The sequence below is a fragment of the Oryzias latipes genome, chromosome 13, assembly GCF_002234675.1.
Source record: "Oryzias latipes chromosome 13, ASM223467v1".
Classification (NCBI taxonomy): domain Eukaryota; kingdom Metazoa; phylum Chordata; class Actinopteri; order Beloniformes; family Adrianichthyidae; genus Oryzias; species Oryzias latipes.
In genome coordinates, this window is record NC_019871.2 from 6,969,869 (window position 1) to 7,089,528 (window position 119,660).

Sequence of the window (119,660 nt, forward strand, 5' to 3'; positions counted from 1 at the left end):
TTTAACTGAATAATTGAATGCTGGACAGCAACAAAAGCTTTTTGCAGGGTTTCAATGGCCTGGTCAAGAGATGATCCATCACAGTAAATAACTGTGTCATCAGCATAAAAATGCAGATAAGCATCAGAAACATTTTGACCCAAGTCACTGATGTACAAAATGAATAGTAGGGGGCCCAGAACTGAGCCCTTTGGCACCCCCTTGTGGTTAGTAACAAATTTAGAACAGAGACCTTCAGATTTAATGGATTGGGTCCTGTTATTCAGGTAGTTTGAGAACCATGTAACTGCATGCTCTGACAATCCAACACTTTGGTTTGGGCTGTTTGTTTGTTCACCTTTCGGCATATACTTTCAGGGGGTTGCCACTGCGAATCGGCTTTTACTGATTGGTTTGGCAGAGATTTTTACATCAGATGCCCTTACTGGCAACTTTATATGTTATCCAGGCTGGGGATTGGCACAGGGAGACCCAGAGTACTTGTGGCTCTATAGCTAAGCAGTAGCGTGAAGAATCTTGACCATAGACTCACACTGGATGAAGCTCATAATGCTTCCTGGGAAACGAACCCCGGTGTCCCATGCGCCAGTCCTACATGCAGCCAACTGAGCGTCCAGCCTCTTAGGATAAGATAAAAAGACTTTATTGATCCCAGCTAGGGAAATTGGGTTGTTGCAGGGTTTGCATACAGGCTCAATACAAACAAGCAAATAATGGCTGACAATCAGAAAAAAGAAAACAAATAGGACTATAATAGACAGTGGATGGACAGAGTGTTGTAAAAAATGTGGTCTTCAATTCAATTTATTTGTATGGCCCAAAATCACAACAACAGTCGCCTCGATGGGTTTCGAAGTAAAACATGAACTCAAAAGGATCATGAATACAAAGAGTTCAATAGGAAAATACTAAAATGAACTAACAAACTGACTAAGCTATACTGGCATCCCTGCCCTTAGACCCCCCTTCGCGGTAAGGAAAAACTCCTAAAAAAAACGGATTCTGGAAAAAACGAAGAAACTTCAGGGGTGCCCACATGAAGGAGGGATCCTCCCCCAGGACGGACAGGCGATTTACCAGAACTCTTAGAGAAGAATTAGCGTATCTAACTCTACAACTACATATGTAAAGTCCAGCAGACGAGCTTCATCCAGCCGTGGTTGGGGGGACAGTCAGGGGCGCGAGTCGAGCCAGAGACAGGAACCACAGGTCTTGGGTATGGGGGTGAGAACTTATAAAGCTTTTACTTCTTCTCACTCCCTTTTAGATATTTATTGTGTCTTTTGTTTTTTATCTAGTCCTACCTTTTCCTGGTATTAAATAAAATATGAGGTTCATCATGAACTGTGATGAATAAAATGGATCAGTTCCTGAATTGGAACCAGAGGGTGGTTTCAGAAGGGAGCAATTTCCTATTGGCCAAATGAATTCTTCACAACATTGGAATGTTGGGACGTTGGAAATACCTGGTACTGAACAGTGCAGGTGAAGTTTTCCACAATCCTTGTACTTCTTGCAAGATAGTTAAGTGTAAATTAAATATGTGTCCCAACAAACAAGTAAATAAGAATTAATGGCAAATCCATTCAAATTTTAGTTTAATAAAGTTTAACCAATGTGGTTTTACCATATCAGAATAATCCAAAGGGGAACATTACATTCTACCACACTGTATGGCCACATGTCTTTGCTCAATTCAAAGTGTTTCCACACATTGGAGTGAAATGACGGATTGATCAGTTTTTGCTGACAAAACGTGTGTTGTCCACTAACATTTTTACATTATAGTACAATAGACCTACCATGTCTCAATCCAAAAGGTATTTTCCAATTTAAATATTATCAATTTATTTAATTTTGAAACTATTTGTTTAATGGTCGATTCAACTAAAAACTTGCCTTAGACCAGTGCTTCTCAATTATTTTTGCCAGGCTCCCCCCTAGGAAAAAGAAAAATGTTTCTCTCTCATAAATATTTACGCTTCATGTGTTTTAAGATTTTTCCTCCACTAATTTGTTTTTCCTGATATCAGGCCAGAAAGCGTGTGAGCTTAACCTCCAGTGCTCCTGTATTGCGTGGTCAGCATCCACCTGTTTACATTTCATATTTTTTTTATCAGTGTCAAATGACTTATTATATAAGAGCGTCAAATGCCCGTGTGAATTTTTGCCTTGAGCTTTCAGACACTCAGGCAACAGGGCCGCTCAGATAATGTGCTGACTGTCTGTCTGTGCGTTGAACTGCCCTGTCGGGAGGAATAAAACGGTTTGGGTCTTGAATGTTGAATTAACACATGGGATTTATGAAGGATTCACCACAAACCAGGAGACACAACTGCTTAAGCACTGAACAGTAAATAGTTTCCACAGGGGGCTTCAGTGGGTATGTGCTACAGTCTGGCTCTAATGTTGTAAAGAGTTGAGATTTTTGTGTCACAAAGACCAAATAATCATTCTGTCTGTTAGGCTTTGAAAGAAACAGCTGAGGAGGTCAGGAGGGACGTCAGTATGATCAGGGGAAAAGAGCAACAACGAGGACTTGAACATGAAACCCAAAGGGTTTATTACCGAATCAATAGGCAGAGGAAGAACTATGAACAGGTTGTGACAGATGGACGCTCACACACACACAACCGGGTACACACTAGACAAACATCATCTTCTTATTTTTCTGTTTTCTGAGCCTAAAGACCCACTCCAATGAAAATGGTGTTTTGAACATGTTCCTGTGGCATTTTTCTAATGATGGACAACATATACAGTGATACAAAATATTATTCATTCAAACACTAATTGTGCAATTTCTCCGACTCAATACCTTTCATCATAGGTATACTTCAACGATGAGAGACAAAATGAGGGGGAAAGAATCCGGAAAATCAAATGTCTGATTTTAAGAAGGACATTGCTAAACCTGAATATCTCCCAACCACTGCATTGAGTGTGAATGAGACTGAGTGACCCCGCCCCCCTTGCGTTCCAAATAGGAAGTACCCGATGGCTTCCATAGACCCAGAGACTTTCATTGAGAAAGCGCTATTACTCAGTAATGTTCGTGACTGACCATTCGTGCACCGATACTTTTTCATGTTTTTATTTTCTTATCTGTAGTGCAAGTTATTCAAGTGATAAACTGGCCAATCAGATGTCTCAATAAAAGTAAGCAGTTTCACGTCGAATTGATTTTGTCGAGCCCGCTATCTAGTGGTAGGGGTGTGGCCTTCCAACAAGCTCACTCCTGATTGGTGAGAGTGATTGCCTGTCCAGTATGGTTTAGAATGGTCTAGGCAATTCAGGTGAGCGTTTACACTCAAGACTTGGACCGTCACGGCGCATGTGGGATAAACAACAACAACAGAGGTCATCCAGCAGCTCACTTTTATCCGCTTGGCTTTTGGTACTTTGTATCTACAAAGCATTTAATGTTGTTTGAAAGAAGATTGGGGAAGGCGAAGAGGAAAACAGATGCTTTCTTGGAGTTTTCTTTTGCTGTGATGACCTTCAGCCTTCATGGGTTTCAATAGTAGCTCAGCCTTAATTGGTCCGTTCTGTTATTCCATGGACCTACAACCAAGGGGGGGCCAAAAATGGTACGATTTGGACCAGCCTAATGGATCAAGACTGGACCGTACCGGACAGTGTAAATGAGGCTCAAATGTCCCTAGGTGTGCATGTGCGAGCGTGCGTTGGAGTGACTGTGTGGTCCTGTGACAGACTCGCGGCCTGTGCAGAATGTACCCCCCCCCCCTGCCTGGGTGAAGAAAAATGGATGAATGTAGGTCAATACAGTCAATAATGCTACTGAAATAATTCCTTTGGTAGCCACAGAGGACATTTGGGGCTTTCAGTGGTGCCAAATGTGAAGGGGTGGGGCTCTGGGAATTGTAGTTTTTGGTAAATAAAATAAAAAAATTGAGTGAATATATTTTTTCCTCTGGCAGCCAGAATGTTATGTCTTTTAAAAAAACAGACTCTTAATGCCTCATAGCTCATAGTTGATCATACTGCTATTAAAAACTAACCAGCTCAACAACATGAAAAATGACATTGTTAGTGTTTTACCTTGAAATAAGACAGATAATAATGTGTGATCTATATCTCAATCTCCTCCAAATGTTTGTTAAATGTCCCCCACCAGGGCGAAACTGTCTGGATGATAGTTAACGAGGAAAACAGCTTTTTCCTTATCGGCTTGGCTTGGTGTTTGCAGGAATAAATAGCCCAAACAGACAGTAACCATGGTAAAGCAGCCATCCTCATCATCATCATCATCATCATGCGGAAATGCATCTTCTTCCCTGCAGCGGTGAGCAGCATGAGATGAGAAGACCAGCAGTCCTTGACTCTTCTCGCTGTCTGCAGATGCACAGAAAACGCCTCTCCGTAGAGGACAGCCGACCTCAGAGGAAACAACGAAAACAAGAACCCGGCTGCAGGCGTTGTGTGTCCATGTGCTGGCAATGAGATGGGAGGCTTACGGTCTGACTGATCACACAAGACCTTTAAAAGTATTATATTCCAGTATTATCACATAAAACATGTTCTATGTTACATTTATGCCATAATATGCAAAAAATAAAGTTCTGAACATCAGAAGGAACCATCTTACAATCCTGCCAGATCAGAATGAAGTTGGCCACAACTCACAGCTGTGTGGGTGTGAGTCCAATCACGCAACAATACATCTAAGCCAAGTCTTCTGATTGCATGTCACAAGTTTGTTCCGGAGAAGAGAAGTTTGCTCCAGAGAACATTTTAAGTTCTGAAAGAGCAAAATAGAAGAGTGGAAGTTAAAGATTATTTTTTAAACTGTGGTCCACATGCCACCGTCCTTGGCAGTTTTAGTCGTAATTTGTTTAATTTTTCCCTTTTTTTCTTATTAATCAGATTATAAAGTACGTTTTATTTTGGAAAACCACTGGATTCTCCCTACAACAACAGCGTCAAAAATATCTCCACTGTCTTAGAGCTGCATCACCCACTAATGCCCAAAGCTATGGAAGCATACGTGTCTCATATTTCAAAAATAAATGTCAATAAATGATTTCTCATTTTTACAATAAAGCTGCGTCCGTTGACTCAAAAATAAAACAGAAAAAACAATCCACCCATTTGCTTTGCTTTTTTCTACTTTAACACACCTCATTCTGTGATGTAATTGAAGAGTTAATAAAAAGAGGGGATTGCGTTTACGTTTTCACATCTGCCGTGCAAAAAGTGTTGCATAAATCCTTTCCAGTGAGCATTTCCAGGAGGAAGGTGGGGCAATGATGTCAGTATTCACTCTTCTTCTGCGTTGTTGGTCCCACCGGCAAACGTTCTCAAACAGCTGTGCATAATTCTTGTTGGGATTAGCTTCTCTTCTTCTTGGAATGCCGAACAGTTTCAGAGAGTGATGCCCGTGACGGAGTTGAGCAGGTTTTAGAGAGCTTGGCTGAACACTCTGCCATCACAGACACCGATGTTGACGAAGTTGTCGTGGTCAATTTGCTCCCAGTCCTTCAGCAACTGCACGGCAGGAAGGGGACAACAAGTCATATTAAATCCCTTCTGTGCGATTGAAAGATATTTGTTGGCTGGCCTCAAGTCCAAGAAATAGCGGAGGCGTTTGACCATAAGTCGCTAAACATCAGGGGATGATCAATAATAGATTGTGGTATATTTCGGATAACTACTTTCAGTATTATCCCGATGTTTGCAGAAGTGGAGACATGCAGAAGTTGATGGAGGAGGGCATCCACTAATGCTAGCCATTTTGAAGGCTAGCATCTACATCTCCTCCGTTTACATTTCAAACGTTTTAAATTTCTCCCGTATTTTTGTATTTAAATTTAGTTAACAAGTTTCCCTTCCCATCATGTTAAATTAGCAAAATTAGATTAACATGAGTTTCAGGAGTTCAACATAAATTCACCTCTGAGTTGTGGGTGGGAGCATTGGCACAGAAATACCCCGCCCCCACTTCCCATCACCTATTTGTTTTACATGCTCTCCCGCTAGCTTAACGGTAGCCAGATGTCAGCTCGGATGAAGAAGAAAAAAACAGGTGGGCGATACTGGGAATTTAGGTATTGATCCGACACCAAGTAATTACAGGGCTAGCATCGCTGTTGTTGATACCGATACTTTTTCCTTGAAATTTCGTGATTACAGAAAATACTTTGGAAATAGATTTTTTTTTTAATTATAGTAAAGCACAGGACAGAAACTTTCGTCGAATAAAAATATTTGTTACCTTATTACAACAATTTGAACTGAAGGTGCATCAAATTCAGAGCATGTATACTATATTAGTAACACAATAATAAATAATAATAAGAAGAAGAAAACAGTGCAAAATTTAAAAAAAGCTAGAATGTGGCACAAAGAAAAAAAAAAAAAGTACCACAAACATGTATTCTAAAATAATGGTGGTAATAAAATAACAAAGTCACCAGAAAAAGAACGTACACAAAAGTAACACTGTAATAAAGTTAAGTTAAGGCTAAATGTGTTGTCCCAAATGGGTGTGTCAAATTAGCTCTCCACATTTGACCCCTACCTGGGGGAGCGTTGAGCTGCAGACAGCCACGCTTAAGAACCAATAGGTGGTTTAGATAAATCTAAAAAACAAAAAAAATCCTGCTCATTCAAAATTGTTACTGTACGTATTAAAGAAAAAATGCAACAAAGGTATTGATCTCATCACGCTAGTATCAGTACTTCACAGTGTTATAGATTCTATCAATACTCACATCAATACACCGTGCATCAGAATGGAGCGGAGCAATTAGCTTCCGGCTCCGCCCAGCGTATTTTCTACATCACAAATACAATCTTTTTCAAACGACATTTATTCATCTGCTCCTGATTCACAACAAATCAAATAAAAGAATAGTCAGAAATGCAATTTTTAGCTTCATATAGGTCCATTATCCTCAGAAAAATGACACAATTACATGTTTAAAACACCAAAAACACCATTTTAATCTCAGTAGGTCTTTAAAAGTTAGGAGAAAGTGGAAGCTACAGGCGGGTTCTTGAAAATGTTATGGCATTAAAAAGGCCTGAAAAAGGTTGGGGACCAATGAAATCTAAGAATATGTCAAATCCTGGTTGTCCTTCTCTATAAGCTCTGGTCTATAGATAATTTACCTTCATGTTTCATTAGTTTGTGTTGCTTTCACTTTTGTTCCAGTAGCTTCAGGCATTTCCCCATAAAACCTCAGGATGACTTTCAGAAACGCCATGTTCAGATTCAGAGGAAAAGCGGTGATCGTGCGTCACAAGCAGCCTCCACAGTTCGGTTCCCATAAATTACAATCAGTTACATGCGGCTGATTTTAATCTAATGTCTTCTATAGGTGATTTGGAGAATCATTAAAGGTTAAACTACAGTATTCACCTTTGATAGCGTGTTTCACCCTCAAGAGCGAGGGCTCTAATGGTGTGTTGCTTTCAGATGAGTCTGTCTGACACAAATACTTTTGTGCTTATTATCTTTTTCGTGGAATATGCCGTGAAACTGTTCCCATTTTAATGTGACTGTAATTTCTATGAATAATAAAAGATGAAATGTCAGATGGGAGGCAAGGATTCAAATCCTAAGAGGATGGTTCACACTGCTGCTTTTTTCTCTGTTTTTGTTTTATGTCACATGTCAACCGCAGAGGCTCTCATTAAAGGAAAGAGGGATCGGCTTTCTGCATATGCCATTGCCGTCCCATAATTCAAGGGGAGGAGTGGTCATTCGTTCTGTCTTTTTTGCATTTACGAGTAACGAGGTTCCCATCCCATCATGTGAAATTGACTCAATTAAAATCAGCAAAATAAGATTAATGTTAGTTTTATTGTACATCAGTTATAATGCTGAACGGGTGGTTTGCATTTCCATAAAAGTGCAATCCATTACAAATTTCAAGATTCTATCTATTAGTAAACCTGACATTCCTTCGGTATAAAAGCTTTTTTTTTCAGAGCAGAAAAACAGAACCTACTTTTATTATTTAAGCTATTGAGAGGAAAAATGTTGAACTGATCATTGAATTGAAGTGTCATCTTTTTTTTACTTGCTGTGTCGTGATGCAGTTTTTAAGTGTTTTATTTTCTTTTAGTTCTCTTCAGCGCATTGAATTGAATTTTTTTTTAAAACAATTAGCAATATTACACCTTTCTCTGTAAATATGAATATTTTAACAAGTCTATAGCCACCCCACCTCTGAGAAAAACCCCTTTCACTTCGGTACATCATCTTCAGAGTCAAAGACTTTGAAAAATTGCATCCTGATGGTTGACATTTTACCTTTAGCTGGTTTGCATTTGGACCTAATTTTCAATGGCTAACCTGTTTTATCTCCCTCTAATACTCCAGCAAAATCATGTGCTACTTTTTTCACTAACAAAGCAACTGGTTATTCTTTAAAAGTCCCCCTATGACAATAAAAAAAAAAAACACATTTCCAGTGGTCTTTCAATTATGATTATAAGGTTTTGAGCCAAATTCCCACAACCTTAATGTATTAAAAAGCCATATTTCATGTTCATCTTAAGCCTCTGTCTCCAAAATCTTCTCGACATGGGCGTGGCCGTTGGTGCTGAGCTGATGTACAAACGCTAAAATACCGGACCACTCAGTGCAAACGAGGCAGTTGTGACCTTTTAACCGGAAACAAACTTAAATGTTTCCTGTAAAACATTTACTGTCAATAAAATAACTAATTTAAAGCAATTATACAAATAACATATTTTGCCATTGCATTTATGTAACACAGTTGTCTACACTTTTTTCAAAAGTGAAACTTAACAGATCTAATGAAGTAGTTGAGAAGGTTCACTTCATGTTCCGCAAAATTAAGGCTAAGCAGGAAAGAGACCACCTGACAGGTAGCTATACGGTCCATGTGAAATAAAGGTCTGCTTCTAGAAGTTTTCTTCATTTTAAATACTTCCTTGTTCGAACAAATTAATAATCCGAGGGAACGATTTAATTCTTCCGTGGGAACAAATTCCTTTTTCGTGGTAATGAAATCCGAGTTCGTGGGAATTATTTTAATCTTTTTGTTTGTTTGTTTGTTTAAATAAACGTATATGTCTATTAGTTTGAAGACAGAAAGCAAAACAGTCCAAATCAGTCTAGATGAGCATAATTCATGCCTTTTTTAAAGAAATAGAAATGCAAAAAGGTAGAAAAAAACATCCAAACTGTTAGGATGAGTTCCGTCATTGCAGTAGAAATCGTGAGCGCTTCTGTTTACGAGAACGCCTCTTCATCAGTATCTTCCTCAACTGGCTGTTATACCTAAATTACAGCCTTTTCTTCCTCCTCCTCCTCCTCCTCCTCTTTCTCCCCTGAACAAAGAAGACACTCACTGACCTTCTCGCTATCATAACGCAATCTGAAAAGGTCACAGAGTTCTACACTCACACTTAATGATATTTGACCCGATTGGCAGAAGTGGGGGCTGTATTCACACATGGAGAAAAAACTCCATAAAAAAACATAAAAACCCATTTTAGACACTTATAGTATAGAAGCGCAGCATGTCAGCTAGTATTTGTGTTATACCTGTCGTAGCCTTTAAGGAGTCTTTGCATACAGATAACATTTCCCCTACACATATTAGACGGTGCTGATGTGACTAACGCAAATTAATGAGCAGCCATGTTTATGATCACAGCTGTATTGATTTGATCTGATTAGGTGTTTGTCAGATTTGCAGGCTCGGGGTAAAGGTTCATTTACGAATCGATAACTTTGTTGCTGTGCATTCAAATAAATATGTAGTCTTTCCGTTTAGGTCAGTTACAACCGATTTTCAATATTCATAACACCTCTGTTTGCAAACCTAAAAGCGAGTATGAGGTCATTGGGTAGCCGGAGCTCCAAAATTGTGCTTATTTGTCTGTGATTGTGGTGTTTCCACTGAAGTGTGCTGCTCACGATCACAGAGAGAAACAGCAACATTTGGAAAATTGTGATTTAAGTGTTGAGGCACTGATTTCAGATTTACTTACTGATGTTTTTCAGTTTTAACACCCTAACCCCTGTAATAGAAGTCAGCAAGGAGCCAGTACTCGCCCTTACTTAACGACTAATGAGGCATAAGGGCGCCGTATGACAGCATCACCCATACGTCACAAGTGCGTGTAACTTACGTTAGCCTTATAGCAGTGCTTCTCAATTATTTTCTCTCATGCCCCACCTATGAAGAACTTACCCTTTCGCACCCCCTCATTGATTTTCTGTTGCAAGTATCATTAGTATCAAGTTGATTAGTATAGTATAGTTGCTCAAGTTAAAAGTATATCTAAGTAAAAAATTGTATCCTGATCATCATTAAAAGATGAAAAAAACATGAATCAACTTCTAAATAATCAATAACTTTATTTAAAAAAAATAGAATATAAAAGACAAAAAAAGACAACTTTTGCAAGTATTTTCATAAAATAAATAGTAAACTCTGTTTAAACTCACATTTTTGACTAATTAAACCATTTAATACTGAAAAATAAAATTAACATTAAATCAATAGATTTTAAATTCAAATTGCATTAAATTTAGCAAAATTGTAGATATAATTAGGATGTATCATTAATTTGGGTTCATGTTGTACGCTGTCAGAATTTCCAGACAAAGTAAACACACTAGTCCTTCCTTGTTTGCTGCAGTCACTGCAGTCCGAGTGCTACAAACGCTTCCTGGTATTTCCCGTTCTTTGCTTTTGTGTTATGGATTTCACAAAGTTTTGCGACAACCATTTATGAATCTACTAAGTTCTGAAGATGAAAACGTGGATATTTTATTTTCTTTGCAAAAATTGTTCAAATGCAATGCATTGTGGTCCATATTCGCCAATCTAGCGAGCATCGATGCACACTGGTTTTTCGTAGAGACTTCTGGGAAAATTCTAGGGCACTCAATTTTGGAATTGTAGATTCGTAGGGGCGAACGCGCTATGTAGTGCGCTCTAGATGGCTTAATGCACTACAGATGGCTGCAGAGTTCCCCTTAAACCGCTCCACCCTACAACTCTCCATTGGCACGAACAGCCCAAAAACCTACAGCATCCATGGAAATCCACCCCCCTGTGTGGGTACGTGTATTTCCACTGGTCTGTCTGTGGTGTGTTGATACAGAAAAATAGAATGTTTATTAATCAATCAGAATGTTTACAATGCCTCCATCATGTCATGAGTCCGTTCCTCTGCAACGCAAGAGTTCCATTTCCTGTCCTTCGACGTGTCAATTTTGCAACAAGAAGCCAGAGAAAAGGGAAACTGCTCCACGTTTCAAAACGAAAATGTTGTGGTACTTTCAAAATCAAACTTTATTTTGTATTTAAGGTGACAATCCCAGGCAAGTTAACACAGTGGAGAACACTGGTGTCCATCTTCCCCATGGACAGCAAAAGTTTAATATTGGAAGTACAAAAACACAAGACTATTTGTGACACAAACATGCATTTGTCAAGGACAAACCACTCCTCCGTGAGCTCGTGGGGAGGGGGATGGACCAGAGACGCAATAGAGACAATTAACGTAAACTGGCTCATGGCCGTGAGACGGACCCCAACGCAAGGCAAAGGAGATGCACTGCAGACCAACCAGTTAAAATCTGGGGTAAGGCTTTCATAAAAGCTGCAGAGAAATAAAAGTAAAGGAAGAAAAACCCAGTGATGGAGGCCAGTTAGAGTAAAAGCAAAAAGGCATCAAAGGAACGTGTTATTTAGCCTCCGACTCTGTTAAGTCCATATTTTTCACCTTCTCTTCACATGCTGTTGATCATTTTCTTGTCAAGAATGTCCCTAAATCTTTATTTCCCCCTTTCTGACATCTCTGTCAGGGAAGCGTGCCTTGTGCCTTGTCCACAGCCCAAACATACACACCATTTATGTTGGGGTTTTTTTTGTGTGTTCAACTGCAGTGTACATTGCCCTACAGCAAGGAGGATGAATCACCCTCCGACAATGTGGCTGCATCAAGTAAAACAGCTGTTCCTCATTTGTCTTGGTATATAGTAAATGAAGCAGTAGCTGCTCAGGAGGATTTCACCTGTTACACACATCTGCTGTGGAGATGTGAAGCAGCCCGACTGAGCTGAGAGCTTGGATAATGCAAACTCAAGCGAGGACAAGCACCGACTCCTGCTGGAGAAAATCCTCATTAAATGGCCATTATAAACAGAAACAATCAAGTTTTTTATTTAATGCATTCACTCTTAAATGTTGAATAAAAAAAACAAACTTGCAAATGGTTTTCTCCCACATTTGCTGTAATAAAACACTTTTCTCAGACGCACAGAAGTGTTGTCAGAAACTAGATGCAATAATTGATATTGTTGGAGAATTGGCTGATATCTGGAAAGCTCTGAGTTATTTTTTTTTGCGGAACGGCTAACAGAATAATTCATCCAGCCCTCAAATGAAAAACGGAGTGCTTGAAAACATGTCACTAATGGAACCAGTCCACATGAATTTGCAAATCACAAAAACTACAAGGACATTTAGAACTTTACAAATTTGTTATGTTAATTCAGCTGAAGAGAACCGAAACAAACTGTGATTGATTTCTTCTCTTACAGGGAATCAGTTTGCTTATAAGAAAAAAAAGGGTGTCTTGGACCAGTTTTAACACTACTTGGATAACAAGTGAAGCTATCCTTTAGAAATGAAGTTAAAAATTTAAGGTTTAAGGTTAAATTTCTTCCAATGAGCCATACTTTTGGGAGCATATTTAATGAATTTGTCATGTGACCATGGTGGCAGGGGCACAGAGGGAAGGGGGCCAGTGAGGGACGGCGAGGGCAGGCAGTGCTTGTCACGGCTTTAATTAAAAAAAAAAAAATCATTTATTTGGTCAAAAATTGTAAATTTTTTCCCACAATGGTTGTCCTGAAGTGGATGAGATTTGGCTTGAACAACTTTATTCTGGTATTAATGGTACTTATCAGAGGTTGACTAATCAATCAGATACTAAATAATTGCCCCGAAACACCTTAAAGGGGCTGAAGAACTATACATCACATAAATAAATGAAAACTTGGAACATCCAAAGTTGTTGGTAATCGGTTTTGTTATAGTTACAGTTCATTGTTGGTGTTAATTGGCTTGTTTAAAAAATGTGGTTAATGAAAAAATTACACTCTTCATCACTGGACTTTATTGCTGCGATATTTTTGGCTCCAGTGATCCAATCTCTCCTCAAGGATCTGTCGATTTTTTCCTCCCATTCCAAAGGAGCTGTAAAAGATCACATTGAGAGAGGACTCATCCATGCAGACGAGACCACAAACCTCAATGCAGCTCAACGCCCTCCAAGCTGCAATCTCTGCAAGACAAAAGTCCTATAAATTATTTTAGATTCTCCCTCCTCTCATCTTTCTGAAAGTGTACAGATGTCTGCACATCTCAAATGAGACACAACAAAGTGCCACAAACCGTATCCGTCTCCCTCTTCGTCTCTCGGTGCTGAAATATCAAACGCTTCCACAAACCAGATGAGCTGCTTGTTAAAAAAAAGGGGGTGCGGCATCATTTAAAGAATCGCACTTCTCAACCTGCGCTGCCTCGCAGAACACACAAAAAAAGACAAACAACCCACCAACCGGAGCCGTAAATACACATAAACAACACACAATCTGAACAACTGTCGGATCAAATGAACGGATGATGGAATAAACTGTTTGGAAGAGATTGTTTCACTTCTACAACAATGAGGAAAACAAAACAATAACACAACTAAAAAGCAAATACACAAGGTTTAAAAAAGGAGCCGGTTAAAGTCCAACTACTCTTGTTTTGTTTTTTCCCTCTTGTTGTGTGCTGAAAAGATTTTCCAACACTTCCACATCATCTCAAGCATCAACCAGGCGAAGAAAACTCTTATACAAATACTCACTATGTGGAGATTGGTGTCTTTGGTCTGTGGGTTTATTTTGGTTGTTTCAATGTATCACATTTGTATTAAACGCATAGCAGTTGGCCAATAATAACACCATTTATTTAAGTAAGAATGATCCTCAGCAGTTTCTGTTTCAGGTTTTGTGTATTTGGGTATTTTGTGTCGGTTTCTCTGTCTAACTCTTTTTAAAGACTCGCTCCAATGAAAATTGTGTTTTGGTGTTTTTAACCTTTTTTTTTGGGGCATTTTTCCGTCTCACCTACTTTAACCTTATGTGTTGTATGAGTGTTTTTCTATGACCTGTCGCTCGCAGCTTGCCCATAGAACAAAATCTACATTTTCCCTTTACGACAGGGGTGACCAAACTTTTACAAAGAGGGGCAGATTTGACAAGGTGGAAAATATGTGAGGGCAAACCAATCAACCTGACATTCTTTTACTTACAACAAATATACTGTTATATAAACATTTTATTGGAAAGGCATACTTTGATTTCTTAATAGGTGTTCACCTAAATCACGGTGAATATGTCCATTTTTCACACCATTCATTCCCAGTTAGCTTGTTGTAGATAGCATGTCTCGTCTCGTAATTTAGCCAACCCAAATCAAGAAATCACACACATTAAAAAAAAAAAAAAGAAAAACAACGCAGAGAGACACATATTATTGATTTTATAAAAGGGAGCATTAGAAATTGGAAATTTGAACTCGGGCCGCATTTGGACCGGACTTTGGACATGCCTGCTCCACAAGCTTATTGAGTGGAATAGAACTTTGCTATTTCGTGCGGACAAACTGGTTGCCCTGTACAGCTTGTTAATTTTTCACCTGCTGTATCCGCCCGTAAGGGCAGTTGTGACTGAGCCAGGATGGATCGTTCGAGTTATGTCATCATGTTTAGGAGCAGTTCATGTCGTGATTCTGTTTATTTCATGATTTTATTTCATGGATAAGTCTTGCCAGCGCCACGTTTCCCTGACAGCTGACAGTTGGGTGTTTGAACAAATTGGACTAGAGTCCAGTACAATCCTAAACAGAGCTTTCACTATGCTGATGTTTGTCCTAGAAGCAAATTCTAAACCCGCTGGCATGTTTACCCCCCCCCCCCAAAAAAAAAAAAAACAACAGGTTCATTTTCTAAAATTCTGATGCTGAAGAAGTGACATCGTAGGTGGATGGAAGCGTCAAAAGGCGGTGTAACATCCTCCCCAGGCTTTTGATTCAGATGGAGGTGATTAGGTTTAGTATTTTTATTTTGTCTACATCCCAGCAAGATGTTGGTGCTTAGTCATGGGAAAGACTTTAGCGGGCAAGAGCTCAACATATTTCAATATTCTGCAGCCGGGCTGACTTTGATGTAAAGCTGAACAAACAGAAGTGCAGGAGCAGAACAAACAACAGTGTGGAGCGTGTGATCTCCTGTGACAGCGTCTCTGCGGTCAGCTCTCACAGGCACCCCGTTTGTTCTGCTTCTGAGAGGAAAGTGTGACCAAAGACGATTAGTTTTACCTTTTTCAAGCTTGGTTAACCACAACTGTACACTTGGCACCACCTTACATAAACATGTATATTGTAGGCTCAGCTGAAAGCTGCTTTCTGTCGATATCCAAAGAAAAAAACGCAGGAGGCACAGGAGCAAACTCCTACTCTAAACTCTTGGAACTGTTTTCTTTGACTACTGGACGAGTTTGATGTTCCGTGTCTCAAAGAAGTTTTTTTTGTAGCAGTAAAAATAAAAAGTTAACCCCTCTTAATTGTAGTCATACCATGGTCCGGGTGAATTCTCGATTCGGATTGGCTGCTGGTTGTGCATTAAAAAGTGATGATCCACAGTGATAATGCACACCTATAAAAGAAGTTCCGGTCTCATAGCTTAAATGTTCTATATCACTGCGCTGGCTTCTTTTAAACAAACTTCAGCTTCATCATTTGGACAAAAAAAGCAGTGAGAGGTGAATTTAGGGGGTTTCGATTTCGATTGCTTTTTTCACAAAAAGCGGACTATCTGCTATGTGCTGCAGTCAAGATTCGGCGATATAAAGCGAAAAATATATATATGCTGATCATCCCGATGGGTTGAATAAAGCATCAGTTCAGAGAGAAAGTTCATCTCTTAGCGCTTGTTTTATTCCAGATGAAGCAAAAGTTTGTTTTAAAGAAGCCAGCGCAGTGATACAGAACATTAAAGCTATGTGACCGGAACTTCTTTTTTAGGCATGTGGTTATCACTGTGCATTATAACTTCATCATCGATTATTATTGTTGATGATCATTGATCGTGTGTTGGAAGTTTAATCAGTTGAAGTTCTTGGTTTGCTAAATCGCTGATCCAAATTTGGTGGTGATGCGTATGCAACGTCCTTTTAAAAACACAGAAGTGTAAATCATTGTAAATTTCACGAAGGAGAAATTTATTTTTGTTTTTGCCCGGCTGGAATTGTACGACACCAAATCCTTTATATATCAGAATAGAGCTGGGAAAGAACAAGCCTGGAGCAAGATTTACGGGATTTGCACCGCTGCGACTAATTGTAGGTGTCGGTCAAGCACTAGTAAACAGTAAAAATACAATAAGAAGAAAAAGCGCCTCTCTGGTTGGTGTGTGCACGCCACCAGCTGGACGTGTGTTTGAAAATGCCAATAGCAAGTTCTTGAACTCGCCACACACAACCGGTGTGTTGGTGTCTTTAGACAAGTCGACAGATTCCCTTCCTATAGATGGAGACAGGCCAGAGAATGACTTTGCCTTCAAACTGGTTTTAATACCTAAACTCAAACACTTAAACTCTAAAAACTCAGAAACATGTGGTCACTTTGGATGTCGGATGCTGTGTCTGATGGCCTGGAAGCAACAAGACGCCTTATGGTAGAGTGTCCACCCTGAAACTGGACGGTTGTAAGTGTCCAAGTGTCCATGTAATTTAAGGTACCTTCCTGCTTGATACTCGACATAAAGGGGTTGGATTGGGGGGTTAATGGTTCCTCAGTGTGGCTGTCTGCAGCTCACCTCTCCCCCAGGAGATGAGTCAAAGGTGGAGAACAAATTTCACACACAGCCAGGTGTGTGACAATTTATGGGACGTTAATTTAAGGAAGAGAAAATATTAATTATGATAAAATCTACTTTCATTATGTGTATTCCAAATGAGAGTTGGGGTCTCTGCACAGCTGTGAGGATTGTGCCCTCTTGTTTGATTTCTGTTATATTTTCTTGGTTTTTGTCATGTTTTTGTTTCCGCCTGTCGCAGTCACACCAGGTTTATGCTGTTAATTAACCTCAGTGTATTTAGGTGTCTGGTTGTTTGGTTCATCCCTGTCTGATCACTGCATCTACTTTGTCTCTCAGTTTCTACATGTTTAAGATTATTTGTCAAAGTTCTAGCTACGGCCGCTTACGGACACTTCTGAGAATCACGCAGTTTACGTGTATTTTAAGTAATTCATAACAAATGAATACGTAAATCGTACGCAGCTGTGCAGGATTTGTGCAAGATTTGTGGCTTTCCACAACCATTTCACGGGCTTTTTACACATGTACTACCGATGTACAACTTTTATATCGCATATACGACTCGCATATCACATTCCAATTACGTAATTGCTGTATGGATCACAAATTAATTGCATATAAACAGTTTTGCCCTGATTCACGTGTTCTTTAAGTGGTTTATTCCTACTTTTGCCGTGGTTTTAACTTGGATTATCCGTGATACAACTGTGAAAATTTCACGCATAGACCACAATTTTTTCCCCACATATACTCACGTATGACCAATTTTTATCCTTGCAATACCCCCAAAATGTTACATAGTGACTGTATGACAAAATCTTAATGTTTTATTGTTCATGTTCTACCTTTATTTAAATTGATTTATTATTGTTTAAATGCAGTTTATTCCCAAACATTTAGAGTATCTTCTTTCCATGAAAGGAGTTTCACATGTCAAGCTTTTTTTAGTCCTTTATCTTGTTTTGAACTTTTAACTGTGTCAGGGAGCAGTCCTGGACTGAAGGACCAGATTGTTTTTTTGCAATTCTTCTTTCTCACTGCATCTTTTAAGCAAACATGTCACCCCCTGCCTGCCACATACTCAAAAACTCACCAAAAAGTGCACGAACCAGGTGAACATGAAATTTGGTCATTATGCAAGTACAATGGAGTTTTAGGGCCACCAAAAACAAAAGAAAAAAAAGAGTAAAATTACGAGATTTTCAGTTGTTAATTTGCGGGAAAAAATCTTGTAAATTTATGAGAAAAAAACTCGTAATTTTACGAGATTAAAGTGGAAGTGTGCACCACATACAGAGCAGCAGGTGAACGCCGCGCAGCAGCAGAGCAAACCGACTAAACTTAGTTGAACAGGTGAGCTGAATGTTAATTGATAACGTTCCAAATGTTTGGAAGCTCATTTGTTTGATTTACGGTTTATTAATGTTTTATTTATAGATGAGTGGTTTGCAGGATCTCTGCAGCCCCTTGATGCAGCTGTCCACTTGAATCCTTTCTTCCTTCACCAAAAACAAGATCTCTACGTTTGTGTGATGCTTCCGTCTGAGGAGGAGCACTTTTTGGTATTTTCGATGTTCTAATGCTAATATAACAGACTACTTTCATTCCTCTTTATTGTTTTATGTTGAAACGGGACGTTTCATCTGGAGGAGGGGGCGTATGTAACACTGTTTGTCTTAGTGTGGGGATGTCTGGGCACTCTCCCTCCTTCTTTTTACATTTCATCATCCATTTTAGAAGAACATAAACACTCACCAGAGCACAGGTGTTAGCTCACCTTTGCACTAATAGTTTGCGTGATTGAATGAAATATCTCACACTAGTTGGTTTGAAGGCATAAGTATGCGTGTGTGAACATTATTTGTATTGTGTACATGTTGACATTTTTTGGAGCCAACAGGTAGGATTATAACATTTGAGTGTGTGGACAGGCCCCGCCCCTTGTAGACTTTTATTACATCTCAAACTCACTAATGAGTATAACCATCCAGAAACTTGTTGCTTTATGCTGCTTCATGGTTTTACCCCCCCTCTCTATAATCACCTTCCTATCCCCCTTTCCTTTTCCGTCCGGTCCAACACAAATGATTTTCAAATACGATTAAAATGAATAAAGTTTGGCCTCGATTACAAAAGGGGTTTATTCAGACATACCTCTAGTTTGTCAGAAGATTCATAACCCCTGTTGTTAAAGTAAAATATGTCCAACACAAGAGGCCTACAGCTCTCATCTGTTTGCCCAGCTGTTGGACAGGACAGGTTAAAAATAAATAAATAAAATTGAACATGGCTAAAAACTCTTATAGAGCTTAAATTATTTTTTTTTCAAAATCCACAAATGAAATCCAAACATAGGTATTGGAGATATCCAAAGAAAGTGTTAAAATGATTAATGGATACCTGCAGGATCTGGGGCCAATGTTGTACCATGTTGTGGCCAAGTGTGGCAATTTTAAAATTTTCACACGATAAGACAACTTTTGTTGAAGCATGTGACAAGTTGGCAGGATAGCACCTGAACACCAACCTGCATTGTTTTTTCTTTTTTCCTTCCATCCCTCAGTCTATAGAGTTTGCACCGGACACATCCTCTAACATGCAAGCAAATACATAACTCACATCTCACCAAACCACAATAGTCCATTTTGTTTTTATTCTGAGGGTACAAAGTTGGTCTGAAATAGAAATGTACTTACCATCCAGACTTCCCACCACAAACATTCATCCAGAGCAACACATCATCATTTGCAACAGGAAACAGGAAGTGACTTCGCATGTCATAAGTTTTGGGTTTTTTTTTTTTCTTACTACTAACTTATTTGAGTATTTCTTAGGATGAAATCCTTTTTGGAATATTTCAATATTTTTTATGTTTAAGAATTTGTTTGAGTTGTTAGGGTGAAATTTGTTTTTATAGAAATGTTTGATTGGCCTGTGGGAGGGGCTAAGCTTTTTTTTAAAGGGGGGCTTTTCTAGGTTGGTTTTGGAACAATAACATCCCAATGGTCTTTTTTTTACTTTAAAGTTTTTGGCTTGGTTATTATATTTTTGAGTTTCTTTATCTGTCACAGAACAATCTTTAGAAAATGTAACACACATGCCACCAGCTTAAGTCTAAAACCACCACTGATATTTTGTTGACCTTTGACTTCAGGAAGAGGCCGCCATCTTGATTTTGAAAAATAAAATCACCTTTAAAACTAACAATTGATCTAAACTTTTTCTAGAGATTTCAGGGGGGAGGATTCATTCTTACTTTCCCAAAACTTTGATGGCGTTAGCACAGCGTGCTCGCAAAAGTGGCATTCCCCTGTTACTTGAACAGTTTTTACTTGAATATTGTGAAACCTTAATACATGAATCATTGGGTCAAGCTGAATGAAACGATGCAACATACAACGTGACTTTACTAGGAATGTGGGTGTGGTTAACAAAGAAAACCTCAGTTGCCCAGGAAATCCAAAAGCTTACTTTTGCAGATTCCTCCAAATCTTACCTGGAACTGTTCGTCACCCTCAGGCGACCGAAACATAAAATGGTTGCTGTGGTGATGAAACCAACAGAAAAGCTGACATTCTGAAAACAAGTCTTTTCCTATGAAATTGTCAAGAACGGCTCTGACCAGGCTGGCAGAGGCAGAAGTGAGGCTTCTAAAAATCGTGTCACACAGCACCTACATACATTTTCCATGGATGAAATTGTGGTCTTTAGTGATACATTCGTGAAATACGTCACTCATAAGTGTTTCTTGCATTCATCATTTATAGATGTGCGCGGATGTTCATCGAGGGTTTCTGCCAACAGGTCATTACATGAATATGGTTTTGGAGCTGTTCAAAATTTTTTTTTTTTTTTTTTTTAGTTTTTTTTTTTTTCTTTTTTAGCTTGTTCTGTCCAACAGCTGAGCAAACAGATTAGAGCAGAAGGCTTTTTGTGTTGGACAGGTTTTACTATCACAAAAAGAGGTTATATAGCTTCAAGAAACTAGAGTGTAGATTTGTATAAACCCCTTTTTGTCGTATTATTTTTTATTTATTTGTTACATTTAGTGTGTGTGGGGAGGGAGAGGGGAAGAATGTTCAAAATTTTGGGTCAGCACAGAATTACCTAGTTTATGCGTATTTTATGTAGTTTGATACACAATTGATACGTAAATCTTCAGCAATTGTAGGATTTTTTCACGTATGTCTAACGGACCTTTCACGCATGTACACTATGACTTTTATATGGCATATACGGCGCACATTTCACGCTAAAATTACGTATCATAAATCAATTGCAAATAAACAGCACAATAATCACACACGATTGATGATCAGCGTTGATTTACGTGTTCTTTGCGTGGTTTATTTGTACTACTTTCACAGTTTTAACGTGGTTCATTTGTGATACATCCGTGAACATTTCACGTAAGATCTTTTCTCACTTTTTCCACATATATTCTGAAATGTAGCGTAGCGGCCTTAAGTGACATAACTCATGCATATATACCGATACATCTGCAGATGTAAAGCAGACCATACCTGTGGAACATAACACACATGGATTTTAGTGATGCAAAGGATCTGACTGAAAAACAGACGGAGCTGTCGTTTCTGTGTCATAGTCAAAGATTTCTGAAATGATGTCAACTAATCAAAAGGTGTTGTTTAGTGGAGCAAAATACTCTTCCGTCCCATGTTCTCAGTCCATGTAAGGGAAGGTCATGTAAAGTTGTAGAGTGGACGCTGTGTTGCTGCCATTTCTGTCATTAACCAGGTAAAAGTGAATTCAGCTTTGCAGACAGAGACCCATTTATACTTTTTTTTTCTTCTTTCTCCCCAGCTTTTCAAAAAGGCCAAGCTTCTCCTTTGCCAAGCTGTGGCAGAGACATGACCAAAATAGATGTCCCCTAGATTTTTGCAGCAGATAGTCCGATATCAGTGATGCCGGTGTCCTTCACCCCCTTCACCCCCGTCCCAAAGGAAAGACTCTTGCAATTATGAGGGGAGAGAAATCTGTGACAGATAATGGGATTGTCCCTTCTTTGAATGATTATTATGCTTCTCCTGGGATGTGCAGGTGCTATAACAAAACCTCCTCTCCTTTCGATTAATGACATTTATATCTGGCGATCTGATGATGCCCTTGTTCTGATTCGAAGACCACGCTGCAAAGGCCGTCCCCCACCGTCGCTGAGCTTTTAGGCTTGACAGTCGTCTGGGAGACATTTCCGTTTCTGGGGAAGTCATAAATGTTAGGACTCATAAATTGGGACATGCATCAAAAGAGATAATCTCAGCTATGCAGCCAGACATTAAAACTTCAAGTGAGCAGTTTCGTGGGCCTCGTTGGCGGCCGTCTCTGATGGTTTTCACAGTTTATTTTGAGACCAGAAAGTGTGAGAATGTTACACACGTGTCAACTTTTGCATTAAGGCTCCTGAAAAACATTCGCGAAGAACAAGTGTTATCAAGCTCCACGCAGTGACAGAAGCTTGGTAACAAGCAAATACAGGCTTGTTGTGTCATCAGTGCTGCAGAAAGCCAAGCGAGAGTATATTTAGTGACATTTAAGATTATTTATTATTTCAAAAACACTTCAGAGCGCTTTCATTTAACAATCTGACCTTCTTTGTGGGGTAAAAATAGGAAATGCGGAGTCTGGACAGATTTAGTTTAGTTCACTCCACAAGCTTGCTGTTTGTCTTGATGGAATTTGGCTCACTGATGTTTACTGCCACTAAAGTTAATTTTTCTGGGACACATTTAACATCAGGCATGTTAATGTCGGAGCACAGAGACAGGTAAATAAACAGGCAGTTATCTGTTTGATGTGGGTGAGTCACACAGAAAAGACTTTGGACAGTTGGATGAAAAGGATGCCAAGCTATTTGTGCTGTTGCTGACAGAACCAATGCGATGAAAATTGTGTTTTTGGTGTTTTTACTAGGATCTTGTGGCATTTCTCTGGTGATAGAGGACATATATTAAGAAAATAAAGCTCAAAATTGTATTTCTAAGTATTACTCCCGTGTGCTATCTTGTGGGGTCAAAATAACCCCACCCTTACATTGACGTGTTCTCCCTACCATGACAAAGGTGGATAAAGGTGGAAAGATTTCATGTAATCCATGGACACCAGTGAAGATCACAAATCATTGAAGAAAAAAGGTTCAGCACACTGTCTTGTGGGGTTCAGAGGACCCCACTCCCAATGTTAAAGTGCCTAGGATAGCACAAGGGTTAAGTAAGCATAGTGAGCGTGATAGCTCCAGTACCATGTGGCCTGCATTGGGGAATCGCTTTTGGTGTTAACACAGCTTTACACTTTTACGATCATTTTTATCTTTCTTAAGAATAAAATGATACACTTAGAACTGCAGGTATTACAAAATTATCTTTATTTAATCCTTTCAAGATGTTCCTTGAACACAGAATATCCTGTAGATAAAATGTGTGCTTATTACCTTTGGCACTTATATGATATGGGCGGTGGCCATGCGGAGACAATTACATATCGTGCAATCAGAGGTGCAGCGATCCAGGTGCCTCTGCCCTGTTGCCCTGTTCTTCATCCAAGACCACGCCAACGATTTTTCAAAAACGATTTTTTTGGGCAGCGGCAGTTAATCATAAAGATTCTGCTGATGGCTCCATGTAAAACTCCTTGTGGTGGTTCTGTTTGAGACCGTAGCCTTGTAGGTGATGGGAAGCGGGGGCGGGGTTGCCCCTCGTCAATGGTGCCACCCACAACTCAGAGGTAAATTTCTAACTAACTACTGCTGTTCTGGAGAAAAAATGTACAGGAAAACGACACAGGATTTTTGATTTGGGCTAAAAAAAAAAATAATCATAATTAAAAGACCTCCGGGAACGCTTTTAAAATAGATCAAGACGATCCCAGTGGGTCTTTAAATGCATCTTGGCTCACCTGCTTCCCTTCCCAACAAGTCATTATAGAATCTTTATGCAACAATGTTGAAATAACACCAAAATGGTTTCCATGCAGCGGGTTAGAAAGGCTATGTCTTCTTTTATTTATTTGTGAGTGTGAGCTGAAACTTGTTTAGTGTTGAGATAAAAAGGATGGCTGCAATTTAAATCTAGATCTGCCGAGACGACCCGGAGCAGACGCCCATGCGAGTGCACAAAACCTAAAAGTGGTAAATGTTATGTGTCAAGAACATCTAAGGATGTGCACGAAATGTTCAACCTTTTGGTTGAAAATCAGAAGGTCACAATTACTGATACATGTAAAAGTTACAGCAATTCAACTTTTTTCAAGGGTAAAACCAAAATACAACCTCCAGTATACAAAAAAACAATAACAAAAAGTTTTTTTGCTGACTGCACGAACCCAATTAAATTAAAAAGAAATAAAAAAAAACTAGTTAACAACAAACTATTTTTCCTCCGTTGACATGCCTGATAATGAGTATGAGGTGTTTCTGCTGATTGGTTGACAGCAAACACGACGCTGTGTTTCAGATCAACACCAGGTTGATTTCACCTGGCCAAACGACATTGCTCAGAAGTTTTGTGGTTTCCCAAGATCACATATTTGAGCTTAAAAGAACGTTCTCCTGGCATTTCCTTTAACCCTTTAACACTGGAGATGTCGCCAAAAACGTCTGAAAAAGCCCACGTTCTTTGAACATACCGTAATTTTTCGACCATTCACGCGATCAACTTGAATCAGCTGATTCTAACGTGAAGAAAAGCAGCTTTTCATATTGGCTTTGCACTGAAATGCAACACTTCTGTCCTGTCCAACAACTGAGCAAACAGATGAGAGCTGAAGGCCTCTTGTGTTGGACAGATTTTATTATTACAATAGGGGGTTATGCATCTTCTGATAGTCAATGTGTATATTTGTATAGACCCCTTTTTTTATCTATTTATCAAATGTTGTGTTTTATATATGTATATATTCTTTTTTTGTGTGTCTACAAAAGTCAGCAATAAGCAGATCCGTAAGCAGACTCTCCTTATATCCACTGTTATTATTTTATTATGGAGATAGAATTTGCTACACCAGTGCCTTGTCTAAAATCCTATAGAAGCAGTATTTCCCACATGTCATTTGTATTCTTAGCTCTTGGTAAAATAGACCTATAGAGAGACCTTATTTTTCTTTTACAGAATAAGCATGTTTTTATCTTCTTTGGATCATGATCATAGAGTGTAAATATTAAAACGAGTGGATGATGACCTTCCCCCACAGTCCTGACATACGGGCACTGCTGTAAAAATACCCACACGACTTCAGTTTGTTTCATTTAAAGACAGAAAATTAAAAAATGCTCGAGAAACATATGTGCAAAAGGCACGCTGAGCCCATTTTTGCAGCAGAATTATAGCATGCAGCTGTTTGTCGGATTTTTACCATTCCTCAAATGTTGCTATTACAGATGAACTCGAGGGTTTTGCAGCTGTAAGTAGGGAAAATGATGATGATTACCAGCACAACATTCGGTGGTTCCTCTTTGGATGAAGGTCACCTGATTCATCCAGATGAGAGAGCAGAGGAGAGTCCTGACAAGGACAACTGGCAGTGGGGAACATCAGGAACCAAACACAGCATTTCCGGGGGGGGAAAATAAAACGTTTTAAAAAATGGGAAATTTTTATGTGCTGAAATGCTGAAAAAGAAGGACGGTGACTCCAAATATTTATCATCTCGGAGATTTGCCAAGAAGCAACATAAGTGGAAGGAGAAATCTGGAATAAATCCAGGAAACCAGAGGCAGATTTCAGGGACAACAGTGTAATAAAACTTTCCTTTCCATGTTGACAGTTGGCACTAAAGCCTCTTGCTGTGACTCTGATGAAGCATGAACACACAGAGAAAGAATCTGAGGGAACGGCTTTGCTTAAAAACACCTGATACTTACCTCCCCCAAGCATTTCCCTGACCAAGATGGATGGTTGGATGAATTTTTCAGCAGGGGGAACGAAACAGAAAAAACATTTCTTTATTCTTCTTTTGCATTTCTCCAAACACTCACCATGCAGCATTCAACTAACAACATTTTGTAGTAAGTCCAAATAACAAGGCGGGGAAATTGAATGTAGCTTAGCTACTATTGTTAGTAAGCATCTTTGGCAGTGTGTTTTTCTGAGACAGTTAAAGGGTAACTAAACAGTAAATCATCAATCTTTGGCTGTTTACCTGTAAAAAATAAGATTTAAAAGAGCTGACTCTTTTGACAATTTAAAACAAACTTGTTGAATTCCTGAAATCTTAGCCTGTGTGCTGTCCCCTAGAGGTTAAAATGAGGTGGTAAAGGTGAATTTCATGATTGTTCAACTGGTATAAGTCCTGCGTCATTTCAGAAGTGTCACGTCATGCCCCGCCTAATTTTGAACGCTTCCTAGGGCGGCGGGGATCACTCCGTGACGCAGAGCGTGGAGGAGCTTGTATCCGCTATGCTGAGTATCCGCTAGCTCTGATCTCAATGCTAGTCCTTTTAGCCAAATAAGCAGAGCTGGAATATTCAGTGTAATTCGCATCTTTAGCAATGTGTTGTACAGCGACAGCTAATCATGCAGAATGAAATGCTAGCACTTGTAGCCACATTAGCAGAGCTAATATAGTTAGCAGAATTGGCTATGTCCCAATTTCCACCCTAACCCCTATTTATTGCACTATATAGTGCGTTTGTCATTTTGTCGTGCTGTACGCTCTACAATTCCCAAATTGAGTGCCCTAGAAATTTCCCAGAAGTCTCAGTGAAAAACCAGTGTGCATCAATGCTCACTAGATTGGTGAATATAGACCACAATGCATTGCATCGGAACAATTTTTGCCCAACATTTTTTTATTTAAATGTATTTTTTTAAATAAACTATCAATGTTTTTATCTTCAGAAGACAGTGGGCTCATGTATAATGTTCACATTAATTCGATTTTAACTTCGTGAAATAGATGACGTCATGTCCGCCGTCGAAAAAAATGAAAGAAAAAAAGTAGTGAGCATGGTGTCTTTTAAAATTCAGGGTACTACATAGTGCTGCACTATATAGTTTTTTAGTAGTTAGGGGTCAGGGGTGGAATTCGGACACAACCCATTTTGTGTTTTTCTGAGAGAGTTGATGATGCTAAATGCAATGCTAACACTCCCAACAACATTAGCATATTTAGCATCTTTAGCTATGTGTTTTTCTGAGACACTTGATGATGCTGAACACATTAGCAATTTTAGCCATATTTGCAGCATTAACATGTTAAGCATATTGAGCATTTTTAGTTAAAGTGAGTTTTGGTTGTGAGGGGTGTGAAGCAGCCGCTCAGCCAGTGAGGGGAAATAGGAAAGGGGGCCCCGAAGGGACCTCTGGGCCATTCTAGCATGGGCCATACATTCTTCTTTTGCATTCCTCCAAACACTCGCCACGCCGTGTAGTTCAATAACCAGTATTTTATAGTCGTGGTAATTCCAAATAATAGGGAAGGGAAATTGGATGTAATGAACTCTATGGGAATGTCGCTGAAGACCGTCATCAATGTTTGACTGCAGAGACTTCTTATTGACTCTAGCAGCTCGCTGCAGCAACAACAACGCAGACAGAAGCTGCCATCTGAGTGGGAATCGACTCCCAGACTAATATTTATTGATCTGATTTCCATGAAATTGTTTCGTCTGTCAATATGGAGGCGCATCTGCAGGGACGGATAACTTAAGCCAGCATTGTCTTTCAAATTGTCTTCATCTTTCCTGAACGTTTGTCAGGTTGCCTTTCAGTTGTTGTCAAATTGACTGAAGCACACAGAAATAAGCTAGCACAACACCCTGAGGAAAAACAGCGCACCATTGCTTGCAGCCTGAAATGGAAAGCAGTGAAACATGAAATGCGTGCGGGCAGAAATCTAATGTACCAAACACGTTGTTTTTTTCAATAATTTCATAACATCGACAAGAAACAGATGAAGCTGGGATATAATATACTCTTAAAATGAATGTTTTTGCATGCTTTGTGGGGTGTGGTGTTTTTGTTGGGACTGTACACAAGAGGAGGTCTTACTGTAGAAAATGTGAGAAATGCAGAGAGTTCTGGGATGTCATCTGTCTACACTGACCTTGATTACTATTATGTTATTTGCTGCAGAATGTTAAAGTTGGAAGGCAGACGATTCCTGAGACTATTGAATCAAGAAATAACAGCATCCAAATTAAATTAGACAATTGTGCTGGAAAAAAGAAATTCTGCTAAGAAGTCTTCATTGATCTTTTTTCAGTGAGTGTTTTGAGCAAGAAAACAAAACAAACAAAAAAATACAGGTTTGTCTTGAACCAGTTGTCCTAAAATGTTAATTCAAACTTTTACAGGCAGAATCAAATAATAAAAGTCCTGGTATTGCTTTTACTATCCAAATAATCCGACAGAAAAATGGAGACATTTTGAATTTAGCCATTAGATTCTAAACTGTTTGTGTGCTTATTTTAAAAACTGTACCAGACCTTATAGCATTTTCTAGATGAAAAATGTTAGTCATTGCTTTCTTACTAAAATTTTTAGAGGTTTACATTTATAAAAAATAAAAACTAGTCTGCTTTTCTTTGTGGTTTGCTTCTGCATTCTCCTATTGCATGGCACAAACTCAATGAGAATGCATGTGACTTAATAGGGCTCTGATACAGTTTGTAGAGGTTTCACTGAACAACTGTCACATGCTCCAAACAAACCGGAATCATTATACCTCCACCACCGTGCTTTACTGTTATGTCTATACATATTCGTGTTGAGGTTTGCTTGGATCCAATTTTACTCATAGTTTTCTGGGATGCTATGTCAAACAAGCCAGTTATTTTTATTTATTTATTTTAATTTGTCTTAAGCTATGTTCACACAGTGGCAAAGCAGCCACTTCCAATGAAAAGTCTATGTAAACGCACGTTTCCGGCTTCTGAGTTCAAAAGTCACGCGTTCCCGTGTAGCTATGCAAGTTTTTATGACCATTTTTGGGCTTTTTGTGCAAAAACTGTGCCCGTTTAACACACGTTGCAAGTTAAACCAGGTTCAAATTTGGCCAATCAGGGAGTCGGATTTAGTGATTTAATTCATGGAATTGCCAACCATTTGAAAATTGATCATGCATGAGAAATGAGTAATTACAGTTTGTGTCTGGCCAGAGTTATACGACACCATGTCTCTCAAATATAGGAAAAGAGTGGTGAAAGAAAAAGCCTGGAGCGAGACTCAACAGATTTTTCACATCATTTGACATTTCACATCAAGCCTCTTCCAACCGTAGGTGGCGGACATGCGCTGGTAAACAGTAGAAGAAGAATGCCGTTTACTTGAAATGCCTGGTGTGTGCGTAGCTTTACATTAGGCTCAACATGAGGCGGAGGTTTCCCATCACACCTGGGTGTGTGAAAAAGGCTCCTCTTTGGGGGGAGGGGTCAGCTGCAGCCACAGGAACCCCTCTGTGGTTCAAACCCCTCCAGTATTTCAGGGAGCCGTGAGTGCTAAGAACTTGGAGTGAATGTCATCCGTCCTACTGTGGGAGGATGGAGTGGTTTGAACTGATGTGACCTTTCAAAGATTAGTTTCTAATTTAGAACCTCTGGTAGCATCTGTGTTAAATCACAAAACAAAACATCTGCCTTTCTGGACGCGTCTTCACCTACAGCAGCTGTTTCTGACATCTGTGTTTCTAGTGCATTTACTTAAAAGTAATCAATCTCTCCATAGTTTAAACACACGCGTTGACTTTTCTGACAGAAATAGAGTGTGAAAATATTAAAAACGCTCCAGATTTCTACGCAAATCCACATCTTTTGGGAGAACAAGTGTTGGCGTTCAGCTCTAAGGAATGAGGATTATTCGTGCTGCATAGCAGGCAAGTCTCTCTCAACGTAAACGTTTAACATGAGCTTAGTGACACAGGTTGCATGTGATGCTTAACTCATCCCTACCCATGTGGCATTGAAGAAACCCTGACGTCAGCCGCCATCCCACTAAATCTAATAAAAACTCTCTCAGATATCTGCTTCTTGGTATTCTGGTCTGCACCAACACAGATTTTGTTAATCACTTTGACAAACATTGCATTTCCAGTGTGTCATAAATCCCAAGCAGGATACAGTCCTGGCTCCATCAGTGGAATCTAATCTGAATGTATGAATGCGTCGGCCAGTGTCAACAAAGAGACAGAAAATCCAAAGCTTTCTGTGTGTACAGTGTGCTGTACCGCAAGATGTTGGTTCTGCCTTTGTGTGACGTACGCCAGCATTGACCAGTCTGCTCGTGAAGCCAATAGCTTGTGTGTCTGGTGGGGTGGGGAGGTGGGGAGCAAACATGCTGACGGCAACATCATCTCCTAGAAAGTTACAATCAATGTGAGCCTCATGGCAGCATCTGCTCCCAAAGGCGAGGGCGGGAATCCTTTTGGAGTGAAGCAAGAAATGACAGCGATTGAAAATCGTGTTTAACAACCATTAATAACCAACCAACCTACTAAATTATGAAGCAATTTATTTTGTGAAAAGACATGTGAAGAACCAACCGGTTGTGACCACAAAAGGGTTCAATTACATGAAAAAGCATCAGACATGATTTCAGGCTGTATGGGAGTGGTGGACAGGGCCTTTTCTGTGGAACACTACTGCCATCTAGCGGCTTGTTTTGTTTCTGCATGAATGCTACTGATCTTGAGATGTTTTTGCGCATTTTAAAAGAAAGGTAGCTTACAATTACTTAAGAAAAAATATATAAATTAATCAAATTAATTTTAATCAATAACAATATTGGGCATCATGGCGGCAAAACACCAGATAATCAAATAAGGAATCCTCGTTTTGTGATAAGATAAAGAGAGATAAATTGTTATTGTAGCTTCATTGTGGGTTTAAAAGTTGTGTTTATTTAATTTCAAGATTTTTGATTACTAAACAACAAATAAACAGTCAAAACTTTTAGGGGGACTGGCCAGAAATCACCTGGAGTTGTATAGGAAATTTAGTTTCAAGGATAAAACAGAAATAGAATCAATATTTTTCAAAAGTGTTATTTGGGGAATTTTTGAGATGTAGCACAATAATTTCATTCAAAATAACTACTTTCGACAAAAGAAAATTAATTTAATTAATTAAATTAAAGAAAATTAAAATATATATTTTAATGCTATTTGTAAAACAAAATCTGACAAATTTAGAAATATGTAGTAAATCTTACATATACAAAGTCCTTAAAACTGATTGCCAGTAAAAAATCAACAGTTTTTATTGCTTGGGGAAAGATTAGGCTGAAAGCAGAAAACTCTTTAAAAAATGAAAAGTTTTATAAAATGACGGTTGTAATGATGAAAAATTTAGACCGCACTTAAACTAAACTAAAAGGATGGTATATTGGGAGTAATAAAATAAAAGGGTCAAAATTTGTAAGCATGTGGTTTTAAATTAAATTCAAAATTTTGTGCAGAAAAGTCAAATTAATCACTCAAATGAAGAAAAAAAGAAATTTTGCTTGAAATAAAGTGATTTTATGCATGAAATAACCAACTATCAAGTATGATTTAAAAAAGAAAAAACTTTTAAAACGTTATTTCTTGTATTAATAGCAAATTAACATAACCAGTTAACTTAAATGAATCTAAAAATGCATCCTCCCACAGAACGACAAACACCAACAAGCTTACGGCGAGCTTTTATTGTGAAATCTTTAATAGTCAATAAAGCACTCCTTAGTTGTAAATGCTGCTTTAAGAAAAGATTACTACCAAACAGTATATTTTTATGAAATTTTATAGATTTCAAATGATGAAGTCACATTCAGGCTTCCTCTGTTCAACAATGCAAATGAAGTAACCTTCAATAGCCACCAGGGGGAGCTATACAATTCATTTCAAGGCTGAAGTGTTTCAATCTTTGAAGATCTCCACTGACTAACTCCAGATATGTGTAAAAATATGGAAATAAGTCAATGCTAATGCAAATATTTAAACATTAAGCCACTTTAGGGGAGCATAAGGGTAAAACATGAGTGTGAATTTAAATATTTTGATATAAAAGTCTTTACTGAGAACTCCAGTTTTGTCAAATTTATTATTTGAAAAAATATATTTTTTATATGAAACCCTTTTTTATGTTTTGTTTTGTTCAAACTTTATTCAGAATAACTTATTACACAAAAGAGTTCCTCCAACATATATTGAAATTGACGCGTTCCATGTTTAATGATCAGCACAAAAGCACACGCAGTAATAAAGACCAGCTTTATTTTGTCATCTTACAATAGCTAGATACATTAAAAGCTTTGAAAAATAAAGAAGAAAAGAAAGAATTGGTAAATGTTCCAGCTGAAAATAAATTCAGAGCAATAAAAATCTCTAAATATACGTTTTTATCTGGACTGTAATGCAATGTTACAGAACGTCTTCTAACAGGATCTAAAAAAAGTGCCTCAGTGGTTTTGTGAAACACCTGATCTACAGTTAGTGTCGCTTTCTAGAGTGAGACAACTACTTTTGTAAAACGAGGTCTGAATGATCATTTTTAACATTTATATCCCCCCCCCCCCCTCTCTCTCTCTCTCTTGCAGTGAACCCCCTGAGGAGACACGAATGCACATTTGGAGTAATTTTATTATAAAACACAAGCAGATGTGGGAATTTTGTGCCAGATGTTTTGTGGGGAAATGCAGGACACTTCGCTGTGCAGGGTTTGGGTTTATTTTGACGTTCCTCATAGTGATGAATAACTGGACCTGTTGTAGCCACTGTTTAAGTCATAGGTCACCTGAGGTAAGGAGCAGTCTGGGAAGAAGTTTGGAAAAGCCAAAGTGCACAGTGCGTTATCATCCATGCCTCCGGAGGCCTCCTCCGACTGGAAATAAGCAGGGGGCTGGACTGGGCCTGCACGCGGGTTCTCTCCTAGCTTCTTGGAAGGTCCTGAGCAGCTAGTCCAGGGGTCTGCTGTGTACAGATGATGAGCTACTACATGGGCGTCATAAGAAGCGGGGTCCAGGCCTCCCAGCTCCGACTGCATGCGCAGAGGCACGCTTGGGTAAAGATCCTGGTCGCTGACCATGCTGCTGTAGTCGGGTCCCAGGAGCTCAAAGAAGTCTGGGCTGCCTCGCTCCAGGTCCTTGAGGGTCACCTCAGACGTGGGGCTGACTTTAGAGCAGTTGGCAGGCTCAGTGAAGAAAGACGGAGGCAGGTTGCGGTGTCTCAGGGGTGGCTTCTTCGCTCTCTCGCCTCTTAATTCCTTAACGGGGCTGAAGAGCGCTGCCAGGCTCTTGCTCTGCAGGTTGGCCTGGACTCCGTCCCGTTTAGGCAGGACTTTGTTCTGCAAAGAGCTCTGCTGAGACACAGGGGAACTCTGTCTTTTTACCGGCGTTTCCGCTCCGTTTCCGGGTGTTATGATGCCAGTGCACCGTTTGATCTGCTTCTGAAGGTACTTCCGGTGGTTGACTTTCCTCTTGGACTTGACCGGCTTGTCCAGAGCCAGCTTGATGTTGCTGGAGGCCGAGTCGATGAAGCTCAGGAGGTCCCTCGTGGTCTCCTTGAAGTCCTCATCCTGCTCCGCCTCGCAGAGGAGACTCCCATCCAGACTTTTCTCCACGTCGAACTCCATCACAGACCCAGGGAAGCAGAAACTCATGAACTGGGGGTTCATGATTGCCGTCTGAACAGCCATTACTCTGTTGAGCCCGGCAGCTTCACCCGTGGCGTCCTCTGGGACCTCAGAAGCCCCCTCAGATCATGGCTTTGTTCCTCTGATGAAAACCCTCGGTCCTGAAGCTGCTCGTAGACATTGCAGAGCAGAAGTGACGGGCTCTGAGGAGAGCGGGTAGATCTTTCAGGGGGCAGGGCAAATGATGTCAGAACATCAAAGAGGAGGGGCCACGGAACCGCAGGACTTAACTCTTTGCTTGTGGGTGACAACCTGCATGTACGAGGGATTTGTCTGGAGTTCCCTGCCGTGCCGAAGACAATATCCTCAGTCAGGAGCCTCCTCCTCCTGCTCTAACTGCTGTGTGTGCTTTCAACCACAACGGCTTTCATGAAGCCAGAGGACATTACTGTAACCGTGAGCAGAAAAGCCTCAGTGCAAATCTGTGTCACAAAACCCAAAGTGGTTTGAAAAAAAGCCACCGTTTTCAAAGCCACGTTTATGATAAATAGCTTAAAAAATAGAAGATCCATCACTAATACAGAATATACATTGTTCGGTTTAGGGACAAATAAGTACTTTTTCACAGTAAAAGTTCGTGTGTGACCTTTAGATCAGCTTCACGTCTGTGGGAAAATCGATGTATCCAAACAGATGGCAATGTTTGGGAGGATCCTCCAATGGCTTGCTTGTGTCTTAATCTGCTCATGGCAAAAGTTGATTTCTAGTGCATTCCTAGGCCAGTGGGAATTTCTGCCCCGGCCTGACAACTATTATGGGCTGCCTTTGACATAAAGCCCTACAGGGTCTAAATAGCCTCTATTCTTCGCGCGGCGCTGAAAGGGAGCTTTGTGCCAGAGATTCATTAAATTGCACCTCACAGCCCCTTCGTAAAACGGGGTCTCAATAATGAACAGTTGATTTAACTAGAAAAGCTGCCGCTGCTGTTAAATTAAAGGGGAATAAAGTGCAGAACGGCTCGGTGTGCCAGCAGAAATGTTGACCTTAAGAAATCCTGCATATGAAACTTCTGGTTGTAGACAATAACGCGTTTACAGGAGGTTTCTTGGGGGATGTGGGGAGGAGGAAGCAGGACGTGCTCCAGAGTCAGGCGCACTCCCATAAAAATCATGTTTTCAATGTTTTTAACATGTTCTTGTAGCATTTATCTCATCATTCTGATGCGTCCACTTGCAGACAAATGTTAGGTTGGGGGTGTGAGTGGCTGTGAACTAACAGGACTTTAGTATAACACAGAGAACTTTCAGTTATGGGTGACAGGAAGGGTGGGCGGGCTTGCTCTGCACCAACAGTTGCGCCAACAACTCAGAGGTAAATTTTACGGAGCCCGTGACCTGACATGGGTAAAAAAAAAAAAAAAATGAATTCGTTCCCACAAAATAACTATGACCTTTTACGCACCCCGTATTTTCAACCGAATCCGGTTCCATATTTATTGTAAATACGATAACTGGTTTGAAGCAATAACAAAATAAATTTTGCCATTGCATCATTGATGTTTCCATTGACTATGGCGAGGCGATCGCTATGCCGGGCGGCTGGCTGGACAACAGACAGGGAGCCGCTGTCCGCTGCCAAAGCGGCATAACGATCTCTGGCTGCGGAGCACGTTTTCTTGCTATGCCGGCATCCGGGAACATGGCATAAATCCAACCTCTTAACATCCTCCGTGTCTTCCATGCATTGTCATGAGAGAAATGTGAAGGTATCTGCTGTTAATCCAAGTATTGCTCACATCCGTCTTTAGGAATGACTTATCACGGGAATATATTAATGATTTTTTTTACTTGTCTCAGGTCACGAGCTTCGTAGAAATTCGAATGAACCACGGCCGAAACGGTGCCCTAGAACAGTGTTTTTCAACCGGTGTGCCGTGGGAAATTGCCCTCATTAACTGATCTAAAAACATTTCCCATCTCGAGGATATCAGCTCTTTGTTCATCCAAACAGGCCCTGATAAAACACTGAGTAGTTAGGAATATGAAAGATCGTAAAATAAGTTTTTCTTTGTGTTTATTTGATTCTATTAAAGACATTTTGATAAGAATGACGGTACCGCGATTTAGCCATAGCTATAATGTTTTAGGAAGCGTCCCGCCCCTTTAACTGTCTCCACCAATCATTCTTGGAGGCTTAATCACATGTCATCAGTCTGACCAATCAGAGGTGGTTAAACTCTTCACTTCCTTGTTCTGATTCTGCTCATAAAGTCTCTCAGTTCCAAAAAAAATGCCAGCTAAAGCTCGTCTTTAGCGGTGTAGCTTTCCACAGAATCCGGTATCAGACTGTGAACAAAACAATGAAGCTCAGAGAAGAGAGTCTGTCTGCGTTTGGTGGCTGTTTGCACTACATCTCCCATGATGCATTGCGTTAAAGTGACAGTGTCTCAGCGTACAATGAGTCGTCCTTGTTAAACGTCTTGACACGACAACGAACACACATAAAACAGTTTTTAAATCTTCTAACTTAACTTTTATTACATCTTTTAGAAAAAACAGCTGCAGCTTCCAGTTTTTTCAGCCACAATTATCACAAAAATGCATGTGAGATTGAGGAGGGGCTGTAGATCAATACAGACTATGAGTTTCTCCTTTTTTTGTTTTAATTTTTGGATGCTGGTGTGCCGCAGGATTTTTGTCAAGGTTAAAGTGTGCCGTGGCTCAAAAAAGGTTGAAAAACACTGATTTAGAAAGACGTCTCGTTTATGTAATCCATGTGTAACTCTCACAGAACACGGCTTGAATGCAAACTCAAGGTTTGAGTCCTCACTTTGGCATAACGGGGCTTTTCTTTGAGTGGAAAGAAAACAGCTGCAGCCATTTGGAAGCACGGCCCCCTGACTCAGTGGAGGAGCTCCTATTTTTTCCCAGCAGCCCCCATCTTGGCAGAGTGACCACATCCCAGTCATGGCAGCCATGGCCACTCTTTCGAGTCGGGAGGTCTTGGCTTTTGTGCTGGTGGGTCATTCACTCCGCAGAGCACTGACGCCGAGATCCCGGAAACAAGTTCCTATTGTTGCATTAAGTCTGAGAGGGAGAGCGGGGATGGGCCTCAGCTGAGGAAGTTCACACTTTTGCATGTGTTCGATTCCCTTAATTTCTTTTAAATCACATTTCTGAACGTGGGGTGTTATTTCACCGCCCAAAAATGGCTTCTGTCCGTTTATCTGAGGTGGCATCCCTTTCTGTTCAAAAGAATCTGCTTATTCAGCATTCCTCAGTCCAAAAGAAGTGGGAACAGGGCTCCTTTGGTACAACATGATGTGACACGCACAGCCTTAATCTCTTCCTAATAGTGTGTGGTCCCCGTCTGAGCAGAGACACACTCAAGAGTTGAGTGAATACTAATAACGTCTCTGATTGATGACGATTGTCAGGGAGATCAAAAAGGCAAACAAAATGAATGACCTCTTAAAGTCCTGAGAAACATTTAAGGAGGGCATTCAGTGGCGGAGACCCCCACCTACTCCCGGGGGTTTAGCTGCATCTCTGACCCCCGAAGAAATTCAGTGACGCCTGTGACCAAGAAAAAAGGCGTAGAAGTCGGCTTTGTGTTTAGGTAAACTCGCATACCGGAGCAGGACGTGCTGCACATTTACACCACAAGGTCATCACAAGGCTTGAAAAGATGAGTGGGGGGGCTTTTCTCGAGGCTCCCTGCAGATTTGTGCATCGTCGTTTTAAACCTCTTTTGCACTACAGGAGTTGTATTAATAATAACGCTCGCAGGGGGGGCACCGATCAGAGGCGACAGGCTGCCACAATTTAGAGCTTTAAAGGCAGCCAGTGAGTTAATGTGAGCGGGTGGGGGGTGGGGGTCCCACAGGGTCAGCAGGCGTAACTGCAATAACCTCCCACCACCCGCCTTATTGACCACCTCCGATTGGGATTTTATTAAATCTCCAGCAAAGACAATTGTTCTTGTGGAGGGAAAATTGAACTCTGCGACCTTGTCTGCTCTGAAACACGACCAAGTGTCTCAACGCTGCTAGAACCCCATCTTAGTGGAAAAAGAGCCCCGTTTCAAGGAAAATGGTCGTATTCTCTGTGACTTTCCGTCTTTGAGCTGAGCCCAAACCTTCTGTTTATGTAATCCATCCATAAACCGGATGTAAGCAAAAGAAGTGTGTTGGGGGGGCGGCCTCCCTAAACGCTTGACTGCCTCCCAAATGTGATGGCTCAAAAAAATTCAAAAATTACTACAGAAATAAAAATGACAAAAACAAAACAAACAAAAAGAAAAGTAAAAAAAAAAGTGTTGTCTAATAATCAAGAATATTTTTCAATAGCAAAATAATCTTAGTGACCAGAAGTTTTTTTAAATAAGAATTCTTCTTAAGAGAATTTTTCTTACTCTCTTTTTTGTGCTTACTTTAAGGGTGTATTCAGACCAGAAAAGTCGGAACTTCGCCTTTGGTCTGTCTTAAGACGGCCCTCAAACATACTATTCTGATAAGAAACACGTAAACAAGAGCACATGACTAAAGATCTCTTCAGTCATTGGCCAGGAATTATGAGGGCGGAGCAAAACAACGAGAGACAGAATAATATAATGGAAGTCCTGCACTTTGCAATCCTCATCGGTTTAATTCAATTATTCAATTATTCTAACTTTACTGTCTGTACCAACGTCAGGTTCAAGACTTTGTAGTTGCTGCTCAGTACGGCAGAGACATGCTGATGAGGTTAAGAAGATTCAAGATTCAAAAGGGCTTTTTGTCATATGCAGAGTAAGGAAACAGGTTTCCCTGTACAATGAGATGCTTACTTTACTGTTCACTCTTAATCCCAAAAGGTTAAAGGTTAAATAAAATAAAGATGGGGTAGGATATTTACAGGATATCTGATGAGTGTTTATGACATTTAGATTGTTGGGAAAACGTTGTGAAAAGTGATATGCATCATATTAAAAGTTTTTTTGATGAGCTTCTATTCATCTGACTAAAGTGGAAATGAACTGAGACCAGAGAGCGGTTCCCGGTCCCGGACCAGGGGCCACTTGGCTGCATTCAGATAGAAAATTTGTTCTGGATTATCAGGGGAAACAAACTCTAAATTTACTTTAAATGTCCAATCTGAATAAACCTTAACTAAAATGTTTCAAACTTTAAAAAGTTTGTACTTTTTTTTTTTGGAGAGCCTTTTTCTGCAGTGAACGAATCAGCGGTTTATAACTACAACCTTGTATAGAAAGGTGAAGCAAATAAAAAAATGGAGTGAAACGGTTCTTCTGTGAAGTTTATTTTCCAAAACATGTCAAAAGTTTGAGATTTAGTACCAGGCGTTTTTCCGGAGGCTTATTGAAATTTGACAATCTTCAATATGGTAGAAAAACAATCATACCTGGAAGAGAGCAGCTGGAAACCGGCATGAATGATCGCAATCGACTAAATGAGATATTGATGGTTTTCAAATTAAAGCTTTAAGCACCCTGAAAGAAGTGACATAATTAAACAACATTTGAAAAACTAAAAGGAATCCATTCATTCTTTGAAAACTCGTCAGCAATAAAGCAGGTTTCTTTGGCACTTAAAGTATGAATTCCTTGAAATGTTACGGTTTGGCATTAAAAAATAGGAGTGTAAATTCAAGTTTTCCTTCCACAGAAACGTCCTAAATGGCCTCTGGCAAACTTTGGAGTCTAATAGAACCAGAAATGTTCCTGTCAAAGCCGGTTTTCTGTACCGCTTCGTCCCGTTCTCTTCTTGGTCTTGTCGATCCACTCCTGGAAGAACTTCAGCTCCAGCGCCCGGGCCGCTCGCACAGACGGCGGATCCAGGTCGGTGCTGTAGCGGAGGTCCAAGTGATGAGCGCCATCGGGGATCATGATGGAAACCAGAGACTCTGTGATGTTATAAGTCACCCCCCCAGCCGACCACGGGTCCAGACCGCCATTACTGAAACCAACAGCGGGAAATTTGGAAAGATTTGTCTTTAAAATAAAAAACTGTAATCATTCTTTTTAGATCTATGACTTAGTCTATAGTTTAAGTTTATATTATTGGATTTTTCAGTGTCCCAAGCAAACCCACTATTTTATGTTTACACATTTAAACTTCGAAAAATGCTTACATTTTTTTAGGATAATGGCAGATTGAAAATGTTAATGTGAGATTTTGATTAATTTTTATTTTTTAAATTACTTTTTAATGTGTCAAACTTAGTCTGCAAGTCTAAATTATGCAAAATTCTTCCAAAACTATATATATTTTTGTGATTTTTTTTTTACAGATTTTGTGGACAAACTGAATGTTTGTTCTCAATTGTACTCCGATAAAGGAAGACTGCTTTTGTTCCACACCAGACTAAAAATGTTTGTTTACATCCCATCAATGAGCTGAAGTCTTATTACTATTATGTTTTTCTCTCTTTTTTATTTTTATGACTATACCTAAAATGTTCGCTTTGTAAATCAAATTAAAGTAAAGTAGGACTAACTTCTTGTTTTGCCTTTTTTACACACACGTCACCTCACACAAGTCCAAGTCAAGTTTGAACCATGTTTCAAGTCTAACGCTAAGTTGCCAAGGCAACGGGCATTCAAGCAGCCACTTCCAATGACAAGTCTATGTACACGGAAACAGGCATTTCGAGCTTCTGCGCTCAAAACTCTCGCGTTACCGCATGGCTACGAACGTTTTTTGACCATTTTCTATGTACGTGTAGCCAATGAACGCGCGTTGCAAGTTAAACCGGTTCAAACTTTGACCAATCATGGACTCGGAGATGGTGGTGATGTATGGACAACGTCCCTTTTAATTCACTTCACAGAAAAAAATGAGGTTCAAAAGATTTGCACCGATTCCATATTTTGCACCAAGCCTCCTCCAACTGTAGGTGGCGTACATGCCCTAGTAAACAGTAGAAAAAGAAGAAAAAGCCCCTCCCTGCTTGTCCAGTGTGAACACTACGGGCTAAACAAACGTTCATAACCGTGCGTCACATGCCCGGTGTGTACATAGCTTTAGAGTTACTTTAAGTCTTACTTTACTGAAAAGGGACAAAGTTCTGGTTTGGTGTTCTGAAGGTAAAACATAAACCCCCAAACGTTTCTCAAGAGTCTAAAATCCAGGTTTTGATGCACCACCTCCATATTATTGGAGGAAAATGATCAAAAACACATATTTTCTGCCTCAATCGGAGTAGTAGTGATTACCTGAAGATGATGTTGCTGTGAGAGGAAATGTCCTTGCCCCCATAAAGTGTCCCGGCCCAGTCTTCACGCGGCCGGACGCCAAACATGCTGTAACACTCATCGGAAAAGGCCTGGAAGTTCCAGTCTTCAGGCTCAAACATGTCCTGCACCCCATCTGTGCACATGGGCATCACCATCTCTGTGCAGGCCTGTAATTGAGAGCACGTTCGGTTAAGGCTGGTACCACATATCTGCATCCATCTTTTATTTTTTATTTTTTTTAAAGCAGCGGATCAGGGATCTCCAGAACCTGGTACGTCCAGCCAAGAGCCCCAAGGCTGCTGGTTGCTGTCTGCGATGTGTTGAGACAGGAGGAGCTTCCAGTGTAGTTATAGTAGACTTTAGCTGCTTGAGAGACGCCATGTAGTAGATCGTAGTCGGACGCTTTAGAGTCGAAAGCAAGATACTTGCACACCACCTTCAGACGAAGTAAAAACAGGTCAACTTTAGGTTAGCCTCTGCATCCATTAAAGACCCACTAGGATCAGCTTTTGATCTAATTCCAAACTGTTTACAGTCGTCTTTTAATCATGATTATGCTGTTTTGATCAAAAAATCGGAAAACTGTATAGTTTCTCAAGGACATAGTTTCTGCAGAGCGGCAGGAGTTCATAACTACTTTGCCTCCAAGTTGTGGTTGAGATCGTTGGCGCCTTCCCCTTCTTCTCCCAGTTGCTGAGAGCTCTCTGTTTACACACTCTCCAGCTAGCTTACAGCTCCCCACACTCCCAACCTATCCAGAACTATCCAGCGGCACAGTTTTGAGCCAGATGCCAGCTCAGACGAGGAAAACAAAGATGTACATGGATCTAGTCATTAGGGCTGTAACCAGCATCTGAATACTAGGATATTCGCGATCTGTTCCCGAAGTACAAATATTTGCAAAGTCAGAGATTGTTGATATGCGATCTTCATAAATTGAATGGAATGAAATGAAACTGCACTACAGGCAGAGTAAATTTAATTGGAGAGTTATGTTGGATTTAAAGCGCTACTGTCACCCAAATTTTCAAAATAAAATGTTGATGATGCTTCTTTTTGTCAAAGTAAAAGTATCAAGTTTTTTCGTAGCCGAAAAAAGAGACAGAAGTTCAGTTTACTGTAATAAGCTCTGAAAAAAATGATTTTCATATACATACATACATACATACATACATACATACATACATACATACATACATACATACATACATACATACATACATACATACATACATACATACATACATACATACATACATACATACATACATACATACATACATACATACATACATACATACATACATACATACATACATACATACATACATACATACATACATACATACATACATACATACATACATACATACATACATACATACATACATACATACATACATACATACATACATACATACATACATACATACATACATACATACATACATACATACATACATACATACATACATACATACATACATACATACATACATACATACATACATACATACATACATACATACATACATACATACATACATACATACATACATACATACATACATACATACATACATACATACATACATACATACATACATACATACATACATACATACATACATACATACATACATACATACATACATACATACATACATACATACATACATACATACATACATACATACATACATACATACATACATACATACATACATACATACATACATACATACATACATACATACATACATACATACATACATACATACATACATACATACATACATATATACATACATACATACATACATATATATATAAAATCTGATCAATATGAACTTTGAGTTATTACAAAAATCCTTTTAGAGCTGTTTTTATTTAAGTCTCGCTTTGTCTTCATTTATTTTCTTTTTGTGATCCATCTATTTGAACTGTTGTCCGCTAAACTTTGAGGATGGAAAAAGGGAAAACAGATTTAGGATTTGTTGTTCAATGTTTTAAAGCAACAGTGATGTTTATGTGTTGTTTAGTGCTGAAGTTAATGAGGAATTTGATAGGAAAAAACTCTTGAGTTTGATTTTGTTTGAAGTGACAAAAACCATTTCTTCATTTCAAAATCCTTGTGTTTTTATCTGCTTCGATGATTCGGTTCTTTTGTTCTACATACAAGAATAAATGACAGTGGTCAAAAACATATTAGTTTAATTTTCATTCAATAAATGGTAAGAATTGAAGTTTGATCTGTGAATCGTTGATCAGATTTTGTGAATCAAACACGATCTTTTTCCAACTACATTTTTTCGTCTGCTCTAGATTCACGATTTCAATTAAGAAATAATCAAAATTTCAATTTTTATGCTAATGTACTTAATACATGTCCTTCATCATCAGAAAAAGGCCAAAATTGCATGTTAAAAACACCCAAAATCCTTTCCTTTTTCATCAGTGGCTCTTTGATAACCAGCATAGATCAAAGTTGTTTACAAGGCTGGCGATCACTTTCTTGTGGCCCATAAAGTGTTTTTCCACATAAAACGTTGCGGCGCCTGATTTGCATAAGAAATTCCCTGGAATGAACTAGAATTTATCGCTCCCATCTTGGCAGCAGAAGAAAAAAAATACCTTGCATTCATGTAAGAAGCCACATTGATTTATCAATCTAAAGGCTTTGCTCTTGTTTTTTTCTTCGTTTTTTTTGTTCAACTGTGGCCGATTTCCTTAGAATTAATAGTGTGAATGATAAATATTTGCGTTTCAGCTCTTGTTTCATTTTCCTGTGTTGTTATGGATGCCGATTTGGCGGCGGCGGCGGTTGTTTCGGCGCTCTTTGTGAAGCGGACAAACTGGGCTCTGTTGTTTGGAGGGTTGGAGGGGAGTTTGTTACTAAGGCTTTTGTTTCTGGAGCGGGGAGGAGTTGGTGGTCGATGGATGAGGAGGGCCACATACATGTCCAAGCAAAGATTTATGCTGTGAAAAAAAAATACAACAACAAAAAAACACCCCAAAAAACACTGCAATGGCTCCAAAGCATCTTCTCCTTACTTTTCAGATAGGATTAGGCTTATACATTCATCTGTGCCAACAGATTTCCCTCCTTTAAGCCCTCAATACCCCGTTCTCACACTCACTCAGATAATCACATTAGCTTTGTCATTACAGAAAAAGCTCCTTTTTGCACCCAACAATCTAAACTGCTTAAACCACCCATAGGGGTCGCATACATTAAAGGCAAGCAGCCAAAAAAACCTGAAATAAAACCACAACAAAAAAGAGAGTTTAGTGTTTATTTAACAGGATGCCCCTCATCGATTTCATGATAAATCTGTGGAAAAACTGGATTAATATAAAAGTTAATGAGCTTATTTCTGTGTTTGGAAAGCTCGCTCCTTAATGGAGGAGAGCTTTTTCTGATTACCAGCGGAGAACCTTTTCACCCTGACGGGAACACCTCGCAGATCGGACAGGGCGTGCAAATGAAAGGACGGTTGGTGCGAGACAAGCGGAGGAACTGAGCCTCGCTTGTTGCTGCTTATCTAAAGAATACTTTCACTCCCAAAGAAACTGATGAATATGTATGACGCGTGTTAAAGGTTGCTGTACACAAAAGGGCCCAACACAACAAACACTTGTAACACAATCAGCCGAGTCGCACGTTCATTAAGGAGAAGCCGTTCCCGGTCGAAGTAACCACTAAAGTTTTTAAAAAAAAAAGAACTACAAGAAAGCTGAAATAAATGTAAGCACTTCCATGAAAATTTCGGTTTTGGTGTTTTTAACACGTTCTTCTGATGATGGAGGACATTTGAATTGGTTAGTTCAAAAGGGGCCCAAGTCCACAATTTTTCAAAATAGAGATATTATATGTTCTATGGTCTTCAAGGGAAAAGCTATCTGATTATGTGCAAAAAAGTCCCAAGTCCGTTGTAATGTATTGACTATGCTTGACATTTAAAATGCACTAAGTGCAAATCTATCTGATCTAATTTATCCCATAGATGGCAGCACTCGTTATCCAATATGGCAGCGCCCCTGTTTAATTCAAGAAGGGCCCAAGTCCAGAGACTTTAGTTTGCTACTCCTCTGAAATGATAAAAGTGAGGTGCTTCATATTATAGCATTTGTAAGCTATGAACTGAATCTGGGTAAAATATTAATCATTTGGTGCAGCCTCCCTTTAAGCTATGCTTTTCCTGGAAAAACAAACCTCTTGGACTTGGGCCCCTTTTGAACTAACCGATTCATATGTAAAGAAACTAAAGAAACTGTAAAGAAATTGCATTTCTGACTTTTTTCTTTATTCAAATCGTCGCAATTCAGAAGCAGGCAAAAAAATTTGGTTTAAAAAAAGAGAATTTGTGAAAATACGCTGGGTGGGACACAAGCTCCCTGCTCTCATCCACTTCCAGATAAGAAGACGCACGCACCTCTACGTACTCCTCATCTGAGCTGGCACGTGGCTAGCAGTAAGCTAGTGGGGGAGCGTGTAAACAGATGGGTGATGGAGAGTGGGGGCGGGGTTTTTCCAACAGTCCCGCCCACAACTCAGGGGTGAATTTCTAACAGACTCCTGCTGCTATGTAAAGATGATGTCCTAGAAAACGACACAGGTTTCTTGATTTTGGCTCAAAACTGCATAATTATTATTCAGAGAACACTTGGAAAGCTTTTACAAAATATCAAAAGATGATTGGAGTGGGACTTCAACCCCTTCGATGGCGTTTGGGGTCGTTTTTAACCGGTGGCTTTAAATGTGATGCTTCTGTTTACCTGGATTGGCCAAGCAGGAAGTGGTTGGAGGAAGCTGGCTTCATAGGGATAGTCCACCATGGCCAGATTCACCCACGTCTCCTGAAGCCAGCCCTTGAAGATAACGGCGTCCGTCTTAGTTTTGAGCGGCGAGCATAAACTGAACTCTTCAGATAACCACTGCAGACCAGACGCTAACAAGAGAGAAATAGAAAATGATGTATATTTTAGTGCCAATTTCACATTTTATATATATATATATATATATATATATATATATATATATATATATATATATATATATATATATATATGTGTATATATATATGTGTATATATATATATATATATATATATATATATATAAGGGATAAAAAAGTTTACAGTTTTCATTTTACATTATTTTATATCATAAAATGAATCACTCCTCATGCCTAAAATAGTTATATTGGCTTTTTTTTTTATAACAAAACAATCGAAGTAAAAAAAACATATTTAAATAATGCATTTGTAACTAACTAATAAACCAAAGAAAAAAAAATTTTTTTGTAAATGTTTACTTTTATATTTCTTTTACATCTAAAAACTTTGGTTTAGTTGTCTGGATTTGTATACAAGACATCAAACCATCCTAAGAATTTGTGTTAAAATACAGTCTGCCCACCAAATTAATATGCAAAAAAATTTCACAGAAATATAATTTAAATGAGCATTAAGGAAACCCCTGTGAGGATTGAGAGCAGGTTTGACACGGTGAAGAAAACCTCCGACCTTCGTCTCTAAAGTCAATTTAAACATCTGCTCCTATTGTGATTCACCCTTGTGCATTACTAAATTTCTACTTAAGAATGTTGATGACAGAAAACTTTTTATAGTCTAAGCATAATTTTTATCACAGATTGGTTGTCGTTCTGCCGAAAAATCACACTTTCCATAAATATGCGTTAGGATTTACTCTAAATTTAAACAGAGCTTCATAACTCATTCAGTTTGGACTCACCAGTGGAAGACAAATTATTTATTGCCTTCCAAGAGCGGCGAATGGTTACATCGCAGTTTTGGCCACTTTTGGCAAAGTCTTGTGTTACTATTTTGTAGAAATCTCCACATCCCACCATCCGGGGAAACTGCCATATCGGTGCAGATGCCGCCAGAGCTCTGAAACCCAAAAATACACACGGTTTACTCTAAATTGGTAAAAATCAAAGGTTAAATAAAAATTAAAAGTCATATAACATTAAAACAAATAAAGGTAATATGGATATTAAAAAACATAAAGATTTAGTAACCACTGCCCCTAAAAAATGGGCAAACCTGTACAAGGTACACAAGCGAAAATATCAAGATCATGGACCACTCGGTGAGCCTGTAGAGCAAAAACTGTTATTTCTACTGGCATGTTGTGGGGGACAGGTGAGGGTAAGTAAGGGTGATGTAGTGGAGATGCAAACACAGCGAACAGATTTGTTGTTTTGTTTTTTTTCAACGTCCAAACCCTGTGGATGGCGCAGGGAGCCATCGGCTGTTCTCAAGTGATAAGATAACTCTTTGGGTGCAGCCTGACTGTAGGAATAAGGAAATTAGATCCCCAGAGCGTAGTTTTTGTGGACATCCTGTGGGCTTCTTCTGAGCACTTACGTATCACATGCACCCCCTGTGCCAAAAGCCTTTGCGTGCGATCAGTAATTAAGTAATGTTAATTAAGTAATTCATCTTTGTTATGTGATTTATTGATACTTAAAGATTCCTAATTCTGTCTGATAAAATGTTATGAACTGGATAATGATAAGTCATGTATAAAATGGTTACGGTAGAACAGGGGAGGGATTATATAAATTCACTTCCTTCCACTCCCTTTCAAGCAATCTTTGATTTGATGTCTAATTATCTTAAGGTTGATACGTCTTTGTATGAATGTATAACTGCTGAATGTATTGCTTTGTCCATTATTCTTGCTTTTATTGGTTGAAATAAACCATTTCAAATCAAAAAAGTAAAGAGTCAGAATGAACAACCTGAGTGTGGTGTAAGGGCACCGTATGACAACATCGCCTTTATGCCACAAGAGCGAGCAACTCACTTCATCCTTACAAATACTTGGCGATACATTTACCACGTTAAATGGTACGCTCCATTTTCACGACACCTTTTGAGGTGGCCGCTCTTCTCTATGACCCTCCACACAACCCAAACCCTCACTTGCACCCATATGGGGGGTAAGTGACTAAGGCTTACCATGTGACCCATCTTTTTTATTTTTTGCTGTAATTTAGCTCAAAACATTTGATTGGTTGGTTCCTTTACCCGACAACTACGTTGGGGTATTTCATCCTGAGCCAGGCGGAGAGCATCCCTCCATAGGAACCTCCCACGGAGATGACGGGGCTTTCCGGCATTTTGCTCTTCAGATTTTGAATGAGAACAGCAAAATCTGCAAGTGCTTGCTCTGAGGTCAAGTAGTTCAGGTGTTTGCTGTCCTGCAGAAATAAAGGGGGGATTGGACGACATCCTTTTAGGGATATTTGAAATGCAATCATCAATGTGCATTGTTTGTGTACAATCCTGCATCTTCACATACGCTGTAGGAGTCTTGTCCAAATGGCAGGGACTCTCCGTAGTAGCGGTGTTCTGCAAAAACCAGCATGGCGCCCAACTCTTCGGCTATTTCCCACATGAATCCCTGCAGAAAGATCAGCCACAGGTGCTTCAGCAGTAGACTCAAGACAGCCTGCGTGTGTGCTGTCAGCAGACAAGCCAGGTATTTACAGTGTTATTGCAGAACCAGGTGATGTCGCCTTCATTTCCAGTGTAGAACAAAATGGGTCCGTCAGGCTCCTGCCAGTGTTTGTCTGCCACGAGGTACCTTTGCTTGAAAGTGCCGTCCTCAAGGAATCCAAAATGATTAATCTGCAAAAGACGAACTTTGATGTAAATTTACCCCAAGTTTCTACTTACCGTATTTTACGGAGTATAGGTCACTTTTTTTTCACAGTTCAGCCAATTTGATGCGTGTGGTAAAAGAGGCAGTGGACGTTAAATCTTTTGGGTGTGCAGAGCGTTACGCTGAGCTTGGATTTGTTCAGACGCATTGCAGTTTTCTCCCAAATGTGCGTGGAATACTATGAAGCGACTTCTATTAGCTTTTTTCTGCTTTATAATGCATTTTTTGGCTCCTGTGACTTATATACCAGAAATATGGCCGTTTTCAACAACTGTAATTATTTATAGTAGTCTATTTAAGTGTACTACAAGTATTCTTAATCTACACTAAACGTAAGCCAGTTTACTTGAAGTTTACTTTTTATACAGGCTACTATTGTAAACTTTCCAATTTAGTCTGTAGAAGTATTCAATTAGTATGCTTACTACACTACAAGTACATGCTTTGTAGTGTCCTTGATATATTCAAGTAAAATAAACTTCAAGTGCTAAGGGTTAACTCTAGTTATACAATATTCAGGGGGTACAACACAGTCCATGTGTTGTTAAAGGCTTCACAAAATAAAATAAAAATCCTGATGTTTGAATTTTGAGGTAATTAGCCCCAATTTGTATTAAAAAAAATTACTGGCGGCATCTTTAAAGGATGCCACATTAGTTCCACTTGGAATGGCCTCTGAAATATCCTTTTATGAAATCTCAAGGGTGCTGGATTCTCCCACTTCTTCCAGGCCCATTTCCTGTGTTCTTGACAGAACAAAAGACGGGACGAAACAACCGCCTCACAGAGAAGACGCCTGCGTGAGGCCTCCGAGCCGTCCAACCCTTCAGACAAGCCCAACGCTTCATGCAAAACAAGACGGGGGGAAAAAAAAGAGAGAGTTTCTGTTTTGTTTTTGCCCACTGCTGCTCTCTTCCCTACTTGGAAGACATAAAAGAGGCAGCATTTTTACCAGCCAATGACAGCAACAAGATGTGGGGCCCTCAATGTGTTCATTCAGGCCTCGACTCCTTCGCTTTTGGCAAAGCTTTCAGGGTGAGGCCACCATGAGACAGCTGAGGGACAAAATCCCAAAGCACATAACGGTGACAGGTTAGATGAATTATATATATTTATGTTTATGGACATCATTTAAATGCTAATTTAGGTGTGTGTGTTTATATATATATATACACTTAAGCACAACTCTCCTATAGATGAGAAATTTAAAAAATTGAGGGTGGAAAAATAGTAACAGAAAAAAATGTGTTTTTCAGGAAATGTAAAATTAGTATCTTCTTCCTCTTTCGGCTTTCCCCATCAGGGGTCGCCACAGCAAACAAGTCGCATGGTAAACTCGGCAATGTTTTACGAGCAATCCTGGAAATCTGGTTTAATAACATCCACACACTAACATGTGGCGCCACCATGTGGCGACGACAAACACCACATCTGCTGCCCACAGCTTGAATGCATCTGCAGCTCTTCGCATGGTTCACCCTGCTGCATGCAGGGTGAACCATGGAGACGGGAGCGACGGCAGCACAGCCTGCTGGGAAGTGCAGCAGGTACTTCAAGCTAAAGGATGCAGGAGGACACTTCCATTCATTGTCTGGAGACAGAGGGCAGTCAAGAGGATTTCCTGAAGATTTCTGATTTTCTCACACAGATGCTACAAGGAAAATGATGATCGCTGGAGATTTTTCCATAGGAGTGACAGCAGGTTCACAGCGGCTTTACTAGTCGTGATTACGAAAGGGAATCATGCAGTTTTTTGGGTTTCATTTTTATGTTGACAAGCAAACAGAAAGTGTTGAGATGAGGCTGGGAGGAGGCAGGAAATGGTCTGGGTCATGTCAGCTTGATTAGACAGGATGCTGTGGGCTGGAACAGGTGTGGAGCATTGTCCTGAAATCCAAACACGGCTCACAGCAAAAACAATAATCACTGCATCTGCAGTACCAGGGAAATATGGCAGAGTGTTAGGGCCAGCGTAAAATAAGAAAAATAAATAATAATATGGGAACAAATTCATTCAATTATGAAAAAATACCAAATGTTACTGCAGTTGTCATTTTTATTTTGTCATGTTTTTACAAAATATAAGGTTACCCTTGTGTAAATTTACAACTTTTTAAATATGGAAATATAAAAATTTGATTTCGTTTTTTTTAATAATTGTATATCTTTCTTGCCGTAGAATTTTGGATTTTTTTTCAAAGTTTTACCACTTTATTTAATTCACCAGTGACTCAACATCAGTTCTCCAACCTGTCTTACTTCACTAATAATCAATATGCTTTAAAAAAAGAAAGAAAAAAAATCTAAATCCTAAAATCACACTGGTTTTAGTTCTTGAAGACAACTTATTTTATTTTTTTTTTATTTCTTTTAGAAAAACCCTTTTATCTATCAGTCTTTGTTTTTTAATTTGGTTGATTGTGATTTTAAAACTGTGTCTCCTTCTTCTCTCACCAAACAAAAGGAGATCCCCACCTGAGTGCAGGTCAAATAAAGAAATATTCAGAACTAAACTGAATATTTAGTTTTAAACTTAAATGTATGACAAATTGATCTACTGGTTTACCAAAAATATTATATTTAATTCTATATAACAGATTCACGTAGACTCCAACATTGGATTTCTACTGATGAGGATGAAGATCTTGTAATTCTCTTGATTTTTACTGACGTTTATCTACGTTTATTCAGAGACTGTTCAGCCCAACAACACTTCAACACTTCAAGAGCCATTTGGGTCAATTTCTCACTAAGCAATAGGAGCCAAAAAGTCGTACTTCACTCTTCAGAAACATAAAACACAACTTTGTAAGTATTTATGTTATTGTTGCCGTTGTGACAAACTGGTGTTTGATGGCAAAAATAAAACATAAAGAGAAAATAGCCTTTTTTTCACATTATGACTTGTGACAGAGGTTCACATGACTTCCTTTCAAAATAAAAGGTGCCATGTGCCACTCATCTTAATGCAGCAAATGCAGTAGTCCTAAAAAGTTATTTTTGACCATTTGTGGTGCATCTCAGCAAAAGATTCATAAATATAACTAACAAAAATGAGATCAGAGCTAATTAAGAGACCCCAACCAAATTTGTTGAACCATAAGGTGCACTTCAAATCTCTTCAAGATCTGTCGTGTAATCACACCGAACACAGAAATAAAAATAAAAAACTTTGTGAGATATAAGCACCCATTGGGGAGCTAAAATTGCTATAAAGTTCCACAAAACCTGACGCAAAATGTCTCATAATTAACGAAATGCAGCACAAAACAAGAGACAAGAAGTTGTAACCACAAACTGCCTAAAATCAATGCATTAAAGACCACAGATTCAAAAACTGGAGACTATTTATTATAAGTGACAGGTCTTCTCTTGTAGCCTTAGATCATATCCAGGACAGATGCTGGAGCCAGGCTTGTTTTGACTAAACCAGACGATGCGTTAGGTACCACCACACGGTGCTCAAAAGGCAATCCGAATCCCCCATGAAGTAACAATAAAAAGAGGAAACAAGAGCTGAATGGAGATCTTTCAAACCCCCCTGAGGTACAAGCGTTTCATATTCACTGGGCCCCGGAGACCTCCTTAGACTTCCTATGGCAGTCTATGGCAGAGAGCCAGGACGGATGGTAGTAGATCTGGCTGCAGGAGCGGTGCTGATTGTGAAAGCTTTCCCTTCACTACAGGAAGCCATAGGAAAACACCTATTGTCTGCAGACTCAACACTTAAAACCTAAACAGAATGATTTTAGATGGAACAGCCTGTGCTGTTATTCAGCAATCAGCAAACAATAGCTTTAGTAAAACATAAATAAACTGGGGAAAGTGGCATCTAATACCAGCAGGTTTCCACACAAAAAAACTACTTACTGTAATATTAAAAAGTCCTATTAAAATATAATAAAAATGAATGTATTTCCAATGTTAAATAAAGAATAATTTTGTTATTCGTCAACTGTTAAAAGAAAAGTGAAACAGAATAAATTATAGGGAAGTGAACCAATGGAGAAAACAATGGCATATAAATAGATAATGCTTTTTTTTAATCCATAATTTTAAACATTTGACTTACCCTCTGGTTAAAGTAGAATGTCTTGTAGATGATTGGAGGTTCAGAGGAGAAACTTCTGGCACCCAATCTCGTAAAAAGTTGGGATTTAAAGGCAGTCACGTGCAAACAAGCCAAACTTAAGGTTATAAAGCAGGTAACAGCAGAGCTGTCCACAGCCAGCCTCCTGTTGGTGGCCATCATTCAGTTACTGTCAGCTCCCGAACAAACAATCCACGGAGTCTGATCACGGGCGCATGATCTCAGCAGAATTCGCTCTAACTAAGAAGATGAGGGTTTTTTTAGAGGAAGTGAGATTCTCTTGTCAGCAGATCCAAGGAGGTGTTGCCTAAAATCTGAATAACAAACGGGACTGTCCGCGTCCGCGTGGGACGTATCTGGTCCAAACTTCCTGTGAAAGGCAACGACTTTGAACAGCTGCATTCAGCTGACAGTCCGGCGATGTATACATGCAGCAGCCACTTCTTACTGTAAATGTCCCGCAAAGGCTGGTGGGAGATGGAGTACAAAACTCGCAAAATTAATCAAGACCTGAAGGAAGATGGGGGCAGAAAAACTTGTAGGTTCCACTTTACAAAAAAAAAAAAAAAAAAAAAAAAAAACCTCTTTAAACGCATTAAAAAATATTTAGCTAAACCACAAAACGACCCTCAATGAGAACAAAAAGAGGGTAAATTTGGTTCCTAATTTGTCAAACATATCAGAAACGGATACATATGAATTTGTATCTCAATTTAAATATCTTCCAAATTGTTTTGCTCCTTGTTAAAATGTTTTAATTTTAATATTTATAACAGAAACCTGTTAGCAACGCGATGCTAAGCTATGTCTCGCGCACACAATCAGCAGTCTCGCGAAGCTTGATCCACTTCCGGTATGAAATTTGAAAAATAAGAGCTGAGGAATACTTTCCAACAAATTTACTCAAAGTAATATTACAAGAAAAATGTGAAAGGTACAGTAAAATTATAAATGTGTTACTAGAATTTTTTTTTAATACAAGTAAAAAGAAAAGAAAAACATATCAACTAAGTAGAGGTTTGAATGTCCAACCTTTAGGTTAAAAAAAAGTAAATTGGAGAAACCAAACGGAAAATATTGTACAAATTCCAATTTTATTTTGATATTTAAATAGTAGTTGAATAAAAGGATAATCCTCTTATATTTACTGTCTTTTTTGGCCACAAAGCTTTCACTGATGTTCAGAATAAAACAGCAGTGTTAAAAACAGGCCAATAATTTGTCCATATTGGGCAAAACAAATGCCAATATTTAAAGCTTCATATATTTGTGATGAAATATCTGACATAAAACTCTTTACTATTATACATGTTTATCATTTTTTGTGTAAAGTAAATGTTGTTTTGCCAGACCATTTACATTTTTCTGTCAGTTTAAAATGTCTCCACATTTTAACCTGATGAAGTTTTTTGCAAGCATTCTGATCCATTTATTGCAGTTGTTAAAAATGAACTACCTGGTATCAGTCCGATGTTGAGCTGAAGTTATGAATCCCTGGAACTAATGGCTCAAAATTTCAAACAAAAAGAAATGTACTTGGCACAGCAGCTTGTTAGTGTTCATAATTCAATATGTACATATTTCTCATTACAATTTATCAACTAAAATATAGCTTTATAAATTGCTTTTAAATACACAAACAACTTCATTTGAAAGCTTAATGTATATGATCATTATTAATTCATTTATTATATTATAAATTCATTTACATTGTCAGTTGTTATTCCATAATTTCATTTTCATTTTACGTATTCAGGAGGTATTTTATTGATTTATTTAAATCATATTTCTATTCATGAAAATATGAACATTTTGGGCTACATTCGAGTGAGAATATTGGTGTAAATTGTAAATCTACCTGAAGTAAAATGTATAGAATAAAACTACTCATCCTACCAAGGGAAAGTTACCTACAGTACAGTAAAGTGCAAGAAATTGCTGTTAAATACGATTTATTACAAAAAATAGAAGTGAAAGTAAATAAATAGAACTGTGTGCATGTTGCATTTACAAAAATAAATACAAAATATTCAATTACAGTCAGGATGCTACTTAAATATACATTAATTGGTATTTTATTGACTTTCGTATGAAGTATAATAAATATAAAGTGTTAATCCAAAATGAAAATACGGTAAAAGAAAAGATGTTTGGGTTTAATTTCTGTTGCCAAATCATTTTTTTATTTTACATACTTAAAGCACAAATTACCATTGCTCTCAGTAATAGACAAGAATCGGATGTTACCATGGCAACAACACATGACAAGTACACAATAATTAGTGTAGTTATTTAATGTTATGCAAAGTATTGATGAGGATATTTTATACACATGAAAAAGCACAAAATCTCCACAGCATTTTTGTTCCTTTGTTTTCCACTTTGACAAAAATAAAATGCAAATAATCAACCAGGAGTTGTTTCTATATATCTAAGTTACAAGGCAAAAAAAAAAAAAAAAAAACTCAAAAGCTTGCCATTTTAAAAAAAGGGGATTACTGACAGTACAAAAAGATCAAAGCAAAGTGCCAAGATGTACTACAGTATTCAAATTACGGCGAGGGGAAAATAAAGTGTGCAGCAAATGGCATTGTGCAATACAGTAGATTGCACTTTTGGCAACAACAAAAAAAATCTTTTTAATGCTACAAATCATAGCTAAACAGGGGGATTCACAATAAAAGTATATGAAATACAACAAGTTCTACAGAACTACATGGACAAACCTCATCAACCAATATCATGTCCAAGCAGCAGCAAAAAATGCAGAAATACTCGTCTGTGGATAAAAATGTAAAAAAAAGATCGGACTGTATTGAAAATACAAACTCATTTCATTAAACTACATGTTTACGTCTGATTGCAGCCTTCTAGCAATTTCAAAATAAAACAATCACAAGCACTGCAAGTTTAACAAAATACCATCACAGAATACTTTTAAGCATTTTTAAGTGTTTTAGTTTATGTTATTTAACACAAAAACATTTTCTAGCAGCAATTAAAGGAAAAAAAAAACAAATATTTCACAGTTTGAAATGAGGTGCAAAAAAAAAAAAAAAAAAAAAAAAAGAGAACTTAGACATTTGAGGATGAAAGTTAGTGAGTGCGATTCTCAGAGAAAAAAAATAACAACGATAACTTGGAAAATAAATGTGCAACAGATTAAAAAAAAATCCTATTCCAACTCGGTAATCTCAAAGATGTTATGAATGTAAACACGCTGTTACCTTTAACAGATAACCTTGGATGGTTTTGGAACTCCTCCTCGGCGGTGTGGGGTCTGTAACAGAATTCCTGGCAGAACTTTTAGATTAATACTGCTGGTGAATGTTGATGGAAAATGGCCCTGACAGGAAAACCCTGGCAATTTACCAAGATCAGCACAATGTGGAAGTCCTGGAAGTGTTGGACATCCACTCACTGCTACAGTGACCAGAAGAGTTCTCAGTAATGGCAGCATCCTGAACTATTTGCTCCTGGAGGGGCAGCTAAAACTTGAGTATCTTGTAAAGACTCACGGGACTAAAAAAGAAATAAAATGATCAAACTTAGAGGTGGCTTCATGCCGTCTTAGTGGGACGGAGGCTTCAGGACTGAGAGACCCCCTCGACATCAGCTGTACCCCACTTTTAGTTGACGTTGCAGCAGTTCAAATAGCTGATGGTTTTCCCCTCGCCGAGCATGGGAGCCGTGTCACCGTTATCCAGCTTGTTCTGCTTGGCCTCCCGGATAAGTTCGCACGCCAGGTCCAGGAACAGCTTCTCCACGTTGTCGGACTCTTTGGCCGACGTCTCCAGATACAGCATGCTCTGGGCCTCGGCGAAGTCTTCAGCCCTCTGCCGCAGAACCTCCCTCTTTTCCACCAGATCTATTTTGTTGCCTGCAGAAATCAAAGATTTAGATCATTCGTGGCTGCAGTTTGCCAAAAAAAAGAAAAAGAGGTGGGAATGTGACAAACGAAGCAGATGGGAGTGACGGTGTATTCCTGCATGTGTGGGATGAAGAAAAGACTTGTATGTTGGCAGTTTTCTAAGAAATGTCAAAGTTTTAAACAAAAGCAGTGAGATTTCTTATTTATCTACTCAGAAGGTTTGCAAAAGCCATTCTCAAAGCTCCAAAATGTTTGTTTCTTACCGACTAATATAGTCACCACTTGGTTGTTGGCATACTGCTCGATCTCCCTTAGCCACTCTGGAAGGCACCTGAAGGAGTCCTCACAGGTAATGTCATATGTAAGAATGAGGGCATTGGCACTACGGTAATAACTCTGAGTTATGGAGCGAAATCTCTCCTGTCCGGCTGTGTCCCATATCTGCAACTGGAGAAGACGGTTTATGATGGAAGCAACGGTCAAAGCGAGCAATCCCTCATCTGCTGTCATCGCTAAAGCTACCATCACACCGCGCTCGGAAACGCCCACTTCCAATGAAAAGTCTGTGTTCGTGTACAGTATGTGTTTCAGGCTTATGTGCTCCATACTCTAACGTTCATGCGTCCATTTGCGAGCTCTACGTACAAAATGCGCGTCCACTGAACACACGCCAAAAGTTTAACTAGTTGAACTTTGAACCATCAGGGACTCGGAATTGGTAGATGTACGGGGTAGCGTCAATTCCAAAACACGGAAGTGCCAACCATTTGAAGATTGATCATAGAGGAGAAATCCATTCTAGTAGTGTGTTGCAGTTGGATTTATATGACACCAGGTCTTTTATATATCAGAATAGAGCTGTGGAAGACAGAGTCTAGAGTAAGAGTCTAAAGTATCAACGTTTTCCACACCCCATGCTCAATTTGTGCCGCAAAACCTCTGATCACGTTTGTACATCGACTTGCCGCCCCTGCCATTCAAAACGCATTCGGTGTGAATGTAGCTTAAAGGATCTATGCAATACACAGACACACATACTTTGACCTTCTCCCCTTTGATTTCCACAGTTTTGATCATGAAGTCTACTCCGATAGTAGCCCCTTGTCCAGGTGGGAAAAGGCCCTATGATGAACACGTGCATCATTTCTTCATTCTGATTATAAACTGCTTGAAGATTTTTTTTTCAGATGAATACATACCTGAGTAAAGCGCCGAACAAGACAGGTTTTGCCAACTCCGGCATTTCCTATGAGAACTATTTTGAACAGGTAGTCATAATCTTCCATGCTCATAATAACCTGTACAAATAGACAATGAACGAAGAACAAAGCTTTAGGACTTTAATTAAACTGAAACTTTCAAATGTACGCACACATGACAACAGATAGACTTTCTACCGTTAAGAATGAGAAAAACTCTAAACAGCCAAAATACAGTTGTATGGGGTCAAATCAGGGTCAGCTTCAAAACTCACACCAATGAAAATGGGGGTTTTGGTGTTTTTAATATGTTCTTGGGGTATTTTTCTGATGATGGAGGACATAAAATAGATAATGCAAATGAAGATCACAACTGTTGTGAATCAGAAGCAGCCAAAAAAATGCTGTTTGACAAAGTTTGTATTTGTGTCCGCCCTGTGACTGGAAGGTCGTGAGTTCAAATCCTGTCCAAGTCATACCAAAGCCTCCCTGCTTGACAATCATCATTATAGGGTTAGATTGGGGGGGGGTTAAACCACCAAATGGTTCCCGAGCGGCTGTGTCTGCAGCTCACCGCTCCCCCAGGGCGTGGGTCAAATGCGGAGAATAAATTTCACACACCCAGGTGTGTGACAGATGATGGGACTTTAACTTTTGATTTTTTAACCTTCTGACGTAGAGAATGGGCTGGACGGGCAACAGGCTCCATTCTGTTGCATCCACTTGCAGACAAACAGATCCATGTACGTCTTTGTTTTCCTCGTCTGACCTGTGGCCTCTGGGTTAAAAACTGTACGGCTGGATGGCTCCAATATCGGTCGCCATTTTTGTTGCACCGGTAATGACAGGCTGGGGGTGTGAGGGGCTTTGAGCTGTAAAACAGATGAGTGATGGCGAGAGAGGGCATGGTCGCTCTGCACCACCAACAGTTGCGACCACTGCTCAAGGGTGAATTTCTAATGAACTCCTGCCGCTCTGCAGGAACTATAATAATAATAATAATAATGGATTGGATTTATCTGCGCTTTTCAAGACACTCAAAGCGCTTACATTGTGTCCATTATTCATTCACTCCTCATTCATACTTGGTGATGGTAGCTACTGTTGTAGCCACAGCTGCCCTGGGGCAGACTGACAGAGGCGTGGCTGCCATTTCGCGCCTACGGCCCCTCTGACCATCACCGGGACAATTCATGCACATTCACACACCAGTGGAGCCACACTGGAGGCAAGGAGGGTGAAGTGTCTTGCCCAAGGACACAACGACATTTTTGGCTGGTGGGAGCGGGGATCGAACTGCCAACCCTTCGGTCATTGGACGACCCGCTCAACCACCTGAGCCACTGTCGCCACTATGGCCTAGAAAACAACACAGGTTTTTGGATTTCGGCTAAAGACATAAAAACAGCATCATTATGATTAAAAGACCACTGGGAATGCTTTAAAAATAGATTAAAAGATGATGGAACTGGGTCTTTAAAGTGAAAAATGAGAATGTAAATTCGAAAAATCGACACTCAAAAAGAAAAATAGGAAATTTTGAAAACAGTTTTAAACTCAAACATAAACTTGAAAGAAATACTGAAAGTGTAAAATAAATGTAAATTTGAAGTAGTACTAAAAACCTAAATAAAAAAAACTAAAACTTACCAAATGAAAGCTTTTTTTTTTACAGTTGCTGTAGGCTTTTCTTATTCTCATTTTTGATTTTAGCCTTTTCTATTTTTTCCGTTTATCTCCTTCTTTGCTTTTAGTCCTGAGTTCTCTGTGGTCAAACTCATCCTGATGAGGTGCTTTGGTGACTGAAAGCTGTGACTCACGGCTGTGGATTCAAATCCCAAACCAGTTAGTTATGAAGGAAAGGATATCACTGCTTGTCATGTGCATTTGTATTGTACATAAGAAAGCTATATGCAGAAAATAATATCATTATTAAATTCAATAATATCACAAAAATCTCATTTTCTAACATTTCATTCCCTTTTGCATGAAAGTCTCGCTCCAATCATCTTGATTTTTTTTTTCAAAGCGTTCCCAGTGTTTTTTTAGGTATTGTTATGCCTTTTTAAGGCACAAAAAAAAACTGTGGTAATCTAAGACATAGTTTCTGCAGAGCAGCAGTAGTTAGTCAGAAGTTCACCTCTGAGTTGTAAATGGGACTGTTGGCGTAGAGTAAGCCCGCCCCCACACCCCATCATCCATCTGTTTCCAAGCTGACGATCCCACACGTTCCCAATCTAACATTTGCAGTGAAACAAAAGTGGCGTGCAATATTGGAACTATCCAGTTTTAAGCCAGATTCCACCTCAAATAGGAAATAAGTAGACGTACATGAATGCAGTCGTCTACAAGTGGATGCATGGATGCAGAATGGAGCGGAGCACGGAGCTTGTGGCCTGCCCGGCGTGTTTTCTACATCACAAATACGATCTCTTTGAAACAACACTCCTGATTCACAAATATGTTAATAAAGAAATCCTCAGAAATAAAATTATGGGCTTAATTTACATTATGCATGTCCTCCATCATCAGAAAAAGGCCACAAGAACATGTACAAAACAAAATTTTTACCAGAGTGGGGCAACCTGAAGCCCTTCTTATTAATATGTCATAGCTTAGTAATAGAGAAATTGTCAATTAGAAATGTAATTCCTTCTGTTTATGTCTTTTATAAACATTGAAAAAAATCCTTTTTGTGTCATATCATAGTCAGTGGAAAGGCGTTCAATAGGTAGAGGCGTGGAAAGAGGTGGGGATTCACAATAAGCTCGCTACTGTTTGGCAACAGTGGTTGCCATAGATACGATGACACAGCCTAGAATGCAATCTAATCATTTATGGCAACATTAAAAAAAATAATAATAAAGAAAGGAAAAAAGGATGAATCTGCTTTAAGGACTGACCCAAAAAGCAGCAAAGGAACTTTAGTTAGACCAGGAGCATGATGGGAAAATATTTGGCTTTTTATTTATTACGGCTCAGAAGTGTTCCAGTCGTAGCAAAAACTGAACATTAACGTTATTTTCACCTAAGCAAATGCAATAAATAAATTGAGATGTTTGACATTTCTGGCGAATTTCATTAAAACCTGGAAAGTTGCAGAAGACCAGTTGGGGCGGGGAAACATAAATAGGATTGTTTCTTGTCTGAGACCTTCACATGATAAACTAGAATAAAACAAGATTAAAACCCTGCAGCATCGTTACATCCATCCGGTCTAGCACAGGCAGAAAGAAATGGAGACAAACTGTTGCTTGCTGCAGTGCATCCACTGAAAAATCCTCATATTTATTTTTAACATCCCGGCAGTAGTTCAATGTAGAACCAAAATCTTCCAACTGCTGCGTCTTCTCAAAGCTAGGCTAACATCAAAGCCTCCATCTTAATCCGAATTACCGCCCAACACCGAGCCCCTCCGTTAAGGGCTTCAAAGCCAAGCTAGCAACAGTAGCCATTAGCAGCAGCAGCTACCGAGCGGGTCCTGCTAGCCATTTTGGCCGAGTCTGCAGATGCAGGAGGAGCGAGGGGGTGGGGGGAAACCCCAAAGTCATACCGGTACCGAACCGAGAGGCAGGAAACAGTTAGCACTTACCCCAAAACCACGGGGACTGCCCCGGACCTAAAACTACTTGGTATGCATAGAAAGGCTCCTCAAATCGGCAAAGCCGCTGCTGGGCAGGGCATAATTCCCCTGACTGTCTCCTCAGCAGCCGACTAGCTCTGACTGTCTAGAGGAGGAGGAGGAGGAGGAGGAGGAGGAGGAGGAGGAGGAGGAGGAGGAGGAGGAGGAGGAGGAGGAGGAGGAGGAAGAGGAGGAGGAGGGGGTGCTACCAATGATGTCATTAATTTTACATGAAACTCAATAATGGGGCATCTTCCATCTGGACTTCAAATGCAGTTACATAAACAACAGAGCACATGCAAAATATAAAAAACTACAAGAACATTTCATCTTCACATTTTTTATTTGTATTGTTATTTTTTTAAGATAATGTAAACCTCTGGACTGTAAATGTATTGTTTTCTTTCACCTCTTGTCTTGTCTATAATTTCAATAAAGTTTGTTTAAAAAAAAGTGGTATCTTTACAGCACAAATACCTGCCACTTTATTAGACCTTTTTAGTGCTGGACCTCCTTTTGCCTTCAGAACTGCCTTAATCCTTGGTGATACACATTCAACAAGGTACTGGAAACATTCCTCAGAGAGTTTGGTCCATGTTGACATGACAGCATCACACAGTTGCTGCAGATTTGTCGACTGCACATCCATGACGCCAATCTCCCATTCCACCACGTCCCAAAGGTGATCTGTTGGGTTGAGATCTGGTGACTGTGGAGGCCATTTGAGTCCAGTGAACTCATCATCATGTTCAAGAAACCAGTTTGAGAGGATTCCAGCTTCATGACCTGGCGCCTTATCCTGCTGGAAGTAGCCATCAGTGGATGCGCACACTGTGGTCCTAAAGGGATGGACGTGGTCAGCAGCAATACTCAGGTAGGCTGTAGCGTTGGAACCATGCGCTCAATTGATACTAAGGGGCCTAAAATGTGCCAAGATGCCCCCCACACCATTACACCACCACCCCCATCCTGAACCGTTGATAGATGGCAGGATGGATCCATGTTGTTGATGCCAAATTCTGACCCTATCATCCAAATGTTGCTGCAGAAACGGAGACAGTGACAGCTTTGATGTTAGAGATTGTCTGTGCGCGTGCGTGCGTGTGTGCGTGCGTGTATGTATGTATGTATGTACTGCATTTCATTTGGGTTCTGATGTCTGCTGCTTGGCTTTTGGTGTAGTTTTGTCTTTTTAGTGTTTATATAGTTTGTGATTTTGAGTGACGTTGGATACTTCAATAAAACAAAGCCTCTCGTGTTGACGTTGCTAGGAACGCTTCTTCTTCTCTCTTGTTTCCCCCGAGCATTTTATTCGGTGCACGTCCTTGACTTCCTTCAAGAGGTGATAGTAGAGGGACGTTTTTGCGGCCGTACCGACCCGAGGTCGAAACAAAGCTGCATTTTGCAGGACATTTTGGTGATTATGGGGTCTGCTGCAGACGACAAGAAGTATCTCCCTCCTCCCGGGATCGTGAACAGGAACTCGGTGTGGCTGGCGGGTATCGGTTGGGTCACCGCGGTGCTTCACAATGCTATCAATCACAGGCCGCCCCTGAAAGCAGGTTAGCATTTAGCTCAACAAACAGGCATTTGGTGCGCAGCCTCGGTATTTATTTTACTATACTTACGCGAAAGTAAATACGTTTTATTAGGGTTATTTTCTTGCTGGAACAATACTTATTGTAGAGAAAACCTAGAATACTGTTGGACAGACTAGTGTGTCGTTTTTATCTGGTTTCCGACCGATTTTTGTGTACATCTTTTGTTCATGTTTCTATAAGGATGCAACGATTCATTTAAATCAGTCTGGGTCCAAACTCTACCATCTAAGATTACCTCCTGAATTTAAGAGTGCTTCTTCCAGTGATCTTCTCCTGAACCTCACTGACTGAGCAGTTGTGGGATCCGCTTCGGTTTGCTCTTAGTTATTCCAGAGTGACCACGTCAAGCAGACTGGAGATAAATCCTACTTGAAGAATGGAATGTATAAGAAAGAGGTGGTGGTGGCAGGTAGCTGTTGCCTCCACCTCTGCTGTGGATGCTTCCACAGGCTCTTGAGGCTCCTGTTTTTCTGTTTAATGAATGAATTAATAATGTACCCATAAATATTTTTTTAAACTTTAGTTACTTAATCCAGCAAGTGCTAAACGAGAGTGAAAATAAGCTCTCTGCTAATTGGCAGTTGCAGTTTTTTATAGCTGCAACTCAAATGCTGTGCTGCTCATCCCACAAACGTATTGACCTTACAAATGTGTTCCAATTTAAAAGTAATAAACAGGTCTTTAAAGGTTTAAGACATTTGGCCAACCAGCATTGAGGATCGTAGGACAGCTGGGCTTGTAAACAAAATTCATAGATTTTTACCTTTTTTCCCCCCTTGTACAGAAAAACGATACTTTTTAACAAAATCCCCTTTTTTATTGAATTAATTTGATTGCTTTATACGTTTCCCCTTTTCCTTCAGGTGTCCATCGGCAATTTCTTTTGACAACGATTGGCTGGTTCCTCGGCTACCATCTTACAAAACATGAAAATTACACGTATGCGAAGCTGGACCGAGACATGAACGAGTACGTCAAACTTCACCCAGAAAAGTTTCAAGCAAAAGGTTAGTCGAGTTCAGTATTTTTGTTTGTTTGTGTAAATTCACAAGTTTGTACTCCATTTAATTTATAATTTTATTTTTAACTTAAAATAACTTTTTTTTACTCAAACATGCAATGTTTTATTTTATGTTCAGTTTATGAAGTAATTTTTTTTTTTTTTAATTCTCCGACTTCAATCCCTAGGTAATCAACCCTAGTGAAATGTTTAAATCTTTTCTGTTTGTTCTTCCTCTAGAAAAGAAGACGTTTGCAGAGATCGTCGAGCCTTTCCATCCAGTGCGCTAAGTGGTCGCTCAGATGGGGTAAAAACGGACGAGTGGACTATTTGCAGACGTGTTTTGAGCAGTTCTTATTTTGTGAAAGCTGTATTCATCACATTCTGTGAAATATATGTAAATAAAAAGTATCTAAATAGTTGTTGGAGGATTTCCTGAACGAGGCTCTTGAAGTGACCTTGACATTCAGCTGAAATTTCTAAATAAAAAGAAAAAACTTTGAACCACTTTTTTGTGATCAGAGGAAATCTTTTTAATTGATAGAACTCTGAAGCATTTTAAACTTTCATTAGGATTAACAAAATGGGAAAGAAGCACGGACCACTGCTGTTCTACATGGCAAAGACTTTTATTTTGAAAAGGTTGAATGGATTAGGAAATGAATATTTAGGACCAAACACTAGTTCCATAATTCCAAAGGTTAAGAGTGAGGGCATGGAATGAAAGCGGTTGAAATGTTTACATGTCGTCGTTTCAGTTGATGTCGGCTTATCAAAGTGGGCCGTTACTGAGCAACACCAATCATGCTCAGGTATTTCGCCGTCAGACTCTGAGTCTTCTTCGTCAGGTCGTTCATGACGGAACACAATCCTCTCAGGTGGAACTCGAAGAGCGCCTCTGAATCGGTGTCCTGATCGGGCTCCGGGCTCCAGCTGGGCTCCTTTCTCCTCACGTCCTGCTCCTCCAGGAGGACCAGACTGCTCTCCGCCGTGTTCCGAATGGTCCTCAGCATCATGAAGTTCCCGTACAGATCGTTGGCTTGGGCTGCTTCGCAGTTGTCCATCCAGTCAGACGGCACGTCCCGCAGCAGGCTCGGCAGGAGGATTGTGCTCTCCATGTCGCTGACCGCCGAGCTGTAGCGTTTCAGCATCAAGGACAGGCTGTTCTTCTTGAGCTTGGCGTCCGTGTTCTGCATGGTTTCAGGTGACGGATGGAATGGAGCAGTGCGGCGCGGAGCTGCCAGAGCAGATGCTGGGGTTTATGTAATCCTGACCCGGTGGGTTGATCGCCGCAGTTGCGCAAAAAGCATCATGCGATGAATTTAGGAAACCTCTGGATGCTATTTGGAGTCAAACTCTATTTACTTTTAAAAGCCAACAAGGTCTGGGAGTGTAATGACATCTGAATGTTTTGGCTCTCTGTCAACTGATAAAACAGTTAAATTTAAAGACCTCGGTTTTTGGCGTTTGACTTCATATTTAAATTCAAATTGTATGTCTTAGTTAAACAAGAAACAAAAATAAACTTGGATTCTTTAATTCAAAATGCTGGTTTTAAATTCAGGTTTTTCTAGAAATTAAAGCAAGATGTTTTTTCTTTAAATTTAGTTCATTTAATATTCTGATTTTTTGTGTGACAGCTTAACTTAAATGACTTAAATTCTGCAATCGTTTTATTTAAGTTCATTATTTTAAGTATTTTAAATGTTCGCAAGATGGCGACATTGAGCCACAAAAAGCAAGAGACTTGTTGCAATTATCAGTTTTTTTATTGTATTGTAACTCAGTTTTGGATCATTTTTCTATCAGATGAATGTATTTACAGTTGAATGTTTTGCAAAAACGAAGTTCACATCAATTGGTATGGAAAAAGTCAAGACACTGGTATTTTCAAACACGTTATTCTTAATCATGTTATTCTTAATCGTAATCCTCATTTTGAAGGCAACATCGTGAATTAAATATAAAACCCTTATTTTACATTCAGTTACTGCATTTACAATCAGCTTCCACACAGATCTGAAAAATCAGCTTCCCTAAAAGTAAAGTAATCGGACTTATTTATGACCATTTAGACGCTAAAATCTTACGTAAGCGTGTTGAAACTCAATTAAAAAACAGGTTAAATGATTTTTTTTAACAATACATTGATTTAAAAGGTAAAAACGGATTGAATTGCTTTAAAAGCATCTTTTTGTGCAAAAGCTGACCCATGGGAACTTAAGTCAGGTTCCCTCAACTGAGCTCTAATAGAAAAACCTGTAGAGGATTTTCAAAATACTATTTTTTTTTAAAATGCACAAACAGTTAAGGAAAGCAGGGAAGAATCTGTTCCCCCAGCAACACATCTGAAGGACTGGATCTTCATCAGAGGTCAGTGACCTTCTCCCTCCTGTCAGTCCACCGCTTTCCTCCGTTGACCATTGATGATGATTTCCAGGACGTGTGTGAGGTCCATCATTTTGGTGAGCATTTCCATGATGTCAGGATGCTCCCTGGCTCCGCTGATGAACTCCTCCAGCGTCAGCTCACCTGGGAAGGTTCAAAACGGCTTTTAAAAAAAACAAAACTAATCCTTTTTTTTAGGCAGAAGACCGCAGCTCATGTGGAAGTTCTCTCTGCATTGATCAATTCAAAGCAATCATTGAAGGAATTACCTTCTCCTTTGACGTCGATTTTCTCATATATTAGAGTCACAATCTCCTCTGGAGGAATGTCGTAGCTCCTGGTGATGTCCTGAATAGCCTGAAAGATGTGTTTTATTGAGAGTTCATGGGCGACATCTTGAGAAAAGCATCACTCTGTTTGTCTGACCTGTAATCCACAGAACATGCAGTTCCAGGTTGGGCATTAATGATGATGCAAGCAAGTATTAACCGGAGGAAATCCATCAGTCTTGGCTGTTTTGTGACCCATTTAATCTGCAATTAAGGTTACCGTAAAGGCCAAATTTAGCCCGAGGAAGAGGTAAGAGGTGTCTGGATTAATTGCCAGCTACGTATTTGCGGTGTGATTAATTGGGGGGGGGGATATGCAGAGCTGCTTGTTTCTGTGAATTTCAAGTCTCCTTATGCTGCAATAAGAATCTCTGTACCTTGAATATAGTCTCCAGTTCGTCCTTGTCAATTTTTCCATTTCCGTCTTGATCGAAGAGCTTAAAATACCACTTTAGTTTCTGATTGATTTCTCCTTTCAGCAGCAAACTTATAGCAGCAATGTATTCAACAAAGTCTATGTAGCCATCCTGCAGGAAAAGATGAATAAAGGTCCAATTAGCAAAGATGTTTTCATTATAATAATAATGCATTTTATTTTAAAGTGCCTATCAAAACATTCAATGACACTGTACAGATTCAAAAGTAAAACACAATTAAATGTAGACTTTAATTTAGTTTAGTTTAGAATTGTGCATATTTATAGCTTCTCTTAATTTGGAGCAGTTAGAAAAACCTAATTCCAATTTTATTTCCTATAATAAAGAAAGAAGTCAAACCACTTTTATTGTCAAAAAAGAGCTGAAATATTAATCCAAAAGTAAGATCACCAAATCACTTTCATCTTATCAACAGTGACAGTGTGAAGGACCCTTTACCCCCAATACACTTTTAACAATAAACCCTAACATTTATTTCAAAAAGTGAATTAAAATCTAACTCAACTTGATTTGTAGAGCACTTTTCCTGCAACAGAACACCTCAAAGTGCTTTACTTCAATAAATAAATGATAAAAACTGTAATAAAAGACACACATACACCTTCTGCTTTATCAAAAGGGTCTATCAAATCTATATTAAAACGCCTTAAAAAGATGAGTTGTGAGTTTTTTTCCTGTCATGGTCCTCACCCCGTCCATGTCAAACGTGAAGAAGACCTGGTCCACATAGCTGCTGGCTTCCTCCGTCATGCCGTTCATTTCCAGCATGGTCTTCAGCTCAAACAGCGTGATCAGTCCTGAAGGAGATTCCCTCATGAATTTGGTGTACCAGTGGTGCATGTCCTCCTCCAGGATGTCGTCCAGGCTGGAGCTGTGAGAACCCATGATTCCTGTGAGGGATTCTGTCTGTCACCCTGCAGAGAGGCTGCTGCCAGGCAGGGCGGTGGTTACCGAGGACGGTGTGAGTCCAGCACCTCGGAGTTCCAGCTGAAAGTGATGCGAAAGCCAGCCGTAATCTTTAAGCCTAAAGGAGAGATAACCCTTTAATGGGATAAATGCAGAACTTCTTGGAAGCTCAGGACTTTGCATCCTTCTTCACTGGATGCCAAAGTTCACTACAACGGGACTAAAAAAAAACCCCATGCATCTAAAAATAAAAAACTTTCTTAGAAGTTCTTCTAAATTTACATTTTAAGTCGGGTTAATTAACATTTAGACAATTACTTTGTCAGAGTCACAGTCATAGATTTGTCTCAAACATGTTATTTTTAAATGAAAAAGAGAAAATTCAAACTGAAATACATATTTGTTGTACAAAATCAGAAAATGAGAAACTAAAAAAATCAGAAACTGTAGGTCATAAAGTCATGTATTTTATAGAAACGTCTTTAGTCATCTAAACTTCTTTTATTCATTCTATCCATACTGCTCTTAAGCCTGAACTCTGTTCAACATTTGTGCAATACTTTACTATGTATAAATACATACGTGACAAATGAAATTTGAAATTAAAAATAGACAATGACAGCACAGTATGATTATTACAGTGAAAAAATAAAATGTTGCAAAATTCAACACATTTCCAGTTACATTTACAAACTATTTGCTCAAACTACTGTTAGGAAAGGGTTGGTCAAGCTCTCTAGAATTTACTAAATGATGATTCACAAACGTGTCAAATTGCAACATCGTAATATCACAGAACATATTCATAACTGCCCAAATAGGACCAATAGAGTCATAAATCTATTATTTTCTATTGCCTATCAGGTTCTTTATAGTGGAAAGATTATGGCAACTAAAGAGAACAGAGTTGCTTCAAGACAGAAATAAGATTAAGGATACTAGAGGGAATACTTTGATGTAAACCACAAGCAAACCTATATGCTATATTGCAGAACTAATATATATACACGTGTGTTTTTGAAGCAATACCCATTTTTTAAAACCTTTTTTTTTCTTGCAGAAAAACAAGTTTTTTTCTCTTTCATTTTCCAGTTATAAGAACTTGTGAGATCTTTTTTCAGAAATAATAGAATAAAATAAACAAAACAAAGATTTCTTTTTTATTTCAGTAATGTATGGTGAGGTTCACGGCTGGTGAGGCACTGACCATCTCCAATCACTCAGATATACAAATATTAACCCCATAGCTTATTTGATTAGCCATAGTTAAAGTGTGTTGAAATGTTCGTTTCAACATTTCTCTTCCGTTTACAAACTGGAGCTTAGAAAAAAGCACCAAAATAGTTATGATTGACTTATTTTTACTTATAATTAGTGCACCGTTTGTTCTCAAGAAACACATGAACATGTTTGTAAACGTTGTCCTTTTTCTTCTTCAGTCTCTGTCTCAATGGAGATCACCGCCAAAGACGCGTCTCCACAAATTCCAGAGTTTAGACACTAAATCCTCCATTTAGAAAATGAAGCTAAACATATTAATAACTATTGACAACTGCACTTGATCTGCTACCACTAATTCTATTATTCTTTAGCTGCAGTGTCACAATCTCTGAGATCACCAGCGCCCTCTGCCTTTAGGTAGGCGTACTGCATGTTTATTTCTAATGCTTTTTTGGTGGATAAGAAAAAGGTTAAAAGGTCACCAGCTAAAACTGGCGCCAATGTAAACAGACAGCTGGTTAGAAATAAACTAATTAAAAATAAAGCGTCTTTCATGATGATGGGAAGTGCATGGGCCAGCTGCAGCTCAGTTAGTATGCAAGGGAGGCACAGGATGTTGGTACCTCACCTGCTGCTTTCTCATGTATTTCAACAGGAAATTTGGAAATCCGCTACTTTTTTTTTTCTTTTAACCAAAGCCACACACACAGAAAAAAAGTAATCATAGAATAGACATGTCTAATATATAGTCCTATATAATCATTAACACAAAATTTCAGGTAATTATTTACAGTTATATACAGTTGCAAAATTCCCATTTAGGTCATCACAACCCTTTTGTGCCTCCTCTGTGCCTGTGATGAGAAACAACACAAAAACTTTAATAGTCACGAGAAAAGAGGGACAGCAAGAACAGAGTTTTTTTTCAAACCCCCCTATGCCTTTAAATGGCTGGAAAAAAGGAGTTTAAATCAAGTTATTGTACTTTGTTCCACACAGCTTCAATTATAAAGATAAAAATACAGTTTGGTTTCCATAAAAAGCTAGAAAATAAACATCTATTTTATTGGGTGTTTTTAACAAATTGCATATTTCTATTTTCTTTGTATAATAAAATAAATTTGCAGTCAATGAAAAGCAGATTCGCAAAAACAATCAAAGCTCAGGATGCTGTTAATAGTAAAGCTGGCTTTAGACGACTGGCCATTCTTAAAATAGGATTGTAGAAGGACCCGCTGTACAAGCGGACAGAGTCCATTAGCCTATTAGATTTACACAAGACCACTCAGGGAGAAAGTTGCAGCGCAGGCAACAAAAGAAAAATTACCTCAGCTTTACATGAAGAACACTATATGAAAACTGTCTGCTATGAGTCACTTTGAAGCCTAAAATTTATATTTATATATTTTATCTTATAATTTTATTTATTCCACAAAGAAGAAACTATCTTTTACCATAGCTTTATTAAAAACAACCAATGGATAACAAATGATATTTAATATAAATGTGACAGAATAGAATAGAACTTTATGTATCCCACCAATGAGATTATACTTTTCTACCATAGCTTTAATAAAAACAGCAGATAGATAATAAATAACCTTAAAAATACACTTCAAAATAAATAACAATTGCTGTCCGGTGTCTATAAGACGTTGTAGAGTCTAATAGCTGACAGGAAGAACGAGCTATGAAGGAATGCCTTAAAAATAATCAACTTTAGAAACCAAAAATAAATTAAAAAAAAGGAAATCCGACTTTTATATTTTCTTTAAACATGTAAAAAACGTTATTGTTCAAGGTACAGAAAAACCCTTTATACACTCCACATGTATCCCCTGATGGACGAAAACCAACAAAAGACAAAGTATACAGAAAAGAAAGAAAAAGAAAAACGAAAATTGTGCAACACCATGGTAGTAATGAGACAGAAGTGGTTAGAGATCTGTGACGCGAGCCATCATGCACCTCCTGCACCCTGTGATTGCAACGTACAAGGTCAGTTCTTGAGGTTAACCTAAAAAAAACCCTATTAAAAAATAATGATTTATTTATTAACACTCTGCAGTGAGTTTTCTTTGGGCTGCATGGATTGAAGCTCATTTCTACGACACTAAAGGATTCAAAGAATTTACGACAATTTTCTGTCTTCAAAGTTAAAAACATTTTTTTAAATGATTTAAATAGTAAGAAATAAGAAAAAAGGTTTTCAGAAAGGAACAAGGCACCATATTACTGATTTTTGGAAAGTTAAGAGCTTAAACATTTGGGAAAATTGCATTTATGATGAAAAGTAATAAAAAAAAAGTCATTTCAAACCTTAAATTTGCGAGTGAACCTGGAAAAATTATGGCTAAATCCATTTTTTAAAAATTAGTTCCTACACAGTAACCTTCTTACACAGTAACCGTTAAGATAAAAACATTTTAGTTTTCACAAAAAGGCTAGAATTTATTCAATTCTCTCATGAACTGCTCATTTTTCCTCTTATTTTATTAATAAAACCCACAAAGATAAAAAAAGATTTTATATATATATATATAACTATCTATATAAATACATGCATTAACCAAATACTGAAAAGAAATTTGTCATCACAAATAGGTTGCTTTTTGAAAATTCATAAAAAAATATTCAAACTGTAATAAATGACAGGAAAAAAAATGCATCCAGGATGAACAAAACAAAAAACACATTATGTTTAAACTATTTATTAATAAGAGTTTAAATATTTGGAAAAACTGCATTTGTGGTGAAAACTAATCTAAAAAAAAATCCAAATAATTTTTTAAGATTGTAGTCAGTAGACTTTCCTTTAAAACATACTATTTATACACCTTTAGCATAAATTAGTCAAGTAAGAAAAAGTTACGGTGTTAAATAGAAACCGGTTCTTATCATTGCATGTGGCTTCTGATGAAACCTCTATAAACAGACGTTATTCCAAATAAAACATGCAGCTTTAAAAATAAATATTTATAGTTTGACAGTGCAGACTTGGAGCAGCTGGGAGGCCTGAGGAGCCGATAAGACGACTGCCAGAGAGGACAGTGCAGTTTGATGAGGGAGCAACATTCTGTTTGCTGAAGAAGTTAATGATCAAACGCTGCAAACTGCAGTAACCCCGAGTTTCGCCGGGCACATGTCAGAACTATTAGCAGCTATAAAGGCAGGAAAAATAAGAAAAGAAAAAAAGGGGAGAAGCGGCAGCAGTGTTTGGGACTACATCGCCCCCTGCTGTTCAAAACCAGAAAATCAATGCAGTGGTAAACCAAAAACTCAAAAATTAAACATGACACACAAGCTACATGTTCCACAAAGCATGTTTTATGAATGCCTTAAATGGACACACTTTAAGAATAAATAAAAACTGATCAATATTGGTAATGAACAGCTCATTTAATGTACAGAAACTAGTTTATATCCTCTTTAGCTTAGCTTGTCATGATAAGTAGTTGGTCACACATTTATATAATAGTATGAGGTCAGTGTTAAAACTGGGGAACTTTGGGGGCTTCATAAAAAAACTGGGACATGTACATATTCACAGTAAGACAACGAGAAGCAAAATGACAACAACTGAAACATTGAACGCCCTTTGGAGTGTTTTAGAGGAGGGGTCCTCGACCTTCTTCAGGCCGCTTTAATGTCAGACAAACTTAACAGACCGGTTTGTATGAGGATAAAGCGGGGATTTTTTTTAAGCTGCCAATTTCCCTTAACTTTCAAGGGTAAAGTTTATCTTCTTTCTCTGTCAAATCTCTGCAGCTGGTTTACATTGTCTTAGTGCAGTGGATTTAGTGTTGAACCATTAAGTGTAATAGAGATTTTCTCTTAACCCAAAACATCAGACAACCGATTGCTGATTATTATGGTGTATGGAAACAACTGTCACCACAAATCCATATTTGAGAGTAAAGACTTCTGTTCTTTGTCTTTTATTTTGAAGTTGAAGGCTCTTCTGTTTCCTCACTGACCTTTTTCTGTGAAAAGAAACTTTCCAAATACGTTTGTTTTTTGTTAACCTTAATAGCTGAGGGTTTTAGATTTAACGGTCTGCGCTTTCAGAAAGTGGCGGATGGATTTTTGACGCCAAGCGACTTGACGCGTGCCAACAATGAGCCAGATGTGGCGGAGAGAATCCAGTCATTTTTCAAAATAAGACTTCCTTCAAAATCAGATTAGAAATGGAATGGAAAAGGTGTGGGTTGCGCTTTTGATTTTTCCGTGGCCTAACTGTAATGGTCCGCGGCCCGGGGATTTGGGGATTTTTAGGGAGAAATGGTTCACGCCAAATCTGGAAATGACTTTGTCACTCTTCAGCTGAGATCATTTGGATGACCGGGATCAGCTGCACGGCGCTTGGTCATCTGGGTTTCTGTGGTGTAAGCCATTTCCCGTCATGAGAAAAAGTCTGCAGAAACACGGTCGCTCACAAACGGCAGGAACCACCCCGGGACTATTATGGCTCATGACGGACCGAGTCGGGCCGGTTTTTCCAGTCTGCTTCTCAGTGCCGCGAAGACATGATGAGGGAAACCGGAATGATGTATGTTGAAGCAGAGTCCTGATCCTGCTCATACAGAAACTGTCTGAACACGTTGTGCACCATCTCCTTGCTCAGTGTGAAGTTTCTCAACTCCTCCAGTTGATCTTCTGGTAAAACGAACGTCAGCTGGTAGTCAACTACGTTCGAGACGTTTCTGCAGGAAGTGTATAAACAAAGAAAATTCAGTATTTTAATGGAAAAAAAAAAGGAAAAGGGTGGAGCTGCCATGAGTCTGGTTTGCTTACCGAAAAGGGTATATCTTGGCTTCGGAGAAGTATCGTCCCAGAGCAGGGGAGGACCTGTAGAGGTCAGCCAGCTGGGTGCAGCAGGTTGAAGCATGCAGAAACAAACAAGAATGTAGCGTTTGAATGAGGACACATTCCTTTGGCTTCCTACTGAAGATTGTATTACACTTCATTTACATCATTAGCTGCTGCAATGAGAGATGAACGGCTAACTTCAATAGACCACAAACCTATAGTGCTGAGAGGATAAAATGTCGAAAATAAATTTTTATTAATGAAAACATTTTAACAGAACTTGCGTTACTTTTAAGCAGCCTATTGCAGCTTGCACTTTTTATTGAGTCGAGACCTTATACATGAAATACAAAAGTGTCAAAAGTTTAGGCCTTTTTATTGCTAAAACAGTTGCTTCTGCTGTTGTGCAACACTTTTTCAATGCGGACGGGTTTTGTCTAGATAACATGAAACATTTTGGCTAGGCGTGAAAAACAACTGCACGGTTAGGAAGGTCAACAATTTAGTCTGACAGTTTTTCTCACAAAGCGTACAGCTCTACAAGTAAAAAGATGACGTTTTACATCTCTGAAAACCCTGTTCACCATTTTTGAAAGCGTTCTTACAGTCTTTTTACAGAGGCTGCACCAAGGATAATTTTTAACAAAATGTTATTTTGTTTTTTTAAACTTGTCAGTTTTCACGTTTTTTTACAGCAATTTTACTAACAGAATATTTGTGTATTTGAAAGAAACCTGTTCATTGTAATTTATAATTTTCAGTCATCTTAAAATCTAGTATACTACAATTTTGTGCTTTTCTTAGTCATTGCCCACATCCCTCCTGCACTGTCGTAGAGAGGAGCCACTGCATCTAAAGGCTTAGTCACAACTGCCCTTGCAGATAGATACTATGAGGGGAAAAATGGGCAAACCCGCACAGTTATGGAAGCGATTATGTAGCATAAATAAAAAGCAAAGTCAAAACCAGAAATGCTTTTTCATTTTCAAAATGAAGCTGCATTTTTTGACTCAAAAATATAATGAAAAAGCAATCCACCAAAATGCTTTTTCATTTCCTTCCTCAACACAGCTTATTCTGTCACTTAATTAAAATTAAAATGGTATTTGACATTTCATTTTCAAACAGTTCTCTGGTAAATGTGTAGCATAATTCATTTAGAAATGTCTAATTTGACCATTAAAATGGATTAATAGAAATGCTTTTTAATTTTCAAAATGAAGCTGCATTTTTTGACTCAAAATTAAAAAGAAAAAGCAATATTTCAAAATGCGTTTTCATTTCCTTCCTCAATACAGCTTATTCTGTCACTTAATTAAAATGATAAAGAAAATGGTATTTGACATTTCATTTTCAAAAAGGTCCCTGGTAAATGTGTACCAAAATTCATTTAGAAATGTCTCATTTGACAATTAAAATGGATTAACAGAAATGCTTTTTAATTTTCAAAATGTAACTGCATTTTTTGACTCAAAATTAAAAAGAAAAAGCAATATTTCAAAATGCTTTTTCATTTTATACTTAAAACCGCTCATTCTGTGTCATAATTCAAACGAAAATGCAAAGAGGGGATTGCATTTGCATTTTAACATCCACCCCGCGCAAGTTGTCACAATATTCAATTCGAAAAAGCATTAGCAGAGGGGAGGCGGGGCGATGACGTCACTGCTTTCTCCGTGTGTCCGGCTGCTGACTGACGCACACGCACCAGGAGCAGACTGTTAGCGGCAGAGACAAGGGTTTTGTGATGGTTGTGAACTTCTGATGACTTTACACAGCTTCTCAGGACTAAGTAACTGCATGTCCGCCTTCTGCGGTCCTCCTCCTGACGCACCGCGGACAAGCTTTTGTTCTTCGGACCGCCAGCTGCCTTCGCACAGCGGAGCGCGAAGCTCCGATGATCGCTGAAGGCGGAAATGCTGCTACGATCTGAGAAACCATCATATGAATTTGTGTTTCCAGTGGTGTCCAGAACAAAATAAAGACTGATGTAATTCACAGATATTTACACCTTGATCTGCAGCTTCGCGGTGAATTTGCTGTTTGTTTTATTAAGATCCAGGAATCCAGGTTTGAGCAGGCCAGGTCCAGCGGTTTGTGAACAGGACCCGGTTTTACGTAATCTTAATATGAAAAATGCAGCAGAATGTTCCTTTAGCTCCCTCGTGAATCAGAAGCTGTGAATCGTAAGCCAACTTTAGCGTCGTCTGACCGCACGGATTTAAAAACATAATCGAGCAGAGCAGGCCGTAAAATATTAGCATAACTGTTATAAAAGCACATTATGAAGATAGTCTCCTGCAGCTTCGCGCTGAGTGAGTGTTTTTGGTCCAACCAGCAACGTTTAGCATCGAGAAATCTGCTGTCTGATGATGGAGCTCCAGGTGTCATCAAACAGTAAATTCACCGCGAAGCTGCAGATCAAGGTGTAAATATCTGTGAATTACATCAGTCTTTATTTTGTTCTGGACACCACTGGAAACACAAATTCATATGATGGTTTCTCAGATCGTAGCAGCATTTCCGCCTTCAGCGATCATCGGAGCTTCGCGCTCCGCTGTGCGAAGGCAGCTGGCGGTCCGAAGAACAAAAGCTTGTCCGCGGTGCGTCAGGAGGAGGACCGCAGAAGGCGGACATGCAGTTACTTAGTCCTGAGAAGCTGTGGAAACTCATCAGAAGTTCACAACCATCACAAAACCCTTGTCTCTGCCGCTAACAGTCTGCTCCTGGTGCGTGTGCGTCAGTCAGCAGCCGGACACACGGAGAAAGCAGTGACGTCATCGCCCCGCCTCCCCTCTGCTAATGCTTTTTCGAATTGAATATTGTGACAACTTGCGCGGGGTGGATGTTAAAATGCAAATGCAATCCCCTCTTTGCATTTTCGTTTGAATTATGACACAGAATAAGCGGTTTTAAGTATAAAATGAAAAAGCATTTTGAAATATTGCTTTTTCTTTTTAATTTTGAGTCAAAAAATGCAGTTACATTTTGAAAATTAAAAAGCATTTCTGTTAATCCATTTTAATTGTCAAATGAGACATTTCTAAATGAATTTTGGTACACATTTACCAGGGACCTTTTTGAAAATGAAATGTCAAATACCATTTTCATTTTAATTTTAATTAAGTGACAGAATAAGCTGTGTTGAGGAAGGAAATGAAAAAGCATTTTGGTGGATTGCTTTTTCATTATATTTTTGAGTCAAAAAATGCAGCTTCATTTTGAAAATGAAAAAGCATTTCTGGTTTTGACTTTGCTTTTTATTTATGCTACATAATCGCTTCCATACACAGTAGGTTGCCCGCAGGAAATATCAAAGTTGCAGACCGTGAAACCATAGGGTAAAACCGTTCAGGCACAACTTTTCTACAGGCCCGCTGTGGGCAACAAGTCAGAGCGAACACTTCTACAACATAAGAGTAAATTAGGTGAGATGCCAGCCTTTTTTCCAACCCCATGAATCCTGTGCACTGCACAAGGAGCCCGTTAGTGCTGTTCAAGTGATTAGTGTGCACTTGTGTTAGAAATGAGGAAATTAGACAACCAGATACAGATTTGCCCCATTTTTTTCCTTCTAGGGAGTCTGTATCCACTGGTAAGGGCAGTTGTGACTAAGGCTTTAGTTTTTGTGATAAAATCAAATCGACCATCTCTGATTCTCATGGAAATAAAATATCGATATTAAAGAAATTGTATTTTCAGTTACATAAAACAATACTCTTCAATGCTTTTATTGTTCAAGGTGACGCTAAATTAGGAGTCCTAGATTAAATGGTAGAATGCAAATAAGCCACACACGGCATAAAGGGCTTACGCAAGATTAAAGAATGCGTTTCTCCTGAGAAATACACATTTTCTCGTAAATTTCATTGTTTTACTCATATGTTGTTGTATGTGAGCTAAAATGTTGAGTGTGATGAAAGGATTAGGATTTTCTGATTGTTTAAAACCTAATCAGAAACAATCAACCAAAACTATTTAAATAGGACCTTTTATGCAAACAAAAATAAATCTTTTCAAGGACACAAACACAATGAATAGAAACCGAATTAGGATAGGAAGAACAATGAACGTCTCAAACCTTTAGTTGAAGGTCTTCAGCTGCACCCTCTTTAAAGGAGAAATTGGAAATCTGGAAACTTCCATTAAAATACTGAGGAACTGTAAACAAAGAGCTGTCATATATGTCATCTTTGTCCACGTATGTCGCTGTTGGGAGAAAAAAAAAAGTTGGGTTAAAGCTTTAAATGTCTTACTACAAAAAGCAATTTGATAAATCAGCACTGTAACAAAGTAAAAGCACATACACATCCAGAACATTGGTTATTTTTATTCCAGGGTGGTACTGCCAAACAAAAAGTCCTGGAATATCATGGTTTATAGTGGACACACCTTATTTTCAACAGTTAAAATAAATACCGTGCAGCTCAACTAGTTTTCTTTTCTTTTCAGACTCAAGTAGAAGAAGTATTTAACTATTAAATGACTGGCATCTTCCCTACTAAACTGATTATGTTAACCCACTAACTACCTGCTGAGCTAAATGGTAAAGCACATTTTAAATATACACTTTTACAAATATATCCTATGTGTACTATTCACACAAGGCAAGAACAAATTGAATTTTTTTTAAATAGTTTTTTTTCTTGGTCGGGGTTGTTAAAGTGCCGCTTTGCAAATGTGATCTATAAATTCCGGCGTCCAAATTACCAATGTTGTATGTTCTGTAGTGACTTCTTTGTTTTCCGTTTTGTGCTTAAACTCCAGTATATTCCAAAAATCACTTGGCATGGGAGCATGTGTTATTTGAGTGGCATTTAGCATTAGAAATACAAATCAGCTTTTCTCAGAAGTGTCATCTTAAATTGTCAGCGTTTTCATCTTCCTGCTCAAACTGATGCTGAACATCGTCTTTTCTGAAATGAATCACGCTCTCTAATTTTCAACGTTTAGGCTTTATGAAAATTGAATATTTTAATAAGTGACATTTTTTACCATTAACTTGTGCAGGCAATTTTATTTATTTATTTTTTTTTTTATCTTAAACCTCCCAGAGTGGCTGATAAATAACATTTTTAAAGACTCACTGCAATTCGATCTATTTTTAGTATTCCCAGTTGTCTTTTCATTATGATTATGCTGTTTTTAGCCAAATATTCTTTCTTAAACTGTCGCTTTCTAGGATATAGTTTCTGCAGAGCTGCAGCAGTTCATTAGAAATTGCCCTCTGAGTTTTGGGTGGGACTTGTTGGCGTTAGCTTACAGCTGCTCACAACCCCAACATGACATTAGCGATGTAATAAAAAAATAGCGAGCAATCTTGGACCTATCCAGCCGTAGTTTTATGTGCCAGATACCAGCTCAGATGAGGAAAACATGGCTCTACAAGTGGTTGCATCAGAATGGAGTGGAGCAGGGAGCTTGTATCCCACCGATTTTAGCACTTACATCACTGCTGCAAGCTTTTTCAAACCACATGTTGAGTCTGCAACTGATTCAAAACAACTTGAATTAAGAAATACTCAGAAATGCATTTTTTAACTTGATTTTCTTTATACGTGTCTTCCCTCGTGAGAAAAATGCCACAAGAACATTTTAATTTCATCCAGGTGGGTCTTTAAGGAACTAAAAAGAAATCAAACAGGTTGCAATGAATTTAATTTGAAATTTTCATATTTGATTTGCAAATTGCAATTGCAGCTAAGACTTTGAACGTGTCTACAAAGTTTAAAAACAAACATTTTTTGCATAAAAGACCAATTCCCTACCCTACTAAAACTACATAGTATGGTGCTACGCAGTGCCATTGATTTTATAAGCAATTCGGACACCATGCTTAACGGCAGACATCAATGATTTCCCGAAATAAAAACCTGAACATGAACATTTTATGAAGACCATTTATGGATTCACTGTGTTTTGATGATGAAAACTTGGATAATTTATATAAAAAAAATTAACCAAAACACTTTTTTCACATGTAAAATCGTTCAAACGCAATGGTCTATTCGCCAATCTGAGCATCGATGCACATTGGTTTTTCACAGAGACTTCTGGGAAATGTCTAGGGCACCGGATTTTGGAATTGTAGATTTGGAAAGTTCTACAAAATGGCAAACACACTATATAAGAGGAAGGAATTTAGTCACAACCAATGTATGTTTTAGACTTTTGGCCATTTTGTTTTGTTTAGTTTTTGGACCAGAGTGCAGACTCTCACACTGGCACACACAGGCAGAATAGATCACGATATTTAAAAGATGCAATAAGAAAAAAAACAAAAACGATTTGTTCATTTTTATATTTCCTTTATACCGGTACTTCAATAAATTTGGCAACATTTTGCATTAAGCAACTTAAGAACCACTGATTAGAGAACTTTACCTGCACATATTGCTAAGGAGATGACAACTATGATTGGGATGAGGACAATAATGAAGACGATAATCATCCAAACTCGGACTTTCCAGAAGACGTTATGGTTCAGCTCCTTGTACAAACGGTTATTCTGAAACAGAAACACCTGAAATTCTAAAGATGAGGCTTTAACTGGAGCAAGAAAAATGATCCAAGACTGGATTCTGGGAAATTAATTTGTCCAAATACAAGTAACAGCAAAAAAAAACAAGAGGTGTGTCAACAATAAAATAGTCAAATAATTGACATACCTCCAGAGTGGAAAGTGGCCCCCTTCCATTCCTCTGATGATCCTGTCCCGAATTCACCTCCCTAATATTACCCCCATTGGTCTAAATATAAACATAAAACAGAAATTTGCCTTATTTTCTGCTTCTTTTTTTAAATCCATTTGAAACAGTTTCACTTCCAAAATGTTTGGAGCTCACCTGTGGAGAAAGAAGCTCTGCGTCTTCACCTGCCACACCTCCTGTCTCTGTTGGAACTCTCTGCGTTCAGGAAAAAAAACAACTAAACGTGATTTGTTTGTTTTTTAATAAGCAAAATCATTTGGTTCACAGATCAATTATTTTATCAAATCGTGTGTTTAATTTTTATTGTTACAAGACTGAAATCTTAAATTTCTACTAGAAGTCGCTTTTTTATAAGACAAATAAACACAAATAAGAAGGGGAAAGTGTTTACATTATGGAATTTCTTTGGGATTGATCTTCTTGGAATGTTTTTAGTTTGGAAAATCATAATTCATTAACTTACCACGTCATTATTCCAAGAAGGGTCACTCGTTTTAGTCAGCATCTCCATGTTCATGATTTTCGGCGCGCAGAACCCGGAAGAACAGAAATTTACCTTTTATAAACGGATAATTCCTCCCTAAACGTCTCCCGCAAGGTGTTCGGACTCTTCCACGACAGGTGACACTCCTATTTTCCAACTTCCAGAAGAATGCGTGTCCGCGGAGGTATTGCTCCCCCTCAGCGCTACAGGAGGTCTGGAGAAGGCGGCGCCACGAGTGGAAAAATTGGACTACAGCGCCAATCCCAAGGACGCAGGAGTTCCGCACTCCTTTGGTCTCCGCGCTTTTACGCACAGCCGCCTTTAAGGGAAGCGGCGGCGTGGAGACCTGACTCTTGGCTGAACGAGCGCGTGATGATCTGCGTGTGACGTAACATTCCTGTAAATGATCATTTACTTTAACCACCGTGGATTTTTTTTATGACACGCCAACAGCCTACCTGTGAGTGACTTTTTTTTCCTTCTTATCACGGTAATGGCGAAGCTCAACTGCGGCGACAAAATATGCACACATTTATTTTTACCCATCTAAAGGAATTTTACACATTTATTATCAGTTCAAAATAACAATTAAGTTGGAAATTTTTGAATAAGAATTACTAAAGACTAAAAGCATCATACAGTGAATAACTGTTTCCAGTCTGTGTAAACGGTTTTCTTAAAACAAGTCAGATTTCTGGATTTTATGTCTCTCATGGTTAATTCAGATTACAGCCAAAGCACTGAGACGTTCTCGAGGCACATCTGAAATATTTAAGTTAAACAAAATACTTCTAATGCTCCCACAGCACCACAGAAATTAGATCATTAAATCCCTTTTCATTGTCATCATCGGCCCAAAGATCATAACTGAGTCAAATTTTTGTTGTTTGGGAAGCGCATAAATATTTCACATATATAGCACTATTTTTTGCCTTAAAATAGAACAAATGTCACATTTAACTCCACTGTGACTATTATGCATGATGACTTCAAAATGCCACTGCATAACATCAAAATCGGCAGGTGGCCGCACAGTGGCATTTGTAAACAGGAAGTGGCAGTCACATTTTTACACGCCACTCAGTGGATGCAGAGTTTTTAAGAAAAAGTTACAATTTCACGGTCATTTTTTGACGTCAGCAGCCGCCTGGGCTCTTTTGGACTTTTTGGGGTCGTGTGGCAGCAGTCCAGTGACAGGCCGGTGGCAGGAAGGCAGCAGCCAGTGACTGACTGATAGGAGAGTCCCCAAGGTCCCCAAAATCGTCTAGTATCCGGTGAAAATGAATTTGAAGAAGAAACAAAGATGACATCACAACAACAAAAAAAATTAGTGGTGCCAAACTATCATGGGACTCAATATTTTTAACCTAAGTAACAAAACCAAAACACACCTTGTGGATATCCAAAGGAAGTCATTATGGGATGGCCAAACGACCTGTGCTTTAACATCCTTTTTTTTTGTGGTGAATTTCACACGTTTGCACTGTTGTAGAATAGACCAACATGGGAAAGGAAAACTTTTGTTTAAGCGATCATCACAAAATTTCCTAGACAGCTTAAGTCTACGACAACAACCAAAGTTTCTTTGTCCTTTCTTTGACCATGGGTGGAGGCCGCCACCTTGAATATATTTATAAAAAAAAGAAAAAAAAGAAAAAAATCTTTAGAACAGCTACAAAGTCAAACTCCATCCAAGGATTTCGACCTATCGCTCCTAACTCCTTAAGCATCTTTAGGAAGGTACTTGGTACAAAATGTTGCAGTTAGTTTGAGATATTGGAGGACAGTCACGTGGAAAGCTCAAAAAGTGACGTTCACTTATTGCTCATATTTAATCAGAATATTGTGAAAACGTAATACATGATTCCCTGGCTCAGGCGAAAGGAAACGATATGAATATATCAGGAATGTGGGCGTGGTTAACAAAAATCCTGCATTGCCAAGGAAATCCAAGAATTAACATGTGGCTATTTTTCTAACGAAGACTGACTAACCATTTTGAAAAAAGAAAAAAAAATTAGCTAATAATTGGTCTTGTGCAGCTCTGACTGGTGTGGGGGAGGTAGAAAGAGAGACGTAGGGGCCTGAAGTAGTCACTTAGCCAGTGAGGACTTCTGGTTGATTTCATATTACATGAGAGCATTTTTCACTTCATATTTGTCCAAATATTTGAGCAAAGTTCTGCTGCAGACTCAGATTAAAAAAAACTGCATTCCATTGTTTTCTTGGATTTTAGAAAGGAGATCTTTAAACAGATGACTTAATCTTCAAAACAAAGGAGGACTTGTGTTTATTCTACAGACAAACAGAGAGGAGCTTCTAAGAGGCAGCTGTGGTTTTTGATGTTGAACTGCAGGATGTTCTCTAAACTAAAGGAGGAGGAGAGTCTGAGAGCAGGGAGGCCCAGTTTAGCATTCAGCTATTTTATTTTATAACTGATTTTGGGCCATATAAATAAAATAGAATTAAAGTGATAATGCAGTATACATATGAACACTTTCCATTCCCTGGCTTATTTTATTAAAAAATTGGATTTACAGTCCTGTACACAACCTCTTGTCTCTTAAATATTTGAGTCACATTTTTTTGGCCCAAATTAAGACACTACTTACCCGAAAAGTGATTGATTTAGGGCTGCTTTGTTTCAGAGAAGACTGCTGTCACAAAACAGGCAGACGGCTGGTTCCAATTGCAGCAGATTTGACTAGCACAGCTAAAAGGCCACAATGCTAAATCAGGGTCAGGCAGGCAGGGGTCAAAAATGAGCATGAGAGCATCAGAGAATAAACAGGAGCAGTCTGGATCAAGGTGAGATTCGTGGCAGGCAAACAGAGTCTGAGACAAGCCGGTGCGGCTCTAACACTCAGTAATGCAGGCAGAGTGGCACAAACAATACTTGGCACTGAGTGAGACTCAGTGCAGTGCTTAGGTGTAGTCTGAGTGATTGCAAATGAATGTCAGGTGTGTGGCATCCAGAAGCTGTGCGCTGGGGTTGGTGGGAGATGAAGTGCACTCAGAACTCTGGAGATGGTTCCAGAGACAGAGCTCTGACTTCTGACAGAGCCCCCCTCCTGCGAGCGGCACCGGAAGCAAACAAGCACAGTATAGATAGACTTACCAAACCAGTGTTTTAGCTTTGTCCTTGTCACCCATTTTCAGGTTAGTTTTTTGACCTTGTAGCCTCTTAACTGTAACCCAAACATGATTTAAAATACCAAATAAAACTAAAGTTTCGGCTTCTTTTTCTTCATCCAACTAAAGTGAAAATTATGGCCTACATACTACATCAAATACAGTAAAAAGTTAGAATAAATGTTACTTTTCTTGATCAATGGTCATAATCAACACAACTTTTACATGTTTATATTTACTAAAGTCTCAATTTTTATGTTTAATTTAATTTCAAATGAAGTTCTTTATCATCGGTAAGAATTCTCCCGGACTTTTTAAGAAAGAGCATTCACGTGTGCTGTCTTTTCTTTGCTTATTTGCTTTGACGATGTCAAAGTTATGTCAGAACAAACTGCCTACAGCAATAAAACTCCAAAACACCTCTGAGCAAATTCTCTGCATAACTTTCTTTTTGTTTGCACCGTCGTAAAGCTCAAACATGACGTCACATAGGAACTTATTTCCATATTAAGAAAAGCTTTTTATTTAAACATTTCTTTGGATCTGAGCCACCCCACAGCAGCAGTTTCTTTTTATTTGCATAGAAAATTATTTAAGACATTGACCAACGTGCAGCAAAATAAAACTAGGCAAAGCAAAAGTTCTCAACTTAAAGTGATTTGCTATAATATTACACATGAATATATATGCAAACATGTAGAAAATCAAATATATTTTTCTCCTATTTGTTCTTATTTTCAATAATGTGCTTACAGTCTCCAGATATGGAAGTGCACTGTCAACAAGTCTTTGACTTGTTTTTTATTTTTTTTAAGTCAAAAAAAGGTTTAGCAGTCATGGAATCACTCACAACAAACTTCCTGCAATCACAGATACAGTATTAACTGCCATGGTGATTATAGTTTGCAGTCCACGTGACAGGTTTGGAAAACCACCAGGAGAGGGCGACAGCGAAAAAAAAGGGAATGAAGACCCACTCCGATTAAAATCCTGTTTTTTAAATATGTTCTTCTGGCATTTTTCTGATTATGGAGGAGAAATATAAAAAAAATCTTATTATTTCTTTATTCAAATTGTAGAGAATCAAGAGCAGACGAAAAATGCAATTTAAAAAGACGTAGAAAATGTGTTGTGTGGGCCACAAGCTCCCTGCACGGCTCTAATCTGATGCATCCGCTTGTAGACGACTAGATCCATGTACGTCTGCGTTTTCCACATCTGAGCTGACATCTGGATCCAAACTGTACGGCTGAATAGCTCCGATACGGCTCGCCATTTTTGCTTCACCTCTACTGTTTGGCTACATTCACACCGTCCTCTGCAATCAATCCGCGTTCAAACTCTTGTGTTCACGCGTTAAAACTACATTTCTATTTGATTTTTCTACAACCGTTTTCAGGCTCTATGCAGAAATGGATCCATTAAAAGTTAAACCAGATCCCACTTTGACCAGTCAGGGGCTCTGATTTGGTTGTTTCACGGAGGTGCCAACTGTTTGCCAGTGACTGCTTCGACATTTCACACCAAGCCTCTTCCAACTTTAGGTGGTGGACATGTGCTAGGAAACAGTGAAACAAAAAGAAGAAGCCCCTTCCTGCCTTTGACCACCGTGGGCCAAAGGTGCGTTCAAGAACGCGCTGAACACGCAGTGTGAATGTTCTATTAGAGTATGAGAGGCTGTAAGCTGTAAACAGCTTGCTGTGCACCAACAGCTCCACAGGTTTTTATGTTGTTTTTTTTTTAAATTTTGGATAAAAACAGCATGATCATAATTAAAAGACCACTGGCGCTGCTTTGAAAATAGCTCAAAGATGGTCGGAGTGGGTCTTTAACTGTTATAAGGGACATTTTTCAATAAAAGCACAGAATAACTTACTTTTCTGGTTTTGATCTTTTATGTAAACGTTCATGAATCATTTTTTGTCTCCTGAAGCGCCTCTTCCTGCCGCTCCTCTGTCTTAACATCAACCTGTATCTGTTCAACAGACTCAGAAGACAGCTGTTCCTCCTCCAAATCCTCTGTGCTCTTTACTTGTTCCTCCTCCAGATCCAGGGCTGGCCTGTTGTCTGGGTCACTCTGTGTTGTCCCAGCCTCTGTCTTTTCGCAGTCCTCCTCCTTGTTTTTGGTTTTCCTCTCACTGCCCGTGTGCGCAGATTCCGGTTCCTCTGTCAGGACGCTGAAGGTCTGTTCCTCGTTCCGGTTTTCTTTCAGTTCACTCGGGGACGGATCCCTTAGGGGGGCTTCCACCTCGTCTCCGGTGGACCTCCTGTGCTGTCTTGTGGGCGGTCGCCTCTTGAAAGACAACCGTGCACGGGTCTGCGTAGAGAAAATGGAAGAACTTAAGGGATACTAAACCCAGTAAAATCTGGCATTTGTATTTAAAAAAAAAAGCAGAAACTATGATAAAATCCTATTTTTCTTTGCCCAAATGAATTCAGCAAACTTCCCAAATCTTGTTAGAGTTTGCGTGAGAGCATCAAACGAGCAGCACATGGAGAATCTAACTAGGCTAAGGGGATTATGACTTCAATCCTTATCCAGGACCTGCTTAAACTGAAGGTGCACAGTTCAAGGTGCACACAGGTGTGGAAGATGAGCTGTGACATCACAGCTCAGTGGGCGAATAGCGTGAGGAAGGTTTCACATGTTTCAGAAGCAAAACTTCCTCTTGCATACATAGTTAAGTGGGATTCAAGTTTTCGAAACAACACAAAAAAAGCGCTTGAATGTCAACAGACAGACCAAGTCGGTGCTCTGGCTGCGTTTACCTTGTTGAAGCTCGGCAAAGTGGCGCCTTCGGGGGGGCTGTCGAAGCTGACAGGATCTTCCTCTTCGCTGGGCTGATGTGACGGTCGCAGAGTGGGGCTGAGGGGACAGCAGGGGGTGGTGGGGGTCAGTGTCGGCGGCTGCAGCTTTCCCTCCGGACTCTTGGCTGAAGGCAGCAAAGCAGTGGGTGACAGAGCCAGGTTGGCCTGCAAGATAAGAAAGGCTGAGCGAGGTCACCTCCTGCAGATGTTGCACGAACAAACCTTTATTAGTTTCAAAAACAAGCAAAACTTAACATTTTTGCGTATAAAAAGTGTTTTAGCACACATTGAAATATATTAAGAGATTCAGCATCAATTAGTAAGTAAGTAGCAATGCAAAAAACAGTGCAAAGGTAAAACAAATATAAAAAAAAACACATTTTCCTTTAATGGGACCTGGGAACTGTTCACTTCACAACCCAGATTTCCTTGTAAGAAAGCAAAAACTCGCTTGGATGTGACGACCCAGCAAATAAAATCCAAAATCTGCCTCCCAAAGTGACATTGAGTTCGACTGAGAGGCTCCTACCTGCACAGGGGAGAACAGGAAGAGGGAGAACCGGCAGCCTTTCTGTCCCATGGCTGCCCAGACCTGTAAACTGCCCGCTAAAAGATCTAAAGTGACGAGTTTGAGAGCTTCAGCAGAACCTCTGTGGCCCAAGATCCAATAAGCTCATTAATCTGAGCTGGCTGATCAGGGGACAAGCCCCTCCTCTTGTCTCCATATGTCTATGAGCAGCCAGATGCACCGGCTGAGACGCACCAGAAGGGGGCAGCAAAGGCTTAAACAACCACACCATTCAGGATCAAAGCTTTTCAAAGATGCACCAACCTGGAGTCTCTCAATGATGGCAGAGTTCTTCATCTTTGTGTGAGGCTTCGCTGAGACCGAGTTCTTCTGGAAAACATAAAGAGATCAGGACATTCAGGTTTTTCTGGTGGTGCACACGTGCAGACAGGCAGGTCTGATCCCCGGTTTAACAAGCAGAAGAAACACAGAATACTGCAACTACTGCATCAGGGAAGCAGTTTAAGCATTTTGCTCCTTAGAAAACAAAAAACTATTTATCAAAATGCTACACAGACACAATAAAAAACATTTAGCAAAAGTTAAAAACTCTAAAATGACAGACAGACAGACAGACATTAATCTCTCACTTCTGACTCCTCATTTTCATGTGTTTGATGCTGTAACTTCAGGGAACACGGAGGTCGCTTTCGGAATGGAGTCTAAAAATGGAGGAAGAAGAGGCAGCGTCTGTTATCACAAGCAGATTTTATGTACTTGATCTTAAAGATATGCTGCTTTGTGCATAAAAGTGACACTTTTGCTTTATAGCGTTGTGGATGAGTACCTCATCATTTGAGTTGGGCACTGGCAGGAAATGGCCTTTCAACCTCCCGGCCAGCTCAGCCACAGATGGCTTGGATGGAGAATCCTTCTGTAAAAAGGAAGGAAGTTATGACAAATAATGACCAATTAGACTAATTGTTTCTCCGGCATTGAAAGAAGCCTGGTTTTTGCCTTAGGTTTATATCACAAAAAGTCCCACTCCGATCATCTTTAGGAGTGAACCTTCTTAACCCATGTGCAATCCTATGGGTCCAGATGACCCAATCCTTAAATTGACGTGTTGTCCTTACCACGACACAGGTGGATAAAGGTAAAGAAGATTTCATGTCATCCATGAACACCAGTGAAGATCACATATTGAAGAAAAAAGCTTTAGCACACTGTCTTGTGGGGTCTAGATGACCCAACTCCCAATGTTAAAGTGCCTAGGATAGCACAAGCGTTAAAAGCGTTCCCAGTGTTCTGTTGATTATGATTATGCAGATTTCAGCCAAATTCTAAGACTGAGTTTCTTCAGAGCAGCAGTAGTTCATTAGAGATTTACCCTTTGAGTTGTGGAACAGACTTTTAGCATGGAGCAAGCCCACCCCACTTCCTGTTATCCATCCATTTGCACGCTCTCCCACTAGCTTACACCCCCTCCCAACCCCAACCCAACAAAAGTATGCAAGTTTTCAACCAGATGCCAGCTCAGAGGAAAATGAAGATGTCCATGGATTTGACTATCTACAAGCAGAGGCATTGGAATGGAGCAGAGCAGGGAGCTTGTGGCCCGCCGATTGTAGTTTCTACATCACAACTACAAGCTTTTTTTTTTTCTCTGTTCCCAATTCAAACTGATTTGAATAAAAAGATACTCAGAAATGCCCCTTTGAGCTTAATATTCTTTAAATTTGTGCTCAATAATCAGAAAAATGCCACAAGAACATGTTAAAAACACCAATAACACTCATTTTCATGGGAGTGAATGTTTTTTTTGTCCATAATTTGTAATTGCCACTGTAACTCTGACCTAAAACTTCTTAAACATTTCCAAGAACACATGGATGATTTAAGAAACACGGAGGCTTACGGTCTCTTTGGAGAAACTCTCAGAGACACACAGGAAGTGAGCGCACAGCTGTTCAGCGTCATGCCTGACAGCGAGGACCTAATTGTTATCGCCTCTTGGCCTCCTTCTGTTTTGTTGGTCTCTCCCAGTATTCCCAGGCTGATTGTGAAGCAGCCCCCCTCCACAGTTCCCTTTGAAGACGACTGATTTGCCCCACAGATTTGCCGCCTTAGTGATAAGTTGGCGTCAGGGTGGAACGTGCACACATGTGAAAGTACTTGAGTGTTTTCTTATCCCAGGTAATGTTTGTGCACCGAGCGGTCAGACATTTGTTTGTGTCTGCAGGCCAGGCTTGGCCAGGATGGATCTAATTCCCATACGTCATACTTAATGCCTCCTGCCCCTCCATTCTGGTGCCGCTGGTTCTCCTCCCATGCTCTCTCTCTCTCTGTTTGCACTTCCGTCATACTTTGACTGACCACTTAAAAGCTCATGGATCTTCTCACAGCTCTGTCACAATTCCTGGGTGTGCACTACCAGTTCCCCACCCAGCTCCCAGCCTCCTCTCTGCTCCTTTTGGACCTCTTCCCAAGAAAACACGGATCTCTAAGGCGATGCAGACGCACATTCCACGCTTTGTTTTCATTTTCTCCATCAGATCTCACCATGACTTCACCACCTTGCTCCCTCCGCCCAGCCTGGAGCTGGCAGCCTGAGCCCCAGCTTCTCTTTGTCGCCTCAGCTCCTGGCTCCCATGAGCAACAACCCCCAGACACCCCCACCTCCTTCCATTTTTCAGCTAAAAATCTCATAGTTAACTCTTTCCTGTCAGTCAAAGACAGACACCTCCTCCACTAAAAACCACAACATTACAAGCAAAGACAGCGAGGCTCTTTTTGAAAAAAAAAAAAAGCTCCGACATTTTTGGTAAAACAAAAAAAGTACTGACTGCTCATTTAGGGAAGAGAAAATGTTTAGATGCAGCAAAAAAAAAAAAAAAAACCTGCATTTCTTTTGCATTTACTTCCTTTCAAATGTGACCTAAGATGTAACAGAAACACTTCTGATCAGTCTAGCAGCTAAACCATGGGTCAGCAACCTTTAGTGCTGAAAGAGCAAAATGTAGTGAAAGTCTCACATCACCTTTTACTAAAATTCATTTTGATAAACCCTTTTGTGGCCATTAAGTCATTCATTTTTTTAAATGTAGCTTAAAATATTTACAACTATTGAGTTCTAAAAGGGTTATATTTCTATTGTAGGCTATTATTTTTGACAGCACACACAAGTTTCTTTCAAAATAAAATACTTCCTGTAGATTTACTTGTAGGTTTACTTAAAAGCTTTGCCTCTACACAGCAGCTAGACATAAGATACAAAAAGTTTAAAATGTATTTAACAGGTTTATTACAATATACCACTTTGACAGTAGATCAAACCTTTTCCCATCATTTTTGCTGACATGCATGCATTTAGGAGGACTGGTTTAGCTCTAAATGTCTCTTAATTTAGTGTAACGTCAGCTGTGACAGTTTTTTGTCATTTTATGGAAATATTGCCATTTAGTAAAATATTTATATTAATAGAAAAGTTAAAGCTTTGTTGGATTTCATTCAAAAAGAAAGAAACCTGCGGTGAATTACCCGACCCACCCTAATTTTTGAAATGCCTTTATGTCAGGATGAATGACTAGTCGAGACCTGCAGATGTAACTTGTAAGGTATTGTTAGCATCCACTGAAACGTATGTTTGCCCTGTCTATTTTACCTTCCTCTCTTTAGTCATGGAACCTGAAATGAAGCAGATTTGGTTTTTATCGCACTCTTAAGTTTTTTGGTGTTTTTAACGTAGTCTTGTAGCATTTTTCTCATGATGGAGAACATGTATAAACAAAATTAGTATTAAAACTGCATTTCTGAGTAATTATTTATTCAAATCGTGAGCAGATGAAAACCCGCTGTTTGAAAAAGCTCTTAGTTGTGAGGCAGCAACTAAAATGGGCGGGGCCAAAGTCTCCCTGCTCCGATCCATTCCGATGCATCTACTTGCAGACGAATAGACACAGTAACATCTTCATTTTTGTCGTCCAAGCTGGCATCTGGCTCAAAACTGTATGGCTGGATAGCTCTGGTATTGCTCGCCATTTTTGTTGCACCGTGCAGTAATGTTAGCTTGAGGTTGAGAGGGGCTTTAAGCTAGGGAGAGAGAGTGTGAAAAAATGAATGATGGGGTATCGGCGCGCTTTGAATTTCTGGGGAATTTCTTTATGAAGTACTGCCGCTCTGCCAAAAATATGTCTTAAAAAACTACTTATTTTGGCTAAAAAGTGCATAATCATAATTAAAAGACCACTGAGAACGTTTTTCCAATCGATAAAACTTTAGTCTAAGAGGGACTAATTTGTCAATTTTCGGGGCACATTATGTTTTCTAGAAAAAAGAAAAACAACAGGAATAACCCAGCAGTCGCCCAAAAAATACTTAGTAAAGAGAAAAATTCTTTAAAGTAGAGCAGCCATAGCTGCTACATTCCATGTGATTCATCATACATGTGATTCTTTATATGTTTATATTGAAATTGTCAGCAGCTACCTTCATTCTCTGTCTCTAAAACCCTCAAATCAAGTCAGAAATCTAGGGGTAATCATGGACTCTGACCTGAACTTTAACAGCCATATCAAGTCAGTAACATCAGCGGCATTTTACCACCTGAAAAACATTGTCAAAATCAAAAACATAGTGTCAAAGCCAGACCTGGAGATACTTATTCATGCATTTGTCTCCAGCAGGTTAGACTACTGTAACGGCCTGCTCACCGGCCTCTCCAAACGAGCTGTAAAACAGCTTCAGTACATCCAGAATGCTGCTGCTCGAGTCCTGACCAAAACCAGGAAGTATGATCACATTAGTCCTGTGCTCAGGTCTTTGCACTGGCTCCCTGTAACTCAAAGAATAGACTTCAAAGCAGCTCTGCTTGTGTACAAGTCTCTCCATGGCCACGCACCAAAGTACATCTCTGACATGCTAGTGCCATATAAACCATCTCGTACTCTGAGGACCTCAGGGACCGGCCTCCTGTTGATTCCCAGAGTCAGAACTAAACAAGGGGAATCAGCGTTTCAATATTCTGCAGCTAAAATCTGGAACAGCCTCCCTGAAGGCGTAAGACAGGCCTCTTCTGTGTTCATGTTCAAATCTAGACTTAAAACATTTCTGTTTAGCCGTGTATATGACTGAAAGGTCCTATCTGCACCTTTCTTTCCTTCCTTTCTTTTAAATCTTTTTTTTTCTTCCTTTTCTTTTAAAGTAAATTTTATGTTGATTATTTCTATGATTTATTGTGATTTTAATGCATTTTTCTGTTTTGTGAAGCACCTTGAATTACTTTGTGTACGAATTGTGCTATACAAATAAACTTGCCTTGCCTTGCCTTGCCTTGCCTATATTTTGCATTTCTACAACTTCAATAAAATGATGAAATTGGGCATTCACAATTTGGATCAGTGCAGCTGATGTTTATGGCCTTCAGCAAAAACCACTTACCAAAAGAAAACATGTTTCCGGGATATGAAGAGGAAGTTTTGAAATAATTATGGGATGGCCACAGGATTTATGGCTTGGCGGCCATTTAGCATCAAACTTTGAAATTTGGCAATTTTCACATCATCTCACAACATGGGGAAAGAAAACCTTTGTGTTTTACCGACATGTCACCAGCTTAAGTCTGCAACCAAAGTTATGTTGACCTTTGATTTCAGGAAGAGACCGCCATCTTGACTTTTGTGAAAAATAAATAAATTAATTAAAAAAATAATAATAAATTACCTTTAGTACATGCTACAATTTTGAACTCCTCCTAGGGATTTTGATCTATCCTCTTCTAACTCCTCAAGCATCAATACTTGGACAAAATTGTTGGTTTTAAAGTTTGTAGATTTTGAACGGCGTTAGCGAGGCACGCTAGAAAAACGTGGCGTTCCCCTGTTGCTCACTCATTTTTTACCGAAATGTTGTAAAAAGTGTAATACTCAAATCCTTGGCTCAATCTAAACAACGCAATGTGACATGATATTACTGTATTAGGGAAGTGGGCGTGGCTAACAAAAAACCTCTGTTGTCAAGGAAACAAAAGTGTACTTTTGCAGATTCTTCTAACAATGACATAGACCTGTTCAGCACCCCCAGCTGACCAAAAAATAAAATGGTTGCTATGGAGATAAACAAAAAAGTCCATAGAAAAAAAGCCGCCCTTTTGAAAAAAACGGAGGCAGACAACTCCTGCGGGCCATACAACGCCGCTCAGAGCTTTAATCAGACTCTTTGAGTTTTAGTAATGCACAACAAAATCTTTCATATAAATAGGCATGCTAGTCACTAAAAGGTCTAAATGAAAGAAGAAACACACACATAGCTCATAGATGGTTGTCAGTGTTGCACGCGCTTCACTCCACTGGTACCCCAGGTCTGGATGTGAAATACTGAGAAAGTATGTTTCCTCTGCAGAAGAGAGCTATTCCTATAAGAGACTATTTCTGGGGCTGTGGTCCTGGGAAAGCCACTGATCTGGTCAGACGGCCTGGATCGCAGCTCTGCTCCGTAACCCTCAGTCCTCAGAGAGTGTCCCGAGGTTTTCTGGACCATATGTGAAACGTCTTGTTGACAAGCATGCAGAGCAACTGAGCATGCCTAAACAAGGACATGATTAACCCCAACTGCATGCGGTTTCACCATGTGATCAAACTTCTAAAAACCTCTGGGAACCCTCCAGTTCCTGTAGAATCAAACTGCCGAATGCAGCAATAATTTAAGATGAAAAATTTTTTATATTCATCTGCCGTTCTTAAACAAGTCTGAGGCTGTGTATAAATGAAGACACGAGGTTCACTGTATGACCTGCAATTGAGCGATGGAGCAATCGCACAAAGCAAGCTTTTATTCATTCCTGTGATTCCAATTTTCAGAGGCAGAAGAGAAATATCACATGAGACTGGGCTCAGTTGATTCTCCCACATTTGCTCGCTAGACGAGCTGCTGTCACAGAAGCAGGCCTTGAAATCCAAACACTGATCAAGTTTAAAACAAGTTTTTGAAACGGCTTCAATGACCCAAAGTAAAGACTGTTCAGGAGAAGAATAAAAAGAATGCGCACCTGTTTGTCCAGATCGGATACTAAAGAAGTCCTGCCATTGTTTTGGTGCTGGTTTGACGCCCGTAGCAGGTTCTGACAGAGTGAAACCATCACAATAAACAGCTCAAGGAGCTCCTTTCTGCGCACGCTTGTTCAGCCTTAATAAGCCTAAAACCACTTCCTTCATGCCATATGCCATCTCAAAACAACGTTATGGGTTCTTCTGGAAATCACTCATTTCTGCTGCAAACCCTGGAAAAGAACCTTGTGTGAACCCAGAGTGATGTGGGAAATCCACCCACAAGCTGCTGGATGACCATGGAGCAGGAACTGCATGTACCACAAGGCATGAATCTAAAAAGAAAACACACGTTTTGAATATTATTTAATTATGTTGTCACTCATTGACATTAAAAACACTTTTTTGGTGCCATTTGTTTGACAGATTTAGAAAAATGAGAAAGAATGAATTTGTAAACATCCAAGTTACTTTTTGGGTGTTTCTTACAGTTTACATATATTATCTGCCTTGGCAGAAACCATCCGCTCATCAGATGTTTGCTGCGATTGACAGGTCACATGGGAAAAGACGAGATGGCGTTTTGCTCATACGATTCACATGAATCCCAGATGTATATCTGAGAAGATCTTCAATCATCCAGGGTGAATTTCTCTTGTGCTCTTCTGAAGAACAAAACCCGTTTTCCCACATGAACCTGAGCTGCATCCGCGGACACCATCATTGGAACCAATCCTAACATAAAAACCATACGATTTATTATTAAAATTCCCCAACATTTTCTTTCCATAGGTCTATATTGCCTGTTTAACAATCTAGGATCACATCTTAGAGTTCTTTTTAATACGTCATTTCCTCTTCATGATTTTCATAAAAAACCTAATAACCATTAGATATTTTACTTTTAAAACCGTTTATATTTTAATAAATAATTTTATCATATTTCCGGCTTATTTTATGTAGAAGTTATGAGTAATATTTTACACATTTTTTGTCAATTTTTCTTTTTTCAATGATGACTTTAAGTTTAATTTTTCTAAATAAATGTGCAAATTTATAAACATATATATATATATATATATATATATATATATATATATATATATATATATATATAAAAACATATATATATATATATATATATATATATATATATATATATATATATATATATATATATATATATATATATATTTAATAAGCAACCTTTCATATTATTTAAAATTTTCATGCAGAATAGTCGTAAAAAATAGAGAACAGCAAAATCTTCTTGGCAAAATGTGGTACAATTAAAGGATAAAATCAGCATTCAGTGAAGTTTGAGGATGTCTGAGTGGAGAATTTTGAGGGGCACAGAAAGTCTATTAAAAAACAATTTACTACACCTACCAGACTGTTTACCAATGCTTACAAATGCTGTGTATTAAAAAAATAAAACCCACTACCGTCTATAGATGAATGCTTTGATGAAAGCCACTAGAAAAGTCTGTTTCTCTTAACTGCTCAGCTTTCCTTTATCTTCTCTGCAGCCCCCATCCCACCATCAATATCTCTTCACCACACATGAACCACTGCAGCCCAGGCGTACACCGAGGAATGATAACCGGCCTCAGAAGTGGAACCATGAGCGCAGCATGAGTCTCAATGATGGCGGCGTACAGTTTAACAAACAACAAAGCTGGCTTTGGCTTAAAAAAAAAAAAATTACAGACCTACGACCTTCGATGGAAATTGTGTTTTTTCTTTTTTTTTTAACACGTTGTTGTGGCATTTTTCTGAAATATATAAAGAAAATTAGTCTTAAAATTGCACTTTGAGTATTTCTTCACTCAAATAAGTATTTTTTCTAAAATGATCGTACTTCTTGAATAGAGAATACAATGGGCGGGCCACAAGCACCTTGATCCACTCCGCAAAAGGGGAGGGGTAAGGGGGCAGGCTTGCCTCAACTTAGTGGTCCCGCCCACAACTCAGAGGTTAATTTCTAACGAACAACAGCCGCTCTGCAGAAACTATGTCCTGGAAAACGACACAGGTTTTTTGATAAAAATAACACTCATAATTAAAGTATATATAACTCCATTACTGTCCTCTTGGCTCCCAGTTGAATTTAAATTTGATTCTAAATTGTTTACTTCTAGTTTTCAGAGCCTGTCGTGGACAGACTGTTGCATGCATTTCTGACCTTTTAACCCCCTTCTCTTCGGCCCGTCCCTGAGATCTTCAAACCAAAGGGATTTACAAATTTCAATCACCCGCTTTAAACTAAAGGAGACCTTGCCTTTCAAGCTGTTGTATCTCATCTTCAGAAACACCCTACCTTTGTCATTACACAAGATCGACTCCATTGAGTGTTTTAAAAGTCAAGACGTTTTTCTTCAGAAGAGCTTTTAGTTCATCCAATTGTGTCTTTTATTGTGTTTTACTTTATTTTTTACTATGTTTTACTTTGTCTGTTATATGTCTATGGTGATTGGTTGTAATTTGAGGTGATTTTACTATTGTGAAACACTTTGTGATTTATATCTGAGAAAGTTGACATAGAAAAAAAAACGGACTCACTTACAAACCCACTGGGAACGCTTTTAAAACAAGTGACAAGATCTTCCAAGTGGGACTGCTGGACCACACTAAATAGGGTGCTGTGTGCAATGTGCAGATTCAACTTTTACCTTACAGTTTTGCAATTTATTTATGTAATGTATAAAGTACAATCATGCTTTTTTTTTAAACAGTCACATTATTTATTGCATCTCCATCTGTGGACTAAACTGCAAAATTTGTATTTGAACTCATTGGAAGGTGCATCATGTTCTTCTGATTCAACTCATTAGGAAATGCGTTTAAGCATTTGACTATTAAGGTTTTGAAGAATGTATGTAATTAGATAAAGAAAGAACCATGTGAGTTCAGTTCAGTCAAACAGCAACAAAAGTTAGTTTTTGTGTGTGTTTTTGCTCTGTTATCCTTGGGGAAACAAAAAAGAAGACATGAAAAACAACTGCTGTGTAATTCCATCCTTAAGGACCCATCAGAGATCTCCGTTTCATTTATAATACAGCTGGCATTTGTGAGAGTGAAGGTAAAAAGGAAAAAAGAAGAAACCTTAAAGAAATGTCAGAACTCTAAAGATGAAAGGTGTGTGATATCAGAGGCTTTAAGATGACATTTGACCTTCTATCGTAATTCTATTTTGTTTGTTTTTTCTAAACCAGCCTGAACCAGAGGATATTTTACACACAAATGCGTGGTTTGCAAACACATTTCACTAATGCTTCACTGCGTGTTTCATTGAGTTTCTCCACTGCTGTGTGCTCTTTGAATCCTGCCTGGAAGAACATCTCGCACAAAAAAGAAAAACCATGTGGTTTATAAAGAGAAGCTTATGAATGAATGGAAGTTGTCCTGATTTATTAAACAAAAGATAAAAACCTGCCTAAATCACTGAAACAAAATGTCAGAACAATCAGCTCTAAATGATTTAGAGTCACAGAGTGTTGAGCGAAATTATCTGGATTCATTTGGGAATTAAATACTGTATGAGACAATGAAAATATGGTACGTTGATTCTAGTTTATTACCTTTTCCCGTACAAATACTCTGAGCTCATTGCACCAGAGGGGCACGATGAAGACAATATTCAAATAAATATATTTTGGCTTAATGCATGTGATTTCTTTCAAATTGAATGTCGATAGTTTGTTCACTTGTTCACAAATTTGTTTACGAATGATCAATAAAGTTTCAACAACAAAGAAAGCAATGATCAGCTCTGTCCAAATTCCCTCCATAACCCCTACAAGGTTACATGGTGCGAAACTACCCAATGCCCTGAATTTCCATGCAATTCAGAGACATCTCACATACTTTCATTGTTTTCTTTTTCAAATGCCAAATGACGTCATACATTTATTTATAAGGTTTTATAAGGACTATTTAGGAATCTACTGTGTTCCGATGGTGAAAAGATGGATGATTTATAAAAATATTAATTTCATGATAAACTGTTCAAACACAATGCATTGTGGTCTATATTCACCAATGCAGTGAGCATCAATGCACACACTATATGAGAACTGGACTGAGTGAGAGTAACGTCACCCATAGAAAATGGTTTATATTATCCTCCAAAGAAATTATATCAATTCGGTAGCCATTTTTACGCAATGACAGATGTTGACATGTTGGCGTCTGATGACGTCAGAATGCAGCCAATCAGAAGAGAGCCTGTTGGAGGGCCACACCCATACCATTTGAAGGTGGGCTCTTGAAAAGCAAACGTTCGACACATGACCACCTACTTTTTTTTTGAGACATCTGATTGGCCAGTTAATGACTTGAATAACTGGTACTACCAAAAAATTGTAATGAAATAAAAATTTGGATCAGAAAGAAAAGATTACCAATAGTAACAGAGCAAGAATGGTTATTCTGACCAATGGAATGACTGAGTAATAGCTTATTATTTCTCAATAGAAGTCTATGGCACTTTGACTTCCTGGAGCCACAGGGTACTTCCTGTTTGGAACACGAGGGAGAAGGGGTCACTCAATCCAGTTCTCATATACAGTCAATGATGCACACTAGTTTTTTGCAGAGGCTAAAATGCACTAACCAGGGAGCAGTAAGTGAATTTGGACAAAATGTAAGTTTTTTCAACTAAGTATTCCATGCAACAATTATAAATATATACATATATATTTTCAATGTTGTTTTTTATTACTTAATAATCAAACAGTAGTAATATTTTATGAGTTGTAGCATTCAAATGCATGTCTTGCAGGTAGCTATGGCCCTACTTGTCAGAGTATATTTGGCTCAGTTAAACGGCCAGAGGGTCAGTCCTGGCAGCATTGAAAGATGAGGAAAATCCTGTAGAAGTATCCTAACAAAGCTTGATGGCGTTTTCACATGTTTGTATGCCTGCAGGGTTTCTGCTGAATCCTCCCCTCTGAGGGTGTGAGCTTTGCCTCATCCCTGTGGTGTGACGCCATTTCACTGATGTACTGCTGTAAAGTAAAGGCGGAAAATCGGACTCATTAGTAAAGTTAGCAGTGCTGCCTATTATTGCTCCATTAACTTTACTGTGCATTACATAAGAAATGTGCGTGCCAGATGGTTGGCAAAATGATCCAGAGTCTTCACTCCTGCAGCTGTGGTGCTATTTTTCCATAAAATAACAAAAAACAAACTCAACAGTCCACAAAACACACATGGGTACAACGAAGATCCTCAGGTGCAAGCACCAAAAACACACACAACTTTCCAGGGTGTTGGCCTGCAAGCATGCAGCTCCAGCATAGAAGATTACTGCAGGTTTTCCATGCGTTAATATTGTCCCAGGACTGAGAGGGTGGAGTGAGAGCTAGTGTGCGCTGGAGCTAAAACATGACATCTTCCAACATGTGATGTTATGAAACTGTGACACCAAAGAAATGTTTGACGTTACAAGGAACTCCTTTGTTAACAAACTGGAATGCTATAACAGGGCTGCCACGCACTGTTTTTTTTACATGCATGTCTACTAGTTTCCCAACTTTGCCTACAATGCTCACCTCTGAGAGACAAAATCTAGGCTTTGATTGACTAAATCTGACTGTAAGACAACTGGACTCAGCAAGTGTGACATCACCCAGAAAATGGTTTTACTTCTGGTTCTAACAAAATCAAGTGAGTTCAGTCGCTATTCTTTTGCAATGCTGCCATGTTGTAACCTGGGTGTCATCAGGAAGCTGAGGGTCAGTCAGAGTCAGTGTTTCTATGGCAACCACTTGCTAATCAGGAGTGAGCTTGTTGGAAGTCCACACCACTGAAAGCAGATTCGGGTGAATCTCTTAACGAAACATTTCAAACGTTTGAATGAGGGGCCAGCGGGCACCACAGATTGGCCAGTTTATACATTGAATAACTTGCAATAAAGAAAAAGAAATTAGGATTAGCAAGAAAATGTAGAACAATAATTAGCAGAGCAATAGCGGTAATTCCGAGAAATAGATAATATTTGTTTCTCTATGGAAGACAATGAGATTTTGGTTTCTTGGAACCAGTAGGTACTGTTTGCAACTTAAGGGCGGAGGGGACACTCAGTCCAGTTCTCATATACATTCAAAGCTTAACAAACCTGATCCCGGTGGCAAGTAAAGAAAGTCTAGTTAGCAAAGATGTAGAGTGGTAGATGTTGATAGTCAGCAGTTCTAATTCAGAAGATCGGATCAATTTATACAAAGCAGGAAGTTTCAAATCAAACACTCAAGAATAAAGCTTCAACATTGACAGGAGATGGTTATTATTTCCAGCTAACTATCACAAAGTAATGAATACTGATACTGCATCTGCACCGGATTACAAGGCACACCATCAGTGAGTAGTCTTTTTATGGAGTTATGTCATATTTTAGGTGCACTGAACTATCAAGCGCATTAAGCGAGACAAAAGAGTCATGGATTAGTCTGTCAGTCAGTCAAACTTCAATAACTGCATTCACAATAACTCTAGAACTTGTTTGTAAAATACCTCTTGAAATCGCTCTCAAAATGATCAGTAAACACAACGAGAATTAATCCACATATAAAATTCAGATTATTAGGTGTACTGTCATTTTTTTTTTTTTTAAAAAATTAAGGCTTATTAAGTGCACCTCATAGTGCTGAAAATATGGTATATAGATTTTTTTTTTTTTTTACTGCGCGATAAGATGTCATAATATGATATCCAAATTCTTGATCCTCTTTTCCTCCCTGAGACCCTGGTCCATCATGTCAAAAAGAAATGCATTCAAATCTAATTATTATAAATAAAGTTGAGCCTCAAATGCAAAAGGGGTTTATCTAAATATACACCTTGTCTGTATCAAGATTCCCAACTTTAACAGTAAAACTTGTCCAACATAAGAAGTCATCAGCGCTCATCTGTTTTCTCTGCTGCTAGACAGGACGAATTGAAGAAACAATGGTGTTAAAAATGCAACAGTCTTAAACTCAGGTTTGTATCAAAATGAGCTCATTGCAACAACAAACTATGATCTTTGGTAAAAAAAAAACTTTTAAAAGGTAATATATGAAATGTGTGGGGGCAGTTCTTACTGGATTACTTCCTTGCTCCTCAATTCACAGTGGAGGAAAGGAACTGGGTGTTTCTCTTCCTATTTTCCAAACAGCATAAAATACTTGAAAATGATCTTACAAGTCTTTTTTTAAACAGGGAGGAGACCTAAAACATGTGGCATTCACTGGCGGCTTCTCCTTTTGAAAAAAAAAATAAATTCTGACTTCGCAGCAAGTGACTGAAAACAGTTTGGCCTTTGAGAGGCTAAAACGACTCAGCATAATTACACAGAGGAAAATCGCTAATGGCTTTCTCTTCAGCACACAAGCTGTAACTCGTGACAGATGCTCTATCAGCTCCATTTCCTTCCTTGTACACTGCGGTCATTTGCTATGAAATTTGCCAGAAACCCAAGGAGAAAGGTTCAACCTCCTGCTGCTTTTGGTGACTCAAGTGGGTTCTTTAAGTGAGTTCCTGTGTATGTACAGCAAAACCAACCTTTCAAAAGATTTTTGAATAACAAGCTCAAAGAACAGGTTGCAACTTTGGGCCAAAACAAGGTGACAGTCACATGGCAGCTGAGCTATCAAGATTTTACAAAAGGACGAAATGGTAAAGTGATCAGTAGTCCTTAACTCCGTAAAAAGCAACAACAGAGCACACTATCGTGCTCTGTTGAAACTTAGAAGGTTTCACAAACAAGCCCCCTGAGACAAAGGCTTGCAAGACACAACTACAAAAACACTACAAACTTGTAAACTGAGCACATGTAATGTAAAGTTTCAAGGAGCTCACTCTGAAAAGTGAAAACCATCTTGCTAGAAAGTCTTGGAGTAGAATTCCTACCTCCATTCTGGGTATTCTGCCCAGGGGGACCCACTGGGGTTGTTTGGAATTGACTCCACGCCACTCGGGAAGAGAGTGATTCCACAGAGAAAGTCTGTGTTTATATCTGGAGCCAAATCAGCTGCATGGCAGTGGAGGAGGAGCAAACAAGTTGTACACAGAGAACTCCCTCTGTGCTGTCAAGTGGTTCTATTCTGGAATAAAACAACTTTCCTAAGATTTTCAAAATAAAATGTTGAATGAATGGCTTCTCATTTATTCATTTAGCTAGGAAAGAACCACTTTACAGATTTTTTATTGATGTGAACACATGTGACAGATATAATAAGACTATATTACAGTACCACAGCTTACTTGTTTGTGTAAAAAATAAAATAAATGATATGCGCAACATGTTGTTGCAGTTCTAATTATGCTTTCTTTAAATACAAATATTAAAAATATTAAGATACTTAATATTTTATTTTGTAACACAATTTTTCACATTACACAAACAAAGCATTTCAAAACAAAATGGTCAATTCACATGTCTCTTTTTTTCTTCTTTGCAAAAGCCAATTAACAACTCACTAAAATATACTGCTATGATAAAAATTTTGACTATTTTATAAAGAACTGTGTGTCTGTGTTGTATTCAAACCATTAATGTATCCTTTGGTCAACTTCAAGACAAATATCTGCCTATTTTTCAGGTTTTTCCAATCCACTTCATTAAAATTTTAAACATTGAAGTTTCTGATTTTGCTTATACCAAACTCTCATTTTGAGATGGTAATGTTTTGTATTTTAAAAAGATAAAGAGCTGTTATGCTGTTGTAGCTCAAATAAAGAATGTCATCCTAACATCAGAAAGAGCCAAACAATGTGCTCCATATATTATTGTTTAGATAATAAGAACTGTGTTGATGGAAGAGCAGGATCAAAGTGGAAACAGTTATCAACCTTTTTGATTGTTTTTACAACATATTTGTTGAAGTCTTTCTCTTTTTCTGCCACTGCATCATGATGTGTCTCCTTCTTGTGGTGAAAAGCAGAACTGCATTCCACCTATTTTAAAGAGAGATTCAAAGGACAACATGGGTACAAGTTCTGTCTGCCTGTACATTGAAATGATCCTGAACAAAACACTGAACCCCATGTTCACCCCATAGGTCAGGTTACTGATTTGCATACTGCCATTGGAGATTACAGATGTGTGTGAATGGCACTATGAAATGCTTTAGGCTTTAACAGAGGTGCCATATAAGTATGCACCATATACCATTTAAAGAGTCTATATTAGGCTAAATCAGCTTTTTATAATTTAAAGTGTGTTTGTGACGGGGTCCCGCTGGAAAAGATTCTTTCCAGGCCCCTGGCCAGGCCTGAAGCCCCGCCAAGGCCACCCGGATCCACCCCCTCTTCCTCAAAGGTTGCGCTTCCTCGATGGAGGAGCTGCGCCTGTGGATCCCCCTCACCACGCCACTGCGTCCTCACCTCTTTGTGGTCTCCCCTGCGATCCCACTTCTGACACCATAATGTGACGGGGTCCCGCCGGAAAGGGGTGCTGAGGAGCCAAGGTGAGGAGGTTCTGTCTTTATTCAGAGCGGTTTTAAGCACCACAATTGCTCTACGCAGGGCTGCACCAGCGCATGGCACCTCCGTCACTCCTCTTTTCGCTACCTGTGGTGCTCCCTTTTAAGCGCTAAGCCACGCCTATTGGGCGTGGCTCTCTAATCATCATCCAGGTGGCACCACAGATTTTCTTTTATATACTGCTCTCTGTTCCTTTACTGCTGCCGTAATAAGGAAATTTCCCCATCGTGGGACTAATAAAGGAATATCTTATCTTATCTTATCTTAACTTAAAAACATAAAATACGTGAAATGCACAAACAATAAAACACGGTGTGGCCCCCCCTCGTCATCTGACAGTGCCACACCGTCACAGTGTTAGAATGTTCATTCCTCACAAAAACAACCCCAAAGCGGTATTTTGAACCATTCACGCATTCCTGAGCATTCCTCTAAAAAACCTGAAAATCTGAGCACCAGCCCCTTCCAATCCATAAAAACGAGTGGGTTCTCACATTGTGTCATAGATATATATGAACAGCCCCATCCAGGAAGAGCCTGCGCTGCCAGCACCACTCACCAGGCTAACACACACACACACACACACCCACACACACACTTCCCCAACAGGTGATCGACTAAGCATTTTAATTTTCTATGCACAGTATGCACATCCATCTTTGCAAAAGTTTGGGTGTTGTTTGTTTTCATGGAAGAATCTCAGACTCGCTGCCGAGGCCGGCTGTAGTTTGACATCATGAAATGGGCGACAGCCACAAAGAGCGAAAGCTGGTGCCTCGAGGTCGAGTCATTTTACTTCTAGGTAGAAAAATGAAGTACGAAAATAACTAGTATTTCAGTCAGACAAGTCATGCAGTAAAGAAGATTTATTTCCATATTTTTTTTAGTTTGGCATAAGGCTCAGTTCAGATACATAAAACAAAGATCTCCATAGAAAGCTTTGGGTATTAAACTACCCCTGACGGAGCTCCCAGGTGGAAGCCGGGGTGGGGGGTGGGGGGTAGGGTGACGAACGCAGAGTTCGCGGAAATGTAAGAAGAGGATTGGACCACACCTTGAACTTAAGCAGGACGCTGAACAGATGAGTTGATTAGACTGAACCGCCCGCAGGGAGGAGTAACCAGGTAAACGCACTGCTCGAGTTGCCTGCCTGAAATACTCCCAGGGTCGTTCATATAATTAAAAAATAGTTTTAAGGTGTCCTTTAGATAATATATTTACATATATGTGGTTATAGTTTACTCTGAAAGAATTAATAAAAGCATGATATAGATCCTTTAAATGTGTTTCATTCCAGAGATTAGATATTTAAAGAGAACACTAAAATCCACAAACTTTCTTGTAGCCTAATAACATCTGAACCAACACAAATTCCTTTAGAAATTCTAAAAACATTGTTCCCCTTATTGCCCTTTTATTTTTGTGTTATAGTTACGTGATATCCAACCCCATGTTCTGTTGATCACAGCTTACACCGTTAACAAAACAAGCTGTAAAATTCAGTCAATCTTAAAACATATCACCTTATTAAAAAGAACAGAAAACGTTTTAACGAACAATCTTTATAAATTAATGATTTTATGTAAAATGGAAAGTATGCAAAAATAAGTTTAATTTAGAAAGTTAGTTCCAAATACTTGTTTAATTCTCGTGCCTTTGGGTCAGATTGCAACTCTGAGATGGTTGAGGATCATTTTGAACAAAGCTGCTTTATGCTTCTCTCCTCATTATCAGTTAAAAATAAATATAAAAATTAAGAGAGCAATTTAGATTTTTGTGAATCTTTACTCAAGGTAAGAGCAGGATGGTCCAGGGTATGAGCTTAATTGGGCCGCCTCAGCTCCTCTGGTGCAGAGATGAATGGTGCTGTGAAAAAGGTGTCAAGTGGATGAGTCACCCACAAACGTCTGTGTCTGGTGATTCATGGGCCAAATAATGACAGCACATTTTAAAGAATGAGGCGAAAGCCTGTTGTAGGGTGTACCAAAAGAGAAAAAAAACTGCTTTTCTGGATGTTTCACAGATAAAAGCAAACATTTCTGACATTACCTTGACTGAGCAGATGAGATAGAAAAGGGTGCAGTTTCAGAGAAATAGTGGGAACAGAAAAAGTAAAAGTAATAAACTCTTCTGCTGCTGCCGTCAACCTCACACCTTTGTTCTTCTTTCAAAAGCACTTAGAGAAGCCATTACTTTGAATATGGTGATGCAGAAGGGACATTAGCTGCCAGCATAAATCTGACTCAGAGCCCATTCAAAATAATAGGCATATCAGATTACATGTGGTGCAGAGCACGTACGCAGCCCCAAAAGCTCCAGTCTCAGGTGGCCCCAGTATCAAAAACACAGACAACAGGTGCCCCATTTACATTCTAATGTGCTTTTATCTAGTGCATGTCATGTCTGGAGAATGTCACACACTCATTTGTTATCTTTTTCATTGTTCTGAGGGTTCGCTGTTGACACACAGTAACTTCTGAGAGACCTAAACAAGTTTAACTAAAAAAAAAAAAAAATGACATTCAAGTTATAAGATAAATTTAAATTTCCTCACAAGCACAAAGGTCCTCATTGTGTTGGCACACTTTGAGACGTTGGACCCCGCATGGGTACAAAAACACGCATATAAACACACTCTCATGGTAAAAGGTTTATTTTTTGTGGATAAATGTAGAATAACATTAAAACAGGTTTTCATCTTACAGTAAACAAATCCAGTCATACACCTTTACTCAACTGACATAAAAGCCCTTACAAGAAAACATGCAACAGGTATGTTTGTCCACAATGAAAAAGTAGACACTTTTATATGAATAGTTTTAGAATTTCCTTTTTTCTTAAAGGGCCTATACCATGCAATATCAACCTTTTGAGCTTTTAAGTGTATTATAGTGTTCATTCCTCACTATAAACAACCCCAAAGTGGTATTTTGATCTGTTAACGCATCTGTGAGCATTCCTCTAAAAACTTGAGCTATAAGCATCAGCCCCCTCCCTAACCCACGAAAACGAGCAGGTTCTTACAATGTGACGTAGATAAATGAGAACCGCCCCTTCAAGGAAGTGTCTGCATTGCCAGCACCGCCCCCGGGCTAAAACACACACACTTGCGGTGATCGGCTGAACGGTTTTCTTTCATATTTGATTTGATGTGAAATGGTTTATTTCAAGCAAATAGGAATAACACACAAAAACAATACAATCATCAGTTATACATTCATACAATAACTAATCAAACTTTGGATAATTAGACATATTAATAAATATTGCTTGAAAGGGAGTGGAAGGAAGCGAACTTATATAACCCCACCCCTGTTCTACCGTAACCATTTTATTACATGATTTATCATTATCCGGTTCCTATCTTTAATCAGACAAAATTAAGAATCTTGAAATATCAATAAAGCACAACATGCACATCCATCTTTGCAAAAGTCCAAATGTTGTTTGTTTTCGTGGGCGAAACCCAGACACACTGCTGATGCTGGCTCTAGGTTGACGTCATGAAATAGGCGGCACCCACAAGGAGCGAAAGGCAGTGCTTCAGAGATTGAGCCATTTTACTTCCTGATAGTAAAAATTAGCAGCGAAAATATTTTTTTTTTTAAATTCTTTATTGTGCCAAAGGTAATCTATCATCATATATATCTATGTAGATATAATTTTACTCTGAAAGGCTTAAGAATAGCATGATATGGGCCCTTTATTTCCTAATTTAAACACTACTGCAGAGTCGCTTGGTGTTTGTCTTGCCTTTATTACCAATTCCCCCCAGAACTTAAAAAGGTCTGAACATCTCCCTTTCTGCCCCTGATCTCATGCTCACACCCCCGTCAAGCTTTCATTCAGGGAGGAGATCTGATCGATCACACAGAGCTGTCTCTGGCTGCGGCAGGGTTGTCTTGGCCTCTTGTGCAGCAGGAAGAGGCGTCTGGCTGCTGCCCGGTACTTCCGAGACATCAGGTTGTAGACAACAGGGTTGATGGAGGCGCTGAGGTAGCAGAGAACCATGGAGGCCATGTTGAAGTTCTGGCTGAGCATGGCAGTCTCGTAGTCATCCACCTGGGCGAAAAGGTTTCTGCCGATGTGGTAGGGCAGCCAGCAAATGATGAAGGCCAACACCACCACCACTAAAAAAGGAAATGAACATAGAAGTATTAAATACGTTTTAGCATTTTAGAAATTATTACAACAACAAAACAAAGCGAAAATACATTTAAAAACAACTTAAAAATAATTTTGGTGCTCTACACAGTCAATAATTATGAATAACAGAGTTTTATTTCCTATCTGGGGTTTCCAAACAACTATAGGAGACACTGCACCTGTCCATCCTGCAATGAAAATTTTTCCATCTAATCTTTTTCCAGGATGCAGGTACTTCCTGTTTGAAAAAAAAACAGGGGGGAGGAGTCACTCCAGTTATCTTATACAGAGAATAGTCAAACCATGAAAGAATATAGAAGATGAAGACTGAAGAAGAGTCAAATGGGGAGAAAACCCACTATAAATCCATCAAAAAGGCAAAACTGTCACAAGTGTGTGAGTTCAACCAGGCTACCGTTTTGGAATCGACAAAGTGTGTCCTTGTTAGTTATGAAACAAATTAGGAACAAAACACAAATGAGATGTCCCTGAGTGACTCATGACAGGTGCAACAGACTGAGGAGGAACCGTGGAAGCAAATGAGCATTCATACAAGCAATTCAGTTTGCTGAGCAACCTTTTTACAATTATAATAAATGTGTCAGGACTAAACATTTGGATAAAACGGGCCAGCGTGACCACAGACTTCTCGCACAAACACTTCCGATCTACAGACGCAGTGGCAGGACATGATTAGCATAAGTCATTGCAGAATAATTAAACAGATCAGATCAGCAAGCGTGGCACCAGCTTACCCTTTTTCAAAGTCATTAAAAAATAACAACTTCAAAAATCAGCTTAAGCTGTTGGGTAATACTCTCAGAAGCGGCAGAAGAAACTAGAAACCTGCCATTATTTTTCTGTTTGTTTAAGAAATAACAGTGAGTGCACCGATGGGATTTCAGGTTTTCCTAACAAAAACGGCCCTGAATGATGTTCTCGCTCTGTTGACTTTAGTTTCTGCGTAAGACAGCCAACCTGAAGCGTGTAATCAGGAAATGATGCAAAATGAGTTTTGTGCTTGATCTGAGATGAGTTACAGGGATTTGAAAGGATTAAATGTGAGTCACGGAAGTGTTAGATAACACAACATTTCAATCAGTTTGAAGAGAGCAAAGTGGTTCTGCTAGTTTATTTGCTGTGGGTTAGGTACTCAGTAAAATGACTAATGATCTCAACTGTATCTGAATTTGAATCCAAATCAAGTTTATTACAAATAGAAAAGAAAGAATGAACAGTAAAAGTGGATGAAATCTGGAATAAAAGCTAAAAGTGGAAGACTTGGTCACGAAAAACTAAAGATGGAGGCACCAGTGGAAATAGAAAAGACTTATAGGAATTAGAAAGTTCAAAAAGTGATGGTCAGTGGTCATCAAGCTAGATCTTACCTGAAGAAAGATAGATAGATAGATAGATAGATAGATAGATAGATAGATAGATAGATAGATAGATAGATAGATAGATAGATAGATAGATAGATAGATAGATAGATAGATAGATAGATAGATAGATAGATAGATAGATAGATAGATAGATAGATAGATAGATAGATAGATAGATAGATAGATAGATAGATAGATAGATAGATAGATAGATAGATAGATAGATAGATAGATAGATAGATAGATAGATAGATAGATAGATAGAAACACTTGATATGAAAAAAATAAACAAAACTAATAAAATAGCTTGAAAAATTAAAAAACACATAACAATCATGAAAATCCCAGACAGCACCAAACACATACAGTTTAAAAAAAGTGCTTTTGGAAATGAAGCAGAGTGCCTGCATTGGGATTAAAAAAAAGTTTTGGTCAATGGGGTTCTGTATGTCCTGCTTGATGGCAGCAGAGAGAAGGAGTGATGGACAAGGTGAGCGGCGTCCTCAGTGATGGAGGAGGATTTCCTCATCACTGATCGCCTGTACAGGTCACTGGTGCTTGAGCAACTTTGGTGGCCTGACTGATTTTAGAGGGAGAATTTTTTTGTTTAAGGGTGACAAAGTTGAACCAGGAAGAAATATATTAAATTTTAGAATGCTTTCTAATATCTAAAACATATTCTTATTAGTACAATAAAATCTTAATTTTCTTAGGAGATAGAGGCATCTTCCTTTCAGCAAAGAGGGCAAAAAGGGGCTGTGTTAAAAAAGGATTTTATTGCCTGGTAAGAAATGTGGCAAAATGATTGGAAATTGAGGAATGGCGTAACAAAAATAAACCGAAAAGAAAAAATAAATAAAATTAAGGTGCAAAAAAATGTTGGTCAAATAATGATGGTAAAATCTAAATCAAATTATGGCTTGAGTATGCTTTTTACAATTTAAAGTTAATCATAGGATGTATATTTCACCAAATCACAGGCATAGCTTTAATTGCAGTTTTTCTCCCTTGTGCCTAAAATATTAAATTAAAAATGGAAATGTTGCTTTTGGTCATGTTCAAAGTTGCAGAATATTGCTCTGATATACTCAGTGAAACACAGAAGATAAACGTGTTATGTCCATGGGGGGCCTGAAGTGATTGGAGTTTTCTTTCAAACTGGAAGCTTTATTTGAGAAATGTGCAGTGGTGGACTTGGCAGTTTGGGGGCCCCAGGCGAACAATAACATGGGGCCCTCTGCAGCGGTTGCATTTTTTTACGTCAATGTCATGAATCCAAATGTTTTTATGAGAATTAAAAAACTGAAATCACGTTTAAATGTTAAAGAAATGTATTAATATATGTTATTTTTACTTGGAAAAACATTTAATTTATTTCATGCACTAATTTGTTTATCCCTCACTTCCTAGAAGGAAAAAAATGAGGATTTTCTGTTTTTTCTTTAATTTTTTAGGTTTTACTAAAGAGGGAAAAAGAAACAAAGTTATTCTGTTCTTGTTTTTCCCATTTTATCTGCCTATTTTGCCCACAAGTGGCCAGAATCAGCTCCGTCAGCCCTGTGACCCAGTAAGGGACAAAACAGGTTTAAAAGATGACGAATGAAAATAATGTCTTCCAACCCTAATGGAAGTATGGCAACAAATGTCGTGCTTTCTCTTTGCCTTTTCCTCTTTAAACAGCCCCTCAGATCACTCTTGACCACTTTTTAAAAATTGCTTTAAATCATCATTGAATCTCTGCCAGTGTTGCCAGATAGAGTCACGGTTTTTGCCAACAAAAAAAAAACACCCAAAATATTAATCAGTCAAATTAATTAGCAGTAATTAATCATCTATTATTTACTACTTCCTGATTTGATTCAAAATCCAACTTTACTGAAGTGGATGGAAATTTCCAGTGAAACATTACAAATTATTTCAATAATTTTTATCCATTTTTTATAGCTTGAGAAATTAGTAAGTGGATTTCATACTGGTGGTTTTATATCTCCTTAAAATACAATGAATGATATATTAAACAATAAATTATGTGTTTTGATTTTACAACCAGTTGCACATTACAGCAAAAAAGAAATGTATAAATGACTCAGCAGGTTAATATAATGTGGATGGGAGGTAACTAAAGGTGTTTTAAATCCGAGTTTGAAGGCGGAGTTTTCCCCCAGTCTTGGAAATCTACTATGCCCCTTCCTCTTCAAGAAAATAAATGAAAGACTTTCTTCAGCTTGAAGGACCAGACCTGTCAGTGTTCTTCCATTGTTCAACAAGTTCATGAAAAAAGCTGTCTTCGAGCAAATAATAGCGTAATTTTTCATTAGAAATACTGTTTCCTTATAGATGTGAAGTAGATACCTCCACATTCCCATTTCTGATGGACAAACTAACGGTTGATAATAATGTGATGGTTGAAACTAACTTGGCTTTAGTGTAGAATTGGATATTGTGCCTCACTGTTTAAATCTTATAAATTCAGATGATCAAAAGTCAGCTGAATAAATAATATATCCAACAAAATGCAGTTTTTCCTTTTTTCTGCATGTCTACTGAGTGTAGTTCCTCAGGGAAGTTGCCTGGGGCAGCTACTATTCTCTTTAAAGGATTTGCTTCATCTTTTGCATGATTGTAGTGCAAACTTGTTTGCAGATGATATCACTATCTATTTGACATTATCCTGTAAAATGGATCCTAAACATACTTTTATCTGAACAATAACTAGGGGTGGATTAAATTCATGATAATAGATTGAATGTTGAAAAACATTCAAGTTTTCTGTTTAAATCTAGAAATGTAACTAAATGTGATAATTTTTCAAAAGGATTTGCCAGCTGACACCAGTGAAACAAATTGACGAAATAATTTAAAAATGGATCAAGAGATTTGCTGAATCACTTACTAATGTTGTGGTTCTGTTGAGCATGCCTCCTCCTTGGAGCCCAACACCTGCTGCTCATCTCTACAATCAGCACCTCCCCACCTGCAGGCCATCACAGACCCTATTTATTCCTGAGGAGGATCTCCAGCCAGCGCCAGATTATTGTTCACCCTGTGTCTGCCTGCCTGCCTGCCTTCCAGTCTGCCTGCCAGCCTATCAGTCTGCCTGCCAGCCTATCAGTCTGCCTGCCAAGTCAAATTAAATAACCTAACTTCTATCAGTTTGTGTCTGCACTTGGATTCAGTTATCCACTCCCCTCTCCCAACAACTAATGCCTGTTACCAGAGTGCTGTTTTAGCTCCTTCATCACTGATTTTATTTACAGTTATTTAAAAATATATATTCTTGTTTTTCTTTTTTTTTTTTGTTCAAGGGGAAGATAAATTAAATGAACTCCTGGATTAATTAAGATTAAAGACAAGATTAAAAATGTAATTGTATTGATACACTATACTACCAAAGGGATTGGCTCACCTGCCTTTGCTCACATATGAACTGAAGTGCAATAGAGTTCAATATGATGTCGGTCCACCTTTTGCAGCGATTACAGCTTCAACTCTTCTGGGAAGGCTGTCCACAAGGTTGAGGAGTGTTTATAGCAATTTTTGACCATTCTTCCAAAACTGCATTGGTGAGGTCACACACTAATGTTGGTGGAGAAGCCCTGACTCTCAGTCTCCACTGTATTTCATCCCAAAGGTGTTCTATTACAGTATGTTCAGGTAAGGACTCTGTGCAGGCCAGTCATGTACAGTCATGTTGGGCAGGCCAGTCATGTACAGTCATGTTGGATGTTGGGGGAGAGGAAGGGGCCCGCTCTCAACTGTCCCCACAAGGTTGGGGGTAAGGAACTGTCCAAAATGTTTTGGTACCCTGAAGCATTTAGAGTTCTTTTCACTGGAACTAAGGGGTCAAGCCCAAAACCTGAAAAAACAACCCCACACCATAATTCCTCCTCAACCAAATTTCACACTCAGCACAATGCGGTCTGAAATGTACCGTTCTCCTGGCAGCCTCCAAACCCAGACTCGTCCATCAGATTGCCAGATGAAAAAGCGTGATTCATCACTCCAGAGAATGCGTCTCCACTGCTCTGGAGTCCAGTGGCGGCGTGCTTATTGCCTCTGCATTGCACTTGGTGATGTGTGGCTTAACTGCATAAAGCTCTCTGCCTGCTGGACTTGGGCTAATCTGAAGATCACATGAGGTTTGGAGCTCTGTAGCAACTGTCTGTGCAGAAAGTCTGCATGACAGTGCTTGATTTTATACACCTGTGGCCAGGCAAAGTGATTAGGACACCTGATTCTGATCATTTGGATGGGTGAATAAATACTTTTGGTAATATAGTGTTTTTGCTTTTTATGCATGTATGTACATTTAGAATTGAAAATATTTTTAACTCATCATCTTATCTTTAACTTTGACCCATTTTTGTATGAATGTATATAAATAAGCTGGTGACTCAGTGAATTGTTGGACCATAAAAAATGTTTCCATTGTAGTTCTGATGAAATTTAAAGACTAAAATATTCTGTCATTAGTAAAAAATAAACTTTTCTCCTAAAATGATTAATCTTAATTTGTCTTATTAACATTTAATCAACTCACGTGAGCTTTTTGCAGCAGGACCTTCATTTGAGGCAAATGAAGGATGATATTGACCCAAGCAAACACAAGAAACGTCCTTCAAATGGCATTAGGATCCTTAAAGACTGGTAATTGACAGGGTTTCTTTGTAGCAAAGAAGATTTTAACATTTTAAATAAGAAAGTGGTACCAGAAATTTACATAAATCCTGCTAGTTGGTATGTGAACATGACATTCCCGGTTCCTCTGAACGTCCTAAAGTGCAGGTGTCCCTTCAGGTAAAGAAGCTCAGTGAGGATTGAGTTACTACTGATAAACTTCAACAAAGCAAATAGTGAAAATGTTTTCTTTTTAAAAGCAGGGTTTGTCTCAGAAAACTCACCCAGTATCTTGACCGTTTGCCTGTGGGACCTCTCCCGGGCCAACATGCATGGGCCGTACAGGTCGCCTTTGCTTTTCCACAACTTGCACCCAATTGAGCCGTAGAGGAAGACGAGGCAAAACATGGGGAAGAAAAAGTAGGTGGTGGACACCCAGAGCATGATGTGGAGCTGTCCAGAGCTGATGGCGTTGCTGGTGTGCTTGCACTGACCCGTGTTGAAGTCAGGGTTCGTTTCGTTGTCATACTCCACGCCGACCAGGAAGAGAGTGGGTGCTGCAGAGAGCAGAGCGAAGCCCCACAGCGCAAAGATGATGTACTGAACCCTCCGTCTGGTCACCACTACTTTGCTCCGCAGGGGGAAGCTGATGGCCAGGTAGCGCTCGATGCTCAGAGCTGTGATGTGGAGGATGGTGGCCGAGGTGCAGCCTTCGAAGACGTAGTGGTAGAAGCGGCACACGGCCTCCCCGAACAGCCAGGGCACGTACTTCCACAGGCGGTACAGGTCAAAGGGCAGGCACAGGAAGATAATGAGGTCGGACACTGCCATGCTGGACAGGTACAGGTTGGTTGTGGTCTTCATGTCTTTGAAGTGCTGAATGATGAGGATGGTCAGGGTGTTGCCCGTCACCCCAATGATGAAGATAAGGATGCAGATGGCGGTGACGGGGATGAGGGTGGAAGCCGGGAAGAGGGACCCCTCGTAGTGGTGGTATTCATCTATGTTGTATGGGTCCATGGCCATTGCTCCACCTGTATGAAGGTCCAGCTGCGGTCTGGGCCAGGGCATACCACTTTGACCGACTTCTGGTTTAGAATGCTGAGCGGGAGTTTGGCCTCAAAAATCTACCAAGAGAAATTTAGATTTTATTTTAAAAAAAAACCTGCACACAGGTTCATATAATGCTGGCTTAAGAAGGAGATGTGTCAAGATGTTTTAATAATTGTACAACTATACAAAACCATTCCCTTTCGGCTTTTCCCATCAGGGGTCGCCACAGCGAACGAGTCGCATGGTAAACTTGGCAATGTTTTACGCCGGATGCCCTTCCTGACGCAACCCTCTCAAAGCAACCGGGCTTGGGACCGGCACAGAAGTGGAGAAGGGAACAGGGAGCAGCCCGGAGTCGAACCCTGGTTCCACGGATGGAAGGCGCCGCAAACCAGCACGAGCTAAACCGGCTCCTGTACAACTATACAAAACCACTGCAGTAAAAACAAAAACACAAGACAGGAATTGTTAACAATTAGAGATTAATGCAATAACAGAAAAGCTCTAAATGGTATTAATCACAATCAACCCCAATCATTTGACACCCCTAGCATTTCTGTTTTACATGAAGTAATGAAAAGTATCCTATTCCAAAAAAAATGAAATTAAATAAATTCCTTTGCACTTAATGTTTTTTTCCAATGGATCATAGAATGCAGGCCGATCGGTTGGCCCTCATACATTTTAACCAGATTTGGTCCTTTTTGCAACAAGTTTGGACACCCCTGATAAAAAAGTATAAAAAAGTGAAATCAGGACGAATGAAAAGGAAATACATTTGCTAAATCAAATGGCCTTTCGGAATAAAAGAGGAAAAAAGCATTTACCTGGAAAACTGAGTTCCTCTTCCCTCGTGGGTTTGCAGCGTGCGGATCAGCAAAGTAACATGAAGAAGTGGCAGAGCATGTCCTGCCGCTCAGGTGCCAGGAGCTTCTGTTGAAAGATAAAGAAGGGATAGCCTCCTCTGCAGAACCTCAGGAGTCAAGAGACAGTGATGGGGAGTGGGTGGGGGTGGGGGGGCACAGGCTGTTTCTGTGAGTAATCATCATAATAACATGATGACCACACAGATGACAGGAGGAGGTCGAGGATAGAGGGTTGAGAACGTAAGGCAACATCTGCATCCCTAATGCACCCATGAATCGCAGCTTTCAGAGCTGATTATCAATTTATTTAAAGTGATTTAAAGCTTCACTGATCAGATAATGTCGCCTCAGCAAACTGCTGGGACCCTCCCTCCTGGAAAAAGTACAAGTCCAGTCAGGAGGCTGAAGAACAATATGGCGGTTTCTTGAAACTGGTTTTCCGTTCAACTGCATATATCTTGTGTAAATAATAGAAATCCTCCATCTTGCCATTCACTTTTTTGAAGAAAAAACAAGAAAAACAAAGGGATGAAAATGCGAAAGAAAGGTGTGGAAAGTTAAATTCATATCGAAAGTGTGAAGTGATGTGAAAAATTTAAGGAATCCCTGCATTTATAACAAAGAAAACTGAGAATTGGGTGTAAAAATGACAATAGTAGCAGGGTTTTGAACTATAATAAATTTTATTGTAAGACACGTCCAGCATCTTACTTAGCTCAGACCAGCTCTCCGTCACTTGGGATAGGATGATTCTGTTTAACAGAATGGAGAAATTGATCTAAAATATTCTCTAAAAATGTGCATTACTTGAATCAAAAAAGTATTTATGTTCATGCTTGTGTTACAGAATTTAAGAATTTTTATTTGAGCCCAAAAGGGCAAAACCTAAAGGGAAATTTCCAGCTTTCCTTAGGCGTTAGAAAGTTCCAGATCTGCAGGTTTTCCTATTTTTATTTCCTAAGCACCATCGCTCACTACAGCCTGAATGACGGCAGCTATGCTCCGTTGGTTTCGAGCTCCCACATCCATTAGGACTAAATGAACCTTTGCAACAGGAGTCTGACTGACATCAGGGGTTTATTTAACTGTTTACACAGAGCTGACCCGCGGTTTCGGCCCTCGCAGGGTCAGCGTGAGCGACTCCTTAGTGCCGCTGTTTACTCATCTCAAAGAAACGCAACAGGAAAAGCTTCTTTGGGTTTATTTTAGGGTTTTTTAAATCTGACTCTAAACAAGAGCCACTGTTCACACGCAGTGACCAAGATAAGTGAAACTGCTGCCCTCGTTAATCCCGCCGGCCGGCTGCTGCATCAAACTGAGATGTTGTGATGGAGTTCACACATTTTTCCAGAAAGCCGTGACATCATTAGGAAAACCTGAAAAAGAAATTTACAAAAAAGAAAAAAAAGGCAAAATTCATCATTTCTTTCTAAATAAAATGTGGATTTGAGATACTGACAAATGACAAATCTTTGCTTGTTTCTGTCTGACAAAAATGAGAATGAAAGCCACAAGCAGCATTGTAAGGTCCACAGTCCCCTCATCATCCCCTTTTACCCCCCCACTGGTTGAGCTGCTGCTTCAGGCCCTTCACTCTCCCCATCTGCCCTTTGCCAGCCTGAGATCAGAGCTACATGACTCAAATTCATGGAAAAAAAAACACTTTTTTCAGAATGGCACATTTGCCATTGGTTCATCTCCATAGAATCCATTTTATGTTTTGGTTGCCAGGAGGTGATGAACAGGTCTATGTAATTGTCAGATGAATCAGCAAAAATAAACTTTTAGACGAGGCAGATGTCCCTCGGCGGGGACACAGCAGCTGATTGGTGCGGACCGGGAGAATCCGACTGTTCGATTAGAACAAAGCAAGGTGAGGACCCGCGACGGGTGCTGACCATGGTGCTGACCACGGTGCTGACGCCTAGTGCTCTATATGTCACAGTGAAGACATTCAATGAAGCTCAGGTTGTGTTCTTTCTGTGGTTTTAACGTAGTTCCTTCATGATACATCTGTGAAACTTTTCTCACTTTATCCACGTATATTCACGTATGACCATATGTGCAATATGCTCAAATTGTATTGACACAGCCTTTAGTGAGATTTAGAAAGGAAGGTTAACGAAATTACGGTTAATTGCAAAGCTTTGAAGGCTGAACGGGAAAGTGATTCACAGGTGACTGAAGTGTTGATCCTCCTGGAGTAAACGCTCCAGCAGTGCATGGATCCCGTTTGAGGGTATGTGATGGATTTCTTTGGTCTTATTCGTCAGTGCTGTGTGCTTTCCTTGTCGACAGGTGAGGTGTAGTGGATTTATGAGAAGTGGTTAATCCAGGTGCAACCACAGTCGTCGTAATCTGCTTTGCAAGTGATTTAAATGTGTGCCTAAAGGTCTTTTTGGTTCAAATGTTCAGGGCTTTTTTAGAGCACAAATTTGAATGACATGCATTTTTAAACCAGCCAGAGAATTATTATCAATAAGAAAAGATCTCAGGAATGTGAGTGAAGATGGATCAACCCCAGAGCCTAGATGCTGCATTGGGTGGAGAAAGCCATTCATGAATGTTTAGCCGAAGATATGATTGTGATTGGCTGAGAAGAAAAGGTGGTAATTTGGTTTAAACTGATGACAGCTTGATCGATTGCATCGATGTTCCTAATTGTAATTACGCCAAAGCTTCTCTTCGTTCTCATGAGCTTGAAAGATATTCAGCGGGCTCTGAAGATGGGTGGATGGACTTTACTTGGTTCGGGCTGATGACGGCGTACAGCAATGGACAGAGGATGGGGTCACATGTCGCCCAGTAGATGGGCTTATTTGAAGCTAGCTTTTTGGTCAGCGATAGTCACCTTCTTGGCCACATATTTCAGTTTCGTTGAGTCTTTCCCAAAAAGTCGTCTTGTTGTTGGGACACTCCCACTCAGGTAGTTGCAGAGCTGATGATTCATTGATCACCTATCAATCAAAGGCAGCACTAAGTATTGAGTACTAAGACCTACACCAATAAAAAGGGTTTTTTGTGTTTTTAACACGTTCTTGTATCAGTGTGACATAAATAAAGAAAAAATTCTTTATTCAAATCTTTGTGAACCAGGAGTAGATTAAAAAAATGCTGTTTAAGAAAGATTGCATTTATCACTGAAAGGGCCATAAGCTCTACACTACACTCTGCTCCAACTTTTTTCCTCGTCTGAGCTGGCATCTGGCTCTCAACTGCTCAGCTGGATAGCTCCGATATTACTCGCCAATTTTGTTTTACCAGGTAACGTTAGGTTGGTTACGCAGGTGACACCAGCCAAAGGGGAGAGAGTGAGTAAACAGAGAGCTCTCAGAAACCAGTCGCACAAGGTGGCCGGGTTTCTCCACGCCAACAGTCCCGCCCACAACTCAGAGGTGGATTTCTGATGAGCTCCTGTCACTCTGCAGAAGCGATTAGATGTTGGCTAAAAATATGCATGATTCTAATCAAAAGAACAATGGGACCACTTTTGCAATAAATCCAAAGATGTTCTAAATTCTGTTTTGACTTAAAATTAAATGAAATTAGTAAAAAAAATAAAATAAAATCCCCAGACTGAAATGACCCAAG

General features: G+C 39.1%; 9 protein-coding genes across 11 annotated transcripts; 1 reads left to right on the plus strand and 8 right to left on the minus strand.

Moving 5' to 3' along the window:
* Window positions 1-32,074: 32,074 nt before the first annotated feature.
* On the minus strand, window positions 32,075-34,022 carry fam181b (family with sequence similarity 181 member B). Its single transcript, XM_023961958.1, has one exon. The coding sequence runs from the start codon at window positions 33,509-33,511 to the stop codon at window positions 32,558-32,560; it is 954 nt and encodes a 317-aa protein (XP_023817726.1). The 5' UTR covers window positions 33,512-34,022; the 3' UTR covers window positions 32,075-32,557.
* Window positions 34,023-38,726: 4,704 nt separating this feature from the next.
* prcp (prolylcarboxypeptidase) lies at window positions 38,727-53,017 on the minus strand. The gene is made up of 9 exons (XM_004075281.4): window positions 52,455-53,017; window positions 48,208-48,348; window positions 48,020-48,121; window positions 47,746-47,918; window positions 46,442-46,599; window positions 45,464-45,636; window positions 40,953-41,120; window positions 40,664-40,851; window positions 38,727-39,404 (listed from the first exon to the last, which is right to left on the minus strand). Exons 1-9 carry the CDS (start codon window positions 52,632-52,634, stop codon window positions 39,173-39,175), a joined length of 1,515 nt encoding a protein of 504 aa, XP_004075329.1. The 5' UTR covers window positions 52,635-53,017; the 3' UTR covers window positions 38,727-39,172.
* Window positions 53,018-54,750: 1,733 nt separating this feature from the next.
* rab30 (RAB30, member RAS oncogene family) lies at window positions 54,751-61,288 on the minus strand. The gene is made up of 5 exons (XM_004075282.4): window positions 61,135-61,288; window positions 57,543-57,641; window positions 57,382-57,465; window positions 56,607-56,790; window positions 54,751-56,352 (listed from the first exon to the last, which is right to left on the minus strand). The coding sequence occupies exons 2-5, from the start codon at window positions 57,633-57,635 to the stop codon at window positions 56,102-56,104; spliced, it is 612 nt and encodes a 203-aa protein (XP_004075330.1). The 5' UTR covers window positions 57,636-57,641; window positions 61,135-61,288; the 3' UTR covers window positions 54,751-56,101.
* A 1,188-nt stretch (window positions 61,289-62,476) lies between these two features.
* On the plus strand, window positions 62,477-64,272 carry LOC101172426 (NADH dehydrogenase [ubiquinone] 1 subunit C2). Its single transcript, XM_004075283.4, has 3 exons — window positions 62,477-62,726; window positions 63,629-63,772; window positions 64,006-64,272. Exons 1-3 carry the CDS (start codon window positions 62,588-62,590, stop codon window positions 64,053-64,055), a joined length of 333 nt encoding a protein of 110 aa, XP_004075331.1. The 5' UTR covers window positions 62,477-62,587; the 3' UTR covers window positions 64,056-64,272.
* A 101-nt stretch (window positions 64,273-64,373) lies between these two features.
* On the minus strand, window positions 64,374-65,025 carry thrsp (thyroid hormone responsive). The gene has a single exon (XM_004075284.2). The coding sequence runs from the start codon at window positions 64,959-64,961 to the stop codon at window positions 64,551-64,553; it is 411 nt and encodes a 136-aa protein (XP_004075332.1). The 5' UTR covers window positions 64,962-65,025; the 3' UTR covers window positions 64,374-64,550.
* Window positions 65,026-65,515: 490 nt separating this feature from the next.
* LOC101172917 (guanylyl cyclase-activating protein 3) lies at window positions 65,516-83,938 on the minus strand. Its single transcript, XM_004075285.4, has 5 exons — window positions 83,662-83,938; window positions 67,610-67,943; window positions 66,860-67,009; window positions 66,423-66,510; window positions 65,516-66,297 (listed from the first exon to the last, which is right to left on the minus strand). The coding sequence occupies exons 2-5, from the start codon at window positions 67,802-67,804 to the stop codon at window positions 66,161-66,163; spliced, it is 570 nt and encodes a 189-aa protein (XP_004075333.1). The 5' UTR covers window positions 67,805-67,943; window positions 83,662-83,938; the 3' UTR covers window positions 65,516-66,160.
* Window positions 72,352-81,406, minus strand: c13h3orf52 (chromosome 13 C3orf52 homolog). The gene is made up of 7 exons (XM_004075518.4): window positions 81,029-81,406; window positions 80,701-80,760; window positions 80,524-80,604; window positions 80,240-80,363; window positions 77,937-78,064; window positions 73,841-73,911; window positions 72,352-73,749 (listed from the first exon to the last, which is right to left on the minus strand). The coding sequence occupies exons 1-7, from the start codon at window positions 81,080-81,082 to the stop codon at window positions 73,557-73,559; spliced, it is 711 nt and encodes a 236-aa protein (XP_004075566.1). The 5' UTR covers window positions 81,083-81,406; the 3' UTR covers window positions 72,352-73,556.
* Window positions 83,939-84,677: 739 nt separating the features above from the next.
* Window positions 84,678-102,582, minus strand: LOC101170695 (capZ-interacting protein). Of its 3 annotated transcripts, none has more exons than XM_011482311.3 (7): window positions 102,431-102,582; window positions 94,543-94,875; window positions 88,345-88,431; window positions 88,148-88,219; window positions 87,822-87,884; window positions 86,951-87,154; window positions 84,678-86,498 (listed from the first exon to the last, which is right to left on the minus strand). In XM_011482311.3, exons 2-7 carry the CDS (start codon window positions 94,630-94,632, stop codon window positions 86,088-86,090), a joined length of 927 nt encoding a protein of 308 aa, XP_011480613.1. In that variant the 5' UTR covers window positions 94,633-94,875; window positions 102,431-102,582; the 3' UTR covers window positions 84,678-86,087. The 3 variants fall into 3 exon arrangements, with proteins under 3 accessions (XP_011480613.1, XP_020563760.1, XP_011480614.1); XM_020708101.2 differs by having other exon boundaries at window positions 87,822-87,887; window positions 102,431-102,577; XM_011482312.3 differs by lacking the exon at window positions 94,543-94,875 and having other exon boundaries at window positions 87,822-87,887; window positions 102,431-102,570.
* Window positions 102,583-107,323: 4,741 nt separating this feature from the next.
* LOC101173159 (growth hormone secretagogue receptor type 1-like) lies at window positions 107,324-115,350 on the minus strand. Its single transcript, XM_023961692.1, has 2 exons — window positions 114,435-115,350; window positions 107,324-108,135 (listed from the first exon to the last, which is right to left on the minus strand). Exons 1-2 carry the CDS (start codon window positions 115,219-115,221, stop codon window positions 107,828-107,830), a joined length of 1,095 nt encoding a protein of 364 aa, XP_023817460.1. The 5' UTR covers window positions 115,222-115,350; the 3' UTR covers window positions 107,324-107,827.
* Window positions 115,351-119,660: the final 4,310 nt, after the last annotated feature.

Bases quoted from the DNA above. Each gene is read 5' to 3' on its own strand.
- fam181b (XM_023961958.1), bottom strand. From the start codon at position 33,511: ATGGCTGTTCAGACGGCAATCATGAACCCCCAGTTCATGAGTTTCTGC.
- prcp (XM_004075281.4), bottom strand. From the start codon at position 52,634: ATGATGGCCACCAACAGGAGGCTGGCTGTGGACAGCTCTGCTGTTACC. The intron at 48,349-52,454 runs GTAAGTCAAATG...CGTCTTTTGCAG, and splicing joins CATTCTACTTTAACCAGAGG to ATTAATCATTTTGGATTCCT. The intron at 39,405-40,663 runs GTAATCACTACT...TGTTGGTTTCAG, and splicing joins CACAGCAACATCATCTTCAG to TAATGGCGGTCTGGACCCGT.
- rab30 (XM_004075282.4), bottom strand. From the start codon at position 57,635: ATGAGCATGGAAGATTATGACTACCTGTTCAAAATAGTTCTCATAGGA. The intron at 56,791-57,381 runs GTATGTGTGTCT...CGTCTTCTCCAG, and splicing joins TCAAAGGGGAGAAGGTCAAA to TTGCAGATATGGGACACAGC. The intron at 56,353-56,606 runs GTAAGAAACAAA...TGATTTCTGCAG, and splicing joins AGTGGTGACTATATTAGTCG to GCAACAAAATAGATCTGGTG.
- LOC101172426 (XM_004075283.4), top strand. From the start codon at position 62,588: ATGGGGTCTGCTGCAGACGACAAGAAGTATCTCCCTCCTCCCGGGATC. The intron at 62,727-63,628 runs GTTAGCATTTAG...CTTTTCCTTCAG, and splicing joins CAGGCCGCCCCTGAAAGCAG to GTGTCCATCGGCAATTTCTT. The intron at 63,773-64,005 runs GTTAGTCGAGTT...TTCTTCCTCTAG, and splicing joins AGAAAAGTTTCAAGCAAAAG to AAAAGAAGACGTTTGCAGAG.
- thrsp (XM_004075284.2), bottom strand. From the start codon at position 64,961: ATGCAGAACACGGACGCCAAGCTCAAGAAGAACAGCCTGTCCTTGATG.
- LOC101172917 (XM_004075285.4), bottom strand. From the start codon at position 67,804: ATGGGTTCTCACAGCTCCAGCCTGGACGACATCCTGGAGGAGGACATG. The intron at 67,010-67,609 runs GTGAGGACCATG...CTTTTCCTGCAG, and splicing joins TCACGTTTGACATGGACGGG to GATGGCTACATAGACTTTGT. The intron at 66,511-66,859 runs GTACAGAGATTC...CACATCTTTCAG, and splicing joins AACTGGAGACTATATTCAAG to GCTATTCAGGACATCACCAG.
- c13h3orf52 (XM_004075518.4), bottom strand. From the start codon at position 81,082: ATGAACATGGAGATGCTGACTAAAACGAGTGACCCTTCTTGGAATAAT. The intron at 80,605-80,700 runs GTGAGCTCCAAA...GTTTATATTTAG, and splicing joins CAGAGCTTCTTTCTCCACAG to ACCAATGGGGGTAATATTAG. The intron at 80,364-80,523 runs GTATGTCAATTA...TTTCTGTTTCAG, and splicing joins GGCCACTTTCCACTCTGGAG to AATAACCGTTTGTACAAGGA.
- LOC101170695 (XM_020708101.2), bottom strand. From the start codon at position 94,632: ATGGTTTCACTCTGTCAGAACCTGCTACGGGCGTCAAACCAGCACCAA. The intron at 88,432-94,542 runs GTGCGCATTCTT...TCCTTTTTACAG, and splicing joins TATCCGATCTGGACAAACAG to AAGGATTCTCCATCCAAGCC. The intron at 88,220-88,344 runs GTACTCATCCAC...CTCCATTTTTAG, and splicing joins TGCCCAACTCAAATGATGAG to ACTCCATTCCGAAAGCGACC.
- LOC101173159 (XM_023961692.1), bottom strand. From the start codon at position 115,221: ATGCCCTGGCCCAGACCGCAGCTGGACCTTCATACAGGTGGAGCAATG. The intron at 108,136-114,434 runs GTGAGTTTTCTG...TTCCTTTTTTAG, and splicing joins GCAAACGGTCAAGATACTGG to TGGTGGTGGTGTTGGCCTTC.